The sequence below is a fragment of the Epargyreus clarus genome, unplaced genomic scaffold (assembly GCF_041222505.1).
Source record: "Epargyreus clarus isolate Ecla_fem2 unplaced genomic scaffold, WU_Ecla_fem_2.2 ptg000010l, whole genome shotgun sequence".
Classification (NCBI taxonomy): domain Eukaryota; kingdom Metazoa; phylum Arthropoda; class Insecta; order Lepidoptera; family Hesperiidae; genus Epargyreus; species Epargyreus clarus.
Genome location: NW_027332218.1, coordinates 6,054,309 through 6,198,487, shown reverse-complemented (window position 1 = coordinate 6,198,487; position 144,179 = coordinate 6,054,309). Strand labels below are relative to the sequence as shown.

General features: G+C 37.4%; 2 protein-coding genes, 2 long non-coding RNA genes and 1 other non-coding gene across 5 annotated transcripts in view; 1 reads left to right on the top strand and 4 right to left on the bottom strand.

Moving 5' to 3' along the window:
* Positions 1 to 44,124, bottom strand: part of LOC140745207 (atrial natriuretic peptide receptor 2) — a 66,587-nt gene extending 22,463 nt beyond the window's left edge. Inside the window, exon 1 of the mRNA XM_073076944.1 lies at positions 43,990 to 44,124. The gene's annotated coding sequence lies outside the window, so the exon portion shown is untranslated. The remainder of the gene's footprint in view (positions 1 to 43,989) is intronic.
* A 27,624-nt stretch (positions 44,125 to 71,748) lies between these two features.
* Sema5c (Semaphorin 5c) lies at positions 71,749 to 143,534 on the bottom strand. Its single transcript, XM_073077230.1, has 20 exons — positions 143,083 to 143,534; positions 128,995 to 129,121; positions 124,352 to 124,454; positions 91,070 to 91,277; positions 87,001 to 87,155; positions 86,093 to 86,252; positions 85,387 to 85,586; positions 84,812 to 84,973; positions 83,890 to 84,187; positions 83,213 to 83,423; positions 82,126 to 82,281; positions 81,435 to 81,638; positions 80,510 to 80,749; positions 80,151 to 80,227; positions 79,591 to 79,807; positions 78,251 to 78,409; positions 77,637 to 77,786; positions 76,660 to 76,782; positions 74,926 to 75,068; positions 71,749 to 73,857 (listed from the first exon to the last, which is right to left on the bottom strand). Exons 2-20 carry the CDS (start codon positions 129,092 to 129,094, stop codon positions 73,621 to 73,623), a joined length of 3,303 nt encoding a protein of 1,100 aa, XP_072933331.1. The 5' UTR covers positions 129,095 to 129,121; positions 143,083 to 143,534; the 3' UTR covers positions 71,749 to 73,620.
* On the bottom strand, positions 75,625 to 75,715 carry LOC140745667 (U6atac minor spliceosomal RNA). The gene has a single exon (XR_012102689.1). It is a non-coding gene; the product is annotated as a U6atac minor spliceosomal RNA (small nuclear RNA).
* Positions 99,850 to 101,168, top strand: LOC140745395 (uncharacterized). Its single transcript, XR_012102660.1, has 2 exons — positions 99,850 to 100,342; positions 100,889 to 101,168. It is a non-coding gene; the product is annotated as an uncharacterized LOC140745395 (long non-coding RNA).
* On the bottom strand, positions 101,868 to 103,654 carry LOC140745206 (uncharacterized). The gene is made up of 3 exons (XR_012102634.1): positions 103,445 to 103,654; positions 103,229 to 103,349; positions 101,868 to 102,685 (listed from the first exon to the last, which is right to left on the bottom strand). It is a non-coding gene; the product is annotated as an uncharacterized LOC140745206 (long non-coding RNA).
* Positions 143,535 to 144,179: the final 645 nt, after the last annotated feature.

Here is a 144,179-nt window from a genome sequence, read left to right as displayed (position 1 = left end):
AGTCGCCTCTTACGACAAGCAGGAGATAACGTAGTCTTATTCTACTCCCGGAACTACAGGGCCGCCGCGTCGATGGTCGTTATATTCGCCCGCGGCGACTCCTCCTCATGTACATATTCCTATGAGATTTTTTTTATATTACGCGTGTTATCAGCGTATGAACACAACTTCCATCGTTTCATAAATCCTTTTCCTGTCATAGCATGTCAAGAGCAGTGATAGCCTAGGTTCAAATCCCAGGCACGCACCTCTGATTTTTCAAAATTATGTGCGTATTATAAAATAATTATCACTTGCTTAAACGGTGAAGGAAAACATCGTGAGGAAACCTCCATACCTGAGCGATTTATAAAAAAAAATCTTAAAGGTATGTGACGTCTACCAATACGCACTTGGCCAGCGCGGTGGACTATGGCCTAAACCTTCTCATTCTGAGAGGAGACCCGTGCCCAGCAGTGGGACAATAATGGATTGATTATGATGATGATGATTTTCCTGTCATGTGCGCCGCATGCATGCGAGTTGCGAAGGGATTGCAGAGAGTTCATGCGTGAAACAAGCGTGCCATCATAGATATGCACGACAGGAAACAGGCTAAGACTAGTGTTAGGATGTGTCTTTCCAATTCCTTTGAACTTTCAAATTCCAGCAGTTAGATAGAGAAACCGATAAGACTTATAATGTATGTATAAATAGACGCATATACATTGTTTTGTATTATAATTATAGTAATATAAATCATATATGTGGATTTGCTACAGAATATATCTTCATTATGCTTGCTAATCTAAGCAAATTAGAACACAATGCAAGCCAACTGGCGTGTAGTCCCATATCACAGCTATTTCACCAATTAATCTATACTATGTCCAGTCTATTGTGTTACTTCTTCGTTGATTTCATATTTCGGTACATATTTTTTTCGACCTTTTATATTACTGACAATATAGTAAATTACAGTCTTCAACATAAAATTGTAATTATTGTTCCAATTTGTAAAACTATTTTTCAATTTTATTTTTCATCTATTTTTCTATTGGTTAAATTAAAGATTATAATAACACATAGATCAATTGAATAACATGTATTTATCCCAATGCATGCAATACTTGTTCTAGTATATAATCCCCTTTATTCAAAATGAACTAATAGTAAAAATTAAAATACCTTAAAATCGAGTAGTTTAGGCACTTATTTTTCATATCTATTTTCATATTGCTGTTATACAAGTTGGAAAAGCAATTATTTTTTATTACTATACGAACATAGAAAGTAGCCTTATCGTTCTCCCATAGCGCCTATGAAGTTAAACTGCCTTTTTAATTGTTATGACTTAAGTTAATCTACTCCCCTTAGCGAACACATAGAATGAACGTTACCCTTGTAAAATAAAGATAATGGGGTCATAGCCCATAAGATTATGAGAATTAACCGTGACGTTTATTTCGTAGATTTATATTGGTAAAAGATTACAAATAAATATCAATCCATCTACATTTTTTATTACGTATTATTATAAATGCTTATGCAGATGAGATTAGATTTCTACCTGAGGTCGGCCGCAGATACGCCGCTACTCCTGAGGACTATGCTGCAATGCTTACCACATCCTCCAAACCAAAACACAGTACTTAGCACTGCTGTTATGAGGCAGAAATAGGTGTAGCGGTGATGTGTCCGGAATTGAACCACAAAGGGTTCTACTACCTTCAACCATTCAAAATGTATGCCTTTGAAATAAAACCTATAAAAAGAATATAATAAGCTTTTGACGCACATTTTCACTGCATTTTCTATCTGAATGCCTTTCATTAAACCTGTCGCGCGACATAAAGCAAAAAGCGAGTGTACATTCTCATGCCCTGCTTACGTTTCTTTAAGCTGTAGTACTCGTACGAGGTTATTGTTTAATATATAAACAGCAATAGCGAGTCACTGTAACCGATTTTTTAAATTAAGTAATGTACATTTTAAAAACGTACAATGAGGTGGTAGAACGAGTATAGTGTTACAGGGGAAGTATCTATAGAAGTATGCCTATATCTAGCGTCAATTTGTTCTTGCATTTCAGAGGGTGTAGATGTCAGTTGCCTTACCTATGAGACGACTTAATGCTGGAGAGTGGCAACATGTCGGCTTCATGTTAATTCCTGGTCTGCATGGAGTTGATTACGGGTGTCCAAGAACTATGGACGACTTACCGTCAAATGGACTGCATTCTTGTTTCCTAATTCAATGCTGCTTTCATTGATAGTGTATCTTATCAAAGTATTATTGTTAAAATGTTAAGATATGTCCCTTTCAACCTACATTTAGGTATACTACCTAAATGTAGGTTAACTACACAGAGCTACTCAGTTAAAAAATCAATATGAACCAGTTAATAAGTTTCTGTTTTATAAAAAGATACAATTAACTTCTTTTAAATTAACACAACGGGAGCTGATCAAATTTGAAATTCATCATATTATAATTTAACAGAAAATAATGCAATTCCCTAGTTTCATTTTATAACTTAATCATATTTCCCTATCATGACGCAATATAGAAAAGTATTATTCAAATAATTACCAATAGGCAAGTAGCCTCCCACGCAACAATATTGTTACACGCGTGGGAAGTAGCGGCCAGTCATTTTACTAGCATAATTAGAGCATAATGAATACTAAACAGCACCCTACACGGATATTTCAATAGATAATAAGTATACCTACCCTTCTATACAAAAATAAAATATAAATATTAATAACTTTCCTCTCATTTTCGCTCGATACTAAATGTAAAACCTCTCATTTTCTTTTATCGGTTGATCCGATTTTCATGGAATTTTAACTTCAAATAGTAAGATTAAGACGGTCGCACATTGGCGATATATAACGATGTAGCAGTCAGCTGACATCATAACCCTTCTATCGATAAGCTAGAACTTTATTGCTTCAGCTAGAAATAGGTGTGGACATAGTTCCCCAGTGGAAACTTTCAAATTTCCAATTTACAGATAAAATTATTTTAGAGCTGTTGACACAAATTAAGAACGATAGAAAAAGATACTTTCTACACTCATAGTCCCACATTCGGATTCCCTGCCCAAAGCAGGGCGCCCTGGACACATACATAAACACAGACACAGACAGAAATGTAAATTCACAATTTAGATATCTGTCCGGGGATCGAACCTGGAACTCTCCGCGCGATAGACCGGTATGGTGACCGCTTCACCACAAGTGTTGTCACTATAGTATTGTAATTTTGAAGGTGGTAGAACCCTTTGTGATTCGACTCCGGCGGCACCACCGCCACACCTATTCCTACCTAATAACAGCAGTGTTAGGCGCTGCTGTGTTCCGGTTTGAAGGCTGTGGCAAGGGAGACATACTTTTTCGAGGCGTTCCAGCTTAGTCCTCAGGGGTAGCGGCGCATCTGTGGCTCACCTCAGGTGGGAATATCTAAGTTTATCTGGGGTTGATTACAGATGTCCATGGGCGGCAGTAGCCACTTACCATCAGGTGGACTGTATGCTCGTCTGCTACTCCTATATTATACAAAAAAAATGAAAACTCGGAGCAAAATAGGACGTAACCGTGTGGTAAGGCCCATATAATATTATAGTACTACGCACGCCCACTCGATAATAGAATATGAGAGGATGATAATCCCGCGTGGGCGAAGCGAAGAATAATTGCCGATTCATTTAAAGTTCAATTTATTTACGTCGATTTCAACCCATTATTATCCCATTGCGAGGCACGGGTCTCCTTGTAGCGTGAGTAGAGTTTTGGCTTCCACCGCGCTGGTCACGTGCTAATTGGTATTTTTTTGACAACTTTTTTCTGTTAAAAATTCAGGTTTGAAAGTTTCCTCGTTATAGCAGGTAACAATTAATTTCTAAAACACACATGGGTTTGGAAAATCAGAGGTGCCTAGGATGAACCTCGAACCCCTCGATTAAGAGGCCGAAGTTCATTTAATTTATTAGTTGGCCCCTAATCGGACCTTCCCAACTCATAGTTGCTTGGTACAAAAGATTTCAGACCTCCTTGACATAAGACCTACGCCTAGGGTTGAGAAATACTTAGGTTTGTACCCAATATCAATCAATTCTTTTTCAAACTTAGAAACATGTTCAATACACGCACTACTAAACTTTAAACGTATTAGAAATACCAATTTCTTCCGAACTTATAAGGAACTTATAATATTCTCCAATAAAAAGGACACTTACAATAGGAATTGTCATAAGTTCATTCACAAAGAAATTTGTTAAGTCATGTGAAAGTCCTGCCTGATAAAGGTTCTAAGTATAAAGAAGTCGGACTGCAAAAACACAAAAGAGGCTTTGTAGTTCTAATACCTACAACACACCGCTTTGTTGAGCTAAGTCGAAAAGCCGCTTGGCCTTATGGCCTTTAGTTTTTTCCCTAGAAAAGGTAACTTACCTTTTATGAGTAGGTTTCTGGTCTGCTCGATAGAAGCAAAATTTTACTCGACTGTGGAAGGTAATGTTTAATTTAGGTATTAAACAAAAATAGGTGTAATAGTGGTGCTTTTGAAGTCAAACCAAAAAATCTTTGATAAGTAAAAAAAAAGATATTTCACCGCCTTGAAATTGGATAAAGCCACAAAAGGCTGACTTGCCAGTTATTTTTGTATTCTTGACAAATAAAAAACATTTTTAGACAAAATTTACGTTTAAATAACTAATACTATGTATGTAGTTTTTGTAATAAATACATATTTCAAACATTTTAGGGACATTGTGGAACGGAGACATGGCAACACTTTATCTAAGCAACAATTTCAATTCTCAAAACTGATTACACTTTCTTATGAGGAGTGACCAATCTATGCATTTTTTTCATCTTAGCCAAGCCAACAAATATACTTTTTTATGACACTGAAGTACCAAACGAGCTTTACATCTATATCATCATAAATGGTCACTTCCGCCCATGGACATCTGTAACCAACTCCATATGAGCAAATATTTTACCTAAAGCCAATCACAGACACATTGACACTTCAGGGGACTAAAATAGACGCCTCATATGTAAATCAGTCGGTTCAACCGGAACCCTTTCAAAAGTAAAAACATATATTTTAAGTCGTACAAATATGATAAAACATGTTAAGCCCTAAAGACCCTAACATGTTCTTTTGTTCCCGCGAAAGTCCTTTAGCTAATTAAGGTTTACCGAGCGAGCAAACTGACAACTCTCCACTAAGTCGGATTTAAATAATAAAGTAGACTTTAAAAGGTTATGTTCAAGATAATAGGGTTGACATTTTAATATTCTGCGCGTTCTAACTAACCTTTTTTTAATGCAAACATTTTATATAGTGATACTACAGTGAATATAGAATATCTACTCAGACGAACATGCAGTCCACAGATGGTAAGTGGTTACTGCCGCCCATGTAAAACTGTAATCAACCACAGATAATATTAGATTCCTACCTGAGGTCACCCACAAATGCATCGCTACCCCTGAGGACCAAATTGCTACGCCTCGGAAAAGTATATCTTCTCTATCACACCCTTCGAACCAGAACACAGCAGCGTTTAACACTGGTGTTAAAAGGCAGAAATAGGTGTTGCGGTGGTGCCGTCGGAGTCGAACCACAGAGTGTTCTACCACCTTCAATTTTTTTCTAATAAAAATAACATAAATTCGCCTTATATGTATGTTCTAAATATTGAAAAAACTACCTACTACCTGTGGGAGAATGCTTCATTTCATATATATAAATATTCCGTTTTTAAAATCACATGATATTAATTTCGAACTACCGCTCCGTATTAACAATTGGCTACCTGTATCATGGTACGAGTATAAAAAAGGGGCGCGCAACTGTCAACAGATCAGAAGTTGTCCAATAGTGGGCACGGCACGGTGGTGCTCTGAACTGTTTGGTATTTTGCTTGGGTGTTATTGTTACTGTGGTGGCATTAACGCTTATTCGTTTAATTATTTTAACTATAATTTTTATAAATATTGGTTAAATTAGTTGAATCGAAATACCATTGTAGATCTACCTACCGGCGCGCCCACATACCTACCTACAATACCATACAACTTTACATAGGTACATACATACATACATTCATACATACCTATTTACATAGTGGTAAAAGCCGCGTCGTTAGAATAATGTTTTAAAACAGCACTGTTTAAAACTTTGCCAACCGCATGTTTTGTAACAACGATCAACTCGTGCACGCCACGTATGGAAGTTTTCGCATTTATATATATTTTTTTATAATATGGGAATAGCAGACAAGCATGCAGTCCACATGATGGCAAGAGGCTACTGCCGCCCATGGACATTTGTAATCAATCCCAGATAGGATGAGATATTCCTACCCTAGGTCGGCCACAGATACGCCGCTAATCCTGACGTCTAAGATACAATGCCTCGGAAAAGTATGTCTCCCTTACCACACCTTTCAAACCAAAACACGGCATTTGACACTGCTGTTATTAGGTTATAGGTGTTGTGGTGGTGCCGCCAGAGTAGAACCACAAAGGGTTCTATCTATCTATCACCTTCAATTTTTTTCTGGTAAAAGATACAAATTATGCCGTATACTATGTTATAAATATTCGCTTCACTAACTTAACCTAAACAGACAAAATACTAAAAATACCTAACATACTGGTAAAAGCCGCGTCGATATTAGAATAACGTTTTAATACAGCGCTGTTTAAAACTTTGGCAACCGCATGTTTTGTAACAGCGATGAACTCGTGCCGGCCACGTACTGATGTTTTCGCGTTTATAATTCTAACTGGAGCACAGTTTATCACTATTACCGTGTATCCCCTTGTTTTATTTGCACGTTTTACGTAATAAAGCATTTTATACTAATTTACGTAATTTTTACGCTCTGTCACGCACGGGACGAGTAGGCGTGTAATGTTTTGATGTTATGTGTATTAGATATTATCACTCGATTTAACAGTATAGGATAAACTTATGACAAAACAGTGGTTTTGCCATAAGTTTAGGATGGTCTTTCAGAGTGCTGAAAGATGTTAGTAAAGGGTTATCATGAAAAAATGCCTGAGAGTTCTCGAAAACATCTGAAATGTTTACATACTTAAGTGGACTTCAGCCTAAAATCGTATCGTAGTAGACCTATGTCCAGCAATGTTAAAAGAAAAACACTATGTTAGTTCTGATGATTACGTAATTTTTATATTATTACTAGTTTTTCGTTGTGGTTTCCCTCAAGGTCAGAGGTTTTTATCAATTTTCCCCAAAAAATATTCCCTATGTCCTCTTCTGAACCTTTGAGCGACATTTTTTTGAGAAAATGTAACTAACAAACTCACATTAGCATTTATAATTATAATTAGTTAGTATATTAATTATGATGCGAGATTGTTAGTTAACCCTTTAATTAACAGCTGTTTCATAACAGCTGTTACGCTTCATCCAATAATATTCTACAAGCTTTTATTCTAGAACGCAGTTTAGTTCAGTGACTAAATTGGTAACGATTTGGAAATATCAGTTCCAATCTGCGAGAGTAAATATTTAAAATGAAGTAGTACCAAGTATTGTTCGAGAAATTTATTAAGTTTCTGGCACGGTGCCATCAAGACAAGGTTAGTTATCTCAGTCTTATAAAATGCAGTAGTAAAATTTATAAAATATAACTTTAGTTTCTTTACTAATACCTTCCCACACAAGGATTATATCCCACGGTTGAACTCAAACCCTTCCCTCGCCTAAATCTATAAGCTGCTTAAAACACTCTGTTTTTCATTCTACCGATTTTTTAAAATAAATATTACAAGCTAAGCACGTTGTAGATTTAAATCTACGTGCCTTTGATTTTTCAAAATCAAGTATAATGTTTATTAAAAATTAATAATGATTTACTTTTATTGACGAACAAAAACTATTGGCTATTTGGCTAGAATTCTGACTTTTAAAAATCTCGAAGGTGTTTGAAATGTATTATTAATAATAATAATAATAATAATTTAATTATTTATTTATAGTTACAAAGACTCATTTACATTTGATACTTAAAAATTTAAATCTAGAAAGCTGCAATGAGAGATATAACTACAGTCAACTCTATTGCTTATCATCTTCAGGATGCTGTTGGAGCTATCCCGGACACGGTACATTAGGGAGATGCATCTTTTTCGCATTATGGTATAAAAACAGTTTACATGAGCTTCTGCAAACATCCCTGATGCACTACAGTACCTTGGTAGTCCCATCAGCATCCTGAAACCATTATTATATTGAACTCGAAGAGCATTGTAAGATTTTTGGGTGTAAAGGCTGCTCGTATAAAAAGGACGATATAATATAATATATAGTCTTCACTTGGCCGGCGTGGTGGACTTTGTCCTAAATTATTTTCACTCTAAAGTCTGAGGGGGTCCTACGCTCAATAGCCGTTAAAACGTCTAAAATATGCCTATTCATGCTTGTTTTGAAAACTCCAAGACGCCTTTTAAGTGCCTTGTCTCGCAAAATGTTTCGCAAAATATAAAGTAGAACTTATAAGTTCTTTCACCTCTAAGAATATATAACGGTTGTCTACGGTACGTTTCTCTTTGTATTGCGAAAGGGAAGGAGATTCATTCCGAAAAGAATCGATTCGAATCTAAGTGTCATAAATCGATTCACGAAAAAATTAAGGCCCAAAGATTCGATTCTCCAAAAATCAATATTCTTTCTTTTCAGCTAAAAAAAAGATCATCAGGACCAAAGAAGCAATAAATACGTATCCATCAGCTAAAAAAATATAGATCAAATTTGTTAATGTTCAATCAAGTTCAAAAAGATCGACTTTCAATTTTCTAGGATAAAAGATCGATTCACTGAATTACTCACTATTACTGAAGATCGAAAATAATCGATTTTTTGGTCCAGAACGCCATCCCTATAATGCGAAGGCACATTTTATACAAAAAAGAATCATTTCGACACGACCTTGTGACTAGAAACCTTTTCGAGGGTTCAGAGAAACTTCATAAGATCGTCAGGCAGATGAATTATTCATTTGACTTTCTTTCAAAAGTAGAATTAATTTCCCCTTTTTGTATTATGTTCTGAGTATAACCTAATACTCTCAAGTTTGATCCGTTTTGTGTAACTCCTAATATTCATGTTCAATATTGGCAAAAAAATAAAATAAATAATACCGTAGATTAACAAGGTAGAGAATAATTAATAAATAAGTGGACCCTTTGCACTTTTTTCATGAGATTTTTCGTACTTACTGATCCTAGCCTATTATATCTCCCTATTTAGGTACTTAGAAGAATCTAGATCTAGAACTACTATCAAAAGCAACCAAATATACCCATATTCCTTTGAATTTAAGGACGCAAGATAGATAAATCATCGTTTTCAAAAAATGTTTTCAAATGATAAAATATCATTTTTAAAATTCCTTCCTATTTTTAAAACCCCACACATTAGAGCAATATATTTTGGATCTATCTCGATTATACAAAATCACATGTACGAATTATTATAAAAACTATAAAAACGTAACAAAATAAATCTCGCAAGATTTTCTTAATGATATAATGTAATTAAATACGTGCCTACATAGGTACAATAACTGGGTCGAGTACCTCATTAAAAGCTTTGCAGAGGTAGGGGCTCGGGAAACCTATATTATCCCACTTAGGTAACTTGCTAGTGATGTTCTTTGCTAGTATCGACTTCCCACATTTAAAAAAATATAACTTACCTTATTACTTCGTATGTAACATATACAGGGTGAATTTTTCAAACGGGCCTTCAGGGCCAATTCCGAAACTATAAGGATTAGCGGAAAATGCTGAAAGAAGTTACGAGGCCAATTTTGATAAAAAATAAAACTCCATTATTACTTTTTTAAAATATCTTTTACCCTAGCCAGGAATCGAACGAGTTCATTGTGAAAAAAAAATACACCCTCTATATTATTCCACTATCTGATAGTGTTGCTTATAACGATCAAATTCTGGGAAGTCATGATAAATGACAAAATAAAGGTAAAGCCTCAATTAAAAAAAAATACAAATTATTCAGGACCTGTATGAGGTCCTTATTGCAATTGAATTTAAAACTAATTATACCTAACCCTGAAATTTTACATGCACGGTTTGGATGCGTTAGATTGGTGACGTCATTTTAAATTTTATATGGGCGGACAGCCCAGAAATCAATTTGAAAATATATCACCCTGTTCCATTCCACAATTGTACCTTATAGGGAGCAAATTCAGGTAACTAATAATAAACGAACATTTTTAAAAACAGAGTCACACATATAATACACAAAAATCTCTTTACCTACTCTTATAAATAGTTCTGTTCCAACTAATATTACCTTCATTAATATACGATCTATATAACCTAGGCAGGGTGAATTTGTGTTCGTGAAATATCCGCTACCTGGGAAATACCGACGGAGCCGTATTTTACCCGACCTTCCATAAGCCGTTAAACCGAATCGTAGTTCGGGGTTTTTCTTCCCTATATTTAGTAAGGAATTTAGATACCCAACTTACCTCCTCACTTAGCTTCAAAAAACTCATAAGAAAATGCTAAAAAAACAAAATGTTATTTTTTATAATATAGGAGTAGCAGACGAGCATGCAGTCCACCAGATGGTAAGTGGCTAGTGCCGCCCATGGACATCTGTAATCAACCTCAGATAGAATTAAATATTCCTACGTGAAGTCACAAATACGCCCTTACCCCTGAGGACTAAGCTGGAACGCCTCGGAAAAGTATGTTTGCCTTACCACACCCTTCAAACCACAACACAGTACCGCTTAACACTGCTGTTATTAGGCAGAAATAGGTGTGGGGATGCCTCCAGAATCGAACTATAACATTTTTTAGCACCATCGATATCCTATATTCAATACCCTCTTACAAACTAAAGTATGTAAATTTCCTATCAATATTATTATACTCTCACTATACGATTATTTCCATCCCTAGCAGCGTCTCATTTTCGGAAAATATTCGTTTATTAATTTGCCGTAGCAATTATAATGAATCTGGATATGATTGAAGTACTATTGACCTACTGATAATTATGTCAATATGATATTCCGTATAACTACTGTTTTTATGTTTTACTTCGGTCACTACCTATTAATTGTATTTTTTTTATAATATAGGAGTAGCAGACGAGCATACAGTCCACCTGATGGTAAGTGGTACTGACGCCTATGGACATCTGTAATCAACCCCAGATAGGATTAGATATTCCTACCTGAGGTCGGCCACAGATGCGCCGCTTCGCACTCACGCGCGAACTTACGCACTTGGCCAGCGCGGTGGACTATGGCTTAATCCTTCTCATTATGAGAGGAGACCCGTGCCCAGCAATGGAACAGTAATGGGTTGATGACGATAGGTGGTGGGCTTATTTTGTTTTTATTTTGGTGAAATTAGAAGTAGGTTATTGTTGTATCTATTTAGCCATTTTCTATTTAGTCCTGTAATATTTATTGTTACATTTTTTTAGTTCTGAGGACTTGCCTGGATTTGAACCTCAGACCACTCATTCGAGAGGCCGAGTTTCTTAACCATTGCTATCACTGCTTTTCCTAAGTTAAAATACAATAATAATATTCCGTGTATAACTGCTTACTTTAAAGTATTTAAAAACCATTTATACAAAGGCTTACAGTTTAAAACTCAATGAAACGCAACGAGCTTTAAAACTATCTTAGCATTCGAAAGCTTTTACGGAGAAAGGAAAAATGTGTAAAACAAGGATTTTACGACCAAGCCGCTAAGTCGAAATAACTCTGTTATTGCAAATATTATCCCTAATAAATCTTATATATAAAATTCTCGTGTCGTAATGTTAGTTACCGTACTCCTTCGAAACGGCTTTACCGATTTTCACCAAATTTTATATGCATATTCAGTAGGTCTAACGATCGGCTACTATCTATTTTTCATACCCCTAAGTGATAAGGGTTTCACCCTTAACATTTTTTTATTTATATGGCAACACAACGTTTGCCGGGTCACCTAGTATGTTATAAAAATTATAATAGGTACTAAAGTACAAGATTAGCTTTTTTAAAACGTGTACGTAAATTGAATATTATGTAAAAGTGGGTTCACTTAAAAAAAAGATTTACGGTACCTACTAGAATATGTATGTAAGGTAGTATAAAACATTAATGTATTTATTTTGGCAACTAAATTGTGTTTCCCTAGAATTGTGGATTTTTTAAAATAGTTCCTGTATATGATTAAAATGGATTTCGCTTTTTGAAGTAAAAGTATTTACATTAATATCTCTACAGTAGGATTTCTTGTATTATAGAATACACATTTATTCATATATTCTTTATTAACGAAAACAAACTTGTAGTACAAGAGGCGGACAAAACGCTAAATAACACTAAGTCTTGTAGATTTTTTTCTCACTAATTTACTAATAATATCATAGATTAGTAAAGATTACTCACTCCTAACAAGAAAATGTACCCAGTTTTGAGAATTGAAATAGTTGCGTAAAAAAGTTTTTCCACGTCTCCGTGCTAAAATGTCCCGAAAATATTTGAAATAATTATTTATTTATTACGTAAATTACGCAGTATTCGTTATTTATTCGTAAATTTTCTCTAAAAATGGTTTTATTTAGCAAGAATAAAAAAAAAGAACTTACTAAAATAAGCCGTTTATGGCTTCATTCAATTTCAAGGCGGCAAAGTATCTTTACTAATCTATGAATAATATTTACAATAAATTCTAAACCATATCTTTATACCAAAATCATAAACATTACTTTATATTGCGAAAAATTGCTTAATTTAAACGATAATGGGCAATGACGTTGTCAAAAATAATAACAGCTTATAACGACACTGGGTAAACAAGATTTGTGAAATAAAGCGCGAAATTAAAATATTCTTTTGTTATTAATTTATCTTTTAATATAACTCGTTCCATTCGCCGTTGTATATAAATATTAATAAAGCATAACAAAGCTAAGCTTAACTTCTTTGAATAAATGTCGCTCGTATCATCAGAATTGAAGTTGTTAATGTACTAGCTGACCCGGCAAGCTTTGTACCCCTAAATATAGCCTATGTTACTCGTGGATAATGTAGCTATTGAATGGTGAAAGAATTTTTAAAATCGGTCCAGTAGTTTTGAGCCTATTCATTACAATCAAACAAACAAACAAAGTTTTCCTCTTTATTATATTAGTATCTATAGATTAATTTATTATTGTTAGTATGAACCCTTTTATGTTTCTATTGGTCACTTGTATTCTGTTTGTAAAGGGTTTACAAGGGTAGATTTCACACCATTGAAACACACTCCCGGGCGTGAAGATTTCCTCTCGATTTGTTTTTCTAATAATTGTTTAAAAAAGATGTATGAAGTCTACCAATTCGCTCAGAGTGCTGGACTATGGCATAAACCTTCTAATTCTTAAAGGAATCCCGTTCCAAGCAGTAGTGATTGGTGAGTTGCTAATGTTTTTTTTCTAAAGCACACATATTATATTCCAAAAATTAGACCCCCTATCTAGGTTAAACCTCAGGCCATGTAGTGAAGGAAGCAGGCTCTTAGGTATTGAAGAGGCGTGTTTATAGTTTGATGTCTTTATTGTTACTGTCCTAATACTAAGCTTAACCTAACTTATATAACTATGAGTCCTACACACACTACAACCTACATTAAGGCTAAATTCCAAACTACTAGGCCTGCTTTTTAGTTGTCAATTTGCAAGGAAAATTCTAACCGATGTTATATAAGCCACAAGTAAAAAATCCACACTGCTAATGTTTTTCACATTGGAACCGCGGGCGGGCGCCACGTGAGGGTTTGTCAAGTGAAGCATAAAATGAAAATTGTCGCGCAACAAAAGACTTTATCCCATTATTGCTGTCACAAAGTATCTCAAAGCTGCCTTTGTTCAGATATTTAGATAGCAATAGCCTTATTTTATTTTTTCTTTCGTATTTTTTCCATTACAGTGTTTATATAATAGTTACGGAAGTACTGTGTAAGAAGCGAGTTGTATAAGTGCTTATATGGAGTACTATTACCTAAGTATTAGGATTTGAAAAGGGACAAACACTTTTTCGAGGCATTCTAGCTTAGTCGTCAGTGATCGATCTTAAGTAGAAATCTTGTCTTATCTAGGCTTGATTACAGAGGTCCGCAGACAGCAGTAGCCACTTACCATCAGATGGAATGCGTGTCCGTCTGCTACTCCTAGATACCTAATAAAATAAAGTAATCCTTATAACTCTTACGTTATTTAAGTATCTCAGTTCATAAAATCTATAGGGATAGATTTTATGAAATTAACATTACACATTAAAACGTAACGGTTAATACATAAGTTAACAATTAACCTCCAAACATAAACCATAACATCTCTCGTATCTCTCGAGCTTGTAAAAAACCTACCTTAGAAAATATACTTGTAGACGTCGTGCGATTGGCGTGAAATTGGTTGAAAGTCGTCTTCAGTTTTAATCTAAGATTTATACTCATAACTTCTTAACTACATCTAATAAGAATCTTATTCTTTCAATTAAACGACATCAAACGCAAAGATACAACTAATATTTGTTAATTGTATAATAACAATAAAATGGAATGTTTCATATACAACATTTAACAACTCTATAATTCGGCGTCTAGACTGAACTATCGGTAAAACGATAGTAAACTTTGGCAAACTGAAACATGTAGTAATATTGGAGTGAGATAATAACATAAATTTACATGCGCATAGTGAGAAACCTTGAAATACAAGAATATAAAGTTAAGATTAAAACTACTTCGCAACAATCCGCTACAAATATGTATGATGGTATATGTTTTAGACCATGCAGTATGTACCACCCTCTCTCCCACAAAGGATGCGTGCAGATGCCAAAAAATAAAAATATACACCACCATACATACCACCACCAACACGTGTTTCGCTCCAAAACGGAGCATCATCAGGGTAAGTTGACTCTACGACGTTTAATCGTTAAGTAAGACTTACATACATGGTACATACTGCATGGTTTAAAATATATGCCATTATACATATGTGTAGCGGATTGTTGCGAAGTAATTTTAATTTTAACTTAATAGCATGGATTTCCGCAAAGTAACGCCTGATACAATTAACTATACAAGAACATAAATAAGATGTAAAGGTTGTGTATATTAACAGTTTTAGGAGTATGTGTAACTTGCAACTTTCAATGTTGAAAGAGATTTTCACGACCAATTTATTTTCGAGAAATAGATTGAACTTGCTTTATAACAATGGTCACTCGTACGAACGGAAAAAAGCAAATACTAATTTAAACGTATAGGGATGATCCCTTACGTATTAAAATACATAGATACATTCCATTACGAATTTCAAAATTATGTATTTTCTGAATATTTTTAAAAGTCCTTACAGATTTTGTTAGGTAAACTTAGCGTTTCTCAGTAGTTGCATACTAATCCATGATAAAAAGGTATGAGCGAGACATTTTGCATTTTTATTACTTCACACGGTATTAAAAAATAACGGGGCGCCCTCAGAATAATAAATAGTTACCTAAAAATTCGCAGAGAATATGCTAATAGTTGGTTCCCTCGGAAACTGTCATTAACATTTATTTATCTATTAGGAACAGCGTCGATTTTTTATAAAACGTGTAAGATAATAGATATAATGAAATAAAACAAAATAACTACTTACCTTTCTAATTAAAACAATGTTTTACAAATTTTGGTATGGACGTTACATATAATAGTACATTACGATACGCGTGGCCAAAGTAGCCTATTTTTGCACGGCGTGAAGTTAGCGTCCGAGCGCAGCGAGGGTGCTAAACGCCGTGCAGATAATAGGCTACTTTTGTTACAAGTATCGTATACTATTTTATAGCTCGTGTGACATAAACCCGCTTATACTTGTGAAGAAATATGAAAAAATATGATAATTATTTTGAAACTTATAAATGATTGAAACTAAAAATTATGAACTAAAAAAGCAATAAAAATGTTACACAACCAAAACCATTGAAATTTAGAAAATTTAGTAATTATTCTGCACTTGTGATAAAGATAAATCTAACACCACACATACGTCGAAATCTATCAAGCCATTTAGGCTACATACAGGCTTATTAAAGAAACATATGATAAGCAATCACATAATGTACTAATACATAACTAATACTAGTGATACAGTAGAAAATCGATTATCCGGACCTTAGTTATAAATATTCGCGATTGTTGGGATTGTGAAATGTGAACAAGTAACTTTGTAATAACCCTTACAGATCAGCCACATTTTGTGTGACTTGTGCATTTAAATTCCGGAAAGTCGCCAAATCGCAACAAAATAGTTACTATAAAAAACAAAAACCCGATTGCTAAAAATATAACCTATGTTATCGCCACAATTTAGACGAATCCAACGACACATCATGTATCAAAATTAATGAAGTCGTTTGAGTTTGCCAAAGAATGAAAAATACATACGTAACAAACATATAGTCGAAAAACATCACCTTCCTAAATCGGTTTAAATAGCTTTTATAGCACTCTGTGACCTAAACCCGCATTTTAGCCACGCATTTCTGTGTCCAAAGTAGCCGCTTTTTACACCGTACGAATATTAATACACTACCCTCACAGTTGAAAAAAATAAACATAGCTATGAACGTTTCATACTTTTAAATGCCATTTAAAAATTAAAAGTGAGTAATGAGTATTTTGTTTAAAGCTATAATTATTTTAATATTTTATTTTGGACGTATTTATAAATGTTTTTGCCATTGTGTACATACTAAGCAATAACATCACTATAAGACTAACTATTGGGCTTTATCGAATTTTATTGTTTGTTTTGACTGTGTTTGTTTTATTTTCGCTACACACCATAGTAGGAGATATTTAAATTAGGAATCGTTATCAAAATTAGCCATAATACTACTCCAGTAGAATCTCGACTAAGTGACCTATTTGTTGTCGTATTTGTGTCATTCGGATTATCGAAAATTTGGATAATTGAGTTTATGAAGAAAAGCTATTTAAACCGATTTAGGAAGGTGATGTTTTTCGACTATATGTTTGTTACGTATGTATTTTTCATTCTTTGGCAAACTCAAACGACTTCATTAATTTTGATACATGATGTGTCGCTGAATTCGTCTAAATTGTGGCGATAACATAGGTTATATTTTTAGCAATCGGGTTTTTGTTTTTTATAGTAACTATTTTGTTGCGATTTGGCGACTTTCCGGAATTTAAATGCACAAGTCACACAAAATGTGGCTGATCTGTAAGGGTTATTACAAAGTTACTTGTTCACGTTTCACAATCCGAACAATCGCGAATATTTATAACTAAGGTCCGGATAATCGATTTTCTACTGTATCACTAGTATTAGTTATGTATTAGTACATTATGTGATTGCTTATCATATGTTTCTTTAATACGCCTGCATGTAGCCTAAATGGCTTGATAGGTTTCGACGTATGTGTGGTGTTAGATTTGTCTTTATCACAAGTGCAGATTAATTACTAAATTTTCTAAATTTCAATGGTTTTGGTTGTGTCACATTTTTATTGCTTTTTTAGTTCATAATTTTTAGTTTCAATCATTTATAAGTTTCAAAATAATTATCATATTTTTTCATATTTCTTCACAAGTATAAGCGGGTTTATGTCACACGAGCTATAAAATAGTATACGATACTTGTGACAAAACTAGCCTATTATCTGCACGGCGTTTAGCACCCTCGCTGCGCTCGGGCGCTAACTTCACGCCGTGCAAAAATAGGCTACTTTGGCCACGCGTATCGTAATGTACTATTCTTCATAAACTCAATTATCCAAATTTTCGATAATCCGAATGCCACAAATACGACAACAAATAGGTCGCTTAATCGAGATTCTACTGGAGTAGTATTATGGCTAATTTTGATAACGATTCCTAATTTAAATATCTCCTACTATGGTGTGCAGCGAAAATAAAACAAACACAGTCAAAACAAACAATAAAATTCGATAAAGCCCAATAGTTAGTCTTATAGTGATGCTATTGCTTAGTATGTACACAATGGCAAAAACATTTATAAATACGTCCAAAATAAAATATATCAAAATAATTATAGCTTTAAACAAAATACTCATTACTCACTTTTAATTTTTAAATGGCATTTAAAAGTATGAAACGTTCATAGCTATGTTTATTTTTTTTTCAACTGTGAGGGTAGTGTATTAATATTCGTACGGTGTAAAAATCGGCTACTTTGGACACAGAAATGCGTGGCTAAAATGCGGGTTTAGGTCACAGAGTGCTATAAATATATTTTTACTCTTTTTAACATTATATAAAATTCAATTGTCACTTATAATTAGAAGAAAATATATTTTATGTCTATTTATGTATTTTAAAATTTAAATCATTTAACAGATTTAACAGATTTAAGACGGGCTAAAAGGGCGTTTGACTTTAATTGGGATGAAAATAACTCCGTAACTAGAGGCCAAAAAATACCACTAAACTATCACTATATTTGATCCAACACCCAATCATCGCCTTTCAATCATGTTTGCCAAACATTTTATTATAACCATTTTGAATTTGACACTTCGGCATGAAACATTTGGAAAGTTATATCGGCGCGCCAAACCACAGCTCAGTTTGCCCAAGCCATGTTTGGCCAGCGCACACACGCTAAAAGATTAACGACCTATAAAGTACCCATGTGTGCGAATGTTCGCGATACTAGTTATTGACGTCATAACTTGTTTAGGAAATCATTTTGATAAAATATGATTCTGATAAGAGGAAGAGAAAGGGGTGTGTATTTATACAGTGATTGGACAAAAGAGACTACATGTCCAAATGTAAGTGAACACTGCCGTCCATGGATATCTACCACCTTCATATAACACAGCGTTTATGGCTGAAGCCGATCACAGATTTCTTGAAACACCTCAGATCTAAATTGATCTCATAATTATGTAACTTAGCCCTTCCACAGCATAACTGTTTCGCGCTAAGGATAAGTGTAGCGCAGAATGTATGAAGGAAACGTAAATCCTGTCTTATACATCAGTCTGTATTGTAGTAATAACTTATCTTTTTGCTGACACTCGGCATTTTCCACTACAGTAACAAATGTATCATTGCCTGTTAAATCTATGATACTTATGTTGGGATTACTAGAAGCAGCAGTAACAGAAACATGGTTGCAATTTATTAATTCATCGAACAAGCTTTGGGTTTTTTGTTCCTCGGACTCATGGGTAACCGATTCACTCATAATTTGTTGGCGGGCTTCATGTAATTGTTTTTCTAACGAGGATATGGTTTTCAATGCTACCTCATTGTCCTCACAACATTTATTAACCCCTTCAACAATACCTATACAGTACTATACTGTAAGTGAATATCGGTTAATTCACTTCTTAACAATTCACTTCTTAACAAACCTATCTATTTATCGATATAAAGTTTTTGTTTACTAACTATAAATCCAGCTTGCAAACAATATATCAGAATTCGCAAGCACTCTAACCCCACTTCACTCTTTTCGTTAAATACGAGTTTATAAAGTACAATTGCGTTTAAAGTTCACGTTGCTATACAATTTCGTTATTCGTAGAATTTCAGAAATGCCGAGTTCCACCGAAGCGTAATTTAGGCAGAGGGTACTCAAAAGTTTCGTTGCAGTGAGAAATGTTTGAATTTGTTTAAGTATTACATATTTATTATAGTAATAAACTCGTTAATTTTGTATATTTATAGCGATTTGTATATTTATAGCGTTATAAAAGTTAAGAAGGGCTTAATCTAAAATTTAATATTTTTTTCAACCCTAAAAGTAGGGTATAAATTATTTGTAGTTATGATAATTTACGAGGGAATTTATTGGGAGTAAACGTAATCAGACTCGATCTTTCGAACAATAATGGAAGCATACCAAACTTTTTCCCATTATCGCAGGAAACACGGAAAACGTTAACACACATAGAACGAAACACACATAACGATTACGTTAAGTACGTGGCATTAAATACCTTAAAAAAATATAAATTTAATAAAAAATGAGCAAACATCGTTTAACAGCATATAAAATATCGTATTCATCACATATTCGAAAACAACATGGTTCTTCTGGTTCATACTTCACTCTAAATTATGTGTTACAAAGTAATTTTGAAGGTGGTAGAACACTTTGTGGTTCGACTCCGGCGGTACCACGTCCACACCTATTTCTAGCTAATAAAAGCAGTGTTAGGCGCTGCTGTGTTCCGGTTTGAAGGGTGTGGTAAGGGAGACAGACTTTTCCGAGGCGTTCCAACTTAGACCTCAGGGGTAGCGGCGCATCTGTGGCCGATCTCAGGTAGGAATCTTATTCTATCTCGGGTTGATTACAGATGTCCATGGGCGGCAGTAGCCACTTACCATCAGGTAGACTGTATGCTCTTCTGCTACTCCTATATTATAAAAAAAAAAAAAAAATTACAAAGTATTACCAATTACATCATTCCGCGAAGAGTCATCTTGTTTTTTCTCTCAAGTTGTTTTTAATAAAACTTGTAAGACATCTCAATCAAAGAGTGGGTCAAGAAACGTGCAATGAATTGCCCCGTCGGGGGTGTGAATGAACTGAAAATAGATAAAAACATCCTTCGAGAAATGAACGAGAAAATAGTTTTAGATATCGAATAGGGGCGATCATGACCCTTGAGTAAAATCACTGTCAGGAGCTAAATTGCGTAGCTGCCAAATTTATATACGACAAGTGTTATTTAGGTACTTGTCGGTACTATGATAAAGATACTAAATAATACTATATAAAATGTACTATAATATTTAGTCGTAGTAAATAATAATCATCAATGTTAATCTAAGAATACCAATTTTGACCTCTTACACTGGGGTAGAATCCTACAATAACTTTTAGATAGCTAGACTCTAGTTTTTTAAGCCATTAATAAGAGAAAACCTACGCCCCTGAGTTCTTAAAAAAAGTTGTTCTCATGGGTATGTAAACTCTACCTTTACCTCAACCCTAAACGAACAAAGAAGAACTATTCTAATATAGAGATAAAATAATCCCATGCCTAGCAGTGGCATCATAGTAAGTTGATGATAATATTGTTTAAAATAACGCAACAACAATGAAGGAGTAATAGGTTAATAATTACTATGCTGACTTTTTATAACCGTTCTAAGATAAACATTATCCACCAACCAACCAATACGTACAACGTACATATATCTATATAATAGAACCGACTGACGTCGTGACGAGCGTGGAGCTACGTAATAAAAGGACAAACATTTTCAACATTCTTCAAAGCTTGCAATTTGTCTTCGACAAATACCAATTTACTATGAAACGATCAGAAAAATACCCACGATTGTGGGTTTAACGACGCTATTCATCCATTTCCTATTTTACTGAGACCATTGGCCGCAAACTTAATTGTTGGCATAATGCCATAAAAACTAAGAAATACTACTTAACTGTTTTAATAAAATTTCGCAAAATTTTACGCTGCTAAAATAATTTGCAAATGCATTCTAGGTGCGACGCACATGTTTGCTTAAATTACTCGTATATCCAAAATGAAATCTTCCCGAAATATATTTTGAATTTTCATGACAATATATTTCGCTTAATTTTAAAATTGAAAGGCACTGAAAAGCATTTTATTTAATTATCGCAAACAATAAAACGAGCAATTTTGGTAAACTGAAAACAGCGATTCACTGAAACAAAATTAATTAATGTTACGAGTTTTCGTATCGTTGCTGATTTTTCTGTGAAATAACTATCAAACAATGACCATTATATTATATGCTACTATTATATTATAGAATACAGTTCACATCGAATGGAGATAAAAACGAGTATAATATGAATCTGTGTAATAATATGATACTTGTAATTAAATTCTTTAAGTACATTGCAGTTTACACTGTACATAGTTCGTACCTTCATTGGAATGACAGTGGCGCCATCTGGCGAAAATTGGTCGTACCAACTCTGAAACCTTCGTGGGCAACAACTTTGCTAAAGATCATCACTTGATCAAATGCATAGTTTACGATTCAATTCATACTAATATCGATTAACATAATCGATTTTTTGGTCCAAAAGATCGATTTTCCAATTAATCGATATTAGATCGCCATCCCTAGTTCCGTGGTATTTCCGGGATAAAAACTATCCTATAGATGTCCTTTCTCGAGTCTCAGACTATCTTTGTAAAAAAATTCATTAAAATCGGTTCAGTGGTTTAGGCGTGAAGAAGAGACAACCAGACAGACAGACAGAGTTACTTTCGGATTTATAATATTAGTAAAATAATTAAGCAGCAAACGAGTATGCAGGTGTGACGCTAAGTGGTTATTACCGCTCAAGCATATCGGTAGTAAAAGACAAATAATATTGATATTGTGCTCGAATCTGAGGACTAACCTTGAATCGTGGGTGGAAGGTGTTCTGTAAAAATCAAGCTTTTCAACCAATACCATTTGCAAAAGGGTTTATTGATTTTATAAAATCTATCATGTTTACCCTTTTTATTCAGAGATGAACTGGTGCGGAACAAACCACGAGTTGAACATAACACGTAGTTTACAAAAAACTCTTATTATATTTAAATAATATAAATTTATAACGAAGCTGACATTTAAAAAAACCGTTATAAACTGCTGAAAAAAACTATAAAAGCGTAATGATTAAAGTGATATGTCACCTTTAAATGTAATCTATAATAACTTAAGTAAGTCAGTCGTATAGATATTTTGCAAAATGATATTTTCCCGCGTTCTACCCCTTGCGATTTAATTTAATTATGGAGTCTCTACCCTATTATTATCTGTCATGCCCGGACACTTGACAAATACGTCACTGGAATATAATGAAATTAAAAGGATAGACTTTTGAACAGTTTTCATTATAATATTAGACTAATAACTAGAAAACATATTTTTATAATATCTCCTATATATCAATAGACGAGCATGGTGCTGATGCTAAGTGGCAACTGCCGCCCATGGACATCTCCAGATTCAACTACAGATAAGATTAGATTCCTACCTGAGATTGGCCACAGATACACCACTACTCCAGAGAACTAAGCTAGAATGCCTCGGAAAAGTATGTCTCCTTACCACACCCTATAAAGCAGAATACATCAGCGCTTAAAACTACTGTTATTAAGCAGAAATGGGTGTGACGGTGTTGCCGCCGAACTCGGTCCACAGAGGATTCTACCACAATTATGAATAACATCTCTAATTTATAAATAACACGTCGGTTGAGTTCGGAAAGTCGATTTTTCATCAACTGTTAACATGACCTTTAGATGAAGGTATTCTAGATATTATCTTGAAACTTGAAATTGAAGTGTAGTGCATAGATACGTGTTTTAAAAATATATGGATGCGCTTATTTGTGTTTATCTGTTTATGTGTGTGTTTTTGTAAAAGTCTCTATTTGGCTGGTTAAATCCACACAGGGTAGGGAACGTAAATTGCAGATTTATAAACTTAAAAGTCACAAATAAAGGAAATATAAAAATATGGCCTACATTCTATAAAAAATAAATTGTTCCATAAAGTTAATGCTACTTATTACGAAACAATAATCACATATGTGTTGACAATCAAATATATCAATAAAGGGATATATCGCCGAGCGCTTTATTACATCACATCTCATATATTACAACTCGTATAGCCTAATGTGTTTACAAGACCACCTATATCATCGCTATCGAGTGACTATTTGAGATTAAAGAAAGATTTAGTAGCAAAAAATCTATGCTATTTTTAAACAATTTCACTAAACTGTATTTTCATAAGCTAAACAAGAAGATACTCATACTTACCAAAATCCAAATACAACAAAAAATGAAGACTTTAAAGATAAAATGTATCATATACTTTTAATGTTTATGATTTCATAATGTATATCCTTGGAATATCTCTTATATTTTCGAATGTACATAGTAAGAGTAGAGTATTTATTAAAACTAGTTATAACTAGTTTTTCCAGTACAAAAACATCTTAAACATCGTTCAATCGCTGTTGATAAAGCCAAGAGATTGACCCATAAGTTATCGTCGGGTTAAAGCACTTTCCGATCCCAATTAATTTCGTTGGCAACGGCGTCTTTATTGCATTTTTATCCCCGACGTTAGCGCTCCAGAAATTGCGTTTCTAAACCACAAGTGGGACGTAGAAATGTGTCAATTTGATTCTCAAGCGAATTAAGCGCTGTAATTGTTCTTTCTTAATTATTTTTCTTAACATCTCTCTACTTTCCGAATTAAGTAAATACTTAGTGTAATACTTTTTGAATTATTGAAATCCATTTTGTATTTTACGTATGTATTTTCCATATATTTTAGTTTTCCCAATTTAACTTTATTATGAAGAACAGTTTCTACTTTATTAATACGTGTCATAACCGGACACTTGACAAATACGAGTGAAAATAATAATAGCTTTTGACTACAAAATATAATACCTAGATAACATATGAATGTAAGAAATTCAACTAAAACACTGTTGAACAGTAAATATATTTCTCTTGCCACACTTTTCAAACATCTGAGACCTCTTTCAATCCCTGCTAATAAAACCAAGAGATTAACCTATAAGTTATCGTCGGGTTAAAGCACTTTCCGATCCCAATTAATTTCATTGGCAACGGCGTCTTAATTGCATTTTTATCCCCGACGTTAGCGCTCCAGAAATTGCGTTTCTAAACCACAAGTGGGACGTAGAAATGTGTCAATTTGATTCTCAAGCGATTTAAGCGCTGTAATTGTTCTTTCTTAATTATTTTTCTCAACAGCTCTCTACTTTCCGAAGAATATAAATACTTAGTGTTATTTACGTATGTTATTCTGCTTTCTTTACTTCCAGTTATCAGTATTTATTGCATAATACTGGTATTTACAAGGTTTTTAGACGGTTTTACATTTCTCTGTAGTTACCTTTTGGGCGTGCAATTTCTTAACTAAACTAAAACTATATATTACCATGTAAATATAGTTAAATTAGAATAAGGCAGGAGACAAGTATTAGATTATACACTTAACAAGTACCTAAGTAAGTAAGTAAGTAAAAGAAGTAACTTTCCCAATTATATGAATCCTTTTTGTAATTTACGTATATATTTTCCATGTGTTTTACTCCTCGCAATATATTTTATTATGGAGCACAATCTACTCTATTAATACGAGTGAAGATATAAATAGCTTTTTGATTATAAATAATATTTAATAACGCATGAGTGTATAAAAATACTGTCGGTGAATTTTTAATGTATTACACTTATATAACATAAATAATAAGAAACATTTTTCCAAATGATAGAAAACATTTTTTTAATATTATTGAGAATCAAACAATCATGTAGTTCACCTAATGGTAAGTGATTACGCCGCCCATGGACAACACTAATCAAACCCAGAGAAGACAAGAGTCCTGAGGTCGGCAACGAATGCGTTACTACCCCTGAGAACTAAGAAGAAACGGATATGTATTTCTCTTTTACCACAGCTTTCAAACTACAATACAGCAGTTAACACAATTGAGTAAAATCATAGGATGCGGCTTGAATTTTTGTTTGCTAAGTGTCAAAGCAATAGGCTGTAAAGATATTATTAATGATTCCTTTCCTTGTGCATACAAACAACATCCGTTCACACAACACTATCATACATCACCTAACTTTGCTCTAGAGTCAAGAAAACATAAAGCACTTTTCAATCCCAATTAATTTCCCCGGCAACGACGTCTTAATTGCATTTTCTCCTTACACATCCATACGATATCTGTTCACACAATACTATCATGTATCACTTCCCTAGCTTTGCCCCAGAGCCGAGAACACGTAAAACACTTTTCAATCCCAATTAATTTCCGCGGCAATGACGTCTTAATTGCATTTTTACTTCCGACGTCAGCACTCTAGTAATTACGTAGCAGCCACCTACAAGTTGCGAGTAAATGTGTCACGTACGCTTCTGTAATCTTTATTAAGTTTTTTGAAAATTGTTAAAAGTTTATTTTATGGAATTTAACGGTGGTAGAAATCCCTGTGGTTCGACTCCGTGATGATTTTCTTCCCTAATAAATCTAATGATAAGTAAGACACACATAATTTCGAAAACTTAGTTGTACGTGTCTGCGATTCGAACACCATAAACACGAGTGGAAAAGTCGACCATGGGCATCTGTAGCTCACTTTTTTTATAATATAAGAGTAGCAGACGAGCATGCAGTCCACCTGATGGTAAGTGGCTACTGCCGCCCATGGACATCTGTAATCAACCCCAGATAGGATTAGATATTCCTACCTGAGGTCGGCCACAGATGCGCCGCTACCCCTGAGGACTAAGCTGGAACGCCTCGGAAAAGTTAGTCTCCCTTACCACACCCTTCAAACCTGCACACAGCAGCGCCTAACACTGCTGTTATTACAGCAGTGTTAGTCAAACCACAAAGGGTTTTACCACCTTCAAAACACTACAATGTAGATCTCAACCACACTCTTCAATCGAAAACACAACAACTTATTAACAATGTTATAAAACAGCAACAGTACATGTAGTTTGACCCTGTTTTTAATTTGCAATTTTTTATTTCAATTTTCACATATAGCAATACTCATTTATAATCGACTTCAGAGCGAAGAACAGTACTGTTTGGAGCTAGTTTTACCTACATATATATACATATACCTACATATACACGAAAGTTTAGTACCCTCCTGGTAGGGAGAAATGAAATTCATATCGGGATAACACCGCTTAAACTTGGTAACAACTTTAGGAGTAAACTGGTTAACATACTCATACACAAATAATTGTATAGCTAAGCTTTCCGTATGGGTTTGAGTAATTATAGTACGAACGCATTTGTGTTGAGGTGGACCGACAACCTGAAGAAGACGGCAGAAAAACGCTGGATTCAAAGGGTATGGGATTGGTTGGAGTGGCGCCAATTACGGAAGGTCTATGTTCAACAGTGTACCTTAAAAGGCTGATGAAGGATATTTGTACAGTCGTATAGGATTGGAAATTGGCGATCTACCATAGGTACGCATTCCGCACTATGAAAGACCGTCCTATATTTAATACATGTGCTCGTTTGGTACTTTTATATTAAAAACTTTTCACTCAGAGAAAAAACGCATTCCCAAAATACAGCAGTAATGGGATAATAAAGCTTATGGCTAGTATAGATAACCACTTAACACGATAGGTCAGTATCTCTAAAACGGTCCCATTGATTGATTTATATCTACAGACATTGACCGTGCCAGACACGGGCCGAGACAGACAAACTATTCTTTCACTATAAAATATTTTGACAAATACAGCCCGTGTCTGCGTAACTATGTTACATAGCATCACATTAAGCCAAGCTTTTATTTAAAACATTGTTTCCTTGTTTCCCGCGTATAAAGAGGTATATAAGATTTGTCGGCGCAATGATCACTTACCAGGCAGACTGCTTGCAACTTCAATCTCATATAACAAACTTTAATCAATCTTCTAGCAGCTATCGGCAGCTATATAAGTGCATTAATGAATGCGACATTACGCCATTCCGCCACGTTTAACAACCGTGCCACACATGCATAAGGAACTATGTCACGTACACCAATCACCAGTTAGAAACTTTCATACAGCTTTAGTTTATAAACCTATGAAATGTTCTAAAATATACAGATATATATGGGCAGCAATGATCACTAACAAGACGGACTGCTTGCAACTTTAATCTCATATAAAAACTTTAATAAATCCTCTATCAGCAGTCGGCAGATATATAAGTGCATTAATGAATGCGACATTTACGCCATTCCGCCACGTTTAACAACCGTGCCACACATGCATAAGGAACTATGTCACGTACACCAATCACCGCTTTGAAAACTTTCAGAGAGCTTTAGTTTATAAACCTACTACTTTTTGCCCGCGGCTTCGCCCGCGTTTAAAAGAAAATAATATAACATACTAACATACGTAAAACTGAGAATTCGTACCTTCAACTTTGCTAAAGATCATCTCTTGACTAATTGCATAGTTTACGACTCAATCCTTACTAATATCGATTAAAATAATCGATGTTTTGGGTCCAAAAGATCGATTCTTCGATTAGTCGATTTTAGATCGCCATCCCTAGTTCCCGTGGGATTTCCGGGATAAAAACTATCCTATGTCCTTTCTCGGGTCTGAGACTATCTTTGTACAAAATTTCATTAAAATCGATTCAGTGGTTTAGGCGTAAAAAAGAGACAACCAGACAGACAGACAGAGTTACTTTCGGATTTATAATATTAGTAAGGAAGAAATGTTCTATAAAAGCAAATATTTTCGAGATTTGAACCCCAACGTACTTGTATTTTCTTGAATTTATGTGCGTATTAAAAAATTATTATTTAAGAATAATGAAAACATGAAAAATTAAATGATGATAATGAAACCTTGAAGAAGGAAGAAAAACATTGCGTGTTTTAGACGGTAGCTTTTGCGGTTTCATTCTGGCGGCACCACGGGTACACTTTCTTTCTGCCTAAAACAGCAGAATTAAGTGCTGCTCTGTTCCGGTTTGAAGGCTGCGATAAGGGAGCCATGATTATTCTAAGACTTCAACTGTAGCAAACTATGAACATATGTGTGACTGTCCTCTATAATTAACCCCAGATAAGATTAGATTCCTACCCGAGGTCGAACACAGGTGCGCCGCTAACTCTGAGGACTAGCTGGAATGCCTCGAAAAAATGTATCTCCCTTACACCTTTCAAACCAATACAGCAGCGCTTAACACTACAATTATTAGGCAGAAATAAGTGTGGCGGTGGTGACGCTGGAGTCGTACCACTGAGAGTTCAACCACCTTTAAGTCAGTATCTCTATAAACGCACCCATTGATTGATGCGACAGTAATGTTGTCTCATTTGTCACATACGCCTCCCGAGACGCTGGGAACTATGTCACGTACACACAGTAACCGCATGAGAAAATGTTAGGATGGCCACAATTCCGCACTATGAAAGACCGTCCCATATTTGATAAACGTGCTCGTTTGGTACTTTTATATTATAAAAAAATGCCTTTAGATAGCATAGTGACTATGAGTTAAAAAGTTTTCACTTTGAGAAAAAAAACGCATACCCAAAAGTGCAGCAGTAATGGGATAATAAAGCTTATGACTAGTATATATAGTCACTTAACACGATAAGTCAGTATCTCTATAAACGCACCTATTGATTGATGGTACAGTAATGCTGTCTCTTTTGTCACGTACAACGTGCTCGTTTGGTGCTTCTTCTATTTTATAAATAAAAAACCCCATTTGGTTTGCAGTGAGAGGAAATGTATTCCCAGAAGTACAGCAGTGATGGGTTACTAAGGCCTATGACTAGTATATATAGCCACTCTGCATGATACGTCAGTATGTCTATAAACACACCCATTGAACTGTGTCACGTAGACACTTCTATTTTATAAAATAAAAACCGCATTTAGTTAGCAGTGGACTATGGCTTAAAAACTTCATTCTGAGAGGAGACGTACACCCAGAAGTACAACAGTAATGGGTTAACAAAGTCTATGACTAGTATTTATAGCATAGTATATAGCATAACAAAGCATAGTACGTAACGTACTTCTTCTATTTTATAAATAAAAAACCTCATATAGTTAATAAGTAGACAATGGCTTAACAATTTTTCATTGTGAGAAGGCCTATGAGTCCTATGACTAGTATATATAGTTACTCTGCATGACAAGTCAGTATTCCTATAAACACACCCATTGAACTGTGTCACGTAGACACACTAACCGCATGAGAAAATGTAAGGATGGCCACAATTCCGCACTATGAAAGACTGTCCCATATTTGGTCCAACGTTTGAGCAGTCCATATTAAACAATGAATTATTATAAAAACAAAAAAAAACTCAGCTGCTTTTAAAGTGTAATCCTTTGTTACTCCTACAATTTAGACGAATCCAACGACATGTCATTTATTACAATATCATGCTGTCTGTGTTGCAAGGCGTCACAGCATGAGACATACATACATACATCCGCTCGAAAAACCTTACCCTACGTAGCGAGATAAAATGATATGCCAATGAGAATTTATATTCGATAAAATACCATTTCTGACTTCATTTTTAACTCCTATTTCTAAAACCGCATCAGAGAATGCTATGGGGCTAATGACGCTCTTACTCGATCGTATATACGTCACTTGAAACCTTTCATACTACAGCTTTCCAGAGATTGTGGGCGGTAGTACGATATAATTCATATATATACATGTGCTTTTAAGGTGGTAGAACTTCATTGCCGTGCTAAGATATTAAGGGCATCGTAAGGTTGAGATACTTATGGATACTTTAAATAGTACATTTGCATTTTTTACTAACATAGCATAAGAATGGGTAAGGTTTCCTTGTTATTATTTGTATATTAATAACGGTTCACAACTATTCAAAAATTGATAATGTAAAATGGCTTACGCGTAGGTATAGCGCATATATACATATATATAGCGCGTAGAAATAAGATAGTTATCTAAAACATAGTCCAAATTTTCATCATAATAACAGTCTATAACAGACTGTTATTATGAATAAATAATATAAGTTAATTTAATACAATAGATTAGAATGCCATATAAATTTTAATACTAATTATGTCAAAAACATGTAAGTACATAAACTCACTATTTTCGCATAAAAGCGAGTACTAAACAAATACATTAAACTTATTGTACGTGAAAGGCGAAGCTTCTACATAAACGGCGAGTTAGTTTTCATAGGGTTTCTTTTTCATCATGAAATAAAATACTCCTATTCATGTTTCAATCGACAGTACATTTATCTAAGAATATATTGGTATGTTCATAGTTGACTTGATTTTCACAGAAAATAACGGAAAATCTACTCAAACGAATTGAAGTGATCATGGTGGTCACTACCGCTTATAGGCATTTGTGTACAACCCCGAAAGCCCATGTATTTGCATTAATGGTATTAAGTGGTTCAGAAGGTGGTAAAACCCTTTGTGGTTCGACTCCGGCGGCACCACCGCCACACCTATTTCCACCTAATAACAGCAGTGTTAAGCGCTGCTGTGTTCCGGTTTGAAGGGTGTGGTAAGGGAGACAGACTTTTCCGAGGCGTTCCAACTTAGTCCTCAGGGGTAGCGGCGCATCTGTGGGTGACCTCAGGTAGGAATATCTAATCCTATCTGGGATCGATTACAGATGTCCATGGGCGGCAGTAGCCACTTACCATCAGGTGGACTGCATGCTCGTCTGCTACTCCTATATTATAAAAAATGAGCCGTCACGGGACGCCTGGCAGATGTGAAACATCGACATTATTTTGTAAAAGTAATATGCAGAAAAGAACATATTGTGATAGGAACTAAATATGTCATAATGATAAAATAAAATATTACGATAATTTTCCAGATAACGATGACTATTTATTGAATTCGATTGCGCATGGCGACGCGTCGCCACACCGTACACACTACTGCATATAGACTGTATATATATACCATCGTATAGCGTGCGTCGCCACGCCAGAAATCGGTTTTACGTGCGGCTATAGATGTTTCACATCAAAAATAAATTGGCTCCAATATATTAGTAAACTCAAGAATCTTAGCTAGTTATTTCAATATATTACTAAAATCGTAAATTATAAGTATCAATAATGAATGTTTCACAATAAATGCCACTATGATTAGAAAAATTAATTAATTTTTTAATGTTCATATTTATAACAAATAAGAAAAAACTTTCGTGCGCTGCACGCCATCAGCTGATTTTGAAATACAATTCTGTCAGTCTTAATAAATTTATTCTCTGAGAAGAATGACATTAAAATTAATTAATAATTTAAAAACATTGTATGCAATGATTTTTATGTGAATTTTAATCTACCAAGATAGTAGATTTTACATTTGCTGGCGCTCAAAACACACCAAATATACGCGTGCTTAATGCACAGATAAATGCATACTTTAATTATAAAAAAATAATTAACTTACTGATGACTTGATGGTGTGTCATAGTGTGATTTTGCTTTCTTTGCAGAAGGCTGATCACTTTCACTCTCTAAATTATCACGGTCAGACATTTTATTATCAGAAAAATAAGCGGGCAATACTTAAAACATACAAAATACGTCAAGTGGTGTAAAACGAGTTAAAACGACTCCAGTCGCTCTCGCGCGGCGTAGTAATACACACGAATGTCACTGAACACGTTAAACGTCATTATTTTGAATTTTAAGCCTCAAAATGCCTTCTTGTGCAATGCATAAATGCAAAAATTATGCTCGAAAAAGAAACAAGATTCATGGAATCACCTATCACACGTAAATGAAGAGAAATTATTAAATTTTGTTTATTTTTCGTGTTCGATCCGCCATGATTACATGAGTAACCAGAAAGAGACAAAGTATGTTTGACAAAAACTTTCATTGATTGAATTGAACTGTCATAGATCAATGAAAAAATTTTCATTGATCTATGACCATACATCAACAGAACAGAAGTGACATTTTATGAAGCTCACGATGTTCATACGTGTATGTTATAGTTTAAGATCCCACTGCTTAATTTTTATATTAGTGTGTTTTAGTCAAAATATAACTTTTTATAGTTTATTTTAATAAAATAAAATCGATATATGGGAAATTCTGTATCCTAATCTCTAAATTTTCTTCGATATCTGTGGTAAATAATAAAAAATATTACCATAAAATTTATATAGGATAGTATACGGTATTTTAAAATTTCTTTAATTGAATAAATTAACCTAAACATAATTTAATAAACAATCTTTGTATAGTCCAGAAATTAATCCTCAAAAAGACCACGATTAGCAGACCAGATTAGCAGACCAGACCAAAATTCGCATGTCACGATGTTAGTTACTGTACTCCTGCGAAACGCTCTTATTGATTTTCATCAAAATTTATATGCATATTCAGTAAGTGTGAGAATTGGCTACTATCTATCTATTTTTCATATCTCTTAAGTGATAAGGGTTGTTCACCCTTAACATTTTTTTTATTTATATGGCAACACAATGTTTGCTGGGTCAGCTAGTACATTTATAAAATGTACACAACTTTGCAATTAATGGTCGTGTGTAAAATAAAACTGAAAATAATAAACATAAATCAGTAAAGATACTTCGCCGCCTTGAAATTGAATGAAGCCACAAACGGCTTATTAGTAAGTTTTTTTTGAATTCTTGACAAATAAAAACATTTTTAGAGAAAATTTACAAATAAATAACTAATACTGCGTAATTTACATAATAGATAAATAATTATTTCAAATATTTTAGGGACATTTTAGCACGGAGACGTGGCAAAACTTTTTTACGCAACTATTTCAATTCTCAAAACTGGGTACATTTTCTTGTTAGGAGTGAGTAATCTTTACGAATATACGATAATAAATATAAACAATTTTTAAATCGTATATTTTAAACCAGTCGATACATCTGTATAGATACATTCTTTCATCAAATTATATATTTATATAATAATAATTTATTTAGTTAAACTGTACTATAACATTTCTACGTAAACGATGTACTAAAACTATTATCGACAGTTCTGGACATTTTTTACCTTCTGTTCCATTATTTCATTGTCTTTGACAAGCATGAGTATCAATGAGAAATATACGTCCATACGTCCCGTTTTTAACGGGACAGTCCCTTTTTTCGATGCTTCGTGCCGTTGTCTCCGAAATGAACCGTTGCCATTGTCAATTAAGTAACAGTAAATATTATAATTGTGAAAAAAACATGGGGTGCTCCATTTATCAGTTTTCATAAAGCGCCCCACATTTTTTGCACAATTATACTATTTACTTTTTCTTAAATGATTCCTAGATTGAAAATTATTTTCTACTTTTTAGTTAATTTTATCATAAAAGCGTGTTTTTTATTATTTCTAACTATATTTTTTCAAGTAAAAAGTATTTGACATAAAAAATCGATGTCCCGTTTTGACTGAAGTAATCATTGGTCACTATATTCCATGGTCAATATTTACGTTTGCGTACACTTGAAACGCAAGGTCAAACACTAGTTGTCTTTTTTTATCACATTGTTCTAATAGCTCTGTCCCTTATAGAACATTTGTCTATGTAGTTAAAGGTAATCGTCGCCACGCCAGAAATCTTTTTTACGTGCGGCTATAGATGTTTCACATCAAAAAAAAAGTCAAACACACATATGTTCAACTCCTCAATGCTAAGTATTGAATTGACACACTTTAATCAGAAGACAGGAGCGCTAACACTGTTGTTATAAGTCGGAATGAATTTGCTTTAAAAATACTACTACCTAAGGTGGGACAGAAATAAGTTACGACTCCCCAATACTAAGTGGGAATTGAATTGCCACACCTTAATCAGAAGACACGAGCGCTAATACAGTAGCCTTAGTATAAGTTTTTACAATTTTACAAAAATGACCGTTTTTATATTTGTTTACGTATTTCCTATACATTTCCAATCAGTTCTGATACAGTCCGCTAAGGGCGCTGATTGGAAATGTATGGGCAAATACGTAAACAATAACAAATAGAGACATTTTTGTAAAAAACGTAAAAAATCATACTAAGGGTACAGTTGTTATAAGTCAGAAATGAGTAGAGCTGTCATCCGCAATCGATCTACGTAGGACTCTTATTCTTCCCTTAACACATATATAAAGACAAGTAGACAAGTACACAATACAATTGGAAAGAAAACGGTGATATATCGACTTTATATTTTTATACCTACATACATTAATTACATTTAAAATGTTATTAATACAACGGGCATTGCCCTACCATTTTTATTACTCCCTCTATTACCATAACATTGTATTTACAAAAGGTATTATTTCGATAAGAATCTGCACGTAATGAGAACTGTAAATTACATACCAAGGTCGCCTAGAACGCCGTACGGAATTAAGAAGTACTTAGAAAACACACGCCAGGCAACTCCGTAACGAGTTGGGGAGATAATCACGATAAACCAGTCTGATTCGTTCTTAGATCTAGATAACTTGGCAACAGTTAGGTAGAAGTTGGTTTTAACTACACAAAGTACGTATAAGTATGTGGAGATGGTGGATTGGTGAATTTTGTACTTTAACATTCCGTTTTTATTACGCATTAGAACTGTCTCCCTTCAAACTAAAACACAACAGTGCTTAACACTGCTGTCATTAGGTGGAAATAGGTGTGACGGTGGTGCCGCTGGAGTGGAACCACAAAGAGTTCTACGACCTTCACCTTCAATGTATTGGTAGTAGATGGCGCCAAGCGTATTGAAGAGGAAGATGATGACAGACGATCTTGTGCGATTGTGTGAGAAAACTATGTAAATAATTTTGACGCTATTTTGAAAATTTTATATATCTAGTGACACGCTACCAAAACGAATGAAACGACATCCCATATGTTAAAAAGATTTTTTGGTTGTACAGCCTCCCAAATAATTAGCATTACATACACATAAATAAATTCTGTCCTACTCAGGAAAATTCTAATCTAAATAATAGATTGGTTAATTGTTGTATTTACTTAAAAATTGAGCTGACAAATATTTGCTTTCCACGACCAATCGAATTTATATCATGTTTCGATGATTCTAATGTAATATGTTGGGCGAACCGTTTATTTGTAACAATATATCTGTTTTCTTTACTTAGCAAACACGAGCTACTACATTTCAGTTTAGTCGAAAATCGTTGCGTATAAGACTAACCTTTAATAAAACCCTATACCTACTTCTACAAATAACTAGTGTCCAACAGTGGGACAATAATAGTTGACGATGACCATGTGTTCAGTATTTCGGACTAAACTGGCCGAAACACTGATTATATATGAAAGGAATAAATTCAAAAATTTTAAATATTGACGTTTCTTCCACTACTCACACGAAAAATACATACAGTCGGTATTCGGATTTCGTCACGGGACGTATAATATAATTTATATTTATTACGGGGTCCTGGGGACCTATTTGAGAGTCGCGAGTGTGTGTGCATCACGGTCGATCGGTCGCCGAAGGGAGCACCGCACCACTACGGTATTTATACATTTATTCACCTACACTATCGTCACTAGCGCACAAGGGTTCTAAATCTCATTTCGGAATAGAAACCAGCGACCTAAAACTCTACAAGTTGTATACCTAATAAATTGTACTAATATAGTTTCGGTCTTACCCCTGAAAGTGTTTAGACATAGATGGCCCACTGACATTTATGAGAGTACCAACTCTGTCCACATGAGCGACAACGCATCCATGATAAACTTCAAGCAGTTCCAAATGTCCAAGGATAGCAATAACCACTTACCATCAAGCTACACCCTTATTCACTACATTAAACTTAACATCATCATCATCATCATCCTCAACCCATTACTGTCCCACTGCTGGGCACGGGTCTCCTCTCAGAATGAGAAGGATCAGGCCATAGTCCACCGCGCTGGCCAAGTGCGTATTGGTAGACTTCACATACCCTTAAGATTTTTTTTTAAATCTCTCAGGTATGCAGGTTTCCTCACGATGTTTTTCTTCACCGTTTGAGCAAGTGATAATTAATTTCTAATACGCACATTAATTTGAAAATCAGAGGTGCGTGCCCTGGGATTTGAACCTTGGACCCCTCGATCGAGAGGCCGCGTTTCTTAACCACTAGGCTATCACTGCTATAAACTTAACAGCGGCAAAATAATCAAAACCCCAAAACTGTCACTTCAATCATTCTGATCATGATAAATCCGATTCACTTTACGGAACTATTTGTATTTACTAAAATAAACAATTTGGTTGACCTTGTTGTGATTGATCGACTACATTACGCAGTCAACTAGCGTCCCACCTACCCCGCTTTGCGTTCAATATTCCATTAGTTTGACCTTTGTCAATATTTCGATATAAATTATACAGAAGTAAACCCTTGTCACGCGATGCCGGTTGTGGAAAGGTTGAACCACAGTTAGTTATGAATAACATCAAATATTTAAAAAATAATTAAAAATGAACTCCCAAGTTAGTCCTTGGGGATAGCAAATGATATGTAAACCACTAATAGGAATCCAATCGTATCTGGGGTTGGTTAACGATGTCCATAGGCAGGAGTATCAAGTGTTTTTTTTTTTTTTTTATAATATAGGAGTAGCAGACGAGCATGCAGTCCACCTGATGGTAAGTGGCTACTGCCGCCCATGGACATCTGTAATCAACCCCAGATAGGATTAGATAAACCTACCTGAGGTCGGCCACAGATGCGCTGCTACCCCTGAGGACTAAGCTGGATGCCTCGGAAAAGTATGTCTTCCTTACCACACCCTTCAAAACGGAACACAGCAGCGCTTAACACTGCTGTTATTAAGCAGAAATAGGTGTGGCGGTGGTGCCGCCGGAGTCGAACCACAAGGGGTTCTACCACCTTTTAAAAGTGTAATACAATAGTGGCTTACTATTAGCTGGATATATGCTTGCTTGGTACTCAACGATGTATTGCTCATGCGTTTTAATACAGTATTATAAAAAAATGGCTTGGGATCAAACACCAATACCTATTTGAACGATGTGTTTTTTACTACCTTTAGGTATATGGATTTTATATATTTTCGATATTTTCCTTTACCTTTACAGCAATATATTTACATTGTCATCGTTTCGAAATCATTGCACAGTACATAAAATCTGAATGTCACACTACCAAGGTATTTTTATTGCTCTCCAAAAGGAATTTTCAAACAAGAGATAAAAGTACGAGTATCATCGCTAAAATATCTGTTTTATTTCCCCCATGCTTCAATAAATTGACATCAAGTCCAATAAAAGAAAGAATTTTCTCGGCTTCTATACATTCGTTTTCTTATAATATTGATCAAGATGACCTTTGATTGGACGTCCTACTATAAATTATGGACGTAATAAACTCTTGTCACGCGATGTTATATTTTCCTTACTTTTAACTCACGTGTACCATTTTCTTAACAAATAAACTAATAACTACCAAAAAAATACTAGGAATATCCTGAACTAAATGTTAAACTTATTAAATATAATAACAACGTTGAATACACATACTCATACAACGCTCTTACAATAAGGCACGCAAAAACACACGCACTCACACAAACACTCACATATGTAACACCACACACACACGCACACACAAACACACACACACACATAGGCATACCGGACACATATAATAATTATAATTATTTTTTTAAGTTTCTCATTCTAAGTAATGTAAAAGTTTTATGAGAAATAAAGATTCTTCAACCTAAAATAAAAATAGAAATCTGTAACCAACTACAAAAAGGACAAGGATTCTACCGGGAGTCGATCGGGATTCGTTTCCACTCTTAATGGTTAAAACGATCGCCTCATAGTTCTAGATTCTTAGATCTAGATAACTTGGCAACAGTTAGGTAGAAGTTGGTTTTAACTACACAAAGTACGTATAAGTATGTGGAGATGGTGGATTGGTGAATTTTGTACTTTAACATTCCGTTTTTATTACGCATTAGAACTGTCTCCCTTCAAACTAAAACACAACAGTGCTTAACACTGCTGTCATTAGGTGGAAATAGGTGTGACGGTGGTGCCGCTGGAGTGGAACCACAAAGAGTTCTACGACCTTCACCTTCAATGTATTGGTAGTAGATGGCGCCAAGCGTATTGAAGAGGAAGATGATGACAGACGATCTTGTGCGATTGTGTGAGAAAACTATGTAAATAATTTTGACGCTATTTTGAAAATTTTATATATCTAGTGACACGCTACCAAAACGAATGAAACGACATCCCATATGTTAAAAAGATTTTTTGGTTGTACAGCCTCCCAAATAATTAGCATTACATACACATAAATAAATTCTGTCCTACTCAGGAAAATTCTAATCTAAATAATAGATTGGTTAATTGTTGTATTTACTTAAAAATTGAGCTGACAAATATTTGCTTTCCACGACCAATCGAATTTATATCATGTTTCGATGATTCTAATGTAATATGTTGGGCGAACCGTTTATTTGTAACAATATATCTGTTTTCTTTACTTAGCAAACACGAGCTACTACATTTCAGTTTAGTCGAAAATCGTTGCGTATAAGACTAACCTTTAATAAAACCCTATACCTACTTCTACAAATAACTAGTGTCCAACAGTGGGACAATAATAGTTGACGATGACCATGTGTTCAGTATTTCGGACTAAACTGGCCGAAACACTGATTATATATGAAAGGAATAAATTCAAAAATTTTAAATATTGACGTTTCTTCCACTACTCACACGAAAAATACATACAGTCGGTATTCGGATTTCGTCACGGGACGTATAATATAATTTATATTTATTACGGGGTCCTGGGGACCTATTTGAGAGTCGCGAGTGTGTGTGCATCACGGTCGATCGGTCGCCGAAGGGAGCACCGCACCACTACGGTATTTATACATTTATTCACCTACACTATCGTCACTAGCGCACAAGGGTTCTAAATCTCATTTCGGAATAGAAACCAGCGACCTAAAACTCTACAAGTTGTATACCTAATAAATTGTACTAATATAGTTTCGGTCTTACCCCTGAAAGTGTTTAGACATAGATGGCCCACTGACATTTATGAGAGTACCAACTCTGTCCACATGAGCGACAACGCATCCATGATAAACTTCAAGCAGTTCCAAATGTCCAAGGATAGCAATAACCACTTACCATCAAGCTACACCCTTATTCACTACATTAAACTTAACATCATCATCATCATCATCCTCAACCCATTACTGTCCCACTGCTGGGCACGGGTCTCCTCTCAGAATGAGAAGGATCAGGCCATAGTCCACCGCGCTGGCCAAGTGCGTATTGGTAGACTTCACATACCCTTAAGATTTTTTTTTAAATCTCTCAGGTATGCAGGTTTCCTCACGATGTTTTTCTTCACCGTTTGAGCAAGTGATAATTAATTTCTAATACGCACATTAATTTGAAAATCAGAGGTGCGTGCCCTGGGATTTGAACCTTGGACCCCTCGATCGAGAGGCCGCGTTTCTTAACCACTAGGCTATCACTGCTATAAACTTAACAGCGGCAAAATAATCAAAACCCCAAAACTGTCACTTCAATCATTCTGATCATGATAAATCCGATTCACTTTACGGAACTATTTGTATTTACTAAAATAAACAATTTGGTTGACCTTGTTGTGATTGATCGACTACATTACGCAGTCAACTAGCGTCCCACCTACCCCGCTTTGCGTTCAATATTCCATTAGTTTGACCTTTGTCAATATTTCGATATAAATTATACAGAAGTAAACCCTTGTCACGCGATGCCGGTTGTGGAAAGGTTGAACCACAGTTAGTTATGAATAACATCAAATATTTAAAAAATAATTAAAAATGAACTCCCAAGTTAGTCCTTGGGGATAGCAAATGATATGTAAACCACTAATAGGAATCCAATCGTATCTGGGGTTGGTTAACGATGTCCATAGGCAGGAGTATCAAGTGTTTTTTTTTTTTTTTTATAATATAGGAGTAGCAGACGAGCATGCAGTCCACCTGATGGTAAGTGGCTACTGCCGCCCATGGACATCTGTAATCAACCCCAGATAGGATTAGATAAACCTACCTGAGGTCGGCCACAGATGCGCTGCTACCCCTGAGGACTAAGCTGGATGCCTCGGAAAAGTATGTCTTCCTTACCACACCCTTCAAAACGGAACACAGCAGCGCTTAACACTGCTGTTATTAAGCAGAAATAGGTGTGGCGGTGGTGCCGCCGGAGTCGAACCACAAGGGGTTCTACCACCTTTTAAAAGTGTAATACAATAGTGGCTTACTATTAGCTGGATATATGCTTGCTTGGTACTCAACGATGTATTGCTCATGCGTTTTAATACAGTATTATAAAAAAATGGCTTGGGATCAAACACCAATACCTATTTGAACGATGTGTTTTTTACTACCTTTAGGTATATGGATTTTATATATTTTCGATATTTTCCTTTACCTTTACAGCAATATATTTACATTGTCATCGTTTCGAAATCATTGCACAGTACATAAAATCTGAATGTCACACTACCAAGGTATTTTTATTGCTCTCCAAAAGGAATTTTCAAACAAGAGATAAAAGTACGAGTATCATCGCTAAAATATCTGTTTTATTTCCCCCATGCTTCAATAAATTGACATCAAGTCCAATAAAAGAAAGAATTTTCTCGGCTTCTATACATTCGTTTTCTTATAATATTGATCAAGATGACCTTTGATTGGACGTCCTACTATAAATTATGGACGTAATAAACTCTTGTCACGCGATGTTATATTTTCCTTACTTTTAACTCACGTGTACCATTTTCTTAACAAATAAACTAATAACTACCAAAAAAATACTAGGAATATCCTGAACTAAATGTTAAACTTATTAAATATAATAACAACGTTGAATACACATACTCATACAACGCTCTTACAATAAGGCACGCAAAAACACACGCACTCACACAAACACTCACATATGTAACACCACACACACACGCACACACAAACACACACACACACATAGGCATACCGGACACATATAATAATTATAATTATTTTTTTAAGTTTCTCATTCTAAGTAATGTAAAAGTTTTATGAGAAATAAAGATTCTTCAACCTAAAATAAAAATAGAAATCTGTAACCAACTACAAAAAGGACAAGGATTCTACCGGGAGTCGATCGGGATTCGTTTCCACTCTTAATGGTTAAAACGATCGCCTCATAGTCACACCTATATCAACATTTTGTCGTTAGCCGTTAATAGTTAATCGTAAAAAGATTTTTGCATGGAAGGTAACAGTAAATTATAAATGTAGATTTTTTTTATAATATAGGAGTAGCAGACGAGCATGAAGTCCACCTGATGGTAAGTGGCTACTGCCGCCCATGGACATCTGTAATCAACCCCAGATAGGATTAGATATTCCTACCTGAGGTCGGCCACAGATGCGCCGCTACCCCTGAGGACTAAGCTGGAACGCCTCGGTAAAGTCTGTCTCCCTTACCACACCCTTCAAAACGGAACACAGTAAGGCCTAACACTGCTGTTATTAGGCAGAAATAGGTGTGGCGGTGGTACCGCCGGAGTCGAACCACAAAGGGTTCTACCACCATTACTATGAGCGCTTGCCATTAAATCTTATAGTTACATGCTAATTTCATTCCTTCAATTCATTTAATAAGAAAAAACGACGTAACGACCGCCTGTCACAAAATGATCATTATATTTATAATACTGTGAATGTAAAGTAGTCGAACTTCATGACAGCATGACAACAATTTTTTATTTTATAGTTGGTTAGTGAGACGTATGAGTTAAGGGTGAACTGAATAATGTATTTTTTGTAGCCTTGAAAATCTGAATGAGGTAGGTCCTATATAGTTACAGAAAAACACAGTAGCTTCGAGGAAAGCTCTTGAAAACGAATTAGTTTTACTCCAAAACCAATTATATAAAAAAATATTTTTTTTATTACTTGTATAGTTTAATTACAATCGAATGTGTAAGGATAGTAGTACCCTTGTAGTTAATAATCTTGACCTCTCATTCGGGAAGGCCGAGGCTCAAATCCATCCCATCTCTTAAAGTTAATGCGTATTAAAATAAACTTATCACTTGCTGAAACGGTGAAAGACACTACTAATTATTATTTCAATCCGAGATAATAATTTAAGGGTATTATGATGAATAGTAATTATATTTTTTTTTAATTTCAAAACAAATGAAGCACCTTCATAATTTTTAACACTACACATTTTCCGTTAAAACTCTAAGCAGATTTTGGATATTTATGAAGGAACTAATTGCTTCTAAGTAAAAAGTAGACAATATTTCGCTTTATCCAATATTCCTCTACAATTGCGTAAAAGTGCCGTAAAAATTGGTTTATCCTTATATGAGAAAAAAAGTCCCCTGAGAGCATTTTAAAAAGTTGTTCTATGTTTTGGTATTCTGCCAATAAGCATAAATAATGTATAAGCTTAGAAAATGACAAGTGTATTACCAAAAATGCGTCTACTTTATTAACATGAGAATATATAATTAAATATAAGAGTACATTATTTAATTTATTAGTCCGTTCATTTAATTACGTATAGAAGAAGCGCTACGAATAAAAGATTGTGTTAGCAAATTAATTAAAGAGCTGGGTTTATAAAATTTACCAAAATTTAATTTTTATTTTCGGTTATTATTATTTGTTTGAACAATAAATCGTACATTCCAATATTATATTTTCAAAGAGTAAATATATTCCACACTGTTTAAAAAATGTTTCTTAAAACTTGAAGGAAATTAAAAATATAATAAAGTTTCGTTTACATTGCAAATGTAATTATAGGGTTGAATTAAATCCAATTTTGGATTTCTTTTTTTTGATAGGGGGATCTAAATTGCACTAATACTAAAATATTAATAGAATAGAAAAAAAAATTATTTCTTTATTAGAAGAATGTAAACTTCTGAAATCTGAAACTACCGACTACTACAATAACTCAAAAAAAAATGTGCCTCTTCTATCCCTCTGTAGACTCAGTTCTCAAAATAGTTTTATTTTAATTTTAAAGTCATTTAGAATATAAAAATAGGTAAAAAGCTTCCAACATTTTTATGGACATAAAATGTATACTTTTACTTTAACATAAAACAAAGCAATTCAATGGTATTAATTAAACAAATTCATAACATCGTACATTCGTGTTCTAACATCATTATGTCTTCTAACAAAACAGCACTTTGTAAACTAAGTTAAAATGACAAACTTCGTGTCGCACGTACGTAAATGTTACCGCTATCGTGCGATGACCTATTTCCCACATCAAACTTAAACTATAACAAACTTGAACTTACGCTTAACTCGCCTCGTACAAAAGTTCACAACACAGCACTTAACAGGGTTTTGTGTCACTGTTTATTTATTTACCCGTAATACCGTGTGTAACGTTTACGTAGACGCTCCGCTACGAGCGTAGCGGTCTACGGCCGTAGCGCGACTGTGGTCCGTAGACGCTCACACGGCCTACCGTGGTTCGAGAGGAATTCCAAGTTCTGATCGATGAGACTTCACGCCTAATGCTCGAGGATGTGCTGTATTTACGATGTCATGATTTATACGTTAAATGTTTATTTTATGCGTGTATCCTGTAAAATACTCTAAAGCGGGTGCGTAAAACGACGATTATGGCGTAAAGCGTATAAATATAAGGGAAGGTATTACTTTCCGTTAAGTTATTTGATTTTTCATTACGGAATATAGAATATGATTTTTGTTTTTCAATATCTTAATACGTCTTACCACTGAATTGAGCAAACAAGTTACAAATTTCATATAGGTACATTAACTCGTTTGCTACAATCAACTTTCTTTGGTTTTTGCTGTGTGGAATAATATTATAATGCTAAACACACTTACTACATTATATATCCGAAATTGTAACCTATGAAATTGCGAAAATGGAAAGAAATGATACGGGTTTTTATTGCAAAAGTACTACGAGGATTAAACATTTTACGACCAGAAATTTTTCATGTTTTAAAGAATCCCTTAGAACATCAGCTACTATAAAAAAATCAGACTAATTCTAACCCATAAAGGGTAGTCCCGTGAGACTAAAGGCAATTTCTGTGACTTATGGGCAGTGATTTAGTATACAGCTAGACATAGTGCAATGACCGTAGATGTACGACACTGCGGTTTGAATAAAGCCCTACATTTGTATCTGTCTTGACAACACAGGCGACAACACGAAAAGATCAAGGTTCAATCCTCTACCAAAAAAAAATAATACACTTTTTAAGTTTAAACAACTATATGTTTGTGCTCGTAATAGCAGTGAAAGACTAGTGGTTAAGAAACTCGACCTCTTGATTGAGAGGTCTGTGGTTCAAACCAAAGGCACGCACTTTGTTTTGTTTTTTTTTTTTACAAATTATGTACGAATTAAATAAATCATCACTTGTTTAAACGATGAAGAAAAACATCGTGAGGAAATCTGTTTACCTGAGAAATCTTAAAATAAAAGTTTTCAAATGTACGTGAAGTCTACCAATTCGCACGTGGCTGTATGGTGGACTATGGCCTAATCCTTCTCATTCTGAGAGGAAACCCGTACCCAGCAGTGGGAGAGTAATGGAGTGTTGATGATGATGATGATGTTATGTTCATAGATACATAAGGCTTCCCCTACTTCGAATCCCCTTATGAATGAATAAATTTTCAGTGATAAAACATGTATAATCTATTTTGTCGCTATTATTAGCCAGTAAATACGAAACAAGCTAACCAGTTGAGTGAAACAAGATTAGACTTACCAATGCACATTCTCATCCACATGCATATGCTCATCAATCACAAAACTTTGTGTTTATGTTACGCAAACTCATAATGTCTATGTACGATGAAACACGCTAAAATGTTCTATTAATATTGCAAAACTTAATAGACGAAATAATCCAACACATTTAAAATACACGAGTATTAAAACTGGCAATTTTAAGGTTAAAATCGAATTTGTCGAACATTATTTCACGTTAATTATAATGATTTACATAAAATAAGCAAATATTGACAAAGAAAAGGCGTACTGAAACTGTCCTACTGCTGGACAGGGGTGTCGTCTCAGAATTAAAAAATTAAGGTCTCTTCTGTAAAACTAGGAAGAATCCTACCTTAAAGTTATGTACAACATAGACACTAGGTGTACAGCCGTCTTAAATTTCTAAGGGAGGTAAGGTCTACCTTACCTCCTTGAAGAGGTTTCCTCTCAGTACGAGTATTCAGTACTCAAGTACGAGTTACCTACATTACTATAAAAAAAAAGTAAGAAAAGTAATTTAGACGCCCGTCCTTTTGTAACTATCAGCATTAAAATAAAACATTTTAACATCATTCCCAAGGCAATACTCCTCTAAAGAGGTTTTATATCCACGTGGTCGTAACTCGAAAATTGCAATCCTTTATTGGTCTTATGCATGCAACTACAATCCAAGGTTAGGACTTTTAGTTCTAATACTATTATTTTGTGAAATACCTAGGACAAACTTTTGTTGTTAGAATTCTTCATGCGTCAACTTCGTAAGTACCACCTATTTCTGCCTCATAACAGCACTTTTAAGCGCTGCTGTGTTCTGGCTTCAAGGGTGTGGTAAAGGAGCGACTCTGACACAAAGTTTTTCAACTTAGTTCTCATACTTGTGACCGAGCTCTAGTCCACCACAGCTCTGTCCATCTCAAACAGGAGTCCCTCTAATCCTATTTGGAATTGATTACATGTGTCCCTAAGCGACAGTGACTTACCACCCACTTAACAGTGGGGTTGGTCTATTTTTGATACTTGTTCATTATACTATAATGTTTTAAATAACATTATATTATTATGAATAAATATTATAAATCCAGGGGGCATTCGACCACCTGAGAATCTGCCCGAGCAAAGAGGGTATCCTCGAGACCCGAATTTCCTGCCCACTGCTCTTATGTTGACATTGCCGCAATATATGTGCGCCCGGGGGTAAGACGTCCCGCTTGATTATGATGATGATGACAGTGACAACTTACTCTCAGGTAAACTGCAAACTTGTTTGGTACATCAAATGCATACATTTTGAGTAAGAGCTAGTATGGAACCAATGCATTTATCCTATTTCATACAGAAATGTCAGTAGCTTCGTACAATTTAACTACCTACTTGGCATTATTCCAATCTCTTCGCCTTAGCAGTTTAATTTTTTGGTACACAATTTTCACAAATATTAGTTCATGTTTCGTGCTGAACACATCTATTTATCAATTCCCATTTGAACCTATTTTATTGAACATTATGTAGAGTACAGAAAAAAAACAACTATTGACACCATATCGTTTTGGCTAACATTTGATGAGATCTCTAATATAATCTATCTCAAACAGGATTCCCCGAATCCTATTTGTGATTGATTACATTTGTCCCTGAGCGATAGTGTCAACTTACCCTCAGGTAAACTACATGCTTGTTTACTTCTGGAAATTCATAAAAACATTTTGAGTAGTTAGAACGTAGTCAGTGCATTTGTCCTATTCTGTACCGAAATGTCAGTAGCTTCGTACAATTTAACTACCTACTTGGCAGTATTCCAAACTCTTCGCCTTTGCAATTTAATTTTTTGGTTCACAATTTTCACAAATATTAGTTCATGCTTCATGCTGAACACATCTATTTATCCATTTCCATTTATACCTATTTTATTGAACATAGGATACTACTACTAGGACTACATCGAATGTAAATGCATGTAAAAGAAAGACTAAGTTGAAACGTCTCATATTATTCCTAATTTTTCCTTAGTTTACGACATCGTGACATTTTAGAGATATTGCCAACACTTACGACTGAAAGTAAAATTCCATTTGTATTTCTTTTTACGCGTCTACATCTACATCTACACTATTACATGCATGCCATGCATTGTAATGTATACCATGTTGTAAAGTTGAGGTAATAAAATATTAAATTGTAGTTTAATTCCTGTCCAACATATGCTAGAGACAAGGCAGAAGTCAAAACTCTTCATTCAGATTTCCCCTGTTCCAGGTTCGAATCCAGAACCCATGACCGCTATTACGCTAGAGTAAAAGAGTATTATATTAGTTTAAATGTAGGTTTACATAATAATATCATACAAAGACCTTAGTTGTCAGAAGTGGCAATGCAACTATCAGGTAAATTTCTTGTTCTATATGAAATTGATTATTATATTGATATTATATAAAGTCCATGGTCGGCAGTAACCACTTATCATTGGACGGACTCGTTTGCTTCTTAAACAAAGCGAAAATAAACACTTTAGAAAGAAAAGAAAAAAGAAAAAGAAAGCACCAGTAACAAATAACTTTGGAAGAAAGAAATCTCGAACAAAAACAAGCCAAACAATTGCCTCGTCGCCCAATTTTATTATTCCATACAAAACCCGTTTAATACAAATTTATGGAACGACGAAATTTAAGGCACTTTCCAGGTATAATCCTTATAATCCACTAGTTTTCCTTGATTTACGAGCGCCGTGCTAGGGTCTTTGAACCTAATGACTTGTTTCCAATGTATTGTCGCGGTGTGTCGTTATTGTCTGTGTTTTAGGACGGCATTTGGAATTAGGCCAATGAGACATGCGACAAAACCACATGTGTGGTTTGTATTTTTTTTTTATAGTATAGGAGTAGCAGACGAGCATGCAATCCACCTGATGGTAAGCGGCTACTGCCGCCCATGGACATCTGTAATCAACCCCAGATGGGATTAGAGATTCCTACCTGAGGACTAAGCTGAAACACCTCGTAAAAGTATGTCTCCCTTACCACGCCCTTCAAAACGGAACACAGCAGCGTTTAACACTGCTGTTATTAGGCAGAAAAAGGTGTGGCGGTGGTGCCGCCGGAGTCGAACCACAAAGGGTTCTACCACCTTTTACAAATAATAATTTTATTTTACAAAGTCTGTGACGAACTAGCTATGGTGAATACATTATATGATATATAAAAAATGTTGTAAAGTTGTAAAATTGAAATTTTATATACAATTATTAATTCAAAAACGAAGTCGTTAGTTAATAACGTGCTTTCCACCATAGCGTTCTTCCATAAAAATAATATAATTCTCTTGTCGATAATCTGAATACAATATCGATACCTAATGTTATAATTCTTAATTTCAATAAATTTAAAATAATTGCAATATATGTTTCTAAATTCTTTTGCGAAAAAAATAAAACAAAATCGGTACATCAATTAATTTTCACATTTTTCAAATTAAATTTCTAAATATACGAGAAAAGCAAATATTAATACGTAATACATAACATAAGATGTCGTGATACAATGGAAACGATATCAATATTAAGTTGATTATCACATCGGGTTCTGGCCGCGTGCCAAGATCCCTCATCCCGGCCTGACGAACCATAGGAACTTACATTTAAATACCAAAGGTCGTGAACTTAGATTACTAGATAATAAACATAGGTTTATTGTTATTAGAGTTACGCTTTTAGGCCCGCTTAGACAATATTGGTGATGTTGAATAAATATTGAGAACGAACTGTGCCCCTGATTAAAAGTATATATGTAAACTCTGGAGGTTTCATGAGTTTAATGCCTTTGCCATTGTGCCTTTTTTGTTTAACCCTAATTATTTTTTTTAAGAAGCCTAAGTAGCCTAATTTACTCTTTATAGCATCAGCTAACTAACAAAAAAGTCCCGTTAAAATTGATCCAGCCATTTCAGAGATTTGCAGGCCAAACAGACATATGATACTACTCATAGGATAATACATAAGCATATTCCAAAAAAAGCAAGAATGAAAATAAATATACACACAGACAGCCGTCCGAGTTACTTCAATACCAGGACCGGACTGAAAATCAGTGTCGTGAACCATGTTTTCGCGACTTACGCTGAGTTCCGGTAACCTCTTTGCGAGCTTGGCCTGCAGCACGGTATGCAAAACATTGTCCGTAAAATTGTAGGTATATTTATAAGTCGAAATTTTTATTTTTTTTTGTGTTTTTTATGTGATTTTGTATTTTGTCATAATGCTGTAGTCTGTAATTGCTGTAGTCCTTGTTTTCGTGAATAAATGTTATTATTATTATTATTATTATTATATGCATAGATAGTCATTAACTACATACATGTAATTTTTTAATTATTTTGATTGAAGTATTTTTTGGATTTTTTAAAGGACTACCCTTTCCTACAGTTCCCTAGTCAGTACATTAATGTTCCCCAAATCTGTACTAATATACAAATAGTATACTCGTATACTTAATAATAGGCTTCCAAAAACCCTACAAAAAGGCTGGTCAAAATGTGCCCAAATGTTACATCATAAAGCCCTACTGCCCTTTATGCTCATACCGAATCCTTTTTGCATTGAAACGCTCCGCTGCTCAGTCTCCTTAGAATAAGATCAAATTACCATAATGTACGGAATACAACTGTTATGAAAATCTTGCTGACCCGACAGTAGGGATGGCGATCTGAGATCGATTAATCGAAGATCTTTTGGCCAAAAAAAAGCATTATCTTAATCGATGTCCAGTAACAGATCAGTAAATCGATCTTTCATCCTAGAAAACCGAAAGACGATCATCTCGAAATTGGTTGAATGGGTTATAGACATTTTTTGCTGACGGATACGTATTTCGGATCTTGTTTGGTTCTGATGACCTTTTTTCGCTATCTTCGCCCTTTCTAGATGAAAAGAAAGATTTTTGGAGAATCGATTCTTTGGGCCTCGATTTTTGATGATTCGATTTATTTCACTTCAATTCGAATCGATTCAAGAATCGATCTTTTTCCGAAAGAATCTTCACCCCTACTCAACCGACCCACATTGGAATATACCAAGTTTCTAGTTCTATATATTCCCAGTATGAGATAATAAGCCGCTGACCGTATTACGGTGACCGCTAGTGATTGTAAGACCGTTAGTGGTTGAAATCCGCTGACCGTTAGAATATGATCTAATGATATGAGCGTTTTTATTTTACCTTTATACGGGACACTTTATATAGGCAATTTTGGGTGAAATTCCGAAAATATATGAAATATTTTAATTTCAGTGGTTTAACGTGATAGACTGGCGTAGATTATTTAAATCATAAGGTTTATTAGAAATAAACCGGATTTAACCACTAAACCGTATGTCCCTCCACCGATTTGCATTTTGGTAAGTGTTACTGCCGCCCACAGCCATCTATACCAACTCCATATGGAATAGAACTACCTGAAACCGATCACAGATGCTACTTCTGAGGACTAGGATGACCGGCTCATATAAGTTAGCTGCATCTACCGTCCACCCTTCCACCCAAACGCATAACTTGCTTCACGCTAAAAATAGATCTGTAGAACCCTTTGTGGTTCGACTCCGGCGGCACCACCGCCACACCTATTTCTACCTAATAACAGCAGTGTTAGGCACTGCTATGTTCCTGTTTGAAAGGTGTGGCAAGGGAGACACTTTTCCGAGGCGTTCCAGCTTAGTCCTCAGGGGTAGCGACGCATCTGTGGCCGACCTCAGGTAGGAATATCTAATCCTATCTAGGGTTGATTACAGATGTCCCTGGGCGGCAGTAGCCACTTACCATCAGGTGGACTGCATGCTCGTAAATCTATGCTCGTAAAAAAATAGATATGTCGGTGGTACCCCCCAGGTCGAAACATGTAAGTCCGAACCACCTTTCTAAACAATTTTGAGATACCTTGCTTATTTAAAAAGTGTAGTCTAGGGGTTATGTTTTCCAACTTTAACCCCTAGACTACACTTTTCTATTTGAAACTCGTTACAAACGTAAAATGTTTATCCATAATTTGATTAAATCTTTTCTAATCGGCAAATCCTCAGCAAAATTGGATTTTTTGACAAATAACTCAAACTCTACTATTTACTTAGGTTTGCCTGAAGAATTTTATTAAAAGAATTTTCGCCGTACAAAAGAGTACAATGCTCTCGCGTAATAACAAGCTACCGTTTCAGATGTTTTGATCAGAAGCAGATTTTCCGTGCTATTAACTAAATAGTCCGGCCTATTTTATCTATACTAATATTATAAAGAGGAAAACTTTGTTTGTTTGTTTGATTGTAATGAATAGGCTCAAAAACTACTGGACCGATTATAAAAATTCTTTCACCATTCGAAAGCTACATTATCTACGAGTAACATGGGCTATATTTTATATGAAATATATTTGATAAATATATTTTGAGGCGGTACAAAATTTGCCGGGTCAGTTAGTGTGCCGCATGTCCACGTGTTTTTATTTCATTAAATCACTCTATAGTGACCAAGCAGTGATAGCCTAGTGGTTAAGAAACTCGGCGATTTATAAAAAATAAAACACTCAAAGTTATGTGAAGTCTACCATTGTTTCTTTTTTTTTTGTTTTCGAGGGGAAAACCTTCGAAAGGTACGCGGTGTCGTGGGAGCGACACAGTTATGTGGGATTCTTACCGCACTAAAGCCTCCCCGGTGGCCGTCCTCGGCTCTGCGTAAAGTTCTCCTGGATCTCCAGAGGAACGCAACCGGAGTCCTCTTAGCGCATTGCCCCGTCGGGCTCCGCCCAGGTGAGCATGTCGCTCGCCACACCGTCTGTTGTACACGACGGTATGCGACCACACATACCGCAGTCCTTCCCGGGGTCGCTGGCCAGGCGGTTCGAGCTCCCACTCTTGCCGCCCGCAACCCCGGAAGCCCCTTTTAGTCGCCTCTTACGACAGGCTGGGGATATCGTAGCCCTATTCTGGTCCCGGAACTACATGGACAATGTGAAGTCTACCAATAGGCACTTGGCCATCGCGGTGAACTATGGCCTAATCCTTCTCATTATGAGAGACCCGTGCCCAACAGTGAGACAGTAATGGGTTGATGATGATCATGAAAATCACTTCGAATTATCGCATTTACGACCCATGTTCACTATGCCACCTTCTCGGCTACCCCTACTGTTTACTTGTAACACTTAAACATCCATCCTTATCTAACTCTCTGTTATTCGCTGTAATGTGCGTCCATTTCCTTTGTACGTGACAGACACCCGACCTACTTACGTACAAATTTACATAAAATCCTTTTTAAAGCTCGCAAAGACGGGAGATAAAAGTTGTCTTCGGACTGTGTACAATTGTCCTATAAGAAAACTTTAGCTATAGTAGGAAGAAAAGTGTTGTAAATCTTACTGAAATAGGTATGTAGTTAGCATATAAAAGTAATAGATATATTGCCTAGTCCGATGAACTTAGTTGTAAACTTCATTTACATTCATAGACGTTCATTCATTTACGTTCACCATACTTTTTTCATAGTTATTCCTTTATCCTGTCAGTTCCTTTCCCTTTCATTGTTGTTAAAAAATTTATAGCCTCCATTTTTCAAAACTTATAAAATCAGACTCTATATAAAATCAGCTTATAAAAGCTATATAAAATCAGCTTTCATTTTTAAAAAAATCTTTGTAGCAAGAGTTCTTTTAGAGAGCAATCGACTTTATGCTCTCTTGGGGTTTCTGTGTAAAGCCGGCGTAGTGGCCGCTATAGAAAATTTTCCAATATTATTGTCCAAAAGGAACGTCCTCTATATAAGCTATATTAGAGAACTATAACGTCTGGTTGTCATTTTAAAGCTACCACATATTTTCTTTTAAAAATATATATTAAAAAGACGTTTTCAAAATATTTAATTGTTATATAGATAAAATTTGAAATCTTTTATATAAAATTTTCGTGTCACAATGTTAGTTACCGTACTCCTCCGAAACGGCTCTGCCGATTTTCACCAAATTTTATATACATATTCAGTAGGTCTGAGAATCGGCTACTATCTATTTTTCATACCCCTAAGTGATAAGTTGTTCACCCTTAACATTTTTTTATTTATATGGCAACACAAAGTTTGCCAGGTCAGCTAGTAATTTTATAAGTGTCAAAAATAAACTTAAACGGTATTATTAAAAGATACCATATGTATGTCGTTTTCCTAATATTATAAATGAATGTCTGTGTTTGTTTGTTTCTTTCACGCCATTACTACATAAACGATCGTCATAAAATTTTGTACACCCGTCAGATTTTTGGAAAAATCATAGGTTTCCCTCTATTCCTAAAAAATAACGTCCCCGATGGATAAATAAGAAAAAACTTATTTTTTTATCCTAATGAGTTTAAGAAATTATAATCAACCTCCGACCACGAGTGAAGCCGCGGGTAACAGCTTATTATAAATAGATATCAGTTCCACAGATCCAGTTTAACTAAGAAAACTATTTGAACAAGTTTTAATTAATGTTCTTTCTCAAGTAACTAGGCACTTAGTTTTCAACTGTTTCCTAGAAGAGTTCTAGATTGACTTTTGCAAACGGTTTTAGTGATCGAACAAACTAAGTACATTTTCTGAAGCACTCGGGGAGTTACATTGTAATCTGATTACTTAAAAGGGGATCCAATTTTTAATTAATAGTATTCATCTTTCAGGCAACTAATGGATTTTAAATTTTAATGTCAAGATTGTAACCATCTTTGCTGTAAATTGTTTGTAAGAATTGTTACAAAAATATTTTGTTACAATTCTTACAAACAATTTAACTCAATTAAAGTGGCTCAGTTAACGTTAAGGTATCAACCCATTGCGGCGTCTCTGTAGTTCCGGGAGTAGAATCGGACTACGGTATCTCCTGCCTGTCGTAAGAGGCGACTAAAAGGGGGTTGCTGGGGTTGCGGGCGGCAAGAATGGGAGCACAAACCGCCCGTCAGCGACCCCGGGAAGGACGGCTGTATATGTGGTCGCACACACCAGAGGATGTGGCGAGCGTCAAGCTCACCTGGACAGAGCCCGACGGGGCAACACGCTAAGAGGACTCCGGTTGCGTTCCTTTGGAGGTCCTGGAGCCCTCTACGCAGCGCCGAGGACGGCCACCGGGGGGGTTTTAGTGCGGTAAAAATCTCACATAACCCTGCGTCGCTCCCAAGGCGCTGGGTACCTTTTGAAGGTTTACCCCTCGTAAAAAAAGGGCTATCACTGCTTACCTATAAGGTAAAATGGAAGTAACGAACAGAATCTCCCCCAACTTGATATATTTTACGCAAACAAAAACCACTTTGCATTAAAATGTAACTTTATTGCGCGAAATATTAATTAAACATGCAATATTAATTCATTTTCGAGGATGGCCGAATTCTGAAAGTTGCGTAATCGAAATCGCGGTAATAATTTAATTACCGCAATCAATTCACGTCACGTTCACTCAGGTAACCATTTTGATCAAGTCTTTAGGGACCGCTCTGACAATATGATATAGAACTTGCCCTACAATGGTAGGTAACCGGGTTTTACTCTCGTAAATAGTTGTAGATACGACATGGGGCTCTTCAAAAAAGGTGCAAAAAGAGCTCTCCTTCAAAGCCGGCGATGCATTGGCGACTCCTCTGGTGTTGCAAATGTCCATAGGCGGCGTTGACTACTTTCCATCAGGTAGCACGTCTGCATTATCGTCAGGTTCAAATATAAAAAAGATACTACTGACAATTCTACAGCTCATTACTTATATTTCGCAGTAAGGGCTTGATCGTCATCATCACCAACCTATTACTGTCCTACTTGTAGGTATGGATCTCCTCTCAGAATTATATTTATATTATTAGGCTGTCATCCACCGCGCTGGCCAAGTGCGTATTGGTTGATTTCATATACCTTTGAGAACTATTTTTTTAAAGATCTCTCGGGTATTAAATTTTCCTCAAGACGTTTTCCTTCACCATTAAAGCAAATGATAATTAATTTCTAACGCACATGATATTGAAAAACGGCGTTGCGCGCCAGGATTTTACCTAATAGGCTATCACTGCTGATATAGGTGTATCGCTTTAAGTGCTTAATTTGCGTAAACATGACTTGCTTAGTATAAATTCACAGGGAAATGTCAGGAAATTACTTGGGACTACAAATGCCATTTTTTAACCCGTTTAAGTTGATTTGTGCGAATGTACGAGCTAATGTTAAAAATGACTGAAAACTGACTCTAATGGAACTTTTATACAAAGATCAAACAAAATAATTGTCCACTTAAAATTATTTTACTTTGTATTTAAACTGTATTTTGTATCAAAGCTCCTACAATACATAGTAGTTACAATCTGGACAACTTTAATAGGTCACATAAAATAAAACGTGTGGTGCTTTAATTTTACTGCGAAACAAATAAATATGGCCATAGGCGGCCATGGTAAGCCGCACCATAGCTTTTGTACCCATATTTTATATATATCTGTAGTACATTTATCCGCTGTTATACTAAAATTTTAAACTAAGTATGTTGCCCGGATAATACACGATTTAGCCATTTTGTTTATACGCGTTTTGGCTACTTCTATATAATAAAAAAAATATGGAAAAAACAAATAAAACGCACCTGATGGTAGGTTATATAAAAACTACATATATTATAAAACACAATATTATAAAAAGAAACATTTTATAGTTATGAAATAAACAAGTAACAATGCAACTCACCTGATGGTAAGTAGTGACTGCCGTCCATGAATGTAACCAGTACCCTTTACCATGAGTTTTGAGAAATATGACTGTTTTGTATGGTATTTGTTTACCTATTTGCCCATACAATTTCCAATCAGCGCCCCTAGAGGATTGTATCAGATCTAATACTGTCAGTAACGTAACATTAAATGTCTAAATTGACAAAATGGCGCATTATATTTTGTCTCTCGTTTTAGCGAACATGTGAGGGAGACAAAAAGTTCATCGTCACTTTCCTTATTGTTATGTTTACTCAGTGGTGCGCTTTCGACAATTCGTTCTACTGAAGGAAACGGAACAGAATAATGGATTGAGTAAAGTAACGTAAAAATGTGGGATGTTTTGAAAACCCATGGTCAGGGTACAGCTCCATATAGAAGAGTTTCTACTTGACACACACACACAGATGCGTTTTCACTCCTAAAACATAAGATGGTTTATGTATAAGTTAGACACACTAACAACGAATTCTAGCAACTGTGTTGTAAACATACAGTATACATGAACAACACACATACATATCCAACTCAGTAGTGCCGATTACTTTCAATACAAAACAGAAACTCAGATGAAGCGTTACACTGTTGTACGGTTGTTAAAGGAAAATTAAAAAGCCATCATATGTGTAAGGATCGCAAACTCACTCATATAAGTGTAACTTATGCTTTAATATCTTCTGTATTTATACCGTCTGTATCTGTACTTTGTCTGTATTTTACCGGCTTGACGGTTTTAAAAATGTAAGGTGTCGTTGGGTGTCTCTAATTGAACCAATCGATCGTGTTTTTGTTTTTATAATACTTTTCTAGATTGAACTTTGAGGTTTTGAAAAATTAATCAGAGTATATTCATCAAATTCAAACCCAAATTGTAATAATAAGTATTACTCGTTTTTGATAATAATATACAAGCAAGCTTACCGCAGGAGTCTGTTTGTGCAAGTATCACGAAGGTATATGCGGTTCGGGGGTATAAGGCTGAGGAGATAAATTGTAAAACAGCAGACGAGCATGCAGTCCTCCTGATGGTAAGTGGCTATTGGATCCCACGGACATCTGTAATGAACGCCAGATAGGATTAGATATTCCTACCTGAGCTGTAATTTGAAATTCTTCTTTCTGCAGCAACGCCTAAAAAAGTGTGTCTCCCTTACCACACCCTTCAAACCAGAACACAGCGGCACTTAATACTGCTGTTATGAGGCAGAATAAGGTATTTTTTATAATATAGGAGTAGCAGACGAGCATGCAGTCCACCTAATGGTAAGTGGCTACTACCGCCCATGGACATCTGTAATCAACCACAGATAGGATGAAATATTCCTACTTGAGGTCGGCCACAGATGCGCCGCTACCCCTGAGGACTAAGGGCTCGAACACAAAACTGCGATGCGACGCGATGCGAATTCGCAACGCAGAAAATTGCGATGCGAATTGCTGCGATGCGATATCGTGCGGCGTAGCGTCTCTCAGGGTGACGAACAACAACAACCACTGTGCGATGCGAATCAATTCGCAAGTTCTTGCGATGCGTCGAGGGAGCTCGCAGATATTTGCGATGCGACGTCGCATCGCAGTTTTGTGTACGAACCCTAAGCTGGAACGCCACGGTAAAGTTTGTCTCCCTTACCACACCCTTCAAACCAGAACACAGCAGCGCCTAACACTGCTGTTATTAGGTAGAAATAGGTGTGGCGGTGGTGCCGCCGGACACGAACCACAAAGGGTTCTACCACCTTCGAAACGTACATTATCACATTTTTATCTCCAAACTTCTCCCTACAATTACTAAAAAGGATCATGTACGTAGGCCATTATCTTATTATATTTGCATAACATAATTCGGATAAATATAATATATGGTCCAACGAGCACACTCATTTGTCAAATGACGAGGCGTTCTAGCGTTAACATATTTTCTCATTCACAGTAACGATAATATATTGGTTCGTTACGTGCTAATAATTCAATAAGCGATTATAATATTAAAATTTGAATATTCATTACATAAATTCAGATTTTTAGGTAATAAGTAGTAAAAATGTAGTAGAGTCAATAAAAATACATATTGTAAAAAGAAAAATGGAGTTAAATAAAAATAATAAAGAATGTAAATATTATTTAAGTTTTGTCATTTAACTCTAAGTTCTTCATTATTATAAAAATACATAGGTTTGTAACATTTACAAATTGTTTCGTATATTAAAAAAAAACTAATTTTGTAGTAACTGTGGTATACATACACAAAACCTATTTTTGAAGTGTCTTAAAAATTATTAAGATTATAAGGTTTATCTTATATATAAAATTCTCGTGTCACAATGTCAATTTAGTTACCATACTCCTCCGACTCTTTACCGATTTTCACCAAATTTTATATGCATATTCAGTAGTTCTGAGAATCGGCTACTATCTATTTTTCTTACCCCTAAGTGATAAGGGTTGTTCAGGCTTAACATTGTTTTATTTATATGGCAACACACCGTTTGCCGTGTCAGCTAGTAACAAATAAGCCTTTAAACATCAGATGATAATACATATGACCAGGTGGTCTGCATTTTAAGCTGCATCACCGAAAACCCTGGCTGAAATCCAAGCAATTCTGAATTTCTTTTCACTGTAAACAAAACATAAACAAGATGACAAACATGCAAATTGTACATAATGAAAATATCCATGAGTTCTACCAGGTTTGGTAGCTTGAAGAATTTTTACAATCTGTTTTTAAATTTGAATTAAATTGAATTTTTACAGAAAGAATTAATCATCATAGATACACATTACCAAAATTAATCACCCTATTTTGTTTTTGAATAACTTTTGTTCTGAATAAAAAAAAGTGATTTTGAATAATAGAGTACTTTACCAGGACCTGTAACTTTTTTTTTTGCCAATTACAAAAACAAACGAAAAACAAACGCTTTCTACACTCACAGCCCCACACTAGGATTCCCTGTATCGTGGGTGCCATGGACACACACATAGACAAATACACAAACACCCAGACCCAGAAACAGAAATCTAAATTCATCATTTAGATATCCGTCTGGCCGGGGATCGAACCCGGGACCCTCTGCGTGTCAGACCGGTATGGTGACCGCTCCGCCACGCGGGTCGTCTTAGATTAGTCTAAGATTCATCTTAGATTTAGTCGTCATTAGAAAATATGATATCTGTCAAGTGTCTTCCATCAGCGTTGATACAAATTTGCACCCTGTATCATAATAATGTTTATACATAAAAATACTCAATGTAATGTACTAAGTTAAATCCTTACACAAAATCTGTCTAAATTCTCAATTTTCAGGATTTTATCGTATCTATAATGCAATCGCTTTATCGATAGCATGATTTATATTAAATTTATTTAAACGGCACTTTAACATCCGAAGTATTTCCAACCAATATACTCGTACATCTGAAAGGGATCGCCGCTTTACAGCTCACACCGTCTAGACTAGACTTAGAATAAATGCTCATAGTATCAATCAATAGCTACTAAAGCTGGATTAAGCTGTATAAGACTATTCAGCGAGACATAACTGTTCGTATTACAGCTACTACTATTTTTTTATATTTTTTACGTATATGTATTAAAAAGTAAGGTGCATGGAATTCACCTTATGGTTCTACAGGCAGTTCACCTTATGGTTGATGATGATGATGTGTATAATCAACCCTAGATAAGTTATCAGTCCTGAAGTTCGCCGTAAAATCATAGCTCAGGACTAAATTGAGACTTAGTTTAAGAGTTTCTCGATTACAATAGCTTGAAAGTAGAACACAGCAGCGCTTAACACTGTTGTTATAAGGCAGCATAAACTTTTTTACACTTACAGCCCCACACTAGGATTCCCTGTATTGTGAGTGCCATGGACACACACAAAGACGAATACAAAAACACCCAGTTCCAGAACAGATATCTAAATTCATCATTCAGATATCTGTCTGGCCGGGGATCGAACCCGCGAACCCTTAGCTTGTCAGACCGGTATGGCGAACAGTCCGCCAAGCGGGTCGTAGGTGTTGATACCTCGTTAATCAAAGCATGAAAGCTTCTACCACCTTTCTACGAAACGTTACTGTTAAGAGAATCAAAACTATTTTATTAGTCTTTCATATAACGGAAATTTCTATATAATATTTGGATAATAAACTACACAATCCTTTACCTCAGAATGTTAGTCAAATAACAATAGTTTCATTGCATTATCTGCATTGTCTAGACGGCATATAACTTTGTGATAAGTAATAGTCTGGATATAACGTGGATTTGATTGCTCTGCAACTCTGTTTTAATGCTGTGTTTAAATCTGCTTTACTGTGTTTTAACTACCTATTGTTTCCACTTCGGGAAATGCACGGGAAATATCACATGCACGAGTATATGTAGAATTGAATTGTATACATGAAATTAAATAAAATTATTTATTGCGGAGTTATATGTAGGTATCTTTTTCTACATAGGTAAATAATTTATTATAATATAGGACTAGCAGACGAGCATGCAGTCCATCTGATGGTAAGTGGCTACCACCCATGGAAATCTGTAATCAACCCCAGATAGGATTAGATTCCTACCTGAGGTCGGCCACACATTCGTCGAACTGAGAACGCTGGAACACCTCGGAAAAGTATGTCACCCTTACCACACCCTGCAAACCAGAACACAGCAGCGCCTAACACTGCTGTTATTAGGCAGAAATAGGTGTGGCGGTGGTGCCGCCAGAGGCGAACCACACAGGGTTCTACCACCTTCAAGTTACCAAATATCCAAACAGTTACAGTATTTGACAGAGAAAATTTCAAATATTTTCAAGAGACTAAAATTTTATTCAGCCACTTATTCGAAGCGTACGGTAGAAAGTGAATTCAGGCTGTCACATGCATTTCGGAGGACATTAAGATTGTCGCTTAGCATTTAGCCATTCGTTCTAAGACCAGACGGTTAATGTGGAAATCGCTTTTAGATTCAGATAAAATTTTACTGCAGTGAATAAAATGTGCGAGATTTTCAATTTTTGTTAAAAGTGCATACTTTGGATGGAATTGCATACCTACAACGTTTCAAAGTTTGTGTAGACACATGGAAACATTTACACTTTAAGTTGATTTTCTTTATATGGTAAAATGATGCGGTGGAACCTCCCCCGTTGAAAGATACTGGCACCTTTTATTACGATATTTTTCCTTAAAACTTGATTGAAAATTCATGCCTTCTTTATTCAATACAAATGCGGGTCCTCATAACTACGTAAGGTATATAAGAATATCTAAGGCATTTGCTAATTTCGTAAAAATATGAAAAATAATGTCTAAAAAGTAAATGAAGACATTTAATCATAATCTTGGAGTTTCTACATTAATTAAGATAAAATCGTCCTAAGTACAAGGATTCTAATGTTCATTTAACACATTTGTACAAGAAACAGCAGGTATTTCGTCCTTTACATTGTCGCGTGGTTACAATCTGAGTCTAGACTGCGAGAAACCTCTGTTTTGCCTTTGTGTAACTCAGACAATTGAACTTAACACTCGCGCAACATACAAACTACGCTACGAGCTTTTTGCTAACTTTAGGAAAAGTTTCAGTAACCACACGCAATTACGCACATGTGATTTAAGTCTATATTTGCAAGGTCTAATTACAATTACTCATAAGAAAATATGAGATCTGACTTCCACAATCTAATTCAAATTTACTATGAATAGTCTATATTCATAAAATTGTTATTCTGTTTTTTTTTTATAATATAAGAGTAGCAGACGAGCATGCAGTCCACCTGATGGTAAGTGGCTACTGCCGCCCATGGCCATTTGTAATCAACCCCAGATAGGATTCCTACCTGAGGTCGGCCACAGATGCGCCGCTACCCCTGAGGACTAAGCTGGAACGCCTCGGAAAAGTCTGTCTCCCTTACCACACCCTTCAAACCGGAACACAGCAGCGCTTAACACTGCTGTTATTAGGTAGAAATAGGTGTGGCGGTGGTGCCGCCGGAGTCGAACCACAAAGGGTTTTACCACCTTCTAAGTCTTTTCTTATTTATTGATAACCGACGTTAAATACCGCGTACATTATCACCATTGGCTTGACGTTTACTCCGAAACACAGGAGAAAAACTATTTTACGGACGCAGGTACATGTTTTACATACTACTACAGAAAAATACATAAACGAAGAATGAAAATATGTGTACACGTAGGTATCCCTGAGAAATAGATAATGTATGAATATATATTCCATTTGTGTCCTTTTTATCTTATGTTACAGCACAGGAATAAAGGAGGCCGAATTTCAGGCGAAAACTCGTTGAAAACAACATTGAAGGGACTAGGGCGACACGGCCTTTGTCGAAGACCCTTTGTAGAGCTGCTTTGTAAAGAAACCAAATTGCTGATATACTTAGCATGGGTCAGTCTTCTGTGAATGCGGATGTCACACTACATAAAAGTAGAAATCACCTTTTTATACAATATAGGAGTAGCAGACGAGCATACAGTCCACTTGATGGTGGTTACAGCCGCTCATGGAAATATGTAATCAAACCCAGATAGGATTATATTTCCTGCTTGAGGTCGATCACAGATGCGCTGCTACCCCTGAGGACTAAGCTGGAACGCCTCGGAAAAAATATATCTCCCTTATCACACCCTTCAAACCAGAATACAGCAGTGCTTGTCACTACTGTTAATAGGCGGAAATAGGTGTAGAATCGAACCATTTTATACCACGTACCATAGTTATTTTTGCACAATAACAGCCGTGTTCATTGCTGTTGTGTTCCTATTTGAAGTTTTTAGCCGATAGCAATGTATTTAAAATATACTTACAGTGCTAAATACATAACTCAACAATTTTCGTAACATAAAGCCGCTTAAAACTGTAGACGTAACCATTTATGTAATAGGTACCTAATCCTATTTCTAGAAAGCTTTAAGCTTTAATTCTCACTCGATTTCGTTTTCATTTTGAATGTTTGCGTAGGCTCGAGACTTTAATAGGGCCAATTAATGTGTTTAGTTTATAATAGACCTATATAAACAAAACACATTTAGTGCGTACAGCCTAAACCCAGCATTTAAGTTATTTTAGGAAAACAGAACAGCAAACTTTTAGGGCTAAAGTTTTAATATTTACGATAAAACATCTAGGGCCGAATGTGACGACCTTTTTGTCCACTATTGCCAAATATAACTACAAATTTTAGAAAAGAGATATTTGGAGTTCACGACCTTTTTTGCCGGCAGAAATTTATATGGGAGCAATTAAATAAATTTGCAATAGGTAGAGCCCTCGAACTAATTACTAAATAATAGGTAGATCTCTTATGCAATAATGTTGGCCACCGCTGTAATATACGAGTATATGTATGATGATATATTACTTAAAAATGTGAAATGAAAGTACAAACAAACCTAAAATATTCATAGTTATAAAATTAAAAAATAGAATAAACGCTTTCTACACTCACAGCCCCACACTAGGATTCCCTGTGTGGGTGCCATGGACACACAAGTTATATAATGCGTCGGGATGCAGCAGCCAGGATACAGAAAGACCGAATTACTTATATAAACGTATTTAATCAAAACAGAATATTACATGTTTTGGATTAAATCTAACCTAAATTAAAACTAACTATCCTAAGTGACTTGCTGGGGCAATGTTAGCGCCCAGAGTGATTCCCACGTTCGGGACTATGAGGTGGCAACGTAGGTGCGTAGTCAGCGTTTCCACGGCACGGCGGCGGTGAGGAATCGGATTTCTTCCTGATAAATTTAGTTAAGGTGAAGAATGCCTATTGTTGGTTAAGGCCAATATATAACACACACATAAACAAATACACAAACACCCAGACGCAGAAACAAAAATCTAAATTCATCATTTAGATATCTGTCTGGCCGGGGATCGAACCCGCCCTTTGCGCGTCAGACCGGTATGGCGACCGCTTCGCCTCGCGGGTCGTCAATCGTTTATTTTGGTCAAACAAGGGCGGCTTTTACAAAGATTTTGAAGTTCAAAGTGGTAAATACTTAACGGTTTTCACCGAACTTAATCATCAAAGTTTTAAGTGAATTCCATAGTCTCGTAAAGCAAGTTTACTAAAGTTTTTGGCTACAGTAAACATTTCCTAGAACCATCAAAGTAGCTAAAATCATTGGAGTCTAAAACTTCTCATGGAGTCTAAATCATATTGAACAATATTATCTAAGCCGACTCGCCTTGTATTGTAATTTGAACGTGTCCATATGCTATGATGAATTCCTCCCATGGGATATTCCGTGTAACTTATTACTAGGTTTTATTATAAAAAATACTGTAAGCGTAAAAATGTTTAAATGTTGACACACGTTTAAAATAAAGTAAATGTGCCTATTATATATCTAATATTATTGATTGCAGCGTTTTGTTGAGAAATAATAAAAGGTGGTAAAAGCACTGCTTACCTATTCCCAACATGGTAGAACCCTTTGTGGTTCGACTCCGGCGGCACCACCGCCACACCTATTTCTGCCTAATAACAGCAGTGTTAGGCGCTGCTGTGTTCAGTTTTGAGGGGTGTGGTAAGGGAGGCATACTTTTCCGAGACGTTCCAGCTTAGTCCTCAAGTGTAGCGGCGCATCTGCGGCCGACCTCAGGTAGGAATATCTAATCCTATCTTTGGTTGATTACAGATGTCCATGGGCGGCAGTAGCCACTTACCATCAGGGGGACTGCATGCTCGTCTGCTACTCCTATATGATAAAAAAAAATGCAGATGTTCTTACATTTTCGTGGAAAGATGTGGATGCCGGCTGATGTACATATTATGGTACTATCTTGTCTTTAAGAATGGCGACATTGTGGCTTTAGATATAATCCCTGTTTTATGAATTTGGTTGACGTTATTTGTACTGCAAGCTCATTTGCTAATTCAATAATCATTATGAGAATACATAAATAAATATAACCTAACTTAACCTATATCTAATCTTATTGATTGCAGCGTTTTGTTGAGAAAGAATAAAAGGTGGTAAAAGCACTGTTTGCCTATTCCCAACATGCAGAAGTTCTTGCATTTACGTGGACGGATGTGGATGCTGGCTGATGTACATATTAGGACACAATCTTGTCCTAAAGAGTGGCGACATTGTGGCTTCAGATAGAATCCCTGTTTTATGAAATTGGTTAACGTTATTTGTACTGCAAGCTCATTAGCTAATTCAATAATCATTATCATAAATAAATATAACCAAGTTGTCATGGATTGCAATTTCATTATACCAAAGATTCTAATCCAAAATAAAAAGAAAAATATCTCCAAAGAAATCTCGAAAAACTGTTCCCCTAAAAGGATTCTATTAAACCCTACATATAAAGGCAATTGTGTCAATATTACTTTTCTCGCTGCTGTATTATTGCCCCATTTATAGTAAGGAATACAATTCATATGTAAGTAGGATGAGAAGGGCTTACCCAGCTTTGTAGACCTCTTGTACTCTTCGGAATATAGGTCAGTGGTTGGAACTACCACTTGTTGCAAATATCGTAACATATACTTACCTACTATAGATACCTACATGTAAATAATTTAATATGTATTAAAGACAGTAGAACTCTATGGTCCTACTGCGGTAGAGTAGGTCCTATGGTCTACTTCAAAAAGTACAGTTAAGTAAATGCTTTTAATTTATTTATACACGAGACATCCTAACATCGTCAAGGCAAGTCTGCCAGAACCCGATTTTCCTCTGTTAAGCTTTTCCTGCACAGAAGAGCTGAAGCGACAAGAAAAAAATTTAAGTTCACTAACACATAAAGATAATAAGACTGTACTGTCAAATAGAAACCAAAATCCCCAAGCGAATGTCTCGTCAAAATGCGACGCAATAACATCTGTCCAAAATTTGCTTACAAAAAGATTACAGATTCTTCCCAATGTACGAATATTAAAAATGAAAAGATCCGACCTTTCCCTTCCAAATATAGGTAAACGTAGCAAGTATTAACACAATATTTCATCTAAAAGTAGCTTAAACCTAATACTCGGTGGAAGCACGTCGTCACGTCGTCATAATGAGCCGGTGGAGCATTCTCGTCACTGCCACCTCATCTCATCTTCGGAAGCACCTACGTGAGTGGCATAATAATAATGCGTTAATAATATTGAAATTTGCACCTGATTTTTTACGCGAGTAATATGAAAGGCCTGGGAAGAATGTCTTGCTCTTTTCAGATATATTTATATTTGCTTATGATTATAAATCAACTAGTTAAGGCTATCGTGCATGGGCAAGTGGTTCAATTACTATTATATTTTGTTTAAGTTTTTATAAAATAATATCTTACGATGGTACCTACTCTTCCTAGTATTGTGGTGCCTACTTATCTGATACCATATTTACCACAATACATAGATATATAATACCATATTGGCTAGATCCGAATTCGTTTCTTGAACAATTTAATTGATAAAGTGTTTTTAAGGAATCTGGAATCCACATGGTCTAAATGTTTGTTTATTGAAAAAAATCTCTGAACCAAAGTACAAGATAATAAAATAAAATAAATAAATAAGATATCTAACACCAAATTCTACGATAGCTAAACATGTAACCGTTAGGTACACTTAGGTGCGTACCGAAATCTCATAAATCATCATTTACCATTTGGACAGCTCACGTAAAAGTTCTTTTTTGTTTTTGCAAAAATAAAGCAACGTTATGAATAAGTAATATGGTATTTCCTAAGAAAGGAACATATTGTATCGTGAAGATCCTTTAGACTAGACAAAGAAGAATAATTTAATAACTGCAGACGTCGATACTATCCACTATTTATTAATTATTCTGGCAATAGAGCATTTCGATTCGATACACATAAGTGACGTCATTTATCATATTCAGTATTTTTGAACACTTGATAAATAGGTACTTAGTGTTTAGAAAACTGATGTCCTAATTATCGTGTAAACATCAAAATATATAAACAAAAATAGTATACAGAGTTTAGTGTGAATGGCGTGTTTATTTATGTTCTAAAATTATTCACACTAAAAGCACAACATGTCAGATTGGTTTACCCCGCATGACTGCTCCATTATTTATTCACTACTCGATGATCGGTGTTTATTTAGATTTATATCTATATCTGCCCTTATCAGAATAATTTATTGGTGAAAGATCAAGCGTCTAAATATACGACGCAATAATATTAGAGGAAGAGACCGGCAATATTTTTTCTTGGATTCTTGCATTTGAAAAAGTTTCTTGCTTATACATAAAAAGGTCTAAGAATATATGAGTTTAAAGGTGGTAGAACCTTTGTGGTTCGACTCCGGCGGCACCACCGCCACACCTATTTCTACCTAATAACAGCAGTGTTAAGCGCTGCTGTGTTCCGGTTTGAAGGGTGTGGTAAGGGAGACAGACTTTTCCGAGGCGTTCCAGCTTAGTCCTCAGGGGTAGCGGCGCATCTGTGGCCGACCTCGGGTAGGAATTTCTAATCCTATCTGGGGTTGATTACAGATGTCCATGGGCGGCAGTAGCCACTTACCATCAGGTGGACTGCATGCTCGTCTGCTACTCTTATATTATAAAAAAAAAAAGAAAAAAAAAAATATTCGGTTACTTTAGGTTACGAATGTATAAAGGTACATAGACAATTGTAACACTTTAGGATAATTAATAAAATTATTTGCTTCAACCAAAGATTAGTAGCTTCAAGCGTTAATAAAAATATTGTTAGAAAACTTTCTTGATTGAATGATCTGTCGTTCAAAAGGGGCGAAGTTTTTAAATCTCTTAAACTATAAGAGACAGATAAGATAGTATCTGAATATAATATTTAACTTAATTATTTCCACTTCATCTCTCGTGTCCAATGTCCTCTATTTTTATTTCTAAAGTATTCATTAAATTTGAGGGAGATTACACAAACGTTTCTACCTCATAACTATCAAATAATACGCCAAAATCTCCATGATTTCCTTATCACACCATTCATATTTATTAAGACGCGATTTAAAATTACAACCCTCGAAATTTATTTACAACATACATACGAAAATTTCATCCCTTAAGCAGTGAGAATCAGTATCCCGATAATTTTACTGAGTTACAAGAAGTCTCAGAGCCTAATACGCGACCTTAAGCCGTAAGAGGCAATTTATTTTCCGTACATTTGAGTACCTAAATCGAGGAAAGGTAGGGTTTACATAAACCCCTTTAGACGGCGACCCAATTATGCAAATCAAATGGTTATTACAGTCGAGTTAATTCATTGTTTGACGAACTTCTATTCAAAGGAACTTTTATAAAGAATGCAATAATTGTGTAACCATTGCTGTTTTTTTGCACTAACGATAGATAGTAGTTGACAAAACTTCATAAAAATGAAATAGTTTTACAATAAGATATATTGTTAGTGTACTCATTGTAATCATTGTAAATCAAGTACTTGCTGATCATCAAATCATATATCAGCTACTGTCACCCATGTATATTAAAACTGCTGTTATTAGGTAGAAATTGGTGTGGCGATTGTACCGCCGGAGTCCAGCCACAAAGAGTTCTACCTTTCATTTAATAGAAGCTACAAACCTGGGCTACATGCTCATCCAATGCCACCTGTCATATGAACGCACCTGTGCCTTCAATAAACCTTTGAAACTTCTATGGACTTACAGTTGTCCTAACGATTAGAACTGATAAAACCTATACTAGGATAATAGTATTCGAACCATTGTTTCAAAGTAACATTAGTAATATAAAAATAAAAAGGAAATAATTATGTTTAACAATAAAGTACATAAAATAAATAAAACAACAAAATAAATGACAGTCTTTATTGTTATTTTTAAGTAACGCCCTAAAATAACAACGTACAGCGTCTATTAACATCTGTATAGCATAATATAAGGAATGAGAACATTTGATGGAAATTGATTTACAAATAAAAAGTCTTAACAATCACAATAAAATAATCTCTAACTATAAACATCGAATGTTAAATCGGTGAGTTATCGAGAGAAAGCCTCTTAGATAATACCTATTTAAGTAGAAATAACGCAATCAACTAATTATATTTTATACATACATATCATACGGACAAAAGCTCAATAAGGAATCAACAATTAACATTGAACATAGATTAATCTATGAACATTGTTTAATAATATTTGAGTTTAAATTTTCTGTATTAACTTTCAAAAATATTTCATAAAAGAGAACATTAAAATACAACATGCATCGTGTTGCCATATAAAAATACATCTTCATTTTTTTAATAATTAAATCAATCATTAATATTTTCTTTATATGTTTATTAAAATGTATGTTATTTTTTGACCAGTCTGCCTATTTCTAACGCCATCCTTACTTCAAAAACTTTTAAGGAATTCCTATAAAAACTTAGTTGTACTTAGTAGTATAGTATAATACAATAGTAATCTGCCAACTTATTTTAAGAACAAAGAACATAGAAATGAAAAGAGACGTCAAAGTTTGAGGAAACAATTTGTATTAATTAAAACTTAAGATGATGAGTTTTCAGGTTGTATAATTTTGACATCAATACCGAACAAAGCCGTGGACTTTAAACAAAATAATTTGATATTTATTTCTTAGTAATTGGATCAGACGCTTAGATTTAAATACATGTAATAAAGTTAGGATAAAACCACTTTGAGAGACAGAAACGTGTTACTACAATACTAGATTGTAAATTTTACACATAGAATTGGTCGATTCTTCGTAATAGGCAATCGGACAAACTCGGCTTTTATCGGATCGCGGAGTGCCGTTTCCGTCGCACGAATACGATATCTATTAAGAGTTGTTACAACACTTTAGTTTAAGACGACGTACTTTGATGAATTATATTGGGGAAATAAGTAAATTATAGTGGAATTAGAAACAAAGTATCACACAGGTACGAGTGACAAAGACGATGCTCTACGAATCCGAAATTAACGATCTTCTTCTAAAGCTCGATGTGTAAAATTTACGAGCTGACATTTCAAACCGTGTGATGATCAACGTCATAGCTAGACACTAGCCAGGAGCGGAACTTTAAGTGAACATATTTTGTCGACCCACTTGAAACACATGAGACTATCGAAAAAGTACATAGATACAACAAAACGACACAATATAAGTTATTGAGACTTGTTTTTTGAATAAGACTACGAAAAAAGGCCGTCAAGACATTCAAACATAACTGATTATGAAAAATATTTTTGTAGAAAAAATCTCAGAGGCGCAAATTACAAATCTTACTAACGAGTCTCACTCGTTTCACTCCAAAACAGATGATCACCAAAACAGATTAGATAGATATCCAGTCCCTAACGCCCGTTATTAATAAACAAACTATCCACTGTTTTGCCTACCATAGATCGAATGAGTTACTACAGTTACTTCTTTTATCCTACGTTTATCCTAACGTTATACCTGGCTGACGAATTTTATCTACCAAGATCAGAAATCGACAGTTAGATCATCAATTTGGATAGATTGAATATTAATAGCGGGATTACTCTGCCTTTATCCTAATTTCATACCTAACTGACGAAACCTTACAAGCGTTATAATCTCATATACTCAATATTCACAAACACGCGTTGATTGCCAAACGTCGATAATAACGGCGTCGCGACACTTAAGACGTAGTATTGAGACATTATGTCATCACATATAAGACATAAGGTGCGTTTATAGGCAAACTGATTTTAGTCACCGATCTCGGATTTCGTAGTTAAATAAAATACTGTTTTAAAAAATTGTAGTAGATTAATCATGAGGCATTCAACGTAAAAAAAACTGCTGAAACAGTTTTTGTCAATTCCATGAACAGAAAACGGAAATGAACAAAGCCTATCTGAAGTCAGTTTTATAGACGTAGTTTTACAATAGATAAAATTGATTGATGTGTTGCCAGAAGTATGTCCGTAAAAAGACGTCAATATGGTTCCTTCGTCTATTCCAACACATCACAACACATTACGCTGAAAACACTCCCAGAGCAATACAAAAGCACAAATAATGTTTATATTAAAAAAATCTGTCTACTTTACGGGTACTTCGTTTACAACATAAACTTTGGGTCCTATAATTGCAATTATTGAACGTATAAAAATATATAAAAGAAATTATTTTTACTTTACCAACTTTTGAAATTTTAGCAAGCATACAGCATGTTTCTTTTTCAAAAAATCTTATCAATTAAAAATATAAAAATACAATATACTAGTTATCCTTACACGCTTCTATAACAATTTGGACTCAACATGAGTCAAATAAAATGTTGAAGTGATTCAACAAATATAAATAAATTGATTTTTATATAAATTGTTATAAAATATTATCATTTATCTGTGTATACATAAATATATTTCAATTGATATTTCATAAGGCACCGTATTTGTAATATTTGCGTTTGTGTACAAAATTGTATATTTAAAAACATTATAATAATATATTCTAGTTATAATGAATTACTTATTTACATGGCACATCGGCTTTGTTATATTATAATTACCGGATAAATTAAAACAAACTATGCTAACTATGCTTATAATTAATAGAAAATATGACATTACATACAATTAAAACCGATATTTGTATTATACAATGTCTGGTCATCGGTGTTGGAAAATTTAATGATATGCTTTAATATAAATTTTATCGACAAATTATTCCTTATTCGTCATTTTCCTCCATTAAGTATGGTAGTTTTAACATAAACCATATGATTGTCATTTAGTCAGGTAATAGAGGAAAAAATATCATATTTTTGAGGAAATAATATTTGTCGATAAAAATAAAAATGTCGATATTCCACAGTATTAAATTTTGCAACACCGTTAATCGGACACCCTGTATATAATGTCATTAACTAAGCCGTTAATAACGAAAAGTATAAACTCTATATTTTACATTTTTATTACAATGGCACTGGATTTTATAACTAAACTACACTTGCATAGCAACATCCGATCACAATCAATTACAGTAATTTCATAATACTATCGACGCATAATACTCCAAATGTTTCGAACATTCAACAATTTATAAGGGGTGTTCATTTTTTACGTAAGTAATCTTTGTTTATCCATGTCCCAGGGTCTATTTCCTTCAATTACAGATAATATCTGTCTCTGCGGGTCCGAATATTTGCGTAATTGTCTTTATGTGGGTATTTTATGATACCCAACATAGAGAACCCTATTCCTCAGTACAAAGTTATAATGACGGAAATAAAAGTACCGAAAATATTTTTATCATTCACAAGATCACATGCCTAAAATTTTGACTACTGTAAAGACGCAAAATCTACATAAAAAAAACCTCTTACGTAATAAACAAACACCCCGCATATAAACACAAAACTTTCAACACATTCAACTAAAAAGCCCATTAAACCTAAATATACCAAAGGTCCTCAACCTTTTCGTCCCTAGGGTACCTGAAAAAGTTAAAATGCATGCATTTACCCAAGCTCATGCATTATTTAAACGTTCCGTCTGAACCGGCGAATACGGTACGTATTGGCCGGACGGACGCTATAAATTACATCGACTTTCTAACTCCACGAAGTTAATTCGAAAAGACATCTACATTTCAAAGGATATTGTACGGTAAAGCCGTTTTTGCTCTATTATTTTGGTTAACGGTCAATGGCTTTATACTTTTTCTTAAAAATATATACCAATTAATCATATAGTTATTGTTTGTTATGTAACGAATTTAATGTTCTATCAGTGGTACATAATTATTATAGCCTGAAGTCACACTTGAGATGCTATCCCTGAGGACTAACTAAAATTACCTCATGTATGTCTAATTACCATTAATGACATAACGCAACAGCATTTAATTGCTTATATGCAGAGATCGATGTTTCTATGTTACTACCATATTTAAATATGGCGTTTCACCAGCCATGAATCAAATAGTTATTACGGTTCAATACGACGATTTGGATTCAACCAAAGATATTTCCCGATACAAGAATTCTATATATAAAAAATAGATGTATCAGTGATAACACCATATTTAAATAAAATATGTCACCACTGACCAATGCAAGTCATATATCTAATCCAATCGATTCAATACGCCACTTGAGATTTACTGATAGTAAATTTCGACATTACATGGATACTACGGACAGATGACGCAAAAACGGAGTTTTTTATATAATATAGGAATAGCAGACGAGCAGAAAGGATTAAAATTCCTACCTGAGATCGGCCACGGATGCGCGCTACCCCTGAGGACTAAGCTGTAATGCAATCTCTTAGCCCTCAGCATCTCTTAGCACACTCTTCAAACCAGAACACAGCGCTCAACACTGCTGTTATTAGGTAGAACTAGCATTGGAGTCGCCGCCATAAAGAGTTTAACACAAAATTAAATCCGTCAATAACTAACCCGTCAATAAAACTTATCCTCCTCTATATCGAGGTTACTCTTATTGTTCGGTTGGTTGGAGTGTCTTCGTAGAGTCCCCATAGAGTCGTACTCATTCGCGATGGCTTTCGGGTAGAGTTTGGGCGTGGTTGCAACTGTGTTGTGGTTGTTCGCGTTCGATATGTTGTTGCTCTTGGAGAGTAGGATGCCGCTTGAGTTCCCGATGCCAGTGAAGGACGGTTGGCGTTTTGCTTTGCGTGGCTGTGAGGAAAGATATACAATTTTTTAATATTTTTTTCTGGGCTGCTGTTCAATTCTTTGGTGTATTTATTTCTATACAGTATGTCCTTGTAAAGTACATTTTAATCAAAATCAATTTAATTGTTTTTAAATTTAACTGATACAGTTTTTAAAAGTAGTTTGGAATCATTTTTTTTACTTATAATATTACATATAATTATAAGTATTAATATATAAACATTACATTTAAATGTGATATTAATTAAAGAAATACTTCTAAATATAAAGTCTTGTAAGTGTATTACTACAAATATTGTACACACAAGAGTAAAAATTAAAACAAGTATTCACAATAGTTCAATAGTCACATCAATTTCACAAAAATAAGTCTTATATTTTCGACGTTTCAGCATTTCAGTCATGTCACATGACAGTATTAATTTGCTGATAGAACCTGGCAAATATGTCGTTTATTTCACATTTCATGTAATTTTTATTCCTGGCATGCTTTCTTTCAGGACCTCTGGCGATCTTCCAGCTCAGCTAAATTCGATTAACGACCCACAAGACTAGAGGGACAATCATATGTCTACTAAAATTAGGGCCAATTTGGTCCTTGGTCAGGCAGACAAGATATAGATTTTAATGAGCACCATAAGTCAAGTAAGACACGAAGTAGGCTATAAAAATTACTACGGGTAGGACGAAATACTATAAGTACTACAAATATAAATAGTTCATTTATTTAATTTCATTTAACCATAAATGAAATAAAATATATATAGTTATACTAATTATAAAGAAATACCTTAATATTGTCGATGACGACGACCCTAAGCTAACGCAAATCGCAACAACGTATAATATATCATATTATATCATATCCAATAGTATCGTTTCACATCAAAACACTTCTAAGTTCATCACATGCCTTCCTACTCTGAATGTGTGCAACGACTATCTTTGCTGCTATGAACGTAAAAGTTAAAGACATGTAATAAGACCTTTGCACGACATTTTATTTATAAGTCTTTTATATTAATTATCTATGTGTGCATAAATAAATAAATAAATACAAAGAATACTCACAACATCCTTCAGAGGTACGGTGACGTAGCTGTTCTGCTTAGCGGTGATGTAGTGGGGGCTGGACGGCACCCGAGGGGCGCTGCGCCAGGGAAACGACCCGCGCCGGTGGCAGAATATCACACCCGCGAGACACACCAGGCAACCTGGGGAAGGTACTCCGTGGTATATTTTTTATAATATGAGCATACCATCTGATGGTAAGTAGCTATTGCCGCTCAAAGACACTATAATCAACCCCAGATAAGATTAGACTCCTATCTGAGAGTGTAATCAACACCATGGAACAAAAACCTATATTAAATTGGTTGTCAATGTGTACCTGCTTCTAAAAACTAAGATGAAAATAATTATGTAATGATGACACCCAACCAGTCAATCAATCATATCTTATCAAAGTTATCTAACTTTGCAATAGAAATAGCTATAAGTTATTACAAAAGCCCTCCGTCGATCTGGTTTTGCAGCCAAAAAAGAAGTAAGTCAATAAAAATATTTAAAATTATTTATCAGGTGGAAATTTTGCAGAAAATCATTCCTTTTAATATACGAAAACGACATCGAAAAAAACTCAATTAAATTGTATTGACCTATTTCAAAACAATAATACAATGTAAAAAAATATATTACAATAAAAAAACTTTAAAAAAAGTTGTTTTTTGTGATATATTTTTTTATTAAAATCCAGTTCAAAAAATGTAAAAAAAAAATTGGTCAAGATTGTGCCCTTAACCATTTATGTGTTCCATCCTTGTCAAGGGGAGTGCTAACCGTCTCTCCTTTCAATAGACACAACTAACACATCGAGTCACTTTGCTTATATACTAAGAAAGTTAAAAACTTCAACAGCGTGATTCAGGTTTACGCACTAAAACATGAGTATTTTCCAAAATATAACGTTTATGTACTTTTTACTGTTGATCATGATCTTAATATAGTCTAATAATAATTAAGAATATCATTTCAACCGCTTTTATAAAAGAATAAATAGTTTTCAAAATAATTGATGTTCCAAGGTCAGACACCGCCATCTATTATGCTATCAGTGTAAGTACACGTATCTACGCAAATGATATCATTCACTGTTATCATTGTTATCTCAATAGTTTCTTGTTTCATTTCATAACGGAAATCTATTTAGTATTATTTACACATTAATCTACTTTTATTTATTCATTTCAATATAAATAAACTTTGACGCGCCACGAGACTTGTAGCGCCCTCTAAACGAATCATTCGGAATCACATCGTAGTATGTCAACTGAATAGCATGTCATGGATTCGCTTAAGCTACGTTATGTAATAGTTTCAGCAAGCGTCGATAGATGGCGCTTGTTACACTAAAGAACTTCCTATATGTAGTTTAAATAATGTTCCATAGTAGTTTTTAGACTAGAATTTTCTACACGAAAAAAAATCTTGAATACTATCGTTACCTTGTTAGTAGCAGTTAGTCTATAATTCTTGAAATTACTTTAGTTATTCGATTTGAAGAAATTTTTACATGTAATTTAAAAAAAAAACAAGTAAATGATATTTCGACGACTTTAACTTGATTTTTTCTACAATGATATAGAGCTACTAACGATCTTTATTAATTATCAATCTATCCAATATTTTGTCAATAAAATATCGACATTAACATTTTTTTATAATAAACATTGTCAAATCTCGATCTTTGGAATTTAAAATCGGATAGATTGTTTATCAAAAACGATCAGAACATATTCCACTTACCCATAACGAAAGCGGCTACCACACAGCCGATAATGGCACCCACGCTGAGGGAGTCGGTGTGCGCCATCGTCACGAAAGATGCCATCTCCACGTTCTGACTGTATGCTGGCATCGCGTATAGTTCTGTACACAAACAAAATATATTTTTTTTTAGAATACGATATGGTTAAACGGGGAAAACTACTCTATAGTTAACACAACTTGAACACACTTTGAAGGTGGCCGCCACACCTATTTCTGCCTGTTGCTGTGTTCTTGTTTGAAGGGTGTGATAAGAGAGACATACTTATAACAGGCATTCCAGTTTAGACATCAGTGGTAACGTCGCATCTGTGGCCGATCTCAGAAAGGAATATCTTATCCTATCTAGGGTTGATTACAGATTTCCATGGGCGACAGTAGCAAATTAGCATCAGGTGGACTGCATGCTCGTCTGCTACTCGCATATTATAAAAAAACAGTATCATGCGTCATATCAAATGAAAGTATTTGTTGTAGGCATCTCAATTATATCTCAAAGTTCATAGCTAGGAAAATAACCTAATAACCATTTAGCATCAGATGGACTGCATGCTCGTCTGCTACTCCTATATTATAACTATCATGCCTCATATCAAAAGATTGCTGTTCGGATCTTGATTATATACAAAAGTTACATAGCTAGGAAAATAACCTTTTTTTTTTTGTTTTGAGGGGGAAACCATCGAAAGGTCCGGTGACGTGGGAGCAACACAGAGTTATGTTAGATTCTTACCGCACTAAAATCCCCCGGTGGCCGTCCTCGGCGCTGCGTAAAGGACTCCGGGACTTCCTTCAGAGGAACGCAACCGGAGACCTCTTAGCGCGTTGTCCCGTCGGGCTCCGCTCAGGTGAGCATGCCGACCGCAACCAGTGTACCGGCAGGGGATACCGTAGCTCTATTCTGGTCCAGGAACTACAGGGACAAGCTAGGAAGATAACCTAATGATCATAGTTACCATTGTCAAGTTCAGCGTCATTGTCAGCACACCTCGCCACTTGTAGCTGAGCACCCACACAGGCGCCCGCTTCGCACTGCCGCCGCCTCACGCGCTCGCCACCCTCACAAGCCGTCCACTCACCCCACGCACCCCAACCCGCTTCCGAATCTAAACAGAGTTATGATAAGATTTTTAGAAAACGTAACGTACATAATGTACTTTACCTATTATAAGTAATATGTAACGTAAGTAATAAATTATATCGTCCCTGGCAAAGGTAAAAGTCTACCTATAGGCTAAGAAGACCAATATACAATGTGTAAATGAATGAGAACAAACTATGTAAAAATATTTTTCTATCACGTTTAGAATTACGCTCCTTTAAGATATTTTTAAGTACAGTGTTTTTATACTGTGCTGTGACTATACATTGTATCTACAATCTTTAAACATCAACGATAAAAATACCGAAATTTAAAAACTGAAATGAAAAAAGAAAGTAGATGTAAGTTGCATAATTTAAAAAAGATAATTATGAATAAAACGACGATCTGACTTACATTATTATCAGTATTATTGGAAATATCACTTAGAATGTAGTTTTACGGGTTGTTAAGAGAAAAACAGCTTACCTGCACAATTATTGACACAGACGCGTCTTTCGAGCGCAGCGCCGGCGTCAGCGCACCCTTCAGGAGACAAACACATACGCGTCCGGGTTCGATGTCCGGTGGCGCCACTTTCGCAACCACCGCTGCATTCACTCCATTCGCTCCAGCAGGACCATTCCCCTAGGATAAAAAATAAGATACTTGAAAAAACTTTTTTTTATAAAAACAAGTTTTACTTTGAATTATTTTTACTAACATATGGGGTGTTTAAAATAAGTTAAGCCAAAAAAATGCATTTTACGGGTTGGTGCATACGCCCCGTGGATTACAAAAGTCTTACTGCGCTACTGAATAAGCCTAGTGGAGCAGTATCGCTATAAGGTTACACATATTTGCACTTGTATGCGTATTACACGCATACATCATTTCTGGTTTTCACACACCGTCTGGCGACGATGTTCGTATACGCACCCACATCAATAAATGACTTTGACGCGTGCATTTTGCGTGTGCGTGTGTATTGTGTGCGTGCATACAGCCTGTGGAGCAATAGCGCCGTCTACACTGACAGCGGCATCCACCGATGCACGTAAGAGTATTGCTCGAGTCACGTGCATGCATGTGTGTCGGAGCTCAACCCGAGGTCACTTTTTTTTCTTTACGTGAGGGAAACCTTCAAAAAGTACCCGAGGCGGTGGGAGCGATGCGGAGTTATGTGGGATTTTTACCGCACTAAAACCCCCTCGCTGGCCATCCTCAACGCGTGTTGTAGAACTCTGGGATCTCCGACGGAACACGACCGGAGTCTTCCAAGCGCGATGTCCTGATCGGGCTCTGTCCTGATCGAGCTCTGCCCTCATCGAGCCCTGCTCTGGAGGAGCAGTTTTCGCTCGACGGTATGCGATAACACATAGCGTGAATCTTCCCGTGGTGCGTATTGCTCGCGCATGCATGCATGCATGCAGTAGCATGTGAACACGTACCGACGCACACAAACCTGTTACTCATGTCGTGTATGCAAGCATGCGAGTTGAGGCACGACTGCAAGTCATCTACCGACGCACGCAAGCATATTGCTCGCTCATGCATACAGTAGCATGTGAACACATACCGACGCACGCAAGCGTGTTACTCGCGCCATGTGTGCAGGCATGCGTGTTAGAGTCAGACCGCAGGTCACGTACCGACGCACGCAAGCATATTGCTCACTCATGCATACAGTAGCATGTGAACACATACCGACACACGCGTGCGGGTTGTCCGCGCATGCATGCATGAAGTAGCTTGTGTACAGGTACCGACACACGCAAGCATATTGCTCGCGCATGCATGCATGCATGCAGTAGCATATGAACACGTACCAACACACGCGTGCGTGTTGCAGGCGCGCAGCATGTCGGGCGGGCCGGCGCAGGGCGGGCGGCGGCAGCTGCGCGTGCGCGCCTGCTGGCCGCCGCCGCACGCCGCCGAGCACGCGCCCCACGCGCCCCACGCCTCCCACCCGCCGTCCTCCGGCGGCGTGTTGGAGCACGCGCCCACTGGGGAACAGTAGCGCTCCTCCTCGCGGGCGAGAGATAGCTGGAAAAAACATATTATATAAGCATATATCTACTAATTAGTGGACGTTAAAAACATACGAATTAGGTGGTACAAAATATAAAATAGTGATAATAACGTCCACTACCATTAACGGGGTTATTGAATAATAGTATGAGCAAGGGTGAAACGCGCGGCATGCGTACTACACGCCTACGACAGACACCCGCGGGGAGCGCCAAGACACCCTTACAATAATATTTAAGTGAACCATATTATTTTGATATCTGTGACTAAAATTGGAGTCTCAAGAAAATAACACAACAACTCTGTATTGTAAGCGGTAAGCTGTAAGAATCTTTTAAAAAATATTAATAATACTCACTCTTATTTGTTCAGGGGTTGGCGCTTTACACAGAAACTTAAATCTCTTTTCAGTGTAACTGCCATCAGACGCATTGCCTACAACAAAAAATAATAATTAAATTACGATATTTTGTACATACTTATTCTGATAAACTGATAGCGTGCAATAATAAGTATATGACATTCTTTTGACTTATTTTTGATGGTCGTAATAGTTACCCTCAGGGGTGACAGCGCATCTGTGGCCGACCTCAGATAGGAATATCTAATCCTATCTGAGGTTGATTACATATCCATGGGCGGCAGAAGCCACTTACCATTAAATGGTATGCATGCTCGTCTGCTACTCCTATATTATAAAAAAAAGTTATTACTAACCAGGTATTTGCACCCAGGGTGTCCAAGCCGTGGCCTTCCGGACCTCACACGGCCTCAGATCGCAAGGTTGCCTTTCACTCCGAGATCCATCACAGTCCGCACCGCCGTGCTGAGGGGCGGGACTGCCGCACATCCTCCGACGCTCCCTATACCCTGCTGCGGTACCGCAACCGGTGCCTGTGCACGGTGACCACGCGCCCCATGGTGACCAGCCGCCGTCCACTGGCGCTAGTGTCGGATCTGTTAAAAAATAGCAACTGAAGAATATAATGCTAAAGAAAAGGTTTTATTTCATTTTAAACATACGATCATTTAAGTATATTGGAATTATAACCGTTATCTTAACCAGTATAATATCAAAACATTTTGTCGTAAAAAAATCTGCATAAAGTTTATGCAGCATTATAATGATTATGGTGTTAGGTATGTAGAATAAAATAATCATGACTTACTTCTGCCACATTAAAATACAAATAGATACAAAAAACATTTCTACATTCTAGCCACTTAAAGCGCTAGACTTAGACCTAGAACTATTTAGGCAATCTTTTATATTTCACTACTTTAAATATTTCCTAAAAAATACCTCCATAAGTTAATTCACCATTACATCAATTTTGAGTCACCTACGAGTATTTATAACGATTTTGGTAATAATTAATAATTTTTATAATAAACAAATCCGCATACCCGGACAGGGCGGTAGATTAGCGCAGTACAGATCTTGCACGTCCAAGCCAACGCACACTCTGCCACCAAACTTGGGTTCCGGGGAGGTACAGGAGCGCTTGCGAGACTTGACCGCGATACCGCAGGTCGCTGAACACTCCGACCACCCTGACCACGGTGACCAACCACCGTGCACTGTGCAGTTGGATACCGCTTTCCTTGCACCTACGGATATTATACTAATAATCAAACTTACCCGGACAGGGCGGTAGATTAGCGCAGTACAGATCTTGCACGTCCAAACCGACACACACTCTGCCGCCGAACTTGGGCTCCGGGGAGGTACAGGAGCGTTTGCGAGACTTGACCGCGATACCGCAGGTCGCTGAACACTCCGACCACCCCGACCACGGCGACCAGCCACCGTGCACTGTGCAGTTGGATACCGCTATGCTTGCACCTATGGGAAAAGTTACAGAATTAATTTAAAAACGTTTTTTGGTAGTTTCATACACACAGTATCAAACATATAGTATTTATACTTAAATTGTAAGTTAATTGCAAAACGGAAATACCAATTTATAACGAAACTGATGTACACTGTTACTATCACAAAGTACGGAATGAAGTATGGAATCACAAAGTAAATAATAAAATGAAAATAGACAAGAATAAGAAATACATACAAAATTATTAAATGTTAAAATCTTAATTTTAATATGCAAATTTTGTACGACTTAATGGTTGTAGTTAAGACTTCAAACCATTTCTTTATCACAGTGTATAAGCATTCAATAGTAGTTATTTTTAACAATGTTACAAATAAGTCATCATACATAGGTATAATTGTTTTAATTTTTCGACATTTGAAAATTCAACAAAATATAGGTAATTAGTATAATTATAAAATTACATTATGTAATATAATATAATTAATAACAATTTACCGTCGCAGTGTTGTCCGCCATGCACAGGGCGCGGGTTGTCGCAGCGCCGCGTGCGGCACATGCACGCGTCGGGCTTGTCGTCCGCATATGCGGAGTGCGGCGTGCCCGCCTGCATGCACGGCTCCCACTCCGACCACGACGACCAGCCGCCGTCCACTGAAACAATTAAACTGTTATAGTCCCCGTCAAACTGCTAGTCCGCACTGAAGTTGTTGTAGCCATACAATTAACTATGGCGACGCGATTCATTATCCATATTCAGAGCGAACTAGTTGTTTTACGCGAACTATACTAACCTAGGCATCTAGCAATCTAGGCACAGATATAGAGATGGGAAGGATTAAGTTCATTATCCGTGCAACTAAAAAAGTGGTGATTGGGCAACATCATGCATTGAGAACATGACGAATTCGTATACTACACATTATCTTCGAAAGGCTTCCAAGAATTAGAAATTAATACTCGGTATTTTAACCCAGACTTACATAAATACTAGGAAGATTACAGTAAATATTTTTTAAATACAAAAATGTTAGCATTCGTGATACTCATGAATAAATTTAAAACAAAGTACAATACATATAAATCGACTACTTTTTCCAAATAAACTACCAAACTTGAAATTTCTCCAGGGTATTTAAAAAAATCATACCCAAGATTTATACACTAACCCGGGGTACTAAAGGATGGACAGAACAAAACAGACAGTGGCCTGTATGAAATAGACTACATATAAAGGAAGAACAAAGGCTCAGTTTTTAACACAGTTTGCTCGTCACCGGTCTAACACACAGTTGTCCCAGCCGCAGTAGCCACGCTCACACAACCAAAACTACTCTTGCTTCCTCGTTTGCAACCTCGATATTTTATAAAGATATGCTAACCGGAGGTGTTCACAGACGGGCAAGCCCCAGTGGCCTGTATGAAGTAGGCCTAGTGCGCATGGGCAGAGGCCCGCACACAGAGTTCCCTAGCATCATCACAGCCGCAGTACGGGTACGGCCACGACCACACATCCAAAGGGACTCTTGTATGCTCGTTTGCGTTACTATATTGATGTAATGTGTGTGTAAAAAGATGTGCTAACCTGGGGTGTTAACAGACGGGCAGGCGCCAGTAGCCTGTATAAAGTAGGACTCATGCGCATGCGCAGAGGCCCGTACACAAAGCTCCCTAGCATCGTCCCAACCGCAATGAGGATCCGCGGCTCCCACACAACCTGAGCGACTCTTGTAGCGGCCGCAACGCTCACTACCGATACGTAGCACGGAGGTGTCGCTGCCGATGTATAGCGACATCTGTTGGCAAATAGCGTAATTAGGTTATCGTTTATATACGGATTAGCTGTAAAATTATTTCGCTTGACGAATAAAAGTAACAGAGATAGATTATATTTACCGCTTAATCCCATTACAAGATTGAAAAATACAACGAATTCTTAGTTTTTTGTACAAGCAGCTAAAAACATGTGGTCACACAAAAATACTAGAGTTATGTTCACAAAAAAGAGGCAACAGAGTTTAAGATAAAACTTTTACATACTTTTTTTACTTTATTCCTAAAGAGAAGAGAAGATAATATTATGTCGGATTTTGACGAGCAAAGCATTTTTACTTCTTGTCAATTTTTTTAGAAAACAATAAAACCCTTGGATGATCCACTAAAACTTCTAATACTGCGAGTTACCGGACCATTATAGTTGCTTCTTTTCACATCAATTTAATAAAATCCTAATTAATATTTATTTTTAATAAAATCACTTACCGTATCCTTAACAAACTGCATCGTCAGCACATTGAAAACTCCTTTCTGATCTTTCAGCTTCCAAATTTCCACCATACACGCTCCATCGTAGCGCGGCAACACCGCCAGTTTCAGCACATCATTCCTCTCTGTTGCCACAAACACGACTAGTTGCTTCCCAACGTTCTTAGGTGTCGTGACGTCAACGGTCACGTGGGTAAATCTTTCTAATACCGACTTGTAGACGGGTTCGCCCGATATTGGTTGGATAGACTCGTACATGAGATGGTATCTCTGGTAGTCTATTGCTGAGTGCGATCTGTAGGAATTAATGAGATTGTCTATTACAATAAAAGGAAATAGACTTTTAATTTAAAATCGATGATTCTTGTTTAAAAATGAATTGGGTGCAATATTCTGCGACTCCATCTAATCGCTTTACATCTCTATCTATGCGAATCTATGCTACTGAAAGTTGTTCATAATGTTTATAAAATTGTATATTTTAAATAAATATGCACATATATGCACTGGGTAATTACGTAGCTTCAGCTCTTTATCAAAGGAAACCAGTGAGTAATTGGTTGATGATAATAATAAAATGTATTTTTGAAATTAAAAGATTTAAATATATTTAAATCCCTACCTCGGAATTGAAGCCCTAGCTTTACATTGTGCGGAAGTTTTCACTGAATACATAGGTCACCAAGAAAGCAATGTTCAAGACTAGAAAACTTCGACAGGGTGATTCGGGCTATGTGCATCGTCATATATTGTTAAGTTACGGGAATTGGCTACAATAGTGATTTTTTATCTTTACCTAGTGTCATTGACACACCTAAAGTGATTTAGAAAACTTCGATAACGTGATTCAGGCTACGTGCACCGCCATCTATTGTTAAGTTTCGGAAAATAGCTACATTACTGAAATAATTGTTCTGACCTTATATCACTGGCGCATCTAAAGTGATCCCTAGCTTGTCTGGGCAACGCCCGCGGCTCCCACGTGGACAGCGGCGAGTCTTGCACCTTGAAGGGCCCTTCGAACGCCGCGTGGATGTCCGACATGTTGTATATACAGACTGCACTGCCGGCTATGCTGTTACTGTAAGTAAAATACTTTATGTGAGAATATACATAGATAGAGGATATAATTATGCCCCAATAATGACACGGGGTAATATATTTTTCCAAAATTATGTCCCCCATTTTTCCAATTTTTCCAAAATAATGGGGGACAAAAATTCTACAAAATCATTACATCAGCCTACATATAATAAACTTGTATTTACTTTTTTCCTACTGAAGGGGATGTTTTTCACGGTATTGCATGTATGTACGTATGTCTTATTCTTTAACACGCCCTGCAACCCAAATGACTTCACAGATTTTTATATATTAGATTTAGAACTCATATATACAATTGTGGACAGTATAAGCATTGACATTTTTTAAGCTTATGTTTTGTTTTGGTAATAAAATAGTGTTTTTTATTATACTGTATTTGTTTCAACTTACGTAGGAGTAGTAAATATGGCGACGAGAATCTTCTCCTGCGGAAGATACTCCATGCTCTGGACCTCATTGTAGTGGAACGGCAAGTCCCCGGGCACTGAGCAGCTAAGCCTGGCCTTCAGGAAGGTGGTCCAGTTGTCCTTCATCACCAGATGACCTCCGGAGTCATTCTTGCATACTCGGGCAACACGCGAGTATATTGTCTGTGGAATATAATGAGTACTGTAATTAATCACAAAAATTAAAGTATTTTAAAGATTTTGACAAGACTACAAGGTGATAGAAACCTCTGTGGTTCGACTCCAGCATCACCACCATAATTACTTCAGCCTAAAACCAGCAGTGTTAAGCACTTCTTTGTTCTGGTTTGAAGTGTGTCGTTAGGGAGACATGCTTTTCCGAGGCGTTCCAGTTGTCCTCAGGGCTAGCGGCGCACCTGTAGCCGACCTCACGTAGGAATATCTAAACCTATCTGAGTTGATTACAAATGTCCATGGGCGGCAGTAACCATTTACCATCAGGTAGCCTGCTTGCGTCTGCTACTCCTATATTATAAACAAAAATCTAATCTTATTTGAGATTGATTACACATCCACAGCTACCATCCAATGCCAAGTACCATCAGATGGACGGCTTGCGTCTTCAATATTATAAAAAAAATATTTAAAATGGTAACCAAACATTAATTAACCACGTGATCAGATCTCACCTTCCCACAGTTCATGTATTCCACAGCGACCTCCCTGAACACAAAATACACGAAGTGGTCGTCCTCGAAGCTCCCTACAAACTGGGGCTCGTTCAGCCAACTCAAGTCGTACTGGGTGGTGCGCAACATACCAGGATCGCGGGATGCTGCACCACGACTCCTGTGGAACGTAAAAGCATAGATTAGTATCAAAGGGCATACTTATCAAAGGGTAAAAGATGCGAAATTAATACGGATTCTATGAAGGCAAGTTCTAATTAATTAACATATTGTAAGGGTAGAAAAAATAGTACGTTGGTGGTAATAATTACAGTGTGTTAGACTGGGAACCGGGTTTTAAACTTCCATAGGGCTTGAAAAGTTATTTACAATGTTTGTTTATTAAAAATTAATTATCATATTATTTGACGATAAAAAGACAACGTAAAGAAAACCTACAACCTAAGCATTCTAAAAAAAGAAATATTTCAAAGATGTACATAGTCTACAAATCCACACATGTCTAGCTTTGTTGACTAAGTAAACTCTTCTCATTCTTAAAGACAAATGTTTCGCAATAGGATAACAAAATATTGACCACAATGATAATAAGGCAATTCACTGTAGATGTCTGGACTAGAAAGGCATCTGTGACTAAGGTTGTTTATCTTCTCGACGCAATTCCTACTTATAATTGATTAGAAATATGTACCTATAAACTAGAGGCCACTCAGGGTGGGGCTCTTCAAAAAAGGGGCAAAAAGAGCTCTCCTTCAAAGCCGGCGATGCATTGGCGACTCCTCTGGTGTTGCAAATGTTCATAGGCGACGTTGACTACTTTCCATCAGGTAGCACGTCTGCTTTATCGTTAGGCTCAAATTATAAAAAAGATGCTCGTTTCCAAATCCAATTTAATTACAAAAACCTACCTGCAAATAGCAGTGTTGGAGCTGGTGAAGTCAGTGGGCGTCCCGGCGTAGTACTCTCCGTTAGTAGTCAGGATTGCTGTGATATTTGAGTGAGGGTTGTGGGGACAGCTGGCCACGCCAGGCACCCACTCCGACACCATATTTAGGGACTCGATCTGGATAATAAATTAATATATAGCTATGGTTTCGTTACTCGTCATGTTAGGTGTGAAGAAAGTCCCAAATTCGATTCCCGACTCAAAATTAGTTACATGATAAAACATGATGAGTGAAGATGAGATGTAGGTAATTCATATGTAATGTAAAGAAAATCCTGAATTCCTAACTTTCCGGGCCTAATGATTATGCATTATGTCTGATATTGCACGTATATGTATGTATGGGTGATGATAACCACTTACTCACTAAACTAACTAGTCATTAAGTCTATCATTCCCACAATATTTCCTGTATTTACTCTGAAAAATGTAAATGGCCCAACGTGCCTATACTATGCAACGCTGCTTTCTCTCTGCTATTGCATGTGTCTATATTTTATATGTAACGATGACCACTAAGCCAAAAGAAATAAACATTCATACTACTTCCTAAAATAGTGTACAACCATAGTCTTACAATTTGTAGATACATCCTATAACAACAATAAAGTATGATAACCACAAAGAAAAAATCTTTATTTCTAATAAATTATTCACATGACACAACGTACACCGTACAAAGGGCTTACTAATTCAATACGGAAGTAAAAACCATCAACTTTAAGGACACTTAAGCTCAATTACAAAAAAACGTACAGAATGTCCGTTTGCAGTAGAATGTGAATCGAATCGTAAATTGTTTAATAGCGAATTATCACGCGGAAGTAATAATCAGAAACCAAACAAACGGAAATCGTGTGTTTAACACTTCCATCATTTATTGGCACATAAGAATTCAATGGTACAGTTTACTCACATACTCGTATAAGTGCGGTTGTAATTGTTTGTGTAAACCTCGAATGCTCGAATTCTTAAAATAATTAAGGTTATTTTTGAACAACGCATTCATTATGATAATATTTTGTATTACTGAAAAAAACATTTTTTTTTAAATCAGTGTCCGCATGCATGGCAAATAACGAGCTAATAACTAAATAACGAGAATAATTCACAAACACTGGTTGTTTAATCCAGAACAGACATCCAAATTCCTCATGCAGATGCCTATCTATCTGGCTGGGGATCGAACCCAGAACCATTTGCGCTTCAGACCGGTATGGTGACCACTCCGCCACGCGGGTCGTCTTTCGTCAGTTTCACCCTTTACTTTATCTTTCACAGCTAAAATTCATTAGTATACACGACCCTAACCTAATTCTTCCAGAATCCAATACGTCCAAAATGTTGTAATACGAAACCTAGTTGTTCCATAGAACTACTACTAGACTTCTAGACTCCCCCCCAATGGGTTGCCACCTTGTCGTGGTGGGGGGGCTTGCGTGTCCTTATGATCCCTGAGGCTATACGGCAGAGTTACTCATACCGGAAGGCAAAGGGTGAAGGACCAGACTAAGAGCGACCCAGGGGAGCTCACCCCTTAAAAAAGACGCAATATGGATAAGGTCAATTGTCAATGTAGTCCCCAGGTGGGTACCCGCAAGGGAGAATCCCACCCCTCTGCCACGGCGGAGGGCAGCCCCTCGTACTCTGGGGGGGGCAGCAATTGCCTCGTAGGTCGGCAATCCGTCGATCTTCGTGAACTCGACCACAGCAAACGTTTAACGGACACCGAGACGCTAAGTGAAATGGACAAAATGCCCGCTGTAGAAACGGCGGCGAGGAAGGCTCGGCCGGTTAGGAGGAAGGCAGTAGCCCCACCTAAATCAGCTTTATCATGTGACGCTGATGAGCTGTCAGACTGCTCAATAATGTCGACTGTGTCGGGACAGTCAGAAGCTACGTCGGTGAGCACCGCACGGAAGAGGGCGCTGCCGACAAGTAATAGCGAAGGCGAGCGGCCCAAGAAGAAGTCTGTAAAGCCCCGTTCAGGCAAAGATGACGACTTCTTGGATCCCCTGGTTCCAGTGGCGAAAACTAGGTCGAAAGCCTCTCTCCCTAGTACTGAGGAACTGAGCCGGGAAATGGTAGAACAGCACACCGACGTCCTAGGTTCTCGAATAATAGAGAACCTAGAGATCATAGAAAAGGTCGCGGATAAGTCCCGCAACCTAAAAGGGGACATGGTGCGCGCCATCCGTGTCGCTGTGCGCAAAATTCAGGCGGCGTCAACCGAGGTTGTGCAGCGGGCTGCTACTGCACACCTTGAGAAAGAGAATGCCACGCTGCGCTCTCAGCTAGCTGGCCTAAATGGTAGGGTGGAGGCCCTTACGGCAGAGCTGAACCAGCTACGCAAAAACCAGGCGCCGCCCCGAGTTGATGCGAGGAGGGCTGGGATCGGAGAGGATGCTCTCATGGATAAGATTGGGTCCATGATTGACAAAAAACTAGCGTCCTTTAGGGATGAACTTTTCCCAGACAGAGCCATTAGGCCTCCCCTAGGGAAGAAAGCCACGCCCGATGCAACAAGGCGTATAGAGTCGGCCACAGTTTCGATGCCGCCGCCGGCCGCGTTGACCTCGACTGAGCCTGCCTGGTCCAAAGTTGTGGGGCGGAAGGCCAGATCTAAGGCACGCATCTCTCCTCAGATTGAGACAGTGCGGAGGCAATCGCCAAGTCAGGAGCGTACCAAACGTGCCGCTCACCGGCAACCTGCAGTGTTGGCCGTTAAGACGCCCGAACCAGCTCGGACAGGGACGAAAAAGAAAGCAGCTAAAAAGCAGAGGCTCCCGAGACTGCCAAAATCAGCGGCAGTCACGGTAACAGTTCCCGAGGGCTCAGTCATCACTTATGCACAGGTGATGTCGACGGCGAAGAGCCGGATAAACCTGCCTGATTTGGGAATTGCCGAAATCAGACAGAAGAGAGCCTTAAACGGTGGCTTGCTCTTGGAAGTGGCTGGGGAAAGATGCGCTGAAAAAGCCGATGCCCTTGCAAGCAGGCTGCAGGAGGCCGTTTCAGAAATGGGCGCCAAAGTGGCGAGACCCAGCAAGCAAGGCGAGGCCAGGGTGATGGATCTAGACGATTCCGTCACCCAACAAGATGTCGCTAACGCCATCGCTGCAATGTGCGGTTGCCTCGCTAGCGACATCAAAGTCGGCGAAATCCGCAGGAGGCCTACGGCTTTGGGGACGGCATGGGTGCGTTGCCCACTTACGGCCGTCCGCAAGCTGGCCACTGCGAAGCGGATTCTTGTAGGCTGGGTCTCGGCCAGAGTGGAGGTGCTGCCTCTCAGGCAGCTGCAGTGTTACCGCTGCTTCGAGATGGGACACGCCAGGCACCAGTGCACTAGCGCTACGGACAGGAGCGCTCTGTGCTACGCATGTGGTGAGCCTAATCACAAGGCGAGCCAATGCGGGGCACGGGCGCCAAAGTGCGCATTGTGTGCTGACCTGGGTTGTCCATCGGACCATCGTCTCGGCAGCAGGAACTGCAAGCCTCCGAAAAGGAGAACACGGGGCAGCGGCGGAAACCAGAAAGTGGCCACGATTGCCACTTCGACACGGGCAGATGGGCCTGCGCATGCCAGCGCTTCGTCCCATTGCCCACCAGAGGAAGTGATGGACACATAATGTATAGGTCTCCGTCACTTAAAATACTGCAGGGGAACCTGAACCACTGCCGCAGGGCGCAGGACTTGTTCCAGCAATGCCTTGCGGAGTGTTCAGTTTCTTTGGCAGTGGTGGCGGAGCCCTATAACGTTCCTGATCATCCTCGGTGGTTCCGGGACGACTCGCACTCTGTTGCGATATACTGGGCAGGCGGCGAAGGAGACGGAGTCCTCTTGGCAACGTAGAGGAAGGCCACCGGGGGGGTTTTAGTGCGGTAAAAATCCCACATAACCCTGTGTCGCTCCCACGGCACCGGGTACCTTTTGAAGGTTTCCCCCTCGTAAACAAAAAAAAAAAAAAAAGACTTCTAGACTAGACGAGATAAGATTATTACTAGACTCTCCGTTTCCCTTAACGCCATACCTCTCTCCAACTGCATATCGGACTGAAGGCGTTGGTGCCACAGGCGAACAGCTTGTGCCCGTACGACAGCAGCACCTTGATGTAGTTGTGGCAATCCTCCTCGGTCTGGCCTTTCACTTGGCACAGCTTAGTTTTATCTGCAGACGCGGGCCAGTCCGCTCGCTCCAGCTGCCGGAGACCACGGAGAGACAGGCGGTATAATGTGTCTCTGTAACAAAAGATAATTTTGAAAATACCGCATATATAAATATGAAAATGCTACTACCTCATTATACGCAATTTTATGGATGTTGATGAAACTTTAAATTATTTAGTACATTGATACAGTAACCAAATATACTTCTAATCTATACTTATAAATAACAATATAATAAAAGGGTCATTTGGATGATAAAAAACATTATTTCTTTGTTACAAACAACGATATGTTAGTTTACCGGTACTTAAACAACTGACAACTGCACTATACCGAGCATTCATGTAAAAAAAATCTTGAAAAGTGGAAATTTTAAAGTTATAACGAATAGGCATGAATAAAATAAACACCAAAATCCCAAACACATGGCGCTACATGCGATATATGTTTCCAAATATGCACATTTATGACCGCCAATGAAATAAATAAAATAAAATAAAGTCCATTCAGTCTTCAACTAGGACAAGGACATCACAATAGAGATGAAGACAAATTGGGTGATTGATTACTTATTAATAAAACGTACGTCGTGCGTAACAAACCGAATCATTCTAGATATCATAGATGGAAAACCAATTGAGAATTAATTCAGTCAATAAGGATCGGACGAAAGGTCAAACTCTTAGATTTAAATAGACCCAAGTAATAACAGTATTATTATTAAATAATGTACAAGGCACGGATCGTTCTTAAGAGTGTAAAGAAATACAAAATATTTTTTTTCCTTTTAAGGCATACTCATAAAAGTAATATTAATCAGAGTAGAAATAAACTTAAATCGTGTCAGAACGAAATAAAGGGAATATGGAGTTAATTCAAATATCTTGATGAAGATTCGTTCATGATACCAATGCCAATCTTACAAAGGAATATAAAAAGTAAAACTAAGAATTATTTATTAACAGAAGCATTAAATAATAATAATAATAAACATAACACATGAAATTGTGGTTGCAGCTTATATAGCTCACACCACAACCACAATTTCTGCTATTATAACCACCTTGTAATAATCGCCTTATCATCGAAGATTATATAAATTTAAGTTCTATATTAACCATCATCCAATCTCCATAGTCGCGGATCGGTCTTGTATTAGAGGCGTGAACAGAGAAACTTTCAGCTTTTGTAAAATGACAAAGGTGTGGCCGTCGCTGCCTTTACTCTATATCTATAATTAAGTCGTCTTAAATATTCCTACCTACAAAGTGGCTCCTTAACAAAAGATGCATTTAATACCTTTTTTGCTTCTTCCACGTCACATAAAAATAACATACACCTGCGAGAGAAACATTCAATTCCTACATGACTAATAAGGTTATGAATGAGCTATATATAGTTCGCGAGCTGAATAGGAATAAACATTCTATCAGCTGTTCGAAAACAATGATACAAAACATATTGATATCGACCATCACACACGCAATTGTCCTTTGTGGTCTATTTGACCGACCTATTCAATTTTATTTATGATACAGTTGTTTACGATTGATACAATTACAGTTATAACTATCATTAGGTCCAAACTAACATTGTTGCGTGTTGCGAATGCAATAAACAACTTTTGATAACAATGCAAGTAGTAACATTAGCGATAAGGGAACACACCTAGAGGTGTTAGAAGACAGAAAGTTTTCGCAGTATTCTTCGGGAGAACACAAGTCATTAATTCTTCTTAAAACAACGATAAAGCTAAATTGTGAATAGAATTTGATCCTCTAATTTGTCGTAGAGAAATATATGTAGGTTGGTTATCAGATGTAAGTTTAGAAGTACAGTCGGTGCAATAAGTAGATTTCTAGCACAGTATAATATATATCCTTATACTGTGGTTCTAGTGACCATCTAAAGTATTTTGATGAATTTAAAATTTTCAACATAGGCGACACCATCGCCATTCGTATATGTATATCTGCCCCATAACAGTTTAAGGTGTCATACTCTTGTTTGAAGTGCGTGCACTTTTATGAAGCATCTCAATTTAAATCAGAAAATGCAACAAAGATGTGAAATATCCTGTACCACGTAAACTTGACTAATGTTAATGTGATTGGTCGTAAACAGCTAGTCTGCATGCTATTTTTTCCTTGCAGAATATTTACTGTCGTCCATCATAGAAAACTAAGTTAAATTACTCGATTAAACGTATTTTTCCTAACGCGTTTTAAACACAAAGTATTAATACATACAACATTCTAATGCGTACAAAAAAATCAATAACAATACTTGTTGCGGACGGCGAATAAAATAGTCTTAAGTTGTGATTGTAAATTGTTTTTTAAATGCATAAATTGTTATTTAGTTAAGGTTTATGTTATATTACGTTTTGTTATGTATTAGAAATAAGTTTTATGTAAATAAATAAAGGAAAAATATAAAAACCCCTAGGATAGAAAGAGAGGGACATGTATGAGCGAGATAGCGTGTTAGAAAGAGAGGGCTATAGGAAGTGAGCGAGACGGGAATAAGAGCGACTGCTGCGTTAGCCCCCCGTCGGTTGTAACACTCACTTTGCCACTTAAGGTGGCTAAAAATAGGGTCCGGCACGCGGATTGCTGCATCGCGCGCCATCTACGCTCGTCCGTGTGCATCAAACCTTCTTCTCTCTACCCTCATATCTTGTGATATCAGGAAGAGAAAGGCCGGAGGATTCAGGACTTCTGAGGGGATCACCGCTGAAACCGCACCCGCGCCGCACCCCCTACAGGGTTGCGGCGCTCGCACAGCGAGGGCGAGATGCCCACAGAAGATGAAGCCCGCGGCCCAGCCGCGCCACCCCTGCCGCAGCGCGACTCATCGCGCGCCCGCGGTCGCTCCGGCACTCGCAGGAGCGAGACCGCGCGCGCCGCCAGCCGCGCCCGTAGCAGTGGCGTTACCACCCCGACGTCGGGGGTCCCTGCGCCGCCCACGCACGGATCGGCGGAGTCGCTCACTGGTGTGCAGCGCACTCCCCCATCCGCGTCGCGGCTGCCGGGACCCTCGCGCCCCGTGACTCCCGCCCAGCCGCGCCCAGTCGGGCCCCGCGGGCCCGGAACCAGCCGCCAAGGGTCGACGACGCCGACGCCGACGCCCTCGCCTGTACAGGCAGCCGTCGCGCGTCCGTCGCGCCCGGCGTTCCCGCCGCCCCGCATCTCGCCGGTAAGCCCGGTGCGAGCGGCTACAACACCATCGCCACCCGGAGTCGAGCGCCCACCGCCACATACCCCGGTCTGGCTGTCGGAGTTTTCTCCCGGCACCAGGCTGAAGTATGATGAGCTGGTTAGGTCGCAGCTCCTCCGGGAGGACATCACTCCCGATGAAGTCAAGGATACCCTCCTTGACTTCATTGTTGCCGCTACCCGCGCGAAGAAGGCCCCCGATCCGGAGGTAGCTGCTGTCCAAGATTTCTGGGACAGCTACCGAGCCGACCGGGCCCAGAAGAGGCGCCAAAGAAGCCCCGAAGAGGACGCCACAGCCGCCTCCTCGGTGATCAAGCGCCCCACCATCCGGGACCCGCGGCTGAGAGGCCGGGTACTTCGGATTTTCTCCGACCCAGGCCCTCGCCCGGACCCGGAACCGACCGCCACGACCAGCGACACGCCCACGCCGGCTCCCAGCTCCTTCGCTGCGGTGACCGCGGGCGCTCCGCGCCCGCCACCGTTAGCCAGGGAGACCCCTGCAGCGCCGCGCGCCCCTGACGCCCGACGCCCCTCAAATATCCCGCAGGCCACCCAACGGCCCGCGGCTACCGCCAAGCGCACCGACCCGCACAGAGCGTTGGGCGCAACGCAAACTGCCGCCCAGCCCGCCGCCCAGCCAGCCGCCCAGCCCGCTGCGACCGCAACCGCGACTGCGACCACAGGCGCGCCACGCGCCGCGCCGCCGCAGCCGCGCACCTTGTCGCCGCAGCCAAGTACCAGCGCAGCAGCGGTAGGACCCCCGCCCACAGCAGCCCCCTCTGCCGGCCAGCAAGAGCCGCCGAAGACTCGCTTCCCTCCGCTCATCGTGGAGAAGCTCCCCAGCTGGCACCATCACTTTAAGGTGCTCAAGGAGAAGCTGGGTAGAGCACCTAACGCGCGCCCCTTCGGGCAGGGAGTACGTTTCTCCCCGAAGGAGATAGGAGAGTACCGGCTGATTCAAGCCTATTTAACAGACCTGGAGAAACGGGAGAGGATCAGCTGGTTTACCTACTCCCTGCCCGCGGAACAGAGCGTGAGGGTAGCCATCAGGGGGCTGCCCGCCGACACTGACCCGCAGGAGATCCAGGATGAGCTCCGCGAGATGGGATACGTCCCTGAATACGTCCGCGCCATCCGGGCCCGTGGAGGACGGCCCGGCTGCATCTTCCTCGCCATCATGAAGAGGACCGAGGACCTCCTGCCGGGCATATATGCAATCAGAGAGATGCTATGCATGCCCGGCATCAAGGTGGAGGCATGGCGCGGCAAAAAGGGACCGCCCCAATGCCACCGGTGCCAGCAGTTTCGCCACAGTTCCCATAACTGTCATCGGCACTTGGCTTGCGTGCGCTGCGGCGAGCAGCACGCGGCCCATGAGTGCCCCAGGCCGCGCGAAGAACCGGCGACCTGCGCGAACTGTGGCGGACCGCATCCCGCCAACCACACATCCTGTCCGGTGTTTCGGCGGGAAGCGCGCAACAAGCGCGCTGGCACGGTTGCCCTCTCTGCCAAGCCGGCAGAGATGAGAAGGACGCAACCATCGGTGGCTCCCGTTCAGCCGAGGACCGTGGAGGAGCAGCACGAGGGCTCCCTCATGGCCCCGGCCAACGGGCCAACGATTCGCGGGGCTCAAGTAAAGAGTCGGAGGAGGAGGGGGAAGAAGGCAAAGGCCGCCCCCTCGGCCGCCCCACCCGCACCTGCACCTGCTGCCAGGAGGCAGCCGAGATCAAAGACTCCCGCTCCTACCCCCGCTCCCGCTCGTAGATCAGAGCGGAGCCAGGGGTTGAGCGAAGAGGCCTGCAGTAAACAGTTGAAGGTACTGCAGGACCTCACAAAGATGCTGCAGCAAGTGATCTCAGCTATGGGTGAGGGCCACGACACGGGGCCAGCTATCCGCAGCGGCATAGCGAGTATGTCCGCTCACTATGGATAGTAAGCCCCTGCGCATACTATTTTGGAACGCCCGCGGCCTAAAGAAGAAGGCCGCGCTCTTCCGACTCCTCCTGCGGGAACAGGACATCGACGTGGCTTTGGTCTCCGAGACTCTCCTGTCCTCGTCGGACCTCTTTAAGATTCCAGGATACAACGTATACCGCCAGGACGAGATTAACGACTCAGGTAGCCCTTACAGAGGGCTCTCGGTGCTCGTCCGTAGGAGGATTGTACACCAGCCTCTTCCTGCTCAGCAGCTGACCAGCTTGCAGGCCCTCGGGATCGAGGTCTGCTTCGGCGACACCCCGCTCCGGATTTTCAGTGTATACCGGCCGCCAGGCGGCAGGTTAGAGCTGGCCGACGTCCACACACTGCTGGACGCGCCGCACTCGACCATAGCCGCCGGCGATTGGAACGCGAAACATCCGGGGTGGAACAGCCACTTTGCATGCCACAACGGACGACGCCTCTTCGATGACGCCGAGCGCCACGGGTATGAGGTGAGGGGCCCTGAGTGCCCCACTCATTACCCTGACAACCAGACCCACGCGCCGAACGTCATCGACATAGCTGTACTCCGAGGAATAGGGGTACAGCTCGCACCTGAGTCGCTGCTAGACGGCATGGGGTCCGACCATGTTCCCGTCCTGCTGGTCCTGGCGAAGACACCACTTAGAGTCTCACCACCGAAGCCACGTCGTAAAACGGATTGGACTCACTTCAAGGAGCAACTGGAGATCACCACACCAACTCGACCCATCTGCACGGGAGGAGATGTCGACCAACTCGCAGTCGACCTCACCGCCAGCATTCGGGGCGCCTTGGATGCTTCAACATCAGAGTTACCGGCGCGCGGGCGACTGCCCCCACTGCCGCCCCACATCCGCCAACTTCTAGCCCATAAAAGGCGCCTCCAGAAGAGCTGGCAGAAGACGAGATGCCCGACGCAGAAGACTCTCCTCAACCGAGCTACAGAGAAGCTCAAGGTCGAGTTGGAAGCGCATGCCACCGAGAGATGGGAGACCCGGTTAGGGGAGGCCTACGACGATTGGCCCTCCCTCCATCGACTCTGCCGACAGATGTCGCGCTCCCCGGCCCCGGTCCGCCCCTTGTGGCATGCGGACGGTACGCCTCGATACCGGGCGGAAGATCGCGCAGAGATCTTCGCCGAACACCTAGAACGCCAGTTCCGGCCGAACCCGTCACAAGCGACGGAGCACATTGCAGCAGTCGAGCAACACCTCGCAGATTACCTCGCACAGCCTATAGCTCCAGATGAAGATCCCGTCGTCTTCTCCCCGAGCATGGTCCAGCGTGCGATTGAAAGGACTCAAGCCAGAAAGGCTCCCGGCGCAGATGGCATCACCAACACGGTGCTCCACCAACTTCCGAGGAAGACGGTGGTGGCCGTCACGCGCCTCTTTAACGGCATCCTGCGCACGGGGACATTCCCGCACACATGGAAAATTGGGCACATCATTATGTTGCCCAAGCCGGGGAAGAACACCCTGAAGCCTGAGAGCTATAGGCCCATTACACTTCTACCGTGCGTGTCGAAGGTGTTTGAAAAGCTCCTGCTGCAACACATGGTACCACATTTGACACCCCGACCGGAGCAGTTCGGATTTCGGCCGGAACATTCAACGACTCTTCAGTTGTCGAGGGTGCTGCACCACCTCACCGCCGCCCTGAACAAGAAGGAGCGAGCGTGTGCAGTATTCCTCGACATGGAAAAGGCGTTCGACCGTGTTTGGCACGACGGCTTGCTCTACAAGATCTCGCAGTCGTCGGCGCCCAGGCGTATCGTCAAGGTGATCTCCAGCTTCTTGAAGAACAGAAGCTTCAGAGTGGTGGTCAACGGGACGCCATCCAACGAGCACCCCGTGGCAGCTGGAGTCCCGCAGGGAAGCTGCCTCTCACCGGCCTGCTACTCCACATACACCGACGACATTCCGGCGGAAGGGGGGGCTCTACTCGCCCTCTACGCGGACGACGCGGCGTATGTGACAACATCACTGAACTCCAGACACGCCGCGTCGAAGATGCAACGTGCCCTAGATGCCCTCCCTGATTGGCTCTCCAAGTGGAGACTGTCGGTGAATGTGGGGAAGACCCAAGCGGTCAGGATTGGCGGCTTTTCGCCAAACGACCCCACTCTGAAGCTCAACGGACAGGACATCCAGTGGTCCGCCCGGGCGAAGTACCTGGGCGTGACCCTGGACTGGAAGCTCACCATGAAGCCCCACGTGGATGCCGTCATCGCAAACGCGAGAGCGGCCAGCTTCTCCCTTCGGCCAGTGCTCTCCTCGAGCCTCCCTCTGGGTGTGAAACTGTGCATCTATAAGCAGTATATAAGACCCCGCCTGACGTACGCGGCGCCGGCCTGGTACGCGCTCGTGAGCGAACCGCAGCGCAAACGCCTGCGGATAATTCAATCACGGGCGCTGCGGCAGGTAGCCGGCGCGCCGTGGTACGTCAGGAACACAGTCATCCAGAGGGACTTACGAGTCGAGAGCCTGGACGACTTCATCGGCCGCCTCGCCACGAAGATGTTCGAGCGTGTCGATGCGGCGCGATTCCCGCACCTGCGGGATCTGGCGCCGCTCCACGCTCGTCCACCGGACCGCAGGGCGTTCCCGCGCGATCTCCTGGCGCGGGACCCGCCGGCGGACGTCGGGGCTTCATGAGAAGCTTCCAAGAAGACCGCGGCACTCAAGAGTGCCGCCCCCACCGGACTTGACCTTCACCTATTATGACACCACTATGGGCATGTGCCCATAGAACCACGGCTCAACTTACTACAAGAAGAACCATGACCACAGGTATGCCAGAGGGAAAAAAAAAAAAAAAAAAAAAAAAAAAAAAAAAAAAAAAAAAAAAAAAAAAACCCTCTGGCTACCACCCCAACGACCTGCCTGTCTTTACAGGCAGCGGGAGATCCCTCCTTAGAAGGCGCTGCCTTGAAAGGAAACCTTCGGGGCCAGAATTGGCCCGGGAAGAAGAAAATCAGCACGGTCCGGCACGCTCCGGAAAATAGAAGAATTGTGAATAAATGGTCAAGAAAAGAAAATACAGGAAGAAAAATTAAATTGGAGTTTTTATTGCAAACCCGTACTCAACATTGGTCCTTCGATCGGCGGATACAGAAAAAAGAAGCAACCAGCGCGTCTACAATGAACACACGAAGCAAGAAGACCCACTCCGAGTCCGGCATCGGCGAATCGGAGCACCCTCCACCAGGCGGGCGGGGGCTGTTCCACCGTATATATGAAGAATCGCCGAGATCGCCATCGACCGCAGTCCTCACCGGGACGCCCGCCGGAACATCCGTCGGGAGGATCCCACCAGGAAGGGTCCTCGAGCGCTCACCTGTACCCTTAGTATGAGTTTTTAACGTTTCCGCGACTCGCTGCTCGTTAACGAGCTCGCCCATACATCTCCTAGCAGCGCCTCTAGCGGAATTTGTTGGAACTAAAATATAGCAGTATGAGTTTTATATTTCAACCGTTTACGAGCTCGGACTCGCTTGACCGAGTAAGGCGAACTCGTAAACGGTCGATAAAGAGTGGTATGGTAGTACAAGTTGCACATTTGACATTTCTTACAAAGCAAAATGACGTCATTTTCGACTCGGACGTCGTTTACGAGCAAGTGTTGAACTCGGTAGCTTTTAAACCGTGAGTTGTGTTTTGATTGAAAAAAAACTAAATAAATTTAATAAATTGTGTTGAAAAATTATGTTGTGAGATCATATTATGCTTCGAGAATTATAAAGGAGGCTGTGTATACGCTCACTGTCGTGAAAGTGAACGATTTAGTGCATCGTACTAAACTTATGTCATATTACCCGGATTACAACCAAATTCAAGCAAGCCAGGCATTCAAAGAAGTTTGATTATTGTGCTTCTTATAGAGGGAAACTACTACTTTTGTGCCGTGGAAACTACCAACCTCAAAAGCTTACCAAGGATGACGCTAGTGACTAAGGCAAGTAAAGATAAATTATAAGTAATACGTTAGGTACATTATCATGGGTGTTATATATTAAATGGTAATTTATTTATTACAAAGTGCAATGACTTGGATATGTTCCATGTTACCATACTACCAGAGTGTTATTTGGGTCCCTAATTACTCGCCTATCAAAGAAGACTAAGCCTTCAAGTTACAAAAGTTTTAAAGGCTACTAGTTTATATTTCTATTTATAATTCCTTGATTTATCTAACTACTCAGTATAATTTAAAAAGTAACATTTGATTTCCTTGAAGCCGTTACAATAGAATACAAAACTGTTGACCAAATTAAAAGTAACAAATACAACATTGGAAAATAACCTAAGGTACAATTGGTGACCATTGTCTTTGAATTTAAAGTAATTAGTAAAAACAGACCAAAATATATTATTTAAGTAGAATACTAGCATTCAACAACAAATTAAGTGAAGTGGAATTTGATGATACATTTGTTTGAAAGTTATTTTAATTCATAAAATCAATGTTAAATAAGTATTATATCTATATTTTATTTTTCAGATAATGCAGCTATGAAGTGTAGGTATAATGGGCATCTGATGAGCCTTCCCTGTTGTGTCCAGGATGTCTACTACATGGCAGAGTGCCCCCTTGAATAATACAGCTACCATTTTACATCTACCTATAGAAAGAATCAGTTTACAATTTTTGGCAAATTCCATCGAAATATGAAGATCATTAATGCATTTCTAGTGTTAAGTCCATGTGTATTTGTATAGGACTTATAGTTCAATTCAATTCAGACTCAGACACCTTTAAATAAAATAATAATTAAGAATAATATTCTACTTTAATTTCGAATCCTTTCCCCCAAATTATGAAACTGCCATGGTACATTCCATAAAATACTGACACATTATCGTCATATTTTGTTGCAATATCTATTAGTAAACAATTATCCTTAAAAAGATAAAATATATATTATTGTAAATTTTGTAATAAAAATATTTAATAAATTGTAATAAAAAATGCAAGTTCTTGTTTTTTAATTAATTTATTTTCTTGTTAGGCTACAGATTGAATTAATCTTTTATTAAAACTATGTCTTATTATAATACAAGTTGCAGGTACAATGCAATATATTAATACAATTTATAGTTAGTATCAAAGTATGTGTTTAGAGGTGACTGAAGACTGTTTTACATTAATATGCAACAGTAACTGTTTACTCACAACTTTATTATTATTAACAAAAGAATTAACATAAAAAACATACAAATTTATTTTATTTTTATTAGTTATTTAAAAGTTGTACCAACAAAGTAAACACTAATACATCAAAAAGAATTAATGCTAATAATGAAATACTAGATTATAAAATGATAAATTCAAAATCAAATTTACAATTAACAATTTACAACAAATGTATATTATACAATTATTAGTATCAACAATTAAATGTGAGTAAATATTATGTCATTAAAAAATAGGAAAGATTAATAAACATAATCGCAAATAAAAACATTAGTAAGTAGTAAAAGTGAAAATTACAAGTACAATAAACTTATACTATTAAATTTTAAATATTGTAACAAATCATTACTGCAATATTTAATGAAATAAATACATTGATAATTTAAAAAAGATTGTATCACAAAGTGATGCAATATGAATAAATTAGTGAGTAACAAAATAAATTATTAATAACATTATAGAAAATATCAACATTATAAAATACACTATTTAAATAATATAAGTAACAAATAAAAAAAATGTATTATTATTAACAGAAAAGTAAATTATTAAAAGAAAAAATAATATGTTATCAAGTAAGTTCCAAATCCTTTTCTATAATTTCTATAAAATAAACTATTAGATAATAAATCAATTTGGGGAAATGTTAGAAGCTGACCTATCTCTATTGCTATTTCACAAATCTACATTAACTTCAATACTTATATAATGTTCTAAGTTTGATCGTGTTTTAGTTTGTGCAAATGGAAGATATTTAAATTGGCAAAATATAATATTAACATTATATTACTTTTAAAGTATTCATTTAAAGTATTAATTCCATTAATATTATATTTAAGTTAACATTTATAATTAATGACGGTATTACAAGGTAGCTAATAATAATTTATAATACATTATTTCTATGAATGATATTTGACGTAGACATTTAGTATAGATACATTATATGCTATCCTCTTTTTCGAATGTGACAATTCCCTTGTGAGTCCAAAGGTGGGAGACAACTGCCTGATATGCCTTGAACTGCAACTGGTGGGGTTGCAATTCTGGATGCAGCTTTTGAAGGCAAAAATTTCAGCATGCCGTTGGGGATGACAAGTTCCACTAAAACAGAGTATAAAATAATTAGTAAGCTTATTCCAGGGAGTATTACATTATAAGTGTTTGTTAGTGTATGACTGTGGCAAGGAAGACTATAAAGTCTACTTATGAGGATGAAATATTTTGAATAATTAAATAAACAACAAAACAAATAATTTATATACTACTCTGAATTTGACTGCTTCCTAACTGATTGATGTACTGTAACATATTGTTTGCATACCCTATTGGGACTTATGTATTAATATAACTGTCAATCTATACAGTATAATTAAAATTTTAATTTTGAAACTTTAGAAACATATTTTATAACTCTTTTTTATACAACTAAAATGTATTAACACTATAAAAGGAAAACGTAAACCAGTTAAAAACAATTGTAGGAAATAATAAACAGAATCAAAGGATATGCAAATACATATTATCATCTCTGTTTAAATAAAATAAGAAATGTTTCAGTCAACATCATTTGTGTTTCAAATTTATTTATTAAGTAAACAACATGTAAATATTTATAAAATAAATAAAAATAGATTGATTTTTTACCTTTTTACAATCCACTTGTTATCTTTGAATGTGAGTAGTGCACATGCAATTTTAACGCCAATATGTTCCACACCGGCTTATAAATTCGGGGCCAGCAGCTGGTTTATTTAAACTGACGTGTCTAAAAACAAAAGGCATAATTACGTGGGGCTAATGTAATGCAAGTATAAAGAAACGTTTCACATATACATACGTAGAAAATATTATCGTACTCACCTCTCTACTCGGTACTCGATTTTATGAATTCCAGCATTATTTAAACTTACACAACACAACTACAACTTCAACTTCAACAAAGTACAACTTTATACTTTTATTGAGTAGCATCTTTTTAAAACGTAGTGGTTATAATATTCTCTTAGACTTTTTACTGTTTTTGATTTTAAAAGTATACAAAAACTTTGAAAGATGATAAACACTGACACTTAAAAAGTTTGTTAATTTTTTTAAAATAAACAATACATGACAGTTAAACTGTCAATCCCAACGACAAAGAAGTTTATTGTCTGTATGGTAGTGATAAATTTAAAATAAATATTTATATTAATAGCAAATCATCGTTAATTTCTTCTTTGTAAATTATAGAAAGTACTTTATATATCTTTTAAATTTTCTTTAAATATATGTCATATTATTTGCTTTGGCATTATGTTTATAGGATGTTGATCAATATTTAGCGCGGTAAAAAGAAAAAAAGGCCTCAAACGTTTCATGAAAACTCAAGATTGTCAAAATGGCGGATTATATTTGTCTCACTTTTTTTGCGTACGTATGAAGGTGACAAAATATTCATCGTCAACGAGCGCCTGGTCAACGAGTTACGATTGCTCGTTTGTGCATTTCCGACAACTTATACTACCAATGCATTGGATTCGGACCAACGACCCGAGCTCTCGGCTCGATCTCGTGAGTGCACATTTTAAAACTCATACTAGGGGTACTGTACGCAGCACCGCACACCCCGAGCACCCCACGTCGCAAGAGATACCGTCGCGCTCCAAGAAGCCTATATGCCGGCCCACGTCTCCGGCATATAGCGCGGCGCCCAGTATACGTTCGCATCGTTCGTCGGTCAGCGTCGCGGCACGAGTTAGGCTAGTCGAATACGAAGCGGAAAAGGAGCTAGCTGAATTAGAAGAAAGAAGAATACAACTTAAGAAGACGCTAGTAAAGAAGCGGCTAGAAGCGGAAATCTCTGCGATCGAAGCGGAAGAGGGGGGGGAAACTATCTGCGACCAAGAAAGAATACACGACTGGGTGAACAAGAGCCACGAACACGCCGGAGCGCAAGTACACAGGGAACAGGAGGTCCTACCTCCCCCGTTAGAAGTACGGGGGGAGGAACGGCCTCGGCAGAGGGGAAGGGGCATCGAACAATTAGCAAACGTCTTAGAGAAGATGATGCACGTACGACCCCCGCCGCGGCAAACGTCGGAGCTCCCAGCATTCTCCGGGTCCGTCATGGAGTGGCTACCCTTCAAAGCAGCAGTAGAAGATTCGACGCGTCTCTACAAATTCAGCACCACAGAAAATTTATTGCGACTTCGAAACAGCCTCCGTGGGGAAGCGAGAGAGACAGTGCTCTCTCAACTATACACGGCGACTCACCCGGACAGCATAATGAAGACGCTAGAGATGAAATACGGTCGACCTGAATATATCTTCGATAAAGCAATGGAAGAACTGAAGAGACTCCCCAAGGTCGGCAACTCCAGCAGCGAATTGAATGAATTGGCCATCAAGTTACAGAACGTCGTCTACACTATGAAGAGTGTGGACCACCGTGGTTATCTACGAAATCCATTACTCAAAAGGGATGTAATGGAGAAGCTAAGCCCTCACCTGGTGAGCAAATGGGCGGAATACGCGGCGATCAACGAAGGGAAGATTGCATACAGCGACGAAATTACAATACTCTCGGAGTTCCTGATGGGTGAAGCAGACAGGGTACTACGCTACACGCACACGGCGAGGAACAGCGCTCCGGGGCTTCTCAGAGGGGAGAGGCCAGTAAGGAGGACAGCACCTCGGGAGAAGGTCTATTCTACGAGTGAATCGACGCGTGAAGAGCGAGCACCTAGCTGTCTACGATGCCAGTCTACAAGCCATCACACTCCGAAGTGCCCTCAGCTGAAGGAACTCACCATCAACGACAGGTGGAATTGGGCGAAGGAACAGCGGTTATGTTTCAAATGCATGACACGAAGACACAGTAGAACCACATGCAGAGCGAAGCCGTGCGGAGTCGACGGGTGTAGCATGCAGCATCACGCCATCCTACACAAGACTGCAGAGCCCGCCAGGAGGGTGGAGACTTCTGAGTGCACAGATCAGGGTGCACCCGCAGCGGTCATGAGCGTCACATCAAAGGTGGCACCAAGAGCGGTACTATTGAAGACATGTGAAGTAAAACTCAGCGGTCCACGGGGGGAGATTAGGACGCACGCCCTCCTGGACGAGGGGTCTACAGTAACCCTTATAGATGAAGAATTGGCAAGTCACCTCACCAGCGGCGGACCGAACCAACCTCTAAACATAAGAGGTATCAATGAACAAAGAAGAATCGACAGCAAGGCGGTCAAGATTCAAATCAAAGGTCTACACGAACATGAAGCATACTCCGTGACAGCCCGCACGGTGAAGGGACTTCAATTGCATCATCAGCGCGTACCTCAGAACCTGGAGCGGTATGCACATCTGCGAGTCGTAAGGGAGAAAATCAGCACGGGGGAAGCTCGGCCTCGCATATTAATAGGCACCGACAATTGGCACTTAATAGTGTCCCGACAGCTGCGCGCCGACAAGAAGAACGAACCTGCCGCATCAAGAACGAAGCTGGGATGGGTTCTACATGGGTCGGTACCTAGGAGGTTCGTCTACCAGGACCAGGCGGCCGTGCTTCACGTCTGCACGGGCGACATACAGTTACAGAAGCTCGTCGAGTCGCATTTCGACGTGGACTCGCTCGGCGTATCTACGAAAGAGAAGATTAACAAGTACGACAAGAGAGCCAGCGACATCTTCGAGGCGACCGCGAGACGGAAGGACGGACACTTCGAAGTGGGTCTACCTTGGAAGACTGACAACCCTACACTCCCCGACAGCTACGAGCAAGCATATAAGAGGTTACGCACATTGGAAAAGAAGATGGAAAATGAGCCCACATTCAAGAAGGAATACAGCGCTCAAGTGGCTAACCTGCTGAAGAAGGGTTACGCAGAAGCATGCGACGGCAACGAAGAAAGAAGTAACGTCAAGTGGTACTTACCTCACTTCGCGGTTGTCAACATTAACAAGCCAAACAAGATACGAATGGTATTCGACGCAGCGGCCAAGATTAACGGAGTCAGCTTGAACGACTACCTGCTGGAGGGGCCCGACCTGTTGGCGTCTCTGATTAAGATCCTGTTTGGTTTCCGCGAAAAGAAGATCGCGGTGACGGCGGACATAGAAGAAATGTTCCTCCGAGTGAAGATACGAAGCGAAGATCAACCAGCCCAGATGTTCCTGTGGCGGGACGAGTCCAGTGAAGCCCCGCGCAAGTACAAGATGACGTCAATGATATTTGGGGCCTCGAGTTCGCCGTACCTCGCTCACAGCGTGAGAAACAAGAATGCCGCCGATTACGAAGAGGGATACCCGGAAGCTGCGCGAGCCATAAGGGAACGCCATTACATGGATGACTATTTAGATAGTTTTCAGTCAGAAGAGGAAGCTATAAAGGTCATAAGGGACGTCATTCATGTACACGAACAAGCCAGCTTCAATCTGCGGGGATGGAACTCCAATAGCCCAGCTGTCCTCGCGAGTATTCCCGACACGAAGAAATCGAAGAATGTCAACGTGCAACTGACGACACACCAGTCGGAGAAGACCCTGGGACTAAGGTGGAACCCGAGCGAAGACACCATAGGCTTCAATACGGACATTAAGAGGGTCCCCACCGAAGTCAAGTGTCAACAGCGAGCACCGACCAAGCGTGAAGCACTGAGCGCCGTCATGTCAATCTACGATCCCCTGGGCCTCGTAAGCCAGTATACGATCACCGGGAAGATATTGCTACAGCAACTATGGGTCAAGAAGGTCGGCTGGGATGAAGAGCTACCTAGGGAGGAAGCCGAAGAGTTCCAGCAATGGGTCGCCGGACTACAAGACATCTCGAACTTGGCCTTACCACGTTGCTACAGCCGCGACATGACTCCGAGCTCAGAGCTACAGCTGCACATATTCAACGACGCGAGTGAACAGGCCTACGCGACCACGGCGTATTGGAGGATCACCCATAAGGATGGCACCGTGGAAGTCGTACAGGTCATGGGCAAGGCTAAGGTGGCGCCGTTGAAGTTACTCACGATTCCCAGGTTGGAGCTACAGGCAGCACTCATCGGGGCGCGTATGGCGAGCACCATCCTGAAGGAACACGAATGGAAACCAGGGCGAGTCTACTACTGGACGGACTCCAAGACGGTACTTCATTGGATAAGGAACGATAAGAAGAAGTACACACCGTTCGTGGCGCATCGACTGGCGGAAATAGGCGAGCTGTCCCAGGTGGAAGATTGGCGATGGGTGCCCACGGCCGACAACGTAGCCGACGACGCCACGCGAATCGAGACGAAGAGGATCACTGGCGCCGACCGATGGTTCACCGGGCCGTCATTCCTGAGCTTACCAGAGGAGGAATGGCCTACCGAAGCTACAAGCAGTGACACTTCAGAAGAGGCGGCATACACCATCACCACAGACGACATCACGGACCGCATGGGCTGCCTGCCGGACATAACGAGGTTCTCCGCCTACAGACGACTCATAAGGGCCACAGCGCTAGTTCAACTCTACGTACAGAAGCTAAGAACAAAGAACAGAAGCCTGCTGTTAGAAGTCTCCCACATACAAGACGCCGAGCTGCGGTGGATACGACAAGCACAACAGGACTCCTTCGGCGAAGATCTACGTAGACTGCGGGCTGGACAGCACTTACACCGGCATAGTAAACTAGCGAAGTTGGACCCCGTCATCGAAGAAGGAACACTGAAGGCCCGAGGCAGAATAGGAGCCTCTAAGACGTCGACGCACTCGAACCGACCTATAATATTGGATGGTGGTCACCCCTTCACACGCCTACTAGTGATGGACTACCATCGAAACGCCGGACACGCTAACAACGAGAGGGTCGTAAACGAGCTGCGACAAAAATACGTTATATTTCGACTACGACCGACAGTAAGAAAAATGGCTAAGGAATGTCAATTTTGCAAAATAAGGAAAGCAACGCCGCAAACACCGCCACGAGGGGACTTACCAGAAGAGAGGACAAGTCCAGGGCATCGACCGTTCAACTACTGCGGCGTGGATTACTTCGGCCCCCTAACAGTCACTATTGGGCGCCGACATGAGAAGAGATGGTGCGCACTGTTTACCTGCTTGACTACACGAGCAGTGCATTTGGAGTTGGTGTCATCGCTGTCGACCGACTCGGCAATTATGGCACTCCGAAGGATGGCCGCCAGAAGAGGATGGCCACAGGTGATCTTCTCAGACAACGCAACGAACTTCAGAGGTGCTGACGTCGAGCTAAGAAACGCGTACCGGGCATGGGGTCCGGAGCTACATAACTTCTGTCTACAGTATGGAACCAGCTGGCGTTTCATCCCACCGGGGGCTCCGCACATGGGCGGGGCATGGGAGCGGCTCGTGCGGTCAGTCAAGACCGCGCTGAGCACCACACTGAACGAGAAGTCACCCAAAGAAGAAGTCCTTCAAACGCTACTGGTGGAGGCCGAGTACTGTGTCAACGCTCGGCCACTCACGCACGTCTCCGTGGATCCCGCCGACTCAGAAGCATTAACCCCCAACCACTTCCTGATTGGGTCGTCGACCGGGCTGCCGCTGACGGGACCCTGCGAGGAAGCCGACCGCAGCGTGTGGAGAAAAGCACAGGCGCTGGCGGACCAGTTCTGGGGGCGGTGGGTCAAGGAGTACCTGCCGACGCTGATACCTCGAGGACAAGAGACAAGGGCATCACGACAACTACGGGTCGGCGACCTGGTCATCGTGGTCGACAACACGCTACCCCGCAACACATGGCCACGCGGCATCGTCGAGCGAGTGCACGAGGGACCCGACGGCATCGTTCGCTCAGCAGACGTGAGGACCAGGGGAGGAGTCTTCAGGAGGCCCGTGGTGAAGCTCGCCGTCCTCCAGATAGGGAGGGCTACGACGGAGCTGCGCCGGGGGGAGGATGTTGCGGACGGCGAATAAAATAGTCTTAAGTTGTGATTGTAAATTGTTTTTTAAATGCATAAATTGTTATTTAGTTAAGGTTTATGTTATATTACGTTTTGTTATGTATTAGAAATAAGTTTTATGTAAATAAATAAAGGAAAAATATAAAAACCCCTAGGATAGAAAGAGAGGGACATGTATGAGCGAGATAGCGTGTTAGAAAGAGAGGGCTATAGGAAGTGAGCGAGACGGGAATAAGAGCGACTGCTGCGTTAGCCCCCCGTCGGTTGTAACACTCACTTTGCCACTTAAGGTGGCTAAAAATAGGGTCCGGCACGCTCCGGAAAATAGAAGAATTGTGAATAAATGGTCAAGAAAAGAAAATACAGGAAGAAAAATTAAATTGGAGTTTTTATTGCAAACCCGTACTCAACAATACTATCAAAGCGCACGTTCAAAATCCTTCATGCATTATATAAATATAGCTGCAATCCTTGCAAATGTTTACGATACCGGTATTTGCATAGATACTTGATACTTATATGTATGTCATATGTGTAAACAGAACCAGTTGCTCCTCGCCTCACGCCGTCTCGTATAGAACGCAACGTTATGAAACATAATACACTTGCTAAGCTATTTGTAAGTACTTGTCATGATTATTGGAATCAGAGTTGAATTACACTAGGCATGCGTAACTGAATAGTCCAGGGAAACACCGATAATATTCTTTTATAATATGTAAGTAGCAAATATGTCTGATCCTTCCTGATGTCGGCCACATATGACCGGCCACTAAGGACTATGATGGAACGCCTCGGATAAGTATCGATTATCACTTGCCTAAACAGTGAATGAAAACATTTTGAGGAAACCTGCTTACATGAGAAATCTAAAAAAAAAATTCAAATGTAAGTGAAGTCTACCGATACGCACTTGGCCAGCGCGGCGGACTATGGCCTAATCCTTCTCATTCAGAGAGGGGACCCGTGCCCAGCAGTGGAACAGTAATGGGTTGATGATATGAGAAGAGACTACTAGACATATGCACAATGCACATTCACGGATTTTCATGTTGTATCCGCAGTAAAATTACCACAAAACACTACTTTCCAGATCCGACATACATCTTATGACTATATATCACGTTTTGTCGCTTATCGCTTGTCGCTTAACTCGCTTAAAGGCATCTATTAGCTCGATTAATGAATAAACTGTTAATGTAACGTCAATTTTACGGCAGTAATTAATTTGACTGACAGAAAATTACCGTTCAACAACAATAATAAATAGTCAGGTGACAGAAATGGATAAATTAATAAACGTTGAACACTTATATCCCCATCGCATACTAAAAATCCCCGTTTTTAAATGTATGTAACCCATATAAAAAGTAGCCAAACGCCTAGATCAAAACTTTTCCATCGGATTATTTCCTAGTCGGAGATCGAACCCGGAACCCTCTGCTTGACACGGTGTGCTAACCACTGCGCTTCCAATGTCAAGTGGAATGTATGAATGGCGTCTAAGACCAGAGAATATAAATGTGAATAGCATTTATGTAAGTAAGAAATTATAAAATTATTTACACCCAGTAAACCAGTTTCGGAATATCATCAACGTCGCAGAGCGTGGTGGTCTTACGCCTACAGCTGTGTGGGTGTGGGTACCCACATCAGCATAAAAGTAACCGACACCGCTTTATACGCGAATTACTTACATAGAAGTGTTTATTACAGAGTGGCAAATAAAATAAGGAATTTATTTCAGGACCATGTTCGGTATTCGATTCCTAAATACATAAAAAATGACGTTAATTTTAACACTATTATCCATTAAAATACATTATTGATGAACACTGAGCCCTACTAAAGCCCAGCTCGCAAATAATAACGTGATCATGTGGCAATATAACTGAACCATGCCAAAAAGAAAATGAGCTTCATTAGTATTGTAGTTAGCTGGTGCGCTTTCAGGGCGAGGAAAGAATGAATCCCCTTAATGAATGAGGATGAATTTCACTACATTTTTGCGATTTTTTTTGTAACTGGTTTCTTTTAATCACATATGAGTACGAATTAGCGTCCTTTGTATAATCATACACCCTGTATATCTTTGGTTACTATGTATTGTGCTTACGTGTCAAGTGCAGCACTTAAGGGGATAAACAATCATCATGATATCAGCCCTTTATCGTTTATTGTTAGATATATATTTATAACAAGGTCCTAATTCTGATAGATTCAACAAGCTTCTATGAAAACCACTTGAATGTAATAAGTAATATGTTCAATACGTGTAAAATATCTGTCACGAGTCACGTTTCATTATCCATTTTGTAATAAACAAACTTTCATTAAATAAACAAAAAGCTATAAATAATCTACTCTTACAATGTTAAGTTGAAATTTTTGAAATCTACATATTAGTATTAAAATAAAAATTCACACACTCGGTTCAGTTACTTACTATATTCCTTTACGTAACTAAATAAATAAAATTTAAAATTTATCACATCGCAATAGGATTCATCGACCAAAGAATACGCAATCATTGTCTTTCAAATATATTTATGTTTATATAGATAAGTTACTTTTTATCGCATTCCTTTTTGATACACACAGTATATAAAGTATATGTTTATATTGTGTATATTATGTAACTCAAATAATTGGCGAAGTGCGAATCGAACTTACACAAGCAGGGTTCCGTAGCAACATAAAATATTTAACAGTATAATATATTTTTAATAGAGCAGCTTACTATTTATTACTATAGCAGTATTATTCGTTGTTATAGCGGCTTTAGCAATCTACCAAAAGTTATAAATGTCTATCTAACAATGTTCAAAATATAGAGCCCTATGACAGACGAACCGATACCAGACGCACAGTAATAGGCTCCTATTTTTACCCTCTGCATACAGAACCCTAAAAATCTAGTTATTTTACGGTATCAAATACCCCATCGCCCCCAGTCCGCAACGTTATTGCGAGTCGTAAAGGATTCTGATTGATGGCTGTAGCACAAGGAACCATTATATGCTTCAGCAAGCGCACGTTGTAAAGTTTTTATTAGCACCCGATATGTATAAAACCGATACGTATCGCGCAATCGGATGCAGGAGTACAAAGCGTAAAATGAAATAAAATATTTGATTTGTTCAGGTTTTTTATTATTCGGTACCGAAGGCGCCAGTTTTTTTTTTTTTTTTGCATGTATAAAGTACCGTATGAGTAATAGGGTACTTTATATTAATTACAATCTAGCCTACTATAAGACTAATGAGTAATTTTACGCTAACTTAAACTGCTAAATAATCATATAATGAAGGCGGCGTCCTCTGACACTGCACTTCTTTGTCTTATCACATAAAGGAGTAGACACATTGTTCTTGTGTTCTATAATGTTCACTTATCACTATTTCACTAACACTACACTGTGTCATGTCACTAACTCAAATGGTTTAATCCTTTTGAGTCTTCTCACTTGGTCCGTCGTATCGAGGAGCTGGATCGCCTCGATATTGACGTGATGGTGAAGTCTTTTTTGATGGCCTTCAGCATAAGTGCTAATCACTTTTTTAACAAGGTCTACTTGAAGGTCCCGATGTAGATCTTCGTTTCTTACATACCAAGGTGCATTTGCAATACCCCTAAGTACTTTATTTTGGAACGTTTGTATGATATCTAAATTACTCTTTTTGGTACAACCCCAGAGTTGAATACCATATGTCCATACAGGCATTAGGACTTGTTTATATAACAATATTTTATTGTATATAGACAGCGAGGAATGTTTCCCAAGCAGCCAATGCATAGCTCTGTATTTGAGCTCCAACTCATCACGTTTTTTCTTGACGTGAGCTCTCCAGCGCAGCTTCGCATCAAGGGTCATGCCAAGATATTTGGCTGTGTTTGCGTATGGTATGGGTGTATTGTTAATATATATAGGTTGATAATTAGGGTGCCTATTTGTAAAATCAATGTGCACTGATTTGCTTTCATTGAGTTTCATTCGCCACTTCTTCGTCCAATTGATTACTTTGTTGATAGCTGCTTGGCATTTCTCCGCTGCTTCAGCGTGATCATTCCCTGCAGCTATGATTGCCGTATCATCAGCAAAAGTTGCGAAGATGTTATTTTCTGTTTCTGGAATGTCACAGGTGTATAAGAGGTACAGGACCGGCCCCAATACACTACAGGAAGGCGCCAGTGATCATTATTTATTAATGACTTAAGATGTATCTTCATTCACTAAACGTATTTCTTACTGTTAGAACAATAAATGAAATATCAAGGCAAATTAAAAGGATATTCATTTTATACTTTAAACATAAAATAAATAATTTATTTTACTTCTACTTTCATTTAGTTGCCAAGTCTCTTTCTAAAACTGAAACTTCGAGCATTATACTTTCTCGCGTCTCCAGCGCGGGTTTGAATAATCCATTAAAGATCAAACATTTTAAAGACATAATGTTACTTCACTCTTTCATACGCAACGTAAGAATGAAACTAAAGTAATATAAACTTATAAACAATTGACTAAATACCAACCTCTGTAGCGTTTAGAGACACTAAATGACACAGCGCATATATACGACCGGTATCAATTTTACAAGCCCACACGATCACAAATATAAAGCTTAATACAAGTCCATAACAACTGTGTTAATAAGAGCTGTGTTAAAGAGAAGTAAGGGAGATGGTAAAGGAAACACTTGAGAGGGTTCTAACTAGTCCCATCGAATAGCAACTAGCAAGGCATCTACGGTTACTGTGGGTCCAATCCTGTCGGGAGTTGATTACAGCATGTTAGTGGCTCCTTACCGACAGATGCCACCTGTCTTATATGTACGTTTGAACCTACTATTTCATAAAAGCCCTGTACTACCAGTTAAATTAAAACTTCTCACATAAGGAATATAATGTGATTGCAACAACTACAACTACTCGTATAAACAAACTAACAAACGATCTTTGAATTAAGGTCATGAACTTCAACACGACAATCTAGGTCCTAGGTTAATGACTTAACATTATTATTTACTCGTAATTGTATAAAACACATGCCACTTAAATGGAAGTAATAACCTACCTACATTCAACCGCTTAGTTCCCAAAACAGCTTTAGTAAACTTTTCTTTTACTTTTGGTCCTATCAGATTAGCATTGGTCATTCACGTTACGACGATTGCCTTGATACTAAATCACGTATTGGCGAATAGGCTATTTGACACTATCCAAAATATGCTACGAATTTGTGGCCACGCGCGTTTCAGCCACTGCATCGCCTTTTTCGCGGTTGAGTTGCTACATTGAAAGTTTCTTATTCCCACACTCATAGCCCCGACACTAGAATTTCTATAATCTGATTATTGTCATTAAAAGATACAAGAATTCAGCGTTAACTTTCATGATAATGTAACCTGGGAACTTCTACAAAGTGGACCGGTAATCATTACACAGTCTAAAATATGATATAATCAATACATGTATGCAAATTATGTATAATACATCATTTAAACCTCATATAATAATCAGTATGCGATGTGTTAAAACTAGAGTTGAAACGATCAATTTCAGTTCGGGTAATATTCAAAGGTAAACTGAACCAGTCTTTTATGGTTCTAGAGAACCACTTGGGCAAACAGAGGTGTTTTAATAGCTGGTCATATGTTGTACACACTGGCCGCACTAAATTGACATGATATGGCAAACAAGACACATATCCTTCCTTTGAGTGGCCGCTAATTCACACTAGGTAACATTATCGTGAACATGACAATATGCTATATAGTCTATGGGTATTATTATAGTGGTATTTTGTTGCTGTGGTTTTCGCAGATAGTGGTATTTGTGTAGATTAGATTTTTTAAAGATAGTGGTATGTTTCCAGATAGTACAGTGGTAGGTTGGTTACCGATAATAATAAAAATACGTAGAAATGAGTGTCCCCTTACATTGACCCTTACAATGAGTGACCCCATACATATCTATTAATAAAAATACGTAGAAATGAGTACACCTTACACAAATTAAAAAAGTTGTAAGTAGTAGTGCGTAGTAAAGTTAAAATAGCGAATAAATTCTTCATCTTGAGTATAGATTAAGTGTCAGATTTTTCTCCCCGTGCCCATCATCAAAATAAAAAATAAACTGTTTACAAAATTAGTTACCAGATCGACAAAACTATTAAAAACATATAATACGGAATTATCCAAACTATACAAAAACACGAGCTAATAGCACGCCTACAAAATTGTTTACACATTTTTAACACGTTTTCATACACTACCATTTTATTTAAATTAAGAAAATATTTTATTAGTTTCTACGACAACCAAAATATCGAACCAATCAAACACACTCTTTAACATAATATTTATAGCAATCAGTGACAAAACTCCTATAAATATTAATAACGTTATTCTAAACGATATTATAAGCTGCATTATGCAATATAATTATGATTGCACAAACCCGTAATAATATTCCTGCTTCTGATGCGAGATTCATCTCCATAATATTAGCTTTGGTAGCTCACTCTATTAGGGATGAGAGTTTGTGAAATTATCGAACCAAATATCAAAGGTCTTGAATATCGATATACCGACAATAACAAAAACACGCGGTATTGTTAACAGATCTATAAGATCTGAATATAAGGTTTTTTTTGCGGACGCAGTTCAATTGAAATCAATTTTGACGACCATTATCGCCAATCTAGAATAAAAAATATATATCAATTTTTCAATATCGATATTTCAATTTATTTCGATGTGATATTGTATCGGTCACAATCCAATAAATATCGATATTTTAGTGTGGATACTATCGAGTGTTCTTTATATCGTCCCATCCCTACTTCCCTACCCACTACCTGTTTATTTTATCGCGTATACCGGCATTCAGTTCATTAGATTAGTAATTATCCGACGAAACGAGTTTTTCATTTCTTCTTTAATAGTGGAATCAGCTACACAATGCAAATTTTAATAAATATTATCATTTTTCAAAGTTATAAGAATAGACGAAAATGAACCGTTTGTCTGTCATAATTTCCAATTTGCTTATTTGCATAAAATAAAAATCGTTGTTTTTTAACCAATATCACACATCTATCTATCGATACACAGATATATTGAACATATTTCCATAGAAAAGAAATTATCTATTCGTTGTACCTATACATTATTTTTAAATTTTTACTCTGACGAATTTAGAATCATTTTCATCGATTTTGGGAAGACCGCACACAAACACAAAAAATCTAGATATGTATGTAGTACATATGATCCTCAGTAGAAGAAAAAAACTTTATTATGACAACAGGTTACATAGAAAAGTATGCTCGCTAAAGCTATGAACAGAATCACGCGTAGAAACTAGTTAATTAGTTAATAAAATGTTTTGCAATGGTTCCATATTTCAATAATCCAACCTTGGTTATTGCGTCAAAAAATCGGTAAAGTTATCTTATCAATGAGCATACGCACGACCTTATCACAAATACTTTCAGACAGCGCGGCGTCGAATACTGTAAACAATATTACTTTTATATTTGTTGTACTCACTTGTACATGTGAAACTATTGTGCATATTTAGAGCAAGTATTGATCGACCGGGGAGGTACCACCGTCACATACATTTCTAGCGTGAAACATATCTGAGTTTCAATGGATGAGGCGATCTTCTTAGTCCTCAGGAATAGCAACGCACCTGTGATCAATCTCAGATAGAAAATCTAATTTTATCTGGGGTTGTGAGACCTCCATGCGCGGCAGTAGCTACATACCATCAGGGTTCAACATTATACAAATTTAATATAGTCAACCTTCGATATTGTAGATATAAACAGTAAAGTAAATAATAAGGCGGCTTGACAAAGACCGCCAATCGCTCTATTTACTCAATAATAAATCAACGGTATGTTGTTTACGTATAAGTTTTAATTAGTAAATGAATAATCAGTTATGTTGTACAGATAATTTTAACAAGACATCAGACGCAACATTCTTTAATATATTGCGAATTGCTGAGTTACATTCCTATCGGTAATGGTATTTACGTAAAAAAATGGCCAAGTGCGAGTTGAACTGGCTATGGGGAGTTCCGTACTATTAAATATTCATTTGTTTTTTATTTTTAGTATTTCTTGTCATAGTATCGAGAACATTGTGAAAACATTTGTGCGGTTGAGCTATTACGGTCCAATAGATAAAGCAAAAAACGCTGGAAAATAACGGTTTCTTGTATGGTGACCATCATTAATTTGAATATTTTTTTTAGTATTTTCTGTTATAGTGGTTACACACACTCTGTAAATTCAAGTGTCTATCTATTACGGTTCACGAGATAGAGCCCTATGACAGACGGACAGACAGCGGAGGCTTAGTAATAGGGTTCCGTTTTTACCCTTTGGGTACGTAACCCTAAAATGCGGCAAATGTCGGAATACGTACACACATGAAGAAGTCCGTAGACGGACTTTATTATCTTTTATTTTATCGGCAGTAAAAAATAATTTATACTGTATAGTTAGTTATTCTTGGGGACAATATAAAATACAAAGTAATAAAGTTCGGTAGCTCAATAAACTTAGAATATTTAATGGGCACATGCTTATTAAGTAGCTATACATTTTTTTCGATTTTTTTGCCTCTAAGTTGTTAAATGGAAGAAGCACTTCTTAAAGGTCATATCATTTTAATCTAGTCATCTACCTAAAGTGATATCGATACATAAACGATTCAATAATCAGCATATTATATTCGAGCATCAACCAATCAAATAGAAACAGTAGACAGGACATAACGGTATTGATCCACCTGATATATAATTCGCGACATGCAGGTTCTTTAAAACACATAACGACATATTATCACGAAAGTTGCATAACAAAGGCAATGCAAATGTAGTTCCTGATAATATATTAGTATGTATGACATAGACAATGATATATTCAAACTATAGATACGTTACATGCCCACTCAACAACTTAATAAAGTGAACGAAAATCGAGCGCATACACATATTACTACATAGATGAATATTCTATACAGAGCTATTGGAACAATACGATAAAAAAGACAACTGTTTGACATTACGTTTTAAGTCTCGTTCATATGTAAATATCGACGTAAATTTTGCGTCTCAGTCACTTCACTTGTGGAAGGAACACGTTGTCTCTTTCTTGTCAGTTACCAGGCGGGCCAAACACGAAAAATAAACAAAATTTAATAATCACTCCTCACTTACTTGTAATATGTGATTCCATAACGCTTGTTTATTTTTTGCGCATAATTTTATATTTTTACATTGACGCATTGCACAAGAAGACATTTTGAGGCTAAGAAGACTAAAATAATGATTATTCCGTTTTAAATACGCGTCAATTACTGCGCGAGAGCGACTGGAATCAACAAACACCAATTGGTTGCTTTTGTACATTTCAAGTTTTGCCCGCTAGTAACGTATCTTTAGTTATTATATCAATGGACATAGGTGCAACGCGTCTGTCATCGGTCAAACTATACTATGAACCGCACGCATTAATTCTTGTTATCGGCCATGCTGCGACATTTTAACGCACTGTGAGGTCATTTACCGGAGCGGGTCTGACACAATAAAGTATCTATATCAAAAAGTTAAAACAGACTTATCAATACAATCTTGCTGTACAAATGGATCTCCCGCTATGTATCCGGGTTTGTAAACCCCAATTTTGTTGAAGTAATATGCGTCTGGCAAATAAATTATCATTTGAAACCTTCAAAAGGTACCCGACGACGTGGGAAAGACGCCGGGTTATGTGGAATTTTTATCACACTAAAACGCCCCCGGTGGCCGTCCTCAGCGCTTGTTGGACAACTCCGGGATCTCCGACGGAACAAAACCGGAGTCCTCGAAGCGCGATGCCCCGATCGGGTTCTGCCCCGGGGTAGCGTTCGCTCCTCCCACAACATCTGGTGATTACGACGGTATGCGACCACACATCGCTGTCCTTCCCGGGGTAGTTTACTGGACGGTTCCAGCCACTCTGCCGCCCGCAACCCCGGAAGCCGCATTTTAGTCGCCTCTTACGACAGGCAGGGGATACCGTAGCCCTATTCTAGTCCCGGAACTACAGGAACAGATCATTTAAAACCTACTTGCCTCAGAAATTACTGAGAAAGTTCTAATAGGTTTATTAAGTTTCCTAATCCGTACCTACTAAGCCAGCACGGTGGACTATGGCGATAATCACGTACGTTATAAATTTACTCTGATTTTGAAGAAATCAAAAAGCAATAAAATAAAGAAACGACTTCAAACAAAGCACAGAAATCTTAAATGTCTAGCAGTTCTAGCTGTCCAAGCATCCATGAAAAGTTATAACTTTCTACATTTCTAAAACACCGAACCGCTGACTTAACTCGTTCGATAAGTTACAATGTAATAATAACCTCTGCGTTTAAAAAGTTTAATAACTCACATTACAAACATATTGTATAAAAGCATCTGCGTTTTTACGTGTACTAAACTGTTAAACGAAAATAATTAGCCAAGTAATTATAACAAGCCTTTTGCTGTCATTCTTTTCCCAAGATATTAAAGCAGACAATTAGTTTCTCGTGGATGCAACATTAGAAGTGCTTTAGATGCTTGTGACGTCACAGGCATCTAAAGCACTTCTCAGGGACCTTCTGGAACGAGTTATATTAATGATCGTTTAATAGTACCACCAAGCACATTTTACAAGGAATAAATATGTACAATGGAATTTAAAAGGCATCACTATTGACCAAAGAGCACTAAATATTTTAGAGGCATCTAAAAGACTTCTCACGAATCTCCCTGGACGAGATATATTAATTTAATGATCGTTTACTACTTGGACCACCAAGTTTCGTTAAGCATATTTTGCAAGGAATAAATACGTACATTGTTATTTAAACCGCACGGCTATTGACCAAAGAGCAATGAACATTTTAGAGATTATTGTTTTTGCTTGTTCGAACAGAAGCCCGCGGCACAACAAGAAAATTTTTAAACTGAAATTTTACAAAGACATACATAGAATTGCTCTCTCATAAACTTATGAGAACATACAAAAATTAGTAGGTGCATTCGAAATAACAAACGCGGATAAAAAATATTCAATAAATATTACCTTGCAAACGACAGAGCCGAGAGAGCGAGAGTAAAAGGGTCTTGTTTTTCACTTTGGGTACGGATCCCTAAAATTGCTTATTTGACGTTTGATCCTTTACCAATATAGTTACAGAATACGTGGGTGCGTTTTTAAGTTCGCGGAATGAGGGACAAGAAGGGAAAATAAAATTACAAAATTATTTTTCTTTTGCTACATATTCTCCTGCAAGACGAATACATGTTTCAGATCTTTGTATTAACTTATTTAAACCCTCATAAAAAAATGTTTTGTCCTTGTCGGAAAAATTGCGTCCCTAACTTCTTCGTCTGTAGAAAATTTATTTCCACGAGGCTTTTTTTCATTTTTGGAAAGAGATAATAAGCGCTGGGAGCCAGGTCTGGACTATAGGGTGGGTGATTTAAAATATCAAAGCTCACCTTATGCAGGGCAGCCAGTGCAATACGGCTCTTGTGTACGGGCGCATTGTTGTGCAACAGCAGGACACCTCTGGTTAATTTTCCTCGCCTTTTTTCTTTGATGGCTTATTTTAACCACTCCAGGATTATTGCGCAATATTCTCCGGTTATAGAAACACCTTTATCTTCATAATCTATTAACAAAATTCCTTCTGAATCCCAAAAGACTGTCGCCATGAGTTTTCCGTCCGATTGTAACACCTTAAACTTTTTGTGAGGTGCTGTACCCTTTTTATGCCACTGCATGGAGTCTTGTTTAGACTCAGATTCATAATGGTGAACCCAAGTTTAATCTCCAGTTACAATTAGATTCAGTACAATATCCTTGTCTTCTCCAAAGAGGTCCAAAAACGCACGGGAACATTCAACGAGCTGTTGTTTTTGAGGCGGCGTGAGCATTCTCGGCACCCACTGCGCGCTGACTTTAGTCATGCCAAGATGGGCATGCAGAATGTTAAAAATGGTTGTATCCGATACTCCAACCATTTCTGCAAGCTGTTTCTGCTTTAGCCGAGCATCTTCCAGTACTAATTTTTCGACTTTCGCCATCGTTTCCGGAGTGGTCAGCTCAACAGACCGTCCCGATCGTGGGTCGTCTTCAAGTGAATCCCTCCCTTGCTTAAAAAGGTTGTTCCACTTGTAAACCATCGTTTTCCAGGGCAAGAGTCCCCGTAAACCGATGACATCTCTTTCCATTATGATTTGCACATACTTTCCTTGCTTGGTAAGGAACTTTACAACGGCGCGATGCTCGATTTTCTCCATACTTCAAATTTTCTTCCGTATTGAGTTGTTTAATTGTCGATAGTTTTAAAACTAATGATGCAATTGTGATAAAACTTTATATTTATACTATTTATGAGTCACTTAACACGCACCACCCTTAACGAGCCCGCTATCCCCCCTCCAACCCCGCCATTCCGCGGACTTAAAAACGCACCCTCGTATGTTCATCTACGCATAAATACTACATAAACATAAATAATATCCTATTAAAATATTTCTATCGAATAAACATTTACTTTTCTCTAACATATGCATTGTACCTACTCTTGCCCACCTTTCTAAAGCTAATTTTGCTTAATACGTAGAAAAGCCCTTGGTAAAAGTTACTCCGCCCAGTAACCGTTTAGACGCATTAGCGGCATCGCTCCAAGCCTGTTCTGATAAGCGCTATCTATATCAAGTGACAACAGGTGAGTGACTCGAGCTGTTTGCGTAGAGGGTTGTGTCCACAAATACTTCATTCACCCTTCTGTTTATAACACGTTTTTTATGAGCATTACAAGTAACAACAAATGTATAATCCATCGGATAATAAGTAGCTATTAGCAAACATAGATATTCGTTATCAAAAACATATACTATAGTTCGATCGTCTACGAGATCGAAATATTCGGTAATAATATTATTAATGTAAAGTGACAAACCTAAACGAAAGAATGAATGAATGAACCGGCTTTCAATGAATGTTGAGAGTGAGAAACCTAATGCCACAGATGCGTTACCACCATTAAGGACTAAGTTGGGATGATGATGTGTGTTTCTGGGTCCATTAGCGTACCCTCGAAACTACTGTTAGCGTTAGGGTTACCAGGGTGGAACTACAAAAAGTCCTACTACCTTTCAATCTTCATACTGATAAATAACACCTGTCAATTCAGCTGCAGTATCAGCTGTAATTCTATGCAGCTGTCATCTTGTATGAAGAATGTGGTAAGTCCACATAAGACAATAATACTATTTGGGTCTGGTTATGTGCACACTATTTTAAAAAAGCGCACCTTACCTTTAATGAACCTATACCTAAGTACTCAACTATTTTCGTCATTCAAAAAACTAATAGGAACTATTTATATACGCAATGTGTTCGATAAACTATTCAACTAATTTGTAATTACTGCACTACTTGGCTATTATTTCGCTACATAGGGCACACTTAATTAAAACATGCTCTAAATTGATCCTACGTAACTCGAAAAGGGAAAGTCGCAAAAAAAAATTAAATACCAACGTATAAAATACAATTAACGAAAATATTTTTCAATCTTTATACGAAGTACCTAAGAACACCATGGGTACAAACTCCATCATCATTATCTACGTTATCAACATTAAAATACAATTAAGATACGCTTTACGGCCCATAATAACCCTTCCAAATTTATTGTGGCCGTATTTTTAGTTACCATATTACGTAGAAATGACTTGTAGACGATAAGACGATAGGAATCAGTGACATTTGTCGACGGAATTAGGGCATGTAGGTTATTAGGTCTTCGAAAGGTCACTTTGTGTTTTCTACGAATTTGAATATGCATTACTTATATAGTCACAGTAGGAAATAGAATGAATTTTACGCTAATTTTCATAATTAATACTACATATTAAAAATCATGTTACATTTGAATAGATTAAGAATGATGAAATGCCTAATAAGTTTGCCTTCCTACAATCTTCATACTGAAATACTACAGCGCTACAGTCTAAGGCCGGCACCATGCTTGAAATGTGAAGAGTTCTACCACTTTTGTTTTGTAGCGTAAAACTAGTACGTTATGAGGTAAACGTAGAGATGCCGCTATCAAACAATAAAAAGCTTTACAAAGTGTATACTTACATGTACGTACTCAGAAACTTATAATAATGTAGGCAAACATCCAGAGAATATAAAATGTCCTAAACTTAAACTGTCAACGTATTTTTGGAAAAATGCATTTGAAAAAAGTGCTCTCAATTCCCTAATCAGTAGCGTACAGAAAACATACCAAGTAAACCGTACCGCACATACGCCCACACGTGAACCGAATAATTCGAACAAACGAATGTGAGGTGTGAGAACTGGGAATACCACCATTGAGGGACAAATTTACAGGATATTTAAAATGTATATTTAATTCTCAAATCATAAATGTATAAAATACATGAACCGGCAGTTAGTACGATACATCATGAAAGGTTAAGAGAGTGTCCACAAAGTTTTAGAATGTTAAGTGTGACAAAGGATAATGGCGTCATAAACTCTGTCACGTGACGTCTAATTAAGAACGCACATAATAAATAATATGTATTTATTGTTGAGTATTCTCCACGAAAATCGCAAAACGGGACATCCCGCCTCAACCGAAACGCTTGGCAACCCCAGTACGAACACACTACTTACGTTGCGAAAGCCAATTGAGACGTCACCAAATACAGCGATGAGAACCATTTTTACAATAAAACCGTCAAAACACAATTTATATACAACATAAAAGTCGAAGGCAAGACAACAGCTACTCACCTCGCGCCCACAAGCAACTGGTCCCTTGCCACATCGAAGAGCAGTTGCGAAAATGATTTAGCGCTGGTGTCTTCGAAGATATCGCTGTCGGTGGCCAGGAGATCTGTAACATCGTATATTTCTTTGTAGGATGCTGTTACTTAATCTATAAACAAATAAAAGCGATCTATCTGTGACTTTGGAATAAAGTTTGTCTTATATTTGTACTATAAACCAGTTCTTTTTTATAAGTTGATTGGAGATAATTTTAGATACCGTTTAAGAGAATTTTCATGGAAAGGCTAGAAATTTAAAATGAGTATTACAAATGTTAAACATTAGATTCGTTTATAAAAATATATTTCTTAGCACCAGCAATTTTTTAAACGTTAAATTTAATTATCGGTTATAAAATCATATTGAAATTAGACTTAGGACGAGACGAATAATTATTTAAATATTTATGTAAAATGGACAACAAAACCCCTGCTGCGTCCACTTCGCACTTATAAAAAATATTTGCTTTATTTGGTACACAAACCAACTCAAGCACTTTATCCACACATTTAAATTTGTGACGATTCGTTAAGGTTTGGCAAGCGTGTGTATGCGTCATATGAATAAAAACATCGTTTACCGATTGAACTTAATACATGTCAAGAATAATTCAAATAGAAAAAAACTCAAGAACAAATTTAAAACTAATGCTCGGTAAATACTTTTAGCTAAGAGTGTTTGGAATGTTAATAGCTTGCTAATATTTAACTATTAAATGGGCGTTGTATATAATCATTTAAAAACTGGTTGAAAAACAAAATAGAAGTGTCTGTGCCATTTTCTCACATTGCATGCAGATTTGAAAGTTAGCAAAGCATTCGTTTTTAATTTTTTATTTGTATCTGGTAATAATGGTATAAGGTAATCTAAGACACGGCTGAGCCGATCGCGAATCGAGAATATCTAATCCTATCTGGGTTGATTACAAATTTCCATGAGCGGCACTAGTAATTTACCATCAGGTGGACTGCATGCTCATCTGCTACTCCTATATTATAAAAAAGACCCTTACGAAAAAATAACCTTTTAAATTTACAATATTTTAATCTGAAAATATTTTTTAGTTTTATGTTAACAGAACAGCATGATATACGTAACATATTTTATTCATATATTATGTATAACAGGAACTTAAATGCTTGACCGTCACGTGCCATTAGATTTATCCTATATACTTCCGTAATATTTTTTTCTACATCCTGACATGACTATGCAATGCACATTACAAATATGATGAATATTGAATATTTTTACAATGCCGTCGACCACACAGTGCTTGATGTATATTTTTATAATACAGGAGTAGCAGACGAGCATGCAATCCACCTGATGTTATGTGACTACGTACTATCGCTCACGAACATCTCTAATCAACCTCAGATAAGACGAGATTTCTACCTGAGATCGGCCACAGATGCCGTTATTTCTGAAGACTATACTGAATTGCCGCCAAAAAATGACTCAAAAATAGTGTGGGAAGCACACCATTCAAACCAGAACACAAGAGCGCAGCAGTAACACTGCCGCATTAGGCAGAAATAGGTATGGCGCAGGTGCCGCTAGAGTCGAACCACTGAGAGTTCACCTTTATAGACTTCATTCTATGCATCAAAATCTATATGAAAAGAGTACCTTACAAAGGAAATGATTAAGTACCCTAACGAACGAGAAACTGAGACAAGAATAAGACATCCTGTGACATTCTCGAGGTCCGTCAACTTCCTGCACGATATTTACGAGCCTAGGCGCTCACTAGATGTGATTCGTAATTAATTAACTAATGACTCATGTTCGATACAAAGTACTGAACATCTTTGATAAGCCAGACGGGGGTAACTTGAGATGTAGAACCAAAATTGTATGTGTAATACAAATAAGCGTTATATAATTTTATCAGGTCATGGTCTGTTATACGAGTATACCTAACGAGGTAGACGACAGGGAGAACCATGTGCATACCTATGAAATTGACGGATGGAAAGTGCCAGAATGACTTATGGACAATTAAGATAAATGAGTATTACACAAGGAAGTAACAGTGATGTGAAGTTAGTAATAGCTTCTCCATCGCATAGCTGTAGCTTGGAATCCCATCCATGCATCTCTGATTTTCAACCAAGTGTCCAAATAAACAGGTTATGTAATCATCGCCTATATATATTTACATGTTCGTACTATTGGCACAAATCCTCCTCATTCTGAGAGAAGACCCGCATCCAGAACAGGGACAATTCGTGTGTTAAAGTAGCCACATATTCCGTAGTCTTATGCGAAATGGTGACTACGTTGTAATTTTCACCTGACATAACAATACGACAGGAAGTAATTACAAGCATGTTTCTACATCCTTACAGAATGACACCGGAAAATTGACAAAAAGTGTAACTTATAAGGCATCTCACAATCCTGTCGTCAAAAGGAAAGGCTGACACCTGTCTCATTCGGAAAGAAACCTTAGAATGGTCACTGCAGAAAAATTACACGCGGATTTTTAAAACGAGTTATGTTACTTTATATCAATCAAGAATTATCGTATCCGTTCGCATGAGAATTAAGACGTTCGAAAAGTCTACCAAAAATTATGAAGATCGATTCATAGTCTACATTTATTTAAATAAGCATATTAAAAAGCTCGCTGATAAAACCAAAATACCTATCGTAACAATACTTAATAAGATCCAAGTAATTGTATCGTCTTCAAAATCCCATCTTACATGCAATACAAAAAACAAAACTATTCATTACTAACTTCGTATAGAAACTCTGCAATCATCAACTACCCCACTAAAGAAATCTGAGAGATCGAAAGACAGTTTACGATCTGCTACATAATCTATTCTAGCTATCTGCAAAATTTATACGCTACATTACTCTAAAGCGCATGAAATAGGACACCATTTAGGCGCTATCTGATTGGCTCGTTAAATGAGTCTATCGCTAATCAACCATGCAAATGACACCGAACTGGTCTTCCTGCAAAAACCTGCATTGCAACTCACCCGGTATTTGGAGTGACCATAAACGACCACGATCCAATTTAACTTTCCCTTTACATTACACTTGCCAATGGGTTTGAATTAGGGATGTTAAGGATATGAGATTTCGGATTTATGAAAAATATTATAACGGTTTATAGATACTACGGGATTATCTCGGGTTTTCCAATAGTTTCCGTTACGGACATTATTTTTAATGAATTGTAAAAGTGAAGAATATACAAAAAAAGGAAATTTTATTATGGATATATACGGTGGTTTCGGTACTTATAATTCTGGGCACTCACCAGCTTCTATGTGTTATGGACACAAGAAGTCTCAACAAACTACTCATATAATCGTTAACATAATTTCAGATACATCAGAGCATACAAAGTAATCACTTTTGTAAAATTTGTAAAAAGAATCCGACGAAGTAACTGTCAAATTCAATTTTTCGAAAGAGCTTAAAGCCATACAACGTAGGGTTTAGGTATCAATTTATCGTAAAACCTGTCCGAAGCGGACATCCGTGAATGCATCGGAGCAAGAAATTCGCGAAACTGCGGACGAAAAAACCGAATTCGGACGTACAGAATAGATCCTATTTTTTATTTTTTCGAATCTACTGAAAAAAATAACGTGTGAACCAAACGTCGATACGACTACAAAAACGGATGGTCCTTTTGTGTATGTATTACACACAACAACATACTGACAAGAAGATATGTAATGTCTATTAATGACCTAACTATTGGACATCAAAATTACGAGAACATCTATAAAAATATTTTTAAAAGTTACATACAAACGAGAAACTTACTTTTAAACCATTTTCTTACTAAAAGTCCCATCACCATTTCCCCTAATTAGTCATGGCATCCTTAATCGTACTTTCTGCTTCCGCGCACCTCAGAATCAATTGGTCAAGGCACGCACTAATTTCTTCTCCGTAACGAAACTGGAGCACAGCTTTGATTTAGCCGCCGTTTCAAAACTTCCATAAAGTCCAGCTTTCAAAAGCACAAACTTTTTACGAACTTCCAGGTTGTAAACGGGAGCTTTGCTCGTAGTTTACAATAAAGCAACTTAAACGGTGTTATTTGAACTCCATAAAAGTTAAGGAACTTTCAACATGGGATGGTTTTAATTAACTGAACGAACTTCTTTTTATTAGAAAACTACTTTTGATACTAGAGCTAATTTAGACATACATTAAAGACCGTCTCCTTTCAGAAGCAGAATTTATACAATAGTTGCGAATTGCAGATTTTTAGATTACAGATATCCTAAAGAAGGCACTCTTAGGCATGTACTCACATTTTCCTCCACTACTAATTTGCAAAAGCAGAATATATTTTTTTCTAATACGAACGTAACTTCAAAATAACGATAATATAAATACTATGCGTTCCTTAATTTTGATCCTAGTGGATTTGAGCCTGTAAGCCGTAGCTGAAGCACTCATTTATCAAGTCATAATCATCACTGCTAGTATGAACTACTAGTCTATCAATATGTACTTGTACATACGTTAATATTCGTAAGTTTGCCAAGACAGTCACCATATCTTAACCCATCGTTACATACGTTAAATACGCTTAATTAAATCAATTAATATCGAAATATTACCTTGTCTGTTTATTATCCTGAAGTCGTCTTCCGGTAGCTCGCCTTTGCTCAGAGCGCTGAGAAGAATTAATGCTGCAACTTTATATATGCTGGACCACATGATGACAGGTTTGAGACGATGTTAAATCTGAAAATAATTGATTCGATTAATACCAAATAATATAAAAACATGTACATAAGTGTATGGACCTACACTAGATTTAGTTTGTCCTGGATGCCATGGGGCATGGGCTTACACTAAGATAAATACTCGTAGTAAAACACCCATATAAAATTGCTACACCCACAAATATCTAAAAATTTACCTGGTCACTTATTACCACAACGATCTTATAATCGAACCAGGGACTCTCTGCGTTTCGACCACGTGAGACTTATAGGCCTATAAAAACTGGTCCTTCAAGCCGGATGGGCACGGTTCATAGAAACGAGATACAAGCTCTTACTTGTAATTACAATATTTACCCTTTATTAACATATCCGTAGGGATAAATGTAAAATAATCTATATAAATGCAATCTCGTCATTAGGCGAGGCACATTCCTAGAACTAATTCTAGTTTGTTAGCCATTTCATGAATTCTAATTACAAGAGAAAGTAAATTAGAATTATACCAATAAATTGAACTTGTACAAAATATAATAGGTAAGTCATATTTTAGATGCATATTAAATACTACGTATTTACTAAAAGTTAGGTACATACGTCACAATCTACTTAGATCATAATATAAACTTATCCACATCACAGTATTTTACAATAAAATCTCTTGAGATTAAACAAATGAAAGAATTCCCAAGATAATTGCACGTGTTAACTACGCATATTTTTTGTTTTGATAGAAGACATCCGAGTGACGGTCTCAGAACATGTATGAGCTCTTAATTATGCGTTATAGACATCCATATACTGTAATGGCTGTTTAGCTTTATATAAACTGTAAGCCAGTGTATGATATATTGGTATATATTTTTTGAACTAAGTTTTTTAACGAGGTTTGGAGTGGAATGCACGGTAAAAATCGACATAAGTAAAAAGCATTATAGTCCATGCTCCTTTCTTTTGTCTTTTTCTATTATATAGGAATATGTATGTGTGCGTGCGTGTATCAAGATTCGAATAGACGTGCACCGTGCGCGACCGATTCTATAACCTCAATACTAAACGCGCGGAAATGTTAAATATTTGTCATTTTAGGAATTATTGCAATTTTGTACCGACGATTAAGGAACTTCGGTCCTGACGGGAATCAGCCTAACGAAAATGTAGCTATACTTTCACTGTTTACAAAATAATATCATATGTAGTAGAGAGGTGCACACTGTACGGTTTGAAAATTAAAGACGGAGGTTGTAAGTAGTTTTATTCAAAATGTTTGATAGGAAATATCAGGTTGAAGCTGAACAATCAATATGTCTAGAATGTTATTCTATCTATCATTCTGTCACGTCCCTAAATTCTATGTAAACACTTACAAACGAAACAACACTTACAAACATTACACAATAACATGCCCTAAGGTTCCCACGAAACAACTGCTAGAGCATTTAACACCATTATATTATTACACTTTACAATGGTAGCAATATGTATTTGTTGTAAAACGCTTCACACATTACGAGTTACATAACACCTAATGTGAATATTCAATGAATAAAGCTACAATAATGAAATCTTTTACAGTTATCTCGTACGTAATAATTTATTTCGGGATATAAAACACCAATTTACAGTATTTATTTTGATTAATTAATTTATTTTCATTGGTCACTACCATATTCTAATATATAATTGACGCAGTTCACACATACTAAATACAATAAAGATGACCTTAATGCACACATATACACACAATAATTGAAAATTGCAATAAAGAGAGCATTACTAACTTTTTTACATAACGGCCCCAAAATTGCACATACCAAAAAATAATTGTTAAAAAATTGATTCTTCGCCGATAAATTCTAGTGAATTGTAATTTGAAACCGTGCAATCGAATGCCGTTAAATCGCATAATATGTACCTAATACAAGTCGTTCTTAAAAAATCAAAATCCAAAACCGGTGTACAAAGTGTATGATTACGAGCAATCATAGGATGATCGGATCAGTGAATCTCGTTCAATGTTATTTTTTGTTGACTTAATCGCTTCAATGCGGTTATACTCTAATATTTTATTTGTATGCCATTAGGAGCAGAACTTGTTTTATTACTACGCAAAAAATAACCACCTGTCCGTATGCAATAGGGCTGAACTTTTCAATTACGTATCTAACTATAAGTAAAAATCTAGATTTTTCTGTTGAATGGGCGGATATATCTATATGGGTATTGGGTTTATTATACCAACAAAATGGGCAACTAAGTGCCACTACAAAATTAGGTACAATATGCCTATATAAACACTCACACTAGACATAAAAAAATATTCCTCAAAGGTAGAATGTGTCGACCTTAAGTAGGACTTAAATCCGATCTGGGATCGATTAATGGCGTCCATAGTCGATAGTGACTACTTCCTATCAGAATTACTGCACGCCTGTTTTTACTACTTCTATTATATAAAAAGTACGACAAATATCAAATTGCTCATGAGTACAAATTTAGTTGTTTATTGCAATATTTTCTATAATAAAAGAGAAAAAATATAAAAGTGTCAAAATACAATTACACTTCATTTCTCTGTGATTTGTCTAATTCAAAATATTATTACTTAAAAAATAAAAAATACTTCGTACATAAACCAAAATCTTATTTTTTACACAACACAAAGTTGACAACCCTAATGAATAAGTAGAGTAATCAATGTATGTAGTTAGCTTTGACGTTCAATACGTACCGATGATATGTTATTATTGCGACAGATTTTATGGCTTAATCGAATTTAACGGTTAGCGACAAATTGTACATGAAACGGTTTACATAAGTACCACGCACCTTACAGGATACCGCCATAATTGTAAGTTGTAATTATTTAAAAAAAATAAGTTAAACGTAAGTTAAAACTGATCTGATTTTTTTTTTTTTTATAATATAAGAGTATCAGACGAGCATGCAGTCCACCTGATGGTAAGTGGCTACTGCCGCCCATGGACATCTGTAATCAACCCCAGATAAGATTAGATATTCCTACCTGAGGTCAGCTACATATGCGCCGCTACCCCTGAGAACTAAGCTGGAACGCCTCGGAAAAGTCTGTCTCCCTTACCACACCCTTCAAACCGGAACACAGCAGCGCTTAACACTGCTGTTATTAGGTAGAAATAGGTGTGGCGGTGGTGCCGCCGGAGTCGAACCACAAAGGGTTCTACCACCTTCTATAAATATAAATATGATAATATTATTTCTTAGTTAAAATATATATTTTATAGTTGTTCAAATAAGCATTAGATTACCAGGTATATACAGTAAACATTACGTTAAGATCTACCACTCCAGATGAACCACAAGACCGACCGTTCAAAATCATAGGTAATTTAATAAAAAATAAACTTCATTTTTGGTTCCGTACCCAAAGGTTAAAAAACGAAACCCTATTACCAACCTCCACTGCCCTTCCCACTGTTCATCTGTCACAGGGCTCTATTTCTTAAACCGTAATAGATGACACTTAAATATTTACAATGTTAATACAAATACTAAAAAAAATTAAATAAAGAAATAAGAAAATTTTGTGATACCCAACCCTTCGTATGCGAGTTCGACTTGTACTTGACCATTTATTTTTCATATAACTGAAGCAATAAATAGGCATACAGTCAACATGATATTAAGTAATCACTGCCGCCCATGAACATCTGTTACTGATCAATTCCAAATGAGGATAAGTGGAACGCCTCATATCAGTAATATGTCATACCTAACCCTTCAGAATACTGCTGCTAAGGCGAAATAAGGCCACCAGCAAACTAGTAATACATCAAGTATTATCGATCGAATATTAATTATGAGCCGCTTTTCGGAAGCTACAACGATTAAACGCTATATCGCGTACATACGTTTGAACGCCGTTTGCAACTACTTTTAAACGCTTTGTAGCAAGTAGGCGCGAATATCGTGATACAGCATTAATGCAGTTGCTATAACATGCGATTTGAATCGTCGAAATCGCCAAAAATTTATCGCTAAAATGCGAATCGCCGTTCTAAAAACATTATTGTTATAATGATTTTTTCCGTAATCTTGCCGTAAATCTAGAGATGATTCCCCAGTCAAACCACGACGTCTTACTAACTTCATTAATATAGATACCATAAAATTCTTCAATCTGATGTCATCTAAACTAGTTTCTAAACAATTCTGTTCTTTACAATGGTAATGTCATTTTTTGCCGTAAAGCTCAGCACTGTCGTCTTCAATGAAGATTTATAAACCACATTGAGACAGAGCAGGTCTATTAATAATAGATAAAGTAGACGGCCATATACACACTATGTTTATAAACTCCGCAACGCATTTATAACAACTCAAGTACGTTCAATAGGATCGACCTACATAGACCGCTCATTCATTTGTTTTTGAGTAGATTACTAATGTAGCAGACGTTTGCGACTTCTATGAGTATTTGGATGCGTTACGCAAAATCTACATCATCAATACACGCCTACATACTTCTGTACGTGTGTGTGCGTTTAATTTACGTAGATTTTTTTAGGAAAAAGCAAGCTATGCTTTGCAAACCAATTTATTAGCTAGCAAGATTAAGTGATTAGCGTACGAACTGACAGACAGACAGACAGAAAGACAGAGAACAATTTTAAATGAACTTTTTTGTTTTAAAATTGTACAAAACACTATTTACGTATTAATTTATTATTATACTAACATAGAACAAGATATCTCTATTCATTTATCTGCACAATACAAGAATTATACGTTAAAATTACCTAGGAAAAACCCTACGAAAAACAGACAGACAGTAATTTTTATCCGATCATTTCATAATACGGAACCCTACAACCGCTTAAGATATTACACAAAGCTTTCCTTTCAAAGATGATCAATGATTAGTAGATACAGATGGTTTTGATAGCTTCCGTATTTCAGTTCAAGTGTAGGTGTGGCGGGTTCAATCCGTCCGATTCGGGCGAAGCATGGATATAACGATAAGGTACCTTATATCTGTAAGCACTTGTCGAATGATTGCCCAAGCAGTTTGTTTGGGTTACGTGTTTACTGAGATAGGACTGTTTGTAGCCCATTTTGCGTAAAAAGTTAAAGACCGATTAGCCATCCTGGAACCGTTAGCCCATTTTATTGGTTTTACCTAAAAAATATTGTTTATGTTTATGTAGTGTGATAAGAGAAACTTTCGATGGAAACAACGCACCTGTTCAATTAGTACTTACATAATAAGCAGTTATTTAAAAAAGTGTTAATATATATGTATACTAAAATATGTAATACTATATACAAACTACTAAATATTGTACAAAAATATTATTATTAATTAAAACACAAGACGCAAGAGAAGCCAGTACCCTTAGTATGGGTTTTTACGTTTTTATAAAAATGACTGTTCTTGTATTTGTTTACGTATTTTCCATACATTTGCAATCAGCGCTCCTAGCGGACTGTATCAGAACTGATTTAAAAACTGACGTAAAAACTCATATTAAGGGTACTGTTATGAGTCGGTAACCCGTATCCTAAACAAAGGGTAAATTACAGGGCCAAAGCATAAAATATAAAATGGTTTTTGCCTTTATTTTTTAAAACGCTAAAATCTACACCGTGGCGATGTCAAGTGACGTCGAGGTCTCGAGACCTAACGAAATTACTTAAACTTTCCATTTGAATAAGCAAAGAGAAAAAAATTACTAATAATCCGTGGCTACAATGTTTTATATAAAAAAGGTTTACTAAAAAAATATTAAACACTGATGTACTTAGTTACATACACACGTTAAATATATATAATTTTAAATCGTTTATGTTGATAACACGCATCAAGCCGATTGACCTGGATTGATAAGAGCTGTTTACTCATAGAGTAGTAAAACTTCTTAACTGATAAGGCACTCGACGTAATTACGAGCTACTGTCAAAGAAAAAATAGGGCCAAATATATTTACATAAAGAACGATATAAATATTTTTTGCTTAAGAAAGGCAGGTAATATTCTATTTAATATATAACCAATTAAAGTTTAAAATAAAATTAGCTAACATACATATGTATGTTGTAATGTTACAACTTTATATTTTTAAGCTAATTTTACATTAGCTAAAATAAGGTAAACGTATAAAAATGTATAAATTTATTTTAATTACAATAAATATGTAATAACTTTAACACATTTATTAATTAGAAATTAGATTACATCATTTTCATCAACAATCAAAGGCATTTTAATGATTTGACAAATTAAATACCTAACACTTCTACCTTTTAATAGCTACGTAATAACAGACCCTAATTAAGTTCTTTGAAGATCATGACAAGTTTTTAAGCTGTAATTAATATAATATTAGTGTGTAGGACGGACCAATGAGCAGAATAACAAAATCACATTTTGTACCGGAAGACCTCCCGTCTCCAACATATCGTGTTGCAAAATTAATATGACATACCATAACTTTTTACGCTATATGGATACTTATATCGCGAAATTATTGTAGTCACATAAAAGTAATTTGATATTTGATATCGCCCGCGGCTCCTCGCGATAATATTTTTTTACTTACATTTTAAAAATAAGTATTGAATGTTAACAGTCTTTCTGTCAAATTTAAACGCTTATTTACATGTTACGAAAATAATTATACTCGTCCATCCATGTATGTTTGTCTGTCTGTAAGTAAGGTAACTAGAACACTGATAAGTAAAAAACTAAATTGAGATCTATATCAGGCTACCATCTTACTCCTCTAAAGTAACAACGCATTGGTGGTCAGCTTTAGGTAGAGCCTCTGATCTGTTTAGATCTGATTAGGTATAGGTGGCCATGAGTAGCAGAGGCCACTTAAGGTATACTGAATGCTCGTTTTTGATATTCAATCTTATAAAAAATTACGGATGATACATTTCGGATCAAGTGTACAAATTTCAAAACCGTTTTAATAATATGCAAAGAAAACCTAGAAACCAAATTACAAGTACTCCTTAATACAACTTATTCATTCTAATTTTTTCGGTTAGAACGCAGTTTTTGCAAATATTTTTTACTCCAATCCGTTCAAGACTACGTGTTGCCCTCAACCTTGAAGTCGGTAATAAGGCAGGCCACTGTAAACTGGGCTTTGAAGGCCGTATCGTAATTGTTTTGTTAAAAAAATAAACACTCTTGTAACAACTAAGAACCGGACTTCATAAAACTTAACGTAATGTGCTGCTTGACAGATTTAAGAAAACTCAATTCTTTAACTTAAACAAACTTGTACCTACCTACTTATCTGCTATGACACTTTCCTTAGGATTCCCTGACTCGTGGGTACCATTACCACAAGTAAGGTTTCTGTGTCTGGGCCCAAAAATTCTTTTTTCTAGTCATTTAGACTAGAAAAAAGGGTTTTAGGGCCCAGACACTGTTAATTCTGTCTGGTTGAGGATCGAACCCGGGACGCTATGCGCGTCAGATCGGTATGATGACCGCTCCGCCACGCGGGTCAACCACGTGAACGATAGTGTAACGTCTACTTAGAATATCACCACTCATTCTTATGAGGCAAATTAAACGAAACTGAAGAATACTATTCAGAAGAAGGCGGCAATATCATCTTATTAAATTTAAATTATTCATCTTCTCCAGTCATCCCAGCACGGCAATACAACTGCCAGTGTTCTTTGTCGCAAAGACCAGAACCACGACTGCCACGACTATGCAGAGCACCTGATTGTAAGTGGCTTCTGCCTGCCATGAACATCTGTAATCAACCCCAGATAAGTTTCCTACTGAGGACTTGTATGTTCAACGGTGGACTTCTTAGAAGCTGTAGATAAGTTTAAAGGAAACCAACACGCCAAGGCGATTCTGGTTTTCAAAGAGCCATTTGATATGCACAAATCCCGTTAGATCTCCGACCAGACAGACGTCAGTCAAGCTATATTCAGGGTGTTTATGTCTTTTAACTTTGTGTATCTGTTCTTCCACACAACAATGAATGCTAATTTAGGAACTGTGATTGTAAACTTTGATTTGCATGGAGAACCACTTCGTTTCATAGACTTTAAATGAAACAAATAGATTTTTTTGGGACTCAAAATTATTTGAAATGTTATTACAATCAGTCAGTAAACGTAATATAAAGTGCTTACAGTAAATGTTACATAAGGCTACAGATGTTTGTCTTACGTTAAAAAATGCAAGTCAATATACGGCAATTGTTTTTTCAAGAAATATTATGTACCTACCTTCTCAATTTCATGTCTTCATATAGCCTTACCGATTCCAGCTCGGCCTTAATAATTCTGTCAGTCACTCAATTTATCATTGCTTATTAAAAATTCGTTAACGAAAATATTAAAAAACTGACTCTGTTTAAGAGTATTATTGCGAAAGGTAAGATATAACGTAACTGAAATTTAATTTAAAAAATACAATCAAATAATGTGGACGAGATAACAACATATAATATGTACGAGTACCTACTCTTAGAAATATTACATCATTTATACTTTTGCATTGATGAGCAGCAAACCTGGATCCGGAATGGCCCTGACTATCACAAAGGTTTCTAGTAGGCCTCATTATCGGTTTCGCGAACATTAATAAACGCTTCTAACGTTATCTATATAAAATAAATAAATAAATTAGATATAATTTCCCTAAAAGTACATAAGATACGCTACGTGCGCGGGCGCATGTTCGCATGACAGCAGAACAATGCGCGCTCAGAGTCGGGCACCCAAACAACGCTACTGTTTCTCGGAATGAGTGGCAAATGAACTCTACACCACTCGAGATCACGGCCGCTGTAGGCCGATAACTTGAAACTAAGTAGCTATACTTGCATACGATACAAATATTGCAATGTGCAACACTTTTTCCCTTTTAGAGAGTATGCCTAACAGATTTTTTTGACAGAAACTTGTTCTGACTTACTAGCAGATTGGCTTGGCCATACTATTAAGGATAGAAACATAAAATTTAGACAATATTGTCCTTTTGTTACTAAGACATCCACTACACAAGGATTTATTGATATTCAAACCCTTAGGGTTATATTGTAATGGTTAAAACTGAGGTTGAAAATCCGCCAATTTTGAAGCAAGCTCCTCAAAACTTAGAAGAATAAGGAATATGAAGTTTAAACGCTCGTAACTCCACACTACGTTTTCCTTACTCTTAGCGGCTATTGGCTCATTAGCACTAGTTTTACCTCCTCAGGATTACCAAATTACTACGTAAAAGCTTACACACAGGTTACATTGTACAATTGTTTACACTGTATACAGGTATGATAACGGGCAAGTACAGGCTTGGAAAGTACTCGTATTTTAGTCCTTAAAACCAGTGCGTATAACAGAACTAAAGATGTAGAAGACGGTTACCTATGGTTGGTTGGTAGTGATTCGTCAAATTGCTCGTAAATATTTGCGCGCGACATTGAAGTGGGGTTCCTATGCAGCCTATCCAGGACTCAGAACGTTCCCTACTTTCAGTACAATGATGTAATACAATGCAAGCAAGCCCGTATTGCAACTACTGACGTCAATACAAACCTACGCTGACTTCATGGAGATTAGATAACTTAGATAACATTTTATCACAGTTTTATTTATATCACATACGCTAATGGAGTAGCATAGTACAGCCTCTTGAAATAAAAATCTAAGTACAGCTAAAGTTTATTGATCCTTATATTATTGGAGCTAGGAGCATAAAAAAGTATCTTAAGTCTAAACACAAAGCAAGATCGAACCTGATTCCCCCTCATTGTGCTATTCGCACGAAGAAACAATTCTAACATGTTGAGGTCAGTGAAAAAAGTATGCGGGTATTTAGGACCTACGTCATAAGAGCCTACTGTTTTCGCGTGACGACTGAAATTATATTTAGACACCATAAATAACACGGAAGGTGAAATCTTAAAACTGGATATTAATTTTCAGTTTAATTATTAGGGAACAAAATTAATGATACCTATTGAGATATAAACCAACGTATGATCACAGTCAAAGTTCACTAAACCTGTCGTTTCTATGTGACGGATTACAGCCGCGTAATAAATTTTCAATTTATGTATTTTTTTTCAATTTTAATTTTTATTTCAACATATAGGTTTTTATTATTAGTATTTACAACATACTTAGGTTATTTGATTTTTTCCCTAACGCGTCTAAATAGTACAACTTAAAAGAAACTTAGTATGCAGTTGTAATACTTAACTTATTTTTTTGCTATGATTTATCAATACCATCGATAAGTATCATATCAGTTCCGGGTAAAGTAATCTTTTAAACATTGTTATTTGTTATAAAGAATATACATGATATCATAAATACCTGTTACTTGTTACTAGACTTTAAAGGATTAGTATGCGTTGTAACAATACATAATTGAAATTAATTAATGGATTCAATGTGTCACTAATTAGATATCTAACGTATATTAATTTTAAGTAGCACTTATTGACTTTTAATAAGTCAATAATAAATTAAAAGAATAACAATCAAATAGTGCACTAATTGAACTATAAGGAAGTATAAGTGTAAAATTATAGATGATTTTAAAGTAACTTTTATGTATAGTAGTGTCGTAGACACTAGAAATCCCAAAATAAAAATATCAAATTGGTACCTACATCTTGAAATGAACGTTACGATTTTTACGAAACTTTTACTGAAACATAAGGGTTTTTTCAGTAACATTATTTTTACTATAAACTTATCTAGTTTCGCAAATAACGAAAACCCGTGTTCCGTCCTAATTAATTAAGAAATAATGTAACCTAACATTCCACTTTAAGTAAATATTAAACAAACAAGTACCTTTGTACTTGGAATACCCATTAAAATTTTGCCAAAAAAGTTCAAAAAGACATTACCCTTCTTTAGTCTTGTAAAAACGAAAGTTGAGTGCCACACGAGCCCAAATGTGTCCAGATAATAAAGTAATTAACCCCGATTTGTGATGATTGCCTAATTATTTACTTTAATAAAAAACAGACACATTTTTATCAGAAGTCACTACATTGCGGTGGATTAGTTTACTATTTATTCATCCGATATCAGAAAACCAACAAAATTATGCTGTCCATAACTGAACGGCGGCGTCGTGGAATATGGTATTCATATTTTTATAACATCGAAGTAACAAATTAGCGTGCAGTCCACCTCATGGTAAGTGGCTACTACCACCCATGGATATCTGAAATCAATCCAAGATAAGATTCCTGCCTGAGGTCGGTTACAGATGCGCCGCTACCCCTGAGGACTGGGCTGGAGCGCTTCGAAAAAGGATGTCTCCAAACCCTTCAAACCAGAACACAGGAGCACTTAACACTCCAGTTATTAGGTAGAATAAGGTGTGGCGGTGATGCCACTGGATTCGAACCACCATCAAAATCGAAACGCAATGGCTTCACACTAGAAATAGGTGGCGGCAGTACCACCCCAGTGGAACAAAACGCGTTTTATTTCCTTTGAAACTAACAACATAAATATAAGTCCTAAGGCAGCAAGAAGAAACTTTTTTAACTCTAACAATGCGTTGGCATCCCTAAGCGACATCGACTACTTACCATCGCGAGCTACCATTGTTCGTCTCTTTACTATCATCGTTGACGTTACAAAAAAGTACTAAGTTACTTAACTGCCCTAAAATTAGTTAAACTAAATTCTGATACAAAAGATATTGACAAATTAAATTATAAATATCTATATAAAAGAATTTGGAACCCCTCAACACATGGATAGGGGCATATTGAACACGTATTATAATATAACATGGTGGGCTACCTTTCAATGTAACAATTCATGTCAGAATAAAGATTTTGTAACAAGTGCCATAGTATTTTTTGTATATCACACATAATTTCTGTGCTGTGTGTCTGTCTGTCATAGGTACATCTCTCATCTCATCTCTGGAACCGTAATAGGCAGATTTTCTCTGTTTTTCGCTTTATCTATTGAACCATAATAGTATACCTATTATGGTTCAATAGATAAGTTCAAATTTACAGTTACATAGTACAGTTCATATTTTCACAATACGCTTACGTCTATGGATACTAATTGTACGATAAACAAATACTTAAAATAAACAGATTAAATTTTTGAGGTACGGAATCCTCCTTTTGCGAGTTTGACTCGCACTTAGCCATTTATTATAATGAAACCTGGCAAAAAGGCAGACTGGCTACCTGATAGAAAGCATTAATTGTTGCTATTAGTATTATTTTTGAAGAACCTCATGTCATAGATTGGTTCTTTTGTTTTATAATTTTTACTTATCATATTTAATATTTTTTGATATACAAACTTAAGGTTGAACTGTGAAGATCAACTAAAGAGGCCTCTTGTTTGGTAAAAGAAGTCTGTCTTACTTTATACATCAAATCAGAATACAGAATCTTGACAGTATTTTTTGTCATAAATTTTGTCCAAGTAACTCAGCACACATGTTCAAAATCTTAATTACTTGGCTTATATAACTTTGAACTACCTATAATAAATCATGATGATGATTTGTTACGATAGGATGCCATTTCTTTTGACCAGCAGTCACAGTCAATGAAATAGTCACCATACTGAACTAAAACATACAGAGTTCAAGGTTCAGTCCCTGGCCAGACAATATGTAACTTATAAATTTGCATTATTGTTCTGGTTCCAGGTGTCTCCCTGTCTGTGTACAAAGCAACGAATAGGCCATTGCTACTTACGACTTGTTATTTAAATACATATTAAAAGCCCATATGGAAATGTTTTGTTCGTGCCCATGTAATGAGCGCCACACCACGGCACCAATCATTAGGCTGTCCTCATCTAAATTGCAAGTTTCAACGATTCTGTATTGTGTTCATTGTGAGAACAATTTGCATATATTTGTGTCGTGAACTTATGTGTAATGTACTATTGTATTCTTTCTTCAATGAAGACATTAGAATAGGCCTTTTGTTTGGCAAATGTAGGGATTATTCTGTGTACATTATTTACTTATTTATTTTAAAATAGTTTGCAAGATTACAGTTACAAATAAACTTAAGATAACATAAAATATATGAATTACATTCAAGGACAAAAAATTACATTTGAAAATAAAATAAAATAAAAAACAAAATTAAATCTTACCTGAATTAAAATAATATTTCAAAAGGAAGGCGTTTAGTTTTTCATTAATATAGTAATTAATGTAGAGTAATGGATTGGAATATCTGCTGTTGATTATATAACAAATTACGCAACCTACTATTAAACATTTGATGTACATAGAATTTTGTTCTTATCTGTCACAAATAAAGATCTGTATAGATATATATACAAATGATTTTATTAATATTCTCCCATACATATACTCAATGCCATTCATAATATAAATACAAATACTAAATTATGCATTACATGTCAGGATAAAATAAAATAAAGAGGAACATGAAAGCAGAAATAAACGCAAGTGTAAATCCGTTTTTGTAAAAAAAAATTATTGAGGGTAATCGAAAAATTTGAACGCTCAACTTTACCGCGCTACTTTATACAGTTAAAATAAAATATAACTCACAAGAATAACTCTTAATCGAAAATATTTTCAAAGAAATAAATACTTACTGACAATGGAATTATTACTCGTATTTAATATATATTTAATATAAGTAGCAAAAGCAGTAGTTGCTAATTCTCTAACTGCAATTATCCCACTTTCTTTCCGATAGCTGAGAGTGAAGCAGGAAATTATAAAATAGCAGGTTTCGCAGATAATCACAGTTTCATAAGTCCGATCAGGCTCTAAACTTTGTGCGCGGTAAGTTTTGCAATCAGCCAACTATAAGAACTTTACCGCACAACTTTTCTCTGCCCGTTTTAACAAAAAACATGACACAAAACACGAATGCAACGCGTAATAAAAACTAAAAAAGACATCTGCAAGTAACGCCCGACACATAAACTTGGTTGTTACGAAACAAAACACGAAACTTTTTAACTTACCATAAACGATATGTGGGTGAAGTCGCAAGTCGCGAATACGATCTCCTGTATGAGCGGACGAGGTCCATTCTTGTCCTGAATTTCCAGTTTAAGCCATTGTATAATTCATCACTGTACTTTTTGTTCCGAACGGCAACTCTAACTTGTCCCGATCACTGTTTATATTTATTTGTTAACACGAAACCAGGTTATTGCCGTTTGCTTTAACATCTGGGTAGAAGTTAGCAGAAAGTTTCACTTCGCGTCGCACAAGTAACTTTAAACTTATTTTAGCACTAAACGAGATGGTCAACAGTTGAACTGTTTACAAATTGAAACACTAGCAGGTAAACGGCGAGCGGGCAAGTGAGTCGCTTGCTGGCAGGCAGTTCAAAAAAAACAATAAAAGTAGCAGGCGCACAAGCACACTCCACGATCTGCTACGCAACCGTGTGCGTGAATGAAAATGCGCCGCGCGCCGCCCGTGGAGCGGAGAACGCTCTCTACGCTAAACAAGGGTTTCCATGTAGGTACTAACAAGTTTCCCAACATTGTTTTTTAAAATTAACAAAAATATTTAAGAAAAAAAAATATGCTAGTTCTCGCATAATGTTTAAGTTGAAAATATATTTCAATCATACAACGTCTAGTTTAATAATGTTTATTTAACTATATTTTTTATTTAATTATTATAAAACATAATCTAATTATTTTTGCACTTTATTTATAGATTACAATTCTTCAAACTTATGTATGTATTGTTATTGTATAGTTAGTTCAATAAATATGAAATAGGTTCTTAACTATTTAATTATCATAGTTTTATAGTGATAATATTGATAAACGTACAAATTTATTAGTAAATATTTGAAATGAATGCCCAGTCGTGATTGAAAAGAAAAAAATACCTATTGAACACGGCATATTTGATGAGTTTTGTGCTAGATATTTCTTACACAAGGCAAACCGTCATTATTATGTTACTCCCACACTGAAAATTGTATAAAAATATATTATTATAAAATTAAACTAAGATTAGACTGTAAGCAATTATATTATTTAGCAAGCAATTAAATAAATATTCGAATATGTATTGGATTTTATTATCTTTTTCTGTT

Coding starts and splice junctions, on each gene's coding strand:
- Sema5c (XM_073077230.1), bottom strand. CDS start 129,094: ATGTGGTCCAGCATATATAAAGTTGCAGCATTAATTCTTCTCAGCGCT. Junction 85,587..86,092: donor AATACATGAACTGTGGGAAG/GTGAGATCTGAT, acceptor TATATTCCACAG/ACAATATACTCGCGTGTTGC. Junction 77,787..78,250: donor CTGTGTCAATAATTGTGCAG/GTAAGCTGTTTT, acceptor AACTCTGTTTAG/ATTCGGAAGCGGGTTGGGGT.